The sequence below is a fragment of the Acomys minous genome (assembly GCF_964271855.1).
Source record: "Acomys minous genome assembly, chromosome: 7".
Classification (NCBI taxonomy): Eukaryota; Metazoa; Chordata; class Mammalia; order Rodentia; family Muridae; genus Acomys; species Acomys minous.
In genome coordinates, this window is record NC_140488.1 from 20,802,620 (window position 1) to 20,924,515 (window position 121,896).

At 41.9% G+C, this 121,896-nt stretch overlaps 1 protein-coding gene and 3 long non-coding RNA genes across 4 annotated transcripts in view; 1 reads left to right on the plus strand and 3 right to left on the minus strand.

Moving 5' to 3' along the window:
- LOC311601518 (cancer/testis antigen 55-like) overlaps positions 1 to 364 on the plus strand; it is a 14,604-nt gene extending 14,240 nt beyond the window's left edge. The window contains exon 5 of the mRNA XM_084789012.1: positions 269 to 364. Within this exon, the coding sequence (XP_084645138.1) occupies positions 269 to 334 (66 nt within the window). The 3' untranslated portion in view covers positions 335 to 364. The remainder of the gene's footprint in view (positions 1 to 268) is intronic.
- A 33,402-nt stretch (positions 365 to 33,766) lies between these two features.
- Positions 33,767 to 69,533, minus strand: LOC311602515. Its single transcript, XR_014780772.1, has 4 exons — positions 69,519 to 69,533; positions 59,159 to 59,203; positions 43,427 to 46,970; positions 33,767 to 41,097 (listed from the first exon to the last, which is right to left on the minus strand). It is a non-coding gene; the product is annotated as an uncharacterized lncRNA (long non-coding RNA).
- Positions 69,534 to 74,808: 5,275 nt separating this feature from the next.
- On the minus strand, positions 74,809 to 87,817 carry LOC311602517. The gene is made up of 3 exons (XR_014780774.1): positions 86,350 to 87,817; positions 80,867 to 81,039; positions 74,809 to 75,633 (listed from the first exon to the last, which is right to left on the minus strand). It is a non-coding gene; the product is annotated as an uncharacterized lncRNA (long non-coding RNA).
- Positions 87,818 to 90,660: 2,843 nt separating this feature from the next.
- On the minus strand, positions 90,661 to 98,004 carry LOC311602516. Its single transcript, XR_014780773.1, has 2 exons — positions 97,923 to 98,004; positions 90,661 to 92,685 (listed from the first exon to the last, which is right to left on the minus strand). It is a non-coding gene; the product is annotated as an uncharacterized lncRNA (long non-coding RNA).
- Positions 98,005 to 121,896: the final 23,892 nt, after the last annotated feature.

Below are 121,896 nucleotides of genomic sequence, written 5' to 3' on the forward strand. Positions count from 1 at the left end.
TCTGATAAAATGACCAAGGTGATTAAAAGTCCATTTACTTCTGTCAAAAAATCAGAATTATATGCAATCCTTATGGTACTGTTAGATTTTTCTGAATCTCTTAATATAATCACTGACTCTCAGTATGCAGAAAGAGTTGTTCTTCCTATAGAAATTACTGAATTTACTCCTGATAACTCTGAATTGACTATATTATTTACAGAACTGCAACAGGTCATCCGAAGTAGAAACTATCTCTTGCATATTACTCATATTCGATCCCATACAGGTTTACCAGGTCCATTGGCACAAGGAAATGAGGAAATCACCAATTATTAACAGAGAATGTACTTGAAGCCTCAAAATTTCATGAGAAACATGATGTTACTGGTAATGTTTTGAAGAAAAGTTTCCCTATCACTTGGCAACAAGCCAGAGAAATAATTAATAGATGTCCTATGTCTTTGTTGTATAATCAAAACCCTTTACCTTCTGGAGTTAACCATAGGGGTAGAAAAAGGAATGAAATCTGGCAGATGGATGTGTTTCATTTTTCAGAATTTGGAAAACTAAAATATGTACATCATACTATCAATACTTACTTGGGATTTAGATGGGTAACTGCCCTAAGTTCTGAAAACGCTGATTGTGTAATTACTCATTTATTGGAAATAATGGCAATTATGGGGATACTTGCACAAATAAAACTGATGATGCTCCTGCATATGTGTCCCTTAAGATGAAGAAATTCTTTACATGTTATAATATTAAACATATTACTGGTATACCACACAATCCAGCAGGGCAGGCAGTTGTTGAAAGAGCTAATCATACATTAAAAGAGATGCTTATTAAGCAGAAGGGAAGGGTAAAGAACTCCAGGGACAGACTAAATAATGCTTTGTTGACTTTAAATTTTCTCTTTTATTTTTTATTAATTAATTTATTCAGATCACTTGTATCCTCCCATCCCTCCCTCCCCTCCCTCCATCCTTTCCTCCCTCCCCTCCCTCCCTCCTTTCCTCCCTCCCCCTCTCTCCCTCCTTTCCTTCCTCCTCCTCCCTCCCTCCGTCCCCTTCCCTCCCTCCCCTTCCCTCCCTCCCCCTCTCTCCCTCCTTTCCTTCCTCCTCCTCCCTCCCTCCGTCTCCTTCCTTCCCTCCCCTTCCCTCCCCTTCCCTCCCTCCCCTCCCTCTCCTTCCCTCCCTCCCTTCCTCCCCCTCCCTCTCCCTCCCTCTCTCTCCCTCCCTCCCTCCCTGCCATCCCCACTCTATTTCCCTCCCCTAGGTCCATGATTGAGGGGGCTCTCATTCCCCACTTTATGGTCACAGGCTATCAAGTCTCATCTTGGTAGCCTGCCTATTCTTTCTTTGAGTGACACCAGGGCTCCCCACCAAGGGAGGTTATCAAATATGGGGGACCAGGGTTCATGCCAGAGTTGGTCCCTGCTCTCCCCATAACGGCAGAAAATGTCCTGTCCGTTGGCTAGATCAGAGCAGGTGTTTACTACTTGTATTGTCCTTGGTTAGTGCAATAGTTTGAGCAGATCCACCCTGATCCACCCTTTACGTTGTTCTTGTAGGTTTCTAAGATCCTCTGGATCCTTCTATCCTTCTGTTTCCCCCATCTCCTATATTTCTCTTACCTAGAGTCCCAGTAGGATGTTCTCACATCTATCCCAATCTCCAAGTAAGTGAAGACTTTCATGGGACATGTGTTTGGGCTAGTGACCAATTATAAGTGAGTATATACCATGTAAGTCTTTCTGCTTCTGGGTTAATTCACTCAGTATGATCATTTTAATTCCATCCATTTGTCCATAAATTTCGGGATTTCCTCATTTTTTATAGCTGAGTAGTATTTCATAGTGTAAATGTACCACAATTTCTTTATCCAGTCTTCAACTGAGGAACATTTAGGCTGTTTCCAGGTTCTGGGTATTGTGAATAAGGCTGTTATGAACATGGTCTATCATATGTCCCTGTTGTGTAGTGGAGCATTTTCTGGGTATAGTACAAGGAGTGGAATATCTGGGTCTTGAGGAATCCCTATTCCCAGTTTTCTGAGAAAGCGCCAGATAGATTTCCAAAGTGGTTGTACAAGTTTGCATTCCCACCAGCAGTGAAGGGTGCTCTCTCTCCACATCCTCACCAGCATGTGGTGTCACTTGAATTTTTAATCTTAGCTGTTCTGACAGGTGTAAGATGGAATCTCAGAGTCATTTTGATTTGCATTTTTCTGATGACTAAAGATGTTGAGCATATCTTTAAGTGTTTCTCAGCCATTCGATATTCCTCTGTTGAGAATTCTCTGTTTAGTTCCAAGCCCCATTTCTCAATTGGGTTATTTTGTTTGGCGGTGTTTAAATCCTTGAGTTATTTATATATTTTGGATCTTTGTCTAATGGAGGGTTGGTAAAGATCTTTTCCCAGTCTGTAGGCTGTCGCTTTGTTCTTTTGACAGTGTCTCATGCCTTACAGAAGCTTCTCAGTCTCATGAGGTCCCATTGGTTAATTGCTGACCTTAAGGCCTGGGTGGTTGGTATTCTGTTCAGGAAGTTGTCTCCTGTGCCAATGTATTCCAGGCTCTTCCTCACTTCTTCTTCTAACCAATTTAGTGTTTCTGAGTTTATGTTGAAGTCTTTAATCCACTTGGACTTGAGTTTTGTGCATGGTGACAAATATGAGTCCAGTTGCATTTTTCTACATGTAGACATCCATTTAGACAAGCACCATTTTTTGAAGATGCTATCCTTTTTCTGTTGAATAGATTTGGCTTCTTTGTCAAATATCAAGTGACCATATTGTGTGGATTCATTTCTGGGTCTTTGATTTGATTCCATTGATCAACCAGCCTATTGCTGTGCCAGTATGATGCTGTTTTAATTACTGTTGCTCTATAGTACAGCTTGAGACCAGGTATGGAGATTCCTCCTGAGGATCTTTTATTGTAGAGATTGTTTTAGCTATTCTGGGTTTTTTGTTTTTCCATATAAAGTTGATAATTGACCTGTCAATATCTTTAGAAAATTGTGTAGGTATTTTATAGGGATTGCATTGAATCTGTAAATTGCTTTTGGTAAGATGGCCATTTTTACTATGTTAATTCTCTTGATCCACAAACAAGGGAGATCCTTCCATCTTCTAATGTCATCTTCAGTCTATTTCTTCAGGGATTTAAAGTTTTTTTTTTCAAACAAGTCCTTCACTTGCTTGGTTAGAGTAACTCCTAGATATTTTATATTGCTTGTGGCTAATGTGAAGGGTGTAGTTTTCCTAATTTCTTCCTCTGCATGATTGTCATTTGTATACAGGAAAGCTACTGACTTTTTTGAGTTAATTTTGTATCCAGCCGATTTGCTGAAGGTGTTCATCAGCTGTAGGAGTTTTCTGACGGAAATTTGGGGGTCACTTATATACACTATCATATCATCTGCAAATAGGCATAATTTGACTTCTTCCTTTCCCATTTGGATCCTCTTGATCTCCTTTTGTTGTCTTATTGCTCTCATTAGAACTTCAAGAATTATATTGCAGTGATATGGAGATAGCGGGCAGCCTTGTCTGGTCCCCGATTTTAGAGAAATTTCCTTGAGTATCTCTCCATTTAATTTGATGTTGGCTATTGGCTTGCTGTATATAGCCTTTATTATGTTTAGGTATGTGCCTTGTATACCCGATCTCTCCAAAGCTTTAAACATGAAAGGGTGTTGGATTTTGTCAAATGCTTTTTCTGTATCTAAGGAGATGATCATGTAGTTCTTTCTTTAAGTATGTTTATATGGTGAATTTCATTGATGGATTTCCATATATTAAACTATCCCTGTATGCCTGGAATGAAGCCTACCTAGTCATGGTGAATGATATCTTTGATATGTTCTTGTATTCATTTTGTGAGTATTTTATTAAGTATTTTTGCATCTATGTTCATAAGAGAAATTGGTCTGAAATTCTCTTTTTTTGTTGGGTCTTTGTGGGGTTTAGGTATCAAGGTGACAGTGGCCTCGTAGAAAGTATTTGGTAATGTTCCATCCATTTCTATCTTTTGGATTAGCTTGAAGAGTATTGGTATTAGCTCCTCTTTGAAGATTTGGTAGAATTCTGCGCTGAAACCATCTGGCCCTGGGCTTTTTTTTTTTCTGGAAACTCTCAATAATTACTTTTATTTCTATTTGATTCAGTTTTGGCAAGTGGAATCGATCAAGAAAATTGTCCATTTCCCTTAGAATTTCAAATTTTGTGGCATATATACCTTTAAAGTAGGATCTTATGAGTCTTAGTATTTCTTCAATGTCTGTTGTTACGTCTTCCTTTTCATTTCTGATTTTGTTGATTTGGTTAGTGTCTCTCTGTCTTTTAGTTAGTTTGGCTAATGGTTTGTCTATCTTGTCGATTTTCTCAAAGAACCAGCTCCTGGTTTTGTTGATTCTTTGAATTGTTCTCTTTGTTTCTAATTTATTAATTTCAGCCCTGAGTTTGATTATTTCCAGATGTCTATTCCTCTTGGATGTTCCTGCTTCTTTTTTTTCTAGGTTGGTCTTCCAGTTGTGTCATTAAGTTGTTTATGGGGGATATTTCCAGTTTTTTCTAAAGGCACTTATTGCTATGAATTTTCCTCTTAGCACTGCTTTCAATGTGTCCCACAAGTTTGAGTATATTGTTCCTTCATTTTCATTGAATTTCAGGAAGTCCTTCATTTCTTCCTTTATTTCTTCCCTGACCCAGATGTCATTAAATAGAGAGTTGTTTAGATTCCATGTATGAGTAGGCTTTTTGTTATTTCTTTTGTTGAAGTCCAGCCTTAGACCATGGTGATCTGATAGGATACAAGGTATAATTTCAATCTTCTTGTATCTGTTGAGGCTTGCTTTGTGACCTATTATGTGATCAATTTTGGAGAAGGTTTCATGGGATGCTGAGAAGAAGGTGTAATCCTTTGTGTTTCGGTGAAAAGTCCTGTAAATATCTGTTAGATCCAGTTGATTCATGACGTTAGTTAATGATGTTATTTCTCAGCTTAGTTTCTGTTTCAGTGACCTATCCTTCAGTGAGAGTGGGGTGCTGAAGTCTCCCACTATTGATGTGTGGGGATTGATGAGTGGTTTAAGCTTTGTTAATAGTTCTTTTACGAATGTGGGTGCCCTTATATTTGGAGCATTGATGTTCAGAATTGTGATGTCATCTTGGTTGATTTTACCCTTGATGAGTATGAAGTGTCCTTCCTCATCCCTTCTGATTAATTTTGGTTGAAAGTCTGTTTTATTTGATATTAGAATGGCTACACCTGCTTGCTTCTTGTGACCATTTGCTTGCCTTTTACCCTGAAGTAATGTCTGTCCTTGAGGGTGATATGTCTTTATTGGATGCAGAAGAATGTTGTGTCTTGTTTATGCATCCACTTGGTTAGTCTGTGTCTTTTTATTGGAGAAGTGAGACCATTGATATTGAGAGATATTAATGACCAGTGACTGTTAAGTCTCTTCATTTTTTATATTTGTTACAGTCAAGAGTTTGTGAGGTTGTATTTTTGCTATGGTGTAGTTATCTATTTCCTGTGTAGTTTTGGTTGTAACGCATTCCTTTGGGGTGGAGTTTTCCTTCTAGTAACTTCTGTAAAGCTGGATTTGTGGATATGTACTGTTTGAATTTGTTTCTCTCATGGAATATTTTGTTTTCTCCATCAATGGTTATTGATAATTTTGCTGGGTATAGTAGTCTAGCCTGACATCTGTGGTCTCTTAAGGTTTGCAGGACCTCTGTCCAGGCCCTTCTGGTTTTCATGGTCTCTGCTGAGAAGTTGGGTGTAATTCTGATAGGTTTGCCATCATATGTTACTCTGCCTTTTTCCCTTGCCACTTTTAATACTTTTTCTTTGTTCTGTATATTTTGTGTTTTTATTATTATGTGGCGGGAAGATTTTCTATTCTGGTCTATTATATTTGGTGTTCTGTAGGCATCTTGTATGTTCACATGCATCTTCTTCAGATTGGGGAAATTTTCTATTATTTTGTTGAAGATATTTTCTGGGCTGTAGAGTTGGGCATTTTCTCTTTTTTTATGCTTATTATTCTCAGATTACTTCTTTTCATGGTGTCCTTGATTTCTTGGATGTTCTATGTCAGGAACTTTTCAGATTTAGCATTTTCTTTTATGGTTGTTTCAAGTTCAACAATTGTATCTTCAAGTCCCGAGATTCATTCCACCATTTCTTGGATTCTGTTAGAGAAGGTCAACTGTGTATTGCTTGCTTTCTTCTCTAATGCCTCTCAACTATGTTTTTCTTCTGTGTGTTCCTTTATCATAGATTCCATTTTCATCTTCAGATCTTGAACTGATTTATTGTTTTCCATCATCTGCTTGTTTGTGTTTTCCTGAAATTCTTCCAGTGCCTCTCTATGTCTCTTATGTCTTCAACCTGTTTGGTTTCATTCTCTTGCAGTTGTTTACAGATTTCATTCATTTCTTCCATTATCATCTTCCTTACTAAGGACTTGAGGTTGTTTTCTTGTATTTCAATTGTGTTTGGGTTCTCCGGGTTGCTTTTTTTGGGGGGGGATAGCTGGTATCTGGAGATGCCGAACTGTTTTGGTTTTTGTTGTTTACATTCTTATGCTGTTCTTTTGTCATTTTGCTGTTTCTGCTGATGTGATGTAGTTCTGGTGTCCTTCACTGGTCGTTGAGAGTGGCTAGTTGGTGAATTATTATAGGTCACTTTCTTATAGCAGGCTTCTGTTTTCTATGAGCATTTTTCACTCCCTGTGATCTATCTTCTTCTCCACTCTTCTCCAGGACTCCCTCATCACCCTGCCAGGCCCGTGCTCCTACCATCCCCCTCATCCTCTTGTCTGCACCCTTCACTCTCCTTCCTTCCCATGTTGTCTCCTGCTCACCTGCAAAAGGTGCCTGTCCCTTCAAGCCACCTTACCATTTATAGGAAGGTCTTCCCCTCCTACAGGGAGCATATCAGGCTTCCTGCCCACCCCAGGTTTTGCCTGTTGCTCTCTCCTCTTTAGTTCTCCATCCTCTTCTGTCTTTATTTCTCCCTCTCCTTCCTGACTCTCTTCTTTTCACCCCCACCTTACACTTTACTCCTCTTCACTCCCTTCTCTCCTTTCTTCCTTTCCCCCTCTTATTTGCTCCTCCCTCTTTGTTTCTCCATTTCCTTCCTATTTCTCCTTCCATCCTCTCCTCCCATCACTACTCTCTGATCTTTCTTTTCTCTTCCCCACATGCTCCTCTTTCATCCTTTTCCCTTTGTCCTCATTTCTTCTCATCCCTTCTCTTCTTTCTTCCCTCCCCTCTCCCTTTCCCTTTTAGCTCCACTATTCTACTCCCCCTTTCTTTTACTTCTTCTTTCTTCCCCCTCTTCTTCCTTTCTTTCTAGTCCCTCTTACCATATTTTTTATTTTTCTTCTTTCCTGATTTTTTCTTCTCCTTCCTATTTCTTCTGTCTTTCCTCCTGTTTCCTTTCCCTCCTCTTCTTTCATTTCTCCTCCAACCACTGTGCTCTTCCCCTCTCCTCCCCTTTCTCATCTCTCTTCATTCTTCCTTTCCCTCCTCTTCCCTCCACTGCCCCTTTCTTTAGTTCCTCAACTTCCATCCACTGCCCTTTTCCTCCTCCTGGCTCTTCTTACTTTTGTCTTCTTCTTGATTTCTAATGGCTTTTCTCTCCTCTTCCTACTTTTCTCCTCCTTCCACTTCCATCCTGTTCTCTTCTCCCTCCTCTTCCTTACACAGGTCTATTTCCTCCCTCCTCTTGTTTCCTTCCTCTTCCAATAATATCTTCCCTCTTATTCCCATCTCCTTCTTCTTCTTTCCTTATTCCTCCTCCCTTCTCTTATCTAGTACCTTCTCCACCCTCCTTTTTTCTACTTCCTTTTCTTCTTTCCCACCTCCTCTTTGCTCTTCCCTCTTCTTGTCCCCTCTTCCCTGGTGTTCCCTTCTCAACATTCCCCCCCCATTTCCTCCTGTCACTATTCCCTCTTCCCTCCACTTCCCTCTCCCTCCTCTTGATTCCTTACTCTTCCCTCCTCTTCCCACCTATTTCCTTTCAATTTTTTTCCTTTTCCTTTCCCACTTTCTCCACTTCCCTCTTTTCTAGTCTTCCAACCTCCCTCCTATTCCATTTCCCTCATCTTTCCTCACCTCCTATTCTTTTCTCTTTAATTCATTCCTCCTTCCCTCTTCTCTCCATTTTTTTCTTCCAACTAACCCATTTTCTCTCTTTAGTCCCTCTTCCTTCTCTTCCCTAGTCCCTCCACTTTCCTCCTCAGTCCACTTCCCTCTTCTACCTCTTTTATTTGTCCCCTCCCTTGTAATTCTTCCTTCTTTATTTTCCTCTTTCACCCTCCATTTCATTATCTTTCACTCTTCTTTTCTTATCTCTCCCCTTCCTACTTCCTCACCCTCTTCTTCCTTCTACTTTTCTCTATTCCCTCCTCTTCCCTCCCATTCCCTCATCCCTCTTCTTTCCTTTTCATCCCATTCCCCCTTTCTTTCCTACTCCCTTCTCTTCCTTCATCTTCATATCCCCTCCTCCCTCCCATTTCCACTTCCTTTCACTTTTGACTTCCTTTCTGTTCCTTCTTCCCTCCTCCTTCCTTTTGCTTCTATTCTTCTGTATTCAAAACTCCCTTCTTTCCTCTTCCTCTCCCTCTTTTAACCTCCTCCACTCTCTTCCTTCTTTTCTTCTCTATCCCCTCCTCTACTATACTTTATCATTTTCCATTCTCCAAATTCTTTTCTGCTCTTCTCTCTTTCATCTTCCTTCTCTTTGATTCTTCCCTCTCTTCCCTCCTCTCTGATCTTTCTTCCTCCACTTCTCTTTCCTTTTTGTTCCTACCTCCCCTTCCCAGTTTGTATTCCCTTTTTCATTCTCTTCCCCCTTCCTACATCTTCCCACTTCCCACCTCTTCTCTCCTCCCTTATCCCTTTCCCTCCTCCCTCTTTGCCCCTGACTCTTCTCTCTTATTCTCTCTTCTAACTTCCTCTTCTCTCTTCCCTCCTCTATCTTTCTTTCCTCTTCCTCTTCCCTATTTCTTTCTCTTCCTTACCCCTTCCTTTCCTTCCTGTTCAGTTAACTTCCTTCTCCAGTCTTTTGTCCCTCTTCTTCACTCCTTCCTATTACTTCCTCTCTCCCCTTTTCTCCCTTCCCCTCCCCTTGGCATCCTTCTCTTCTCTGCTTCCTTCTTCATCCAATTTCCTCTACCTTCCTGCTTCCTCCATCCTCTTCCTATTTTGTGCTTCTTTCTTCCTCCCTACTGCTTCCTAGCATACCTATTCCTTCCTCCCTCCTTCCCACCAATCTCCCACACATCCCTCCTTTTCCTCTTCTCCCTGTTTTCTCCTCCATGATCTTCCTTCTTACTTCTTTCTTCCTTTCCTCCAACCTCTTTTCTTACCTTCTTCCACTTTTCTGTTTCCTTCTTCCCTCATTCTTCTCCTTTATACTCCCCTCCCTTCTTTCTCCTTCCTGTTACTCCCTTCTCTCCCCTCCTATCTCCCTCCTCCCTTTATTCACTCTTCCCTTCTTTATTGTCCTTCTTTCTCCCTTCCCCTTTTTGCTAGTCTTCCTTCCTCCCTTCTAGTAAGTCCTCTATCCTCCCCTCTCTTACTTCTTCCCTTATTTTCCATCCTCAGTCTTCTTCCACCCTGGTACCTTTCCTTTTGTCCTTTCTTCCTCCTCTTACCTCCTTCCTCCTCTGCCCATGTACTTCCTCTCTCTTCATCCTTGCATACTACTTCGTCTTCTAACATTTCTCCTTCTTCCTTCTGAATCTTTCCTCTTTCCTTATCTTTCTTATTACTTTCTAACTTACTCTTCCCTACTTCTTCCCTTCCACTTCCTTCTCCCCTCTTTTCCTGCTTATTCCCTCCTCTTTCCTCCTCTGCCTTATTACTTCACCTTGCTCACTTTTTCCTCCACTATCCTCTTCTACCATCTACCTTCCCTCCCTATTCCTCCTCTTCCTTCCTTTTTCCTTCCTACTCCATCTTCTTTCATTCATTTTCCTTCCTTCATGTACATCTTTTAAAATATTTTTAGAAAGATTTTTTTTACTTATTACACATGTATGTAATGTTCTGCCTGCACACCAGAAGAGGGCACCAGACCTCATTACAGATGGTTGTGAGCCACCCCTTCCTCCTTCTCTCTCCTCCCATGCCTTCTTTCTTCACTTTTCTTCCATCCTCCCTCCTTTTCCACATCCCTTCACTTCCCTCTTTCTTCCACTTCCTTGTTATTGTTTTCCTCCATTTTCCACTTCAGTCCATTTCACACTTCCCTATTCTATTCTCTTCCATCTTCCCATTTCTTTCTTCTTTTCTTCTCTTTCCAGTACCCTCTTTTTTCTTTTCCACCCTACTCCTTCCCTTCTTTGCTTATCCACCCTCTTCCCTGCTCTTTAATTCTAATTCATTTTCCATCCTTCCTCCTCTTCCTTCTTCCTTTTAATAATGTCCTCCTCCTTTCCTCTTTCAATCACTGTCCTCTTTGTTCTTTTCCTTTCTCTTCTTTTCCTGTTCCTCTCACCACATTTTCCCTCTTTCCTCTTTTCTTCTTATCTTTCAACTTCTTTCCTTCCTCCCTTTCCAGCCTCCCCTTTCTTCCTTCCTCACTCCCTTTCCACCTCCATCCACTTTCATATCCCTTCCATACACACTACCCTAACTTCTTTTCTCTTTCCATTACTTTATTTCTCTTCTTCCATCCCTACTCTTCCATCCTGCATATTCTCTCTTTTCACCTCTTCCTCATTTTTCTTCTAACTTCTTCTTTCCTCTTCGTTCCCCATTATCCTCTATCCATTTCTCTGCTCCTGATTCTTTCTTCACCAGATTCTTGCTTCCTCCTCCCTCTGTCATCCTTTTCAATCCTCCCCTTTATTTTCCTTTCACTCCACTTTCTCCTCCTTTCTCTTTCTTTCATCCTATTCCTAGCTCTTCTCTGAACCTTTTCACTCCCTCTACTTCCAGTCTCTCTCTTATTTCCTTATCTTCTCTTATTTTCACTCTTCCTCCTGCTTGTACCCTCATTCCTTTTCTTCCCTCCTCTTTCCCCTTCTCATTCCCATCCTTTTCTCTACTCTGTCTTTTTCTTTTCTCTTCTTCCTACTAGTCTCGATCCCATCCTCTTTCCTCCTTGCCTGTGCTTCCTCAACTTTATTTCTTTATTTTATTCCATAATTCCTCCTCTCCCCAATTCCCTCCTCCATCTTTCTTCTTTGCTCTTCCCTCTTCTTTCCCTCCTTCTTTCTATTGTTTCTTCTTCTGCACTTTTATCCCTTCCCTCCCCTCTCATTTCCCCCTTTCTCCTCTTCCCTACCCAGTTCTTTCTCTTCTAGCCACCTTCCTCCTATTCAATACTTCTTCAAATCCCACAACTTCACTCTTTCCTGCTACCTCATACCTTTTTTTCCTATTCTATCATCCTTCCCCTTTCTACCTGGCTCACCTTCTCCATTCCCCCTCTTCTATCTTCTTGCCTCTTCCCTCTTCTTCCCCCTTTTGTCATCTTCCTCCTCCCTTTTCTCTCCTTTCCTTTGTCTCTTTCCTCCTAGCTCTTTTTCTGGACACTTCCCACTTCCCTTATACCCTCCTTTTCCTTCTCCCATTCTATCCCCTCCCTTTCCCCTTTCTTAGTCTTTCCTCTTCCATACTGTTGTCTCTTCCCTCCTTTTCCACACTCCTGTTTGTTTCCAAATGCCTCTGCCTTCTTTCCTTTACTACTCTTTTCCCTATTCATCTAGCCCCCTTGATTGTCCTTATCAGTTAGTCTCTCTTCCCTCTTTACCCTCTTCCTTCCACTTCTTTTCCCTTGTCTTCATTCTTCCTCCAAACTATCTTCTCTATATCTTTTCTCCTTCATCCATTTCTCATTACTTCCTCTTCTCTTATTGCACTTCTTCCATCTTCTTCCCACTTCTACTTCCTTGCCTCTCTTCCTTCTTTAGTTTTCTTTATTCTGTCCTCCCTCCTTCTCCCTTTTCCCATTTTACTTCTTTCCCTTATTCTCTCCTTGTTCTTCCTCCCTCCCTCTTTCCTTCCTTTCCTCCTTCTGATGTTCTCTCCCCCTTTCTCCTTCTGGCACTTCCTACTTCCAGCCACATCTCTCTTCTTGCTTTTCTTCTTCCACTTCTTTCCTGTTCTCTCATTTAACTTCTTCCTTCTGCTATATGTTACCATCTTTCTTTTCTTTACTCTTCCTCCACCTTGTTCTTCCCAGGATTTCCTATTTCCTTCTTCCTTCCTCATTCCCCTTTCCCTCTTCATACTTCACTGTTCATCCCTCTTTCCTCCTTTCCTTTGATACCTTTTCTTCACTAGTCCGTCTTTCTCCCTTCATCTTCTTCCTTCCCCTCTCCCCTTCTCCTCTTACTTCTTTCCCTCCTAACTTTCCCCTCTCCTTCATTCTTTTACTTTCCTCTCTTTTTTCATACTTTCTCTTCCATTGTCTTTCATATTCCTTCCTCTTTTCTATTGGGCCCACTTACATCTTCTCCTCCTTTCCCTCTTGCCTCATATTCTTTGTTTCTCACTCCTCCCTCCTTTTCCCCATTCCCTCCTCATCCCTCCTTGTTGCTCTTACCTGATTTTTTCTTTTAATAATTCCTCCTCCTTCTTTCTTCTTCTTCTCTCTTCATTCTCCTTCCATTTGCTTCTCTTTTCATTCTTCTTCACTTATGCTTCTTCTTCCATCATCTTCTCTCTTCCTTTCTCTTCACTTCTCCCACTTCCACACTCTTTGTTCATCTTACATCTTTATTCTTCTTTATCTCCTTCCTATTCTCTCTTCATCCCTCCATTTCATCATTCCTTTTTCCTCCTCTTTCCTATTCACCCTTTCCCACTTCCACTTCCTAATTTCCTCCTCTATCCTCTTTACTCTTCCCAAGTGCTTGTCCTTTTTACCTCCACCTTGAGCTTTCCTTCTCTTGCTTCCTTCCTCACATTCCCGTTTATCCTTTTTTCTCCTCACTTCTCTTTCAATTTACCCCCTTTACACTCCCTCCTCCTTTTTCTGCCCCCCTTTTGATACTATCTTCTATCCACTGCCCTCTTCTACCTCTTTTCCTCCTTCCTCCTCTTTCCTCTTCTATCTTCATCACTCTTTCTCCTCTTTCCTATTCTTTCTTCTTCCCTCTTTCCTCAATCTCATTTACCCTTTTATTTCCTTTTCTTAAATTTTCTTGGCACTCCTCTTCCATCATCTTCCTTCCTCTTCCCTCCTTCCTCATCTTGTTTCTTCCCTCCTCTTCCCTATTCCCTAAAATTCCATCCGTCATTTTCTCCCTCTTCATTTCTCTTCTTCCTCTTTTCCCCCTCACTATTCCCCCCTCTTCTCTTTACCCCAATTCCCTCATGCCTGGTTCCCGTTTTTCCTTCCTTTCTTCTATTTCATGCCTCCTGTCCTATGTTCCCTGCTCTCCCCTCTTTTCTAGTCTTACTTCCTTTCTCATCTTTGATTTAGGACTTTCCTCTTCCCTTTTTTCTTCATCTTCTTGTCCATCATCCCTCTTATACTTTTCCCTTCTCCCCTTCCTTCTTTCTTTTCTTCTTCATCTTCCTTCCTACCTCATACACTCTCCATCTTCTTTTCTCTTCCTTCCTTTCTTCCTAATGCCTCATTACTCCTCCTTCCTTTTAATTCTTCTATAGTGATCTCTCCTCTCTTCATTTTCTTCTATCCATCCTCTTATTCCTCTTCCTTGTTTCCTTCCCTCCACTACTGCATCACATTCCCTTAACTTTCTTTTTGCCTCCTCCTCTATCTTCTTTTTCCTCTCTATCCCTTTTTTCTACTCTTTCACTTTCAACCCTTTGCCCTTTCCCTTCTATTCCCCTTCTTTCTTTCTGGTCCCTCTTATCCCTCTTCTCTCTCTACTTCCTCCTCCTCATCTTCCCTTATCTTTGATTTTCCTTTTAATTAAGCTTCCTTTTTGCCTTCCTCTCTTTTCCCTATTTCTCCACTTTCCACTTGTCTCATCTCCCTTCCACTCTTATCTCTCCTCATTCCATGACCCTCTTCATCCCTCTCCTCCCTTCCTGCAGCCTCTCCTCTCTTTTCAATTCCTCCTTTTTCTATCATCCTCTTCCCTCTTCCTTCCTCCCTGTTCTTCTTTCCACTTCTCTGTTCCCTCTTCCTTCATCATGACTCTTTTTGTTTTCCTCACCCTTCCTCGATTCTCCTCTCCTCTCCTCCCACTTCTTTCCTTTTCTTTCTACTCCTGTTCTCTTCCTCTTACTTCCACCTTATTTCTAGCTCTTTTCTCACCATTCTCACTCTGCTTATTTACTCCTATTCTCATTGCTCATCTTTTCCTTTTTCTCTTTACTCAGCCTCTACTTTCCTGTTCCTTAATCCTCATTCATCTCCACTGTTCCTTCACCTTCCCTCCTGCCTTCTCTTCCCTCATTCTTCCTCCTTCTCTTCTCTCTTTCCCCCACTTACACTTCCCTCCACTTCTCACTTATCTCAGTCTCTCTTCCATCTTCCTTCTTTTTGCCTCTTCCTTTATTTTTAGTCTACTTTATCATTTTTATCTCTTCCCTTCCCTACTGCTTCCTTTTTCATACTTGTACTCTTCTTTCTCCCTGTTCTTCCATCATTTTATCTGGTCCTTCTTCTTTCTTCCTTCATTCTCTTCCAAAGTTCCCCTCTTCCTAATTCCCTGCTCCATCTGTCCTCTTTAGCTCCCCTCTCCCTCCTTTCTGTTGCTTCTTTTCTTGCTCAAGTCTCTTTCCTCCTTCCTCATTGTCCCACCTCCTTCTTATTCCTATCAAGTCCTGTTTTCTTTTCTACCCTCCTCCTTCATTTTCAATCCTTCTTCAAATCCCTCATCTTCACTTGTTTCCCCTCTCCTTACCGTTTGATTCTATTTTCCACCCCTCCCCTTTACACTTCCCTTCCCTTCTCCATTCCTTCCTTTTATATTTTCCTCTCTTTCCTCCTCTTTCATGTCCAATCGCTATCCTCTTCTCTTCTGTCTTTTTCCTCTTCCTCCTCCTTTTCCTCTTCCAGACCCTTCCCTTCTTTCTCCACTTCCCGCTTCCCTCCTCCCCTGCTTCTCTTCGTATTTCATTCTTTTCCTGCTCTTTCTTCTCTACTGTTGTCTCTCCCCCTTTCCTTCCACACTCCTGTTCCCTGTCAAAATCCTCTACCCCTTCCCTCTACTAATTTTTCCTTCTATTCTCTTGTCTTTTCTGTTTCTCATTCCCCTTTAGTCCTGCTTCATCTACTTTTTCTTCCCAGCATTTTCCACTTCCTTCTCTCTTCTCTCCCTTCTCTTCATGCTTCACTGATCATTCATCCCTCTTCCCTTTTCTCCTGTTATTTTCTCTTTCACAGTATCTCTCCTTCTCTTCTTCATCTTCTTCCTTCCTTTCTCCTCTCCTCTTACATCTTTCCCTCTGAACTTCCTCCCCTTTCTTCCTCTTCCCTTCTCTACTCTCTTGTTTTCTTTCTCCTCTTCCATTGTCTTTCCTAATGCTTACTCTTTCCTCTTCCTACCACTTACCTCTTCTCTCTTTCCTCATATTTCCTCTCTCCTCTACTCTTTTCTCTCCTATCCTTTTCCTACTGCTTTCTTCTACCCTCTTCCCATCTCCCTTCTCCACCCTCTTCCTTCTCCCTCCTCTTCCCTTCCCCTCCTTCCACTTCTCTCTTAAATACCACTTATTTTCTTTTCCATTACCTTCTTCTACCCTTCTCCCTTCTCTTACCTCCTTCCTCACCTTGACTCTTCCCTACTGCCTACACATCCATACTTCCTCTTTCTCCCTTCTTTCTTCCTCTCTTTTCTCTTCTTTGGCTTTCCCTATTCTCTCCTTTTCTATTTCCCCCTTTCCTCTTCCCGACCTTTCCTTCTTCAGTTCTCTTATCTATTTTCTCACCTCCCCTTTTAGTTCTTTCCTCCTGTCCTTTCATCTCTTCTCTCCCCCCTTTTTAGTCTTTGTTTCTACCTCCCCATTCCAATTCCGTCTTCTGTTGTTTCTCTTTCATGTCCTGTTCTTGTTGCCTACCTCCTCTTCTTCCCTGTTTTCTCCTCTTCTTCCCTGTTTTCTCCTCTTTCCTCATCTCCTCTTTCTCTCCCTTTTTTACTTTCCTTTTCACTTCTCCTTCTCCTCCTTTCATTCTGCTTCCCCCTTTTCCATCCTACCACCTCTAATATTCTCCATTGTCTTTTCTCTTCCTTCCTCTTCCTTCCTCCTGCCTCTGTGCCCCTCCTTCCTCTTAACTCTTCCTCAGTACTCTCTCCTCTTTTCATTTTCTTCCATTCATACTCTTTAATCTTCTTCTTGTTTCCTCCCCCTCACCACACCCTTATCTTTCCTTCGCCTTCCTCTTGACCCTCCATATTCTTCCCTCCCCTCCTCCTTATTATTCCCTTCTTCTTCCTCATCCCACTTTCAACCTCTCTACTGTCCTCCATTCTCCTCTTCCCTTCTTGTAATTCTTCAATTTTCCCTCTCATTCCTTATCTTCCCTCTTCCTTTATCACTTTTTTCCAGATTTCCCTTTCTTCCCTCTCCCCCCTTTTCCATCTACCTCCACTGTCCATTTTTTTCTTCCCCCACCCACCTTTCCTTTTACTTTTTTCACTTCCTCATTCTCCCATCCACCTTCTTCACTCTTTTCAGTTCTTCCCCATTCCTCCTCCACCCTGTCCTCTACTCCTATTTCCTTCATCACAACTTTTCTTACTCTTTTCTTCCTCCTCTGTTTTCTTTTATCCTCACAATTCTTTCTTTTTCCCTCCACTTCCTCCTCCCCTCATTTCTTTCCTCCCTTCCCATTTCTAGCTCTTCTCTCCCAATTCTCACTCTCTCTTCTTCCCTTTTTCCACTATTCCAAACTCCCTTCTCTTCTAGACTCCCTTCTCTTCTCTCATCTTCCCTCTCCTTTTCCCTTTCTCCCTCACTTGCATCTCCTTTTCCCTACTCCTTTTCTTTCCTACTTTTCTCCCTTTTGCCTTCTCTACAGCCTTTATTTCTTATCTCTCCTCCTCTTTCCTGATATATATTCACTCTTCTCTTTCCTCGTCCCTCTTCTTTCCCTTCTCATGCTGCTTTTTCCCTTTCTTACTCTATCGTCTTCACTCTTACAACATCACTCCTCTTCTCTCTTCCAACCTCTTTCCTCCTACCTCATTGTGCTGGTTTGAATCATAATGGCCCCCATAGTGTAACAGTGAGTCACATTACCAGGAGGTGTGGCTTTGTTAGAATAGGTATGACCTTGTTTGAAGAAAGTGTCACTGGGCATGGGTTTTAGGCTTCAGATGATTAAGCAAAGCCCAGTATCATTCTTCTTGTTGCCTGTTAGTCAAGACGAAGAACTCAGCAACTTCTCCACCATCATATATGCCTGAAAGCCAACAAGCTTCTTGCCGTGACAGTAATGGACTAAACCATCTGAACCTGTAAAACACAATTCCAATTACATTTTTCTTCCACTTTCTTGATTTGCTTCTTCAAGCCTCCCTTTACTTCTTTCTTAACACTTGCTGCCTCTTCTTTCTCCTCTTCTTCCCTCTCTTCTTCCCTCCTCCCTCTCTCTTCTCTTTATACTCACTTCCTCTCTTTTCTCTCTTCTTTTCCTTGTTTTCTCATGTCACTTTTCTATACTCTTCTGTCTTCTTCCTTCCGATCTACATTTACTCACTTTGCTTTATTCACCTCCCTCCCATTCCCTCTTCCCTTCTCCCCCATAGTCCTTTCCCCTCCTCTTACCTTTTACTTCCCCTTCAGTCTTCACTCAATTTCATCTTCTCTCATCTTCCATGCTTGCTCTGATGCTCTGCTCTCTTCAGTCTTCAGCCCTCCTTCTTCTTTCCTCTTTCCATGCTCTTCCCATCTCCCTACTTTTGCCACTTTCCTACTATTCCCTCATCCATTCTCTTTTCTCTTCTTCCCTCCTTGTCCCTCTTCCATCTCTTTCTCATTCCATCCTCATCCTTCCTCTTCCCTTGTCCCTCATTTTCTCTCTTCTCCTCTTTTTACACTTACCTCTCCATTTTCTTCCCTGCACTTCCCATTTCACTCCTCTTCTTTCCTCCCACTTCCCTCTGTATCCTCTTTCTACTGCCCTCTTGTACTTTCTTTCCTCTTCCCTCCTCACTCTTATTTACTCTTCCCTTATCTCCCACCATCTTCCTTTCTCTTTTTTCTTTTCTTCTCTTCCATCCTCCCTTATCTTCTTCCCCACTCTTTCTATTCTTTGCATTTCTTTCTCCTCCTATCTATTGACATTTTCTTCCTTTTTCATCCTCCCAATTTTCTGTTCCATTCCTTCATTTCTTCCATCTTGTTTCTTTTTTCCTTTTTGCTCTTCTTCACTCCTTCATCACTTTCCCACTTCTCCATTCTTACCTCCTCCTTTCATCTTCCTCCCAATTTCTACTTCTCTTTTTACCTCTTTCCCCACCTACCTACTCTTTTTGCTCCTCTCCTCTATTTACTGCCCTTCTCTTCTCTGTTCTCTACTTGAATCTTTTTCTTCCTACTCCTCTTCTTTCTCTTCCTTTCTTGTTTTTTCTTTTCACCCCTCTTCCAGCATATTCCCTCCATTATTCTCTATCCTCCTCCCTCATCTTTCTCCATCCATACTTTTATTTCCACTTTCATCCACTACCACTTTTCTCTTGTCTTCTCTCCTCCCTCACCTTCCTCTCCCTCCACCCTTTTCCAACTTTCTTTACTCTGCCATCTACCTTCCTTTTCTCACTGCCTCTTTCCCCTTCCCTCCTATTTTCTCTTTCTGCACCTTCTTTCCTCCTCTCCTTCCTTGTTCCTTCTTATCCCTCTGCCTTCTGCTGCCTCTTTCCTCCTTGTGCCTTGTCCCTCCATTTCTCTTGTAATACCTCTTTCCTCATTTTCCACTTCCCTCTTTTTGTTTGGTCTGGCCTTGTCTCTTCTCTTCTTTCTTCCCCTTTCTTCTCTTCCTTTCTCTCATCTACACCCCTTTCCTCTCTTCCACTTCTTTCCTATCTATACATCTTTCTCCTCTTCTTACTCCCCACTTTCCTTCTCTTCTCTCTTCCTCCCTCCCTCCCTCTTCATTTCTCTTTACTTCTCTTTCCACTAAGCTCTTTTCTACCTATGCAACTTATCCCTCTCTATTTTCTTTTTTCATTTTTTCTCAGCCTTCATATTCCTTTTTCTTCTTTTTTCCTCTTCTTCTCTATTCTCCTCCATATTTAATATACCCCCCAATTCCCCCTCCCTCCATTTCCCATTAGCTTCTCTCTCTAGCTTCTATCCTCTTTCCACTTTCCTCCAATTCCCCCTCACCTTCTCTTCTCCCTTCTCTTCTACTTCTTGTCTATTTCCTCATTATTACTCTACCCTCCCCCAAATCTTCTTTCTTTCCTTCTATTTGTTACTGCATCATCTTCCATTTTTGTTCTTTTAATTTCTCCCTGTTATTACCTCCTCATCTTCCTTCCTTTCTCTTCTTCCATCCCTCCTGTTTTCTTTTCTCAATGGCCTCCTCCCTTTGACTTCTTTAGTGTACTATCCCTCCTCCTTCAATAGCCTCTTCTGCTCTCTCCTGTCTTCCTTCCTTCTTTTTACCCTCTCCTTCCTTTCCCCTATTCCATCCTCTTTTCTATTCTTCCCTCCTCCCCATTTCCTTCTAGCTTCCATTCCCTCAACTTCTCTATTTCCTACACCCTACCCTTCACTTTTTGCTCCTATTCTTTCATTCTTCTCTCTTCCACTTCCTTTCCCTTATCTCTTCCCTTGTCCTTCCTCTTTATTTACAGTCTCTTCCCTCTTCCCTCATTTTTCTGTCTCTTTTTATTCCTTCTTCTTTCCTCCATCCTCCTACTTTCTCTTTCCTACCTTTCCCTCCAATTCCTTCTACCCTCTTCTTCCCTTTACCTTTGTCTTTCCTCTCATTCCTTCCTCTTCCCCTATCATCTTCCTTTCACGTCCCTTTTGTGATCTCAGTTTATTTCCTTCCACACACCTGTTCCTTTCTAAAATCCTCTGCCCTACTCCTACCTTTTTAGTCCCTCTTCCTTCTTTTACCCTTTTCTCTGCCTTGCCTTTCCCTCTCCTCTTCATTATTCCTTCCAACTTCTTTTTTCATACATACTCTACTTACTCCATTTCAATTTTTTCTCCTTTTTCCTCATTGGAACCCTTTCGACCTTCTCTTCATACCTCCTCTTGTCATGTCCTCTTTCCCTTTCCAACTGTTGTCCTCTCTCCATCTTCCTCTTCACTTCTCTTTTCTCTTTCCTTCTTGTTCTCCTTCCTCTGTGCCTCAAACTTCCTCATCTTTCTTCTTCCCTTCTCTTCCACTCCACTTCTTTTCCCTTCTCCTAACAATTCCCACTTCAAGCCTCTTCTCTTTTTCCCACTTCCCTCCTCATTCCTTTTCTTTCCTGATCTTTCGTCATCTCTCTTTCTTGATAATGCAACCTCTTTCCTCCTTCCTCCATTTTCTTCTTGCCAGTGTTTCCCCAATTCCCTTCTCCTTCCCTCCTTTTTCTTCATACCTCTCTGTTCATCCATCCTCCCTCCTCTTTCCACATATTTTTTCTTCCCTGTCCCTCTTCCCTTTCTCACTGTTAGTCCTTCCTTGTCTTTGCTCCTTCAACTTCCTTCCTTCTCTTCTATAGTCCCTTCTTTTACCAATTCTACCCCATATGTCCTCTTTGCCCCTCCCTCTTCTTTCATTCCTTCTTTCTATTGCTTCTTCTCCTCTTTTCTCTCTTCCCTCATTTCCCCTCCTCTTTCCTCTTTCCTGCAAGTCCTATTGCTGTTCTACCCTCCTCCCTCCTTTTCAGTTCTTCTTCAAATCCCTTATCTTCAAGCTTTCCTCCTCCCTCCTCTTACTGCTTTGCTCTCATTCTTTCACCTTTCCCCTTCCCACTTCCTTCTCTTTCTCAATTCCCTTCTCTTCTTATGTCTTCTTCCCTTGTTCCTTCTCTTCTCCATCTTACACTTATCCTCTTTGCTCCTTTTTCTTCTTCTCTTCAATCTTCCTTCTTTTTCTTCCCTCCTCCATCCACTTCCTTCTACCCTCTTCCCTTCTCTTCCCTCCCATTCCCTCCTTTTACTGATTTTCTGCTCTTTTCTCTTGCCTAGTGTTCTGCCTCCCTTCTTTTCCTTCCACATCCCTACTTCCTGCCCAAATCCTATGCTTTCATCCCTCTATTATTTCCCTCTTATTCTCCTATCTTCCCTGTTCCTCCCTCCCTTTTATTCCCTCTTAACATATTATCCTCTTCCCTTCTCTTCTTTTTTCCCTCATCTTTTCTTCCCTCCACTTCCCATTTCTGTATCTTCCTTTTTCCTCCATTTCAATTTACCTCCTCTTCCCTGTTTATACTCCTTCCTCCCTCCCTCTTTTTCCTTCCTCTATTTCCTCTCCTCTTCATTCTTCATTCTTTCCTAGTCCCTCCTCTTTCCTTTCCCCTCTCCTTCAGTCTTCACTTCTCTTCCATTCCTCTCTTGCTCCTCTTTCCTTCTTTTTTATTCTATTTTTTGCATCCCCTGCTTCTTACCTTATTCTGAAATTTTTTTACTTCTAGCTTTTTCTCTTCTCATGCCCTTCTCTCCTCATTCCCTTTTCCTGTTCTCTCATCCATCATCTTCTTCTTATTGTACCCTGCCCTGCCCTTTTTCCTTCTTCCTCCACTTTCTCCTTCCCAGCATTTTCCATTTCCTTCCTCTTTTCCCTTCCTTCTCTCCATATTGCACTGTTCATTCCTCTTCTGTCAATTCCCCTGATATTTTCTCTTCCCTAGTTCTTCTTCTCTTCTTCATCATCTTCCTTCCAATTTCCTCTTTTCTTCTTTTACCTCTTTCTCTACTCTTCTTTCCTCCCTCCTTTTTCATTGTCTTACCTATTGCTTCCTCTGTTCTCTTTGACCCATTTACCTCAACTCTCTTTTTATTGCTCCATATTCCCTCTTCCTCTCTTTTCTCTACTTCTTCCTCTTCCTTATTCCCTCCTCCTCACCTGCTCTTTTTCCTTTATCTTCATAAATCCTTTTTCCTCTTCCTTCCTCTTATCTCATCATTCTTCCTCCCTCTTCTTATCTTCATCCTTTTTTCTGTTTTTTCCTTTCCTCTTTCTTTCCTTTCTTCATTCTTTTACTTTTTATTTCATTTTCTTTTTTTGAGACAGGGTTTCTCTGTGTAGCCTTGGCTGTTCTGGACTCACTTTGTAGACCAGGTTGGCATTGAACTCACGATGATACTCCTGCTTCTGCCTCCCCAGATCTCTTGAGTCTTTTTCACTCTTTCTTCCTTTCCCTCTTCTTCCCTCTTCCTTCTCTTCCCCCACTTCCACACTCTTTCCTCCTCCTGCCTCTTTCATCTTTCTTTCTCTTCATTATTCCTTTCTTTTCTCATCCATTTCCTTCATCACCTCTTCTGCCTACCTGGCTATACTATCCCTTTCTCTTGTTTCTCTCAACTCTTCTTCACTTGTCCCTCTTAACTTGCCTTTCCTTTCTCCTCTTACCTGTTCTTTCATGATCATCTTGTCTCTTTCCTCCTCCATCCTCTTCTGTCCACACTTGTATTTTATCCTTCCATCCTTTTTGCCCATTAATACACTTCCTTCTTTCATTTTATCCCATCTTTCTCTCCATTTTCCCTTTTTCTTTTCCTATTTGTCATCTCTTCAATCCTTTTTCTTCTTCCTTCCCCTTCACTCATATCTCCTGTTCCCTCATCCCATCTCTTTCCTCCTTCCTTGTAATCTGCCCTCCTTTCTCTCTGACCTTCTCTCATCTTCTTTTTTACTCCCTTAACTTCCTTGCTCTTGCCACTTCAACCCTCCCCCCACTTCTTTCTTATCTCTTTCTGCCTTTTCTTTCTCCTTTCCTCTCCTCTTCACCCTACCTTTTCTTTCTCCTTCCCTCAACATTCTTCTTCCTTTCTTCTTCATCTCTCCTCTTCTTTTCCCCATTCCTTCTTCATCACTCTTCCATCTTCTTTCTCAACTCCTCTTATTCACTTTTCTCTCACTGAGAGTCTACTCCCCTTCTATTCCTTTCTTCCATTCTCCATCACTTTCTTTTTCTGTCCCCCCCTTACTTATTCTCTCCTCTTCAGTCTTTTCTTCCTTCCTAGTCCTTGTAGTATTGGGGCTTTTTCATATCTACTTTATTTGGGGTTCTTTAATGTTTATACCTTTCTTCCACCCCACCTACCCTAGATCGGAGAGAAAAGATGTTAATGGGAACAAGAGAAGCATACCTTTTTAGACACAGTTCCTTGGAGCAATTCCACTGGCATAGTCAGCAAGATTTCAGCAGATCCATTAAACAACAAACCAGCAATTCAACAAAAGTGACTGCAACTGCTGCTGCTGGAACCTGGAGCAGCAGCCAAAATCCAGAGCAGCAGCCAAAACCTAGAACCTTGAAGCATTCGCTGGAGCAAATCTGTCTAGGAGCATCTTGAAATGAAGTGATGAACAGCCAAGATAAAAAAAGCCCCATCTCTTGTTTTGTGTGTGTGTATATATATATATCCTCTCACAGTCCATACTAGGATGCTTATAAGTTGGCAAAGACCATGTCCCCTCAAGAGGCGGTTTCCTCTTCTAGTGGACTTACATCACCTGTTTGCTCACAAGTCTGTTTTCAGCTGAAAAACACTGCACACACTTACAGAAGTCTGTTTCACATCCCACCATTGGGATCAAAACAAACACATGTGTACATCCACTAGAACTCCCTCATCTTCCATTCTTATACCCATTTCCTTTTCTCTCCACCTTCTCCTTCCCTCTTCCCTATTCTTTCCTCTTCCTCCTCTTTCCATGTTTCTCCTCTTCTCTCATTCATCCTCTTTTCCCTTCTTCCATTCTTGTCCCTCTTACTTCCTCTTGCCTGTCCCTCCACTTCCTTTCTCTCCTCTCCTCTCTCACCATCCTTCTTACCCTGTCTTCTTCCTCCTTCCCATTTTAATTTCCCTCTACATCCCATATCCCTCCTCTTATCTCTTTCCTTCTCCCTCCTCTTCTTCCCTATCCTCTTTCCACTGCCCTCTTCTACCCTCTTCCCTTCTCCCTCCTCTTCTATCTTCTCTACCCTTCCCCACTCTTCCCCTTTCTCATCTTGCTTTTTTCCACTCCCCTCTTAAATTGTCTTGTCACCTAAATCCTATTTCATCACCTTCCTTCCTCTTCCATCCACCCTTTTCTTACCTCCTCCCTCATCTTGCCTCTTCCCTCACTTTTTCTTTTTCTCTCCTTTCCTCTTTTCCCTTTCTGGCTCTATTTAACTCCCTCTTTCTCTTCCTTCCTTTTCCCTATTTTCTCACCTTTTCTTTTTTCTATTTCATTCCTCCAGGCTCCTTGGCTCTTCTTTCCTCTTTTCTAGTATTCCTTCCTCCCTCACCATTGCAGTTCCCTCTCTTCCCTTATTTCTCTTTTTCTTCTCATGTCTTGTCCCTGTTTCCCATTCCCTTTTCTTTAATTCTTTGCTTCTCTCATCACTACCTTTTCTTCATCTTCTCAGTTCTGTCTTGCCTCCATTTCCTCCTTCCCTCTCCTCCTTTTTTCTGTTTCCCCTTCTTACCTTCTCCCACCTCTTACATCCTCTATCCTCTTCTCTCTTCCTTCCTCTTTCTTTCTGCTGCCTCTTTGCCCCTCCCTTATCTTTGTCCCATCCTCTTAACTCTTCTTCAGTTCTTTCTACTATCTTCACCTTCTTCCATCCATTCTCTTTGATTGTCCACCTTGTTTCCTCCCTTTCCCTACTCCCACATTTCCCCTTTACCTTCCTCTGGACTCCTCCATCTTCTCTGATCCCCTCCTCCTTCCTCCTTCTTATTACCCCCTCCCTCCTCATTTCTCCTCTTCCAGAATTTTCCTCTTCCTTTCCCCTCCACTTTCCTCCTTTCCCCATCCTCTCTGATTTTTATCCTTCCCTACTTCCTATATACCTCCTTACCCTTCCCTTCTCCTTCATCTTCTCTTTACCTTCCTCTTTGCTCTTCCATCTTCTTATGTTCCCCTACCCTTCTTTTTTATTACTTTATTCAGATTACATCTCAACTGTTATTCCCTTACTTGTATCCTCCCATTTCACCCTCCCTCCTGCCCTCTTTCATGCTATTCCCCTCCCCTAGGTCTGTGACAGAAGGGAACTTCCTATCCCACCATATGGCCACAGCCTATCAAGTCTCATCTTGGTAGCCTGCCTATTCTTTCTTTGAGTGCCACCAGGATTCCCCACCAAAGGGAAGTGGTCAAATATGGGGGACCAGAGTTCATATTAAAGTCAGTCCCCACTCTCCTTCTTCCTCACTCTTCCTTCATCTTCCTTATTCTTTTTTTCACTCTTCCTGTATTGTTTTTCTTATTGCTTCCTCTTTAGTCTTTGTCCCACTCACCTCTTACTTTCTCTTAACACTTGATTGACATTCCTGCCCCTTTCTTTTGATAACTTGTCTTTTTACCTACTCCCTCCTACTGGCTTCTATTGATTTTTTCATTTCCCATCAATATTTTACTTCCATCGCCATTCTTTCTTTTCTAACTTCTTCAAGTTTCTTTTTTCTTCTATTTCATCCTTCACTCATTCCGTATTCCTCATGCCCCACCTTTTTTTCCTCCTCCCCTTTCATCTTCTTCTTCTACTTCCTCTTATTCTTCCTCTTTTCTCTTCCTCCTCCTCCAATTTTCTTCTTCTCCTTCTTCTCCTTTCTCCTCACTCTTCCTCCTCCTCCTTGACCTCGTCCTGCTCCTCCTCCTCTTCTTCTTTTTCTGCTTCCTCTTCTTCTTTTTCCGCTTCCTCTTCTCTTTTTTAAATCTTCCATCTGTGTTACCCTTGATTCTTCTCTTTTCCTTCCATGTCTTCCCTTTCACATACCTGGCTATAGTGCCCTTTCCTCTCTACTCTTTACTGCTTATTGTCTTCTTTTTTCCTGTTCACTCTCACCTGTCCCCTGTTTTCCCTAATCATTTCTCCCCCTGCTTTTCTCACCTTTTTTTCCACAGTCATCTTTCCTCCATTCATTGCTGTCCTTTATCAATCCATTTCAGAACTTCGTGTTTGCTTAGTCTCCTGTTACCTTCATCTTCTTCCTTTCACGTTTCTCTTCTCTGCTTTCCCCTCTTGCCTCATTTCTCTTCTTACTTTTCATTCACTTATATCTCTTCTTTTTCTTGTGTTACTTTCACTCATATCATTTGTTCCCTCACCCAATCTTTTCGTTGCTCCTTTTTCTTCTGCCTGCCATCTTCTACATTTCCCATTTGCTCTTCTCCTTTCTCATATTCTGCACTAACCCATGTCCTTCCTTGATTTTACCCCTGCAAACTGCCATGCACCTCTTTCTTCCCTCTTCTTGCTTTTTTCCTCCTCCCTTATTCCCTCCTCTCTTTGCATTCTGTTTCACTGGTTCCTTTTTCTCTTCTTTCTTCTTTTCACTTTTCTCTTCTTGACACTTCTATATTCTTCCATTCTATTCACCCTTCTCTTCTTCTCTTCTCCCCCTTTCCCTGTCATCCTCCCTTCTTCTAGTTCTTAAATCCTGTCCCACTTCCCACCTTTTCTCACTTTCCCCTTAAACTCTGTTCCTCACTTTTCCAGCTCCATCACTTCCTCTTCCTTCTCTGTTTATCCTCAGTAGTCCTATATCTGTTCCCTGTGCCTTCATCATTCTTCTTGCCTACTCTTACCTCATCTTCCATTTTCCTCCTCCGTTTCATTCCCACTTCTCTGTCTCTCTTCTTCCACCCCGCCTTCTTCTTCCTTTCTGCTTCTTCCTTTGACCTCCTCCAACGTCTTACACCTTCCCCCTCTCTTTGCTATACTCTTCACTTTGTCCCTCTTGCCCTGCCCGTCTCTTTCCACTTGCTTCAATTTCTCTCTTTTTGGCATGCACTCATGCTCCTAAACTCCTCCTCCCTCCTCTCTTTTCTTTCCTCTTTTCTCCTAATCCTTCTTCAGTTTCATTTACCCCTCATCTTCCTCAATCTAGCTTCTTGATACGTTTCTTTCTTTACTCCCCTTTCCTTCATATCCCTTCACCTTCATCTTGTATCCTCCATCTCCCCCCTATCTTTTGCTTCCTATTATGTGCTTCTTCTTCTTTCCTATTTGTTCCCTTTCTTTTGTCCTCTTCACTCCTATTCTTTCTCTGTCCTTCTCACCACACTTTATCTTTCCACTCCTTCCTCTTCTTCTCTTATATTTTCTCTCCATTCCAGCTTCCCCTTTCTTCCTTCTTCCATCCCCTTTACACATCTCTCCACCTCTCCAATTTTTGCCTCATCCTTCTGCCCTACACTCACTGTGAATCTTCTTTCAATTTAGCACTACACTATTCAGTCTCCCCTCCCATTCCTGATCTTTTATACTGCATCCTCTTCTCTCTTTTCACCTCATACCTATATATCCATTTCCCTCATTTTCACTCTTCCTTCCTACATCTTTATCTGTCCACCTCTCTTCTGCTGCTGCTACTTCTTTCCTGAGTACTTTTCTTCGTCTTCCTCTAGTCCCCTCTACTTCACACCTCTTTGCCTTTAGCCCTCTCCTGTTTCATTTCTTCCCTTTACTCCATCCTATTTCTAGCTCCTCTTTCATTTTCCCCATTCCCTCTGCCTCCGTTCTCCCTCTTTTGAACTCCTTTTTCATTTTCTACCCTCCGTCCTCTTCCAACGACCCTTCTCTTTTCTTGCCTTCACTCTTTCCTCCTCACGCTTTTACCGCGCTACTTTTTTTACACTCCTTTTTTCCCTTCCCATTCCTACCTCTTTCCTCAGCTGTGTCCCCATCTCTCTTTTATGAACCCTTCTAGTCTCTCCCTCCACTTCTTTTCTCTTTTCTCAACATATTTTCTTTCTGCCTTTTTTATTTCCTCCTGTTCTCTTCACCTCCATCTTCCCTTCTCTTCCCTCTTTTGTCTTCTTTCCTGTCTCCTCTCTTTCATCATCACTCCCACTCCTCTATTTCCTTCTCTTTCCTCCCATCTGCATCTATTGGTTTCAAGAAGCTCATTTTTACCCCCTATAGAGCATTAGGGAAGGTCAATAATCAAAGGCATATTTTTGTTAGAGTAGGTATTGTCTTCTTAGAAGACATGTGTCACAGGCTTGGGCTTTGTCCTTTCAGGTGCCCAACCCAGACCCAGTGTTACACTTCATGCTGCCTGCCAACCCAGATAACTGACTCTCAACAAATTCTCCAGCATCATGTCTGCCTGTAGGCCAACAAGCTTCCTGCCATGACAAGAATTGACTGAACATCTGAAGCTGGGTAATCCAGTCCCAACTAGAATTTTCTTTGTGAGAGTTGCTGTGCTCAACAATTTTATCATATCAGTAAAACCTCTGAGAGCCCTTTATGCCTAACTGCCTCCTCTACCATCTTCTTCCATCATCGCTCTGCTCTTTTTTCCTGTTTATCCCTTTCTTTTATTATCATTCCATTCCCTTCTCACCCTTTCCCTATTATAGACCTATTGTTTTCTTCACTATTCTTTTTTTTAATCTTACTCTTTCTTTCGTAAACCATTGCCTTCCAGTCCTTCCTCTTCCTCCTTTTCTCATTTCTTCTCACTTCCCTCCTCCTTCTTTTGAATACTTCAGTCTATCTTTCCTTTCCCTCTTCTGTTGCCTTCATTTATTTTCCTCATCTCTCTATGTCATCCTTCTCCACACTTCTCTCTTCCCTCTCCCAGGTTTCCCTCTTTTCTCCTCTTTCCACTAACCTGTGTTTACTCTTCAACTCTCCTCCTTTCATTGTCTCTTTCCTTTAGCCCTCTCTATTGCTTTTCCTTTCCCTTTCTCTCTTCATTTATGTTCCTCTTTTCCACTTTTAATTCTTCTTTGCTCTCCTTACTGTCTGCCGTCCCCCTCCTAGTATTCCTCCTCCCTTCTACTTCTCTCTTGCCAATCTTCACATTTTCCTCCTCTTCCTTCTTCCTTACTCTTCCCTCATCTCCCTTCTTCTTTTTTGACTCTTCCTGTATTGGTTTTATTATTGCTTCCTCGTTAGTCTTTGTTCCACTCACCTCTTACTTTCTCTTCACACTTGATTGGCATTCCTGCTCCTTACATTTTATAATTCCTCCTCTTACCTACTCCCTCCTTTTTCTTCTAGCTTTTTTTCATTTATCTTCAGAATTTCAATTCTGTCTCCATTTCTCTTTTCTAACCTCTTCATGTGTCTTTTTTCTTCCCTTTCCTTTGCTCCTTCACTCCTCTTCCTCTTTTTCTTCTTCCTCTTTTATATCATCATATTGTAATAATTTTTCTTCTTCTTTGTCTTCTTCATCTGTTTCTTTCTCCTCCTCCTCCTCTTCCTCCTCCTCCTCTTCCCCCCCTCCTCCTCCTCCTCCTCCTCTTCTTCTTCTTCTTCTTCTTCTTTTTCTGCCACTGCTGGTGCTGCTGGTGGTGCTGGTGCTGCTGGTGCTGCTGGTGGTGCTGGTGGTGCTGGTGCTGCTTCATCTTCTTGTTTTGCTTCCTTCTTCTCTTTTTTAATTCCTCCATACATCTTACTCTTGCTTTCCCTCTTTTCTTTCCAACTCTTCCATTCTGCATGCCTGACTTTTCTCTCTACTTCTTACAGCTTATTTTACTATTGTCCCCTTTCCTCTCCTCTGACACCTGTTCTTCTCTAATCATCTTGCCCACTGCTTTTCTCCTTTTTTCCAAACTCATCTTTCCTCTATTCATCACTCTCCCTTCAATTCATATCCATTGTCCCTGTTTGTTTCTTCTTTGTTTTCATTCTTCCTCTTCCTTCCACTTTTCTCTTCTCCCTTTCCCCCTCTGGCCTCATTTATCTTCTTTCCTTTCCTTCACTAATATCACTACTTCCTTTTCTGTTCCCTTCACTCATATCTTTGTTCCCTCCTTCAATCTCTTTTTCTTCTGCCCACCATCATCTTCTGTTCCCCTTACCTGTCCCTCTGCTCTCCTCCTTTCTCATATTCTGAACTAACCCACTTCCTTGATTTTTCCTCTTCAAACTTCCATGCACCTATTTCCTTCCTCTTTCTGCCTTTTTTCTCTTCCCCTCTTACCCCCTCTCTTTACATTTGGCTTGACTGTTCCTTTTTGCTCTTCTTTCTTCTTTTCACTACCCTCCTCTTCACAGTTCTATATTATTCCATGCTATTTACCCTTCCATTCTACCTTTTCTCTGTCATCTTCCCCTCTTATAGTTCTTAAGTCCTCTCTCCACCTAGTCTCTCTTTCCCATCTTACTCTGTGCCTCACCTTTCCAGCTCCATCTGTTCCTTCCTTTCCCACTACCCATATATCTGTTCCCTCTTCCCTCGTTGTTTCTGTTGCCTACTCTTAAATCATCTTCCATTTTCTACCTCCATTCAAATCCCACTTCCTTTCTCTCTTCTTCTAATCTGCCTCATTCTTCCTTTCTGCTTCTTTCTCTTCCCTCCCCATCATCTTTCATCTTGCTACCTCATTGCTGTCCTCTTCACTTCATCCCTCTTGACTCTCCTGTGTCTTTCTTTCCCCATGCTTTAGTTTTTCTCTGCTTCTCATGCACTCATGCCCCTTAGCTCCTCCTGTCTCCTCTCTTTTCTTTCATCTTTCCTCTCAATACTTCCTAAGTTTTCCTTTATCCTTCATCTTCCTCAATCTAACGTCTTTATCATTTTCCATGTTTAATCCTCTTTCCTTCATATCCCTTCACCTTTGTCTTCCTCCTTCACGTCCTTTTCTCCTTCTTTCCTTCCTAATATGTCTTTCTTCTTCTTCTTCCTTCTTGGGTCCCTTTCTTCTGTCCTCTTTACTCCTATTCTTTCCTTGTTCTTCTCACCACATATTCTCTCTCAACTCACTGTTCTTCTTCTCTTATATATTTCTTCCTTCCAGCTTCCCCTTTCTTGCTTCTTCAATCCCTTTTCAAATCCCTACACCCTCATTTTTGGTTATCTGTGTTACCTACATCCTTTGTGACTCTTCTTTCCATTTAGCACTCCTCTAATAATGCTTCTCTCCTCCCATTCTGCCATTTCATGGTGCATCCTCTTCCTTCTTTTCACCTTGTACCCATATATCCGTTTCCCTCATCTTCACGCTTTTTTCCTCCATCTTCTCCCATGTACTTCTCTGCTGCTGCTGCTGCTTCCCTCGGTACTCTTATTCTTCTTCCTCTGTTCTCCACTTCTGCCTGCCTCTTCCATTTCATTCCTCTCCTCTTTCATTTCTTCCCATTCCTCCATTCTATTTCTAGCTCTTCTTGTCCCTTTCTCACACCCTCCATCTCCATTCTCCTTCATCGGCCCTCCTTTTCATTTTCCACCCTCTGTCCCCTTCCATCCATCCTTCTCTTTTCTCACCTTCACTATTTCTTCCTAACGCTTTTACCCTGGTACCTTTTCCACACTCCCCTTTCCCTTCCCATTCCCAACCCTTTCCTCAACCGAGTCTTCATCTCTCTTCTCTCAACCCTTCTAGTCTCTCTCTCTCCACTTCTTCTCTCTTTTCTCAACAAACTTTCTTTCTGCCTTTTTATTTCCCCTGTTCTCTTCAGCTCCCTCATCCCTTCTCTTATCTCTTTTGTCTTCTTTCCTGTCTCATCTTCTTCATCCTCGCTCCCCCTTCCCTCTTTCCTTCTCTTTCCTAACATCTGATTCTACTGGTTTCAACAATTTCATTTTTGCCTACTATAGAGCACTAGGGAAGGTTAGTGTTCAAAGGTGTATTTTTATTAGAATAGGTATGGTCTTCTTAGAAGACATGTGTCACAAGCGAGGGCTTTGTCCTTTCAGGTGCCAAACCAAGGCCCAGTGTACACTTCATGCTGCCTGCCAACCCAGATGACTGACTCTCATCAAATTCTCCAGCATCATGTCTGCCTGCAGGCCAACAAGCTTCCTGCCATGACAAGAATGGACTGAATGTCTGAAGCTGGGAAATCCAGTCCCAACTAAGATTTTCTTTGTAAGAGTTGCTGTACTCAACAATTTCTTATAGCAGTAGAAACTCTGAGAGACCCTTATGCCTAACTGCCTCCTCAACCATCCTCTTCCATCATTGCTCTGCTTTCTCCTCTTTCTCCCTTCCTTTTATTATCATTCTATTCCCTTCTCACCTTTTCCCTATTATTGGATTATGGATTTCTTCACTATTCTCTTCTTAGCCATCTAATGTTTCTTTCCAAAACCATTTCCTTCCTATTGTTCCTCTTCCTCCTTTCCTCGTTTTTTCTCCCTTCCCTTTCCTTCCCTCCTCCTTCTTTTTAATACTTCCCTTCTCTTCAGTCTATCCTTACTCTCCCTGTTCTCTCTTCTTCCTTTACTTTACTCATCTCTCCATGTCATCCTTTTCCACACTTCTCACTTCACCCCCATTTTCCCCTTTTCTCCTCTTTCCACTTATGTGTGTTTACTCCTTGATGCTCCTCCTTTCATTGTCTCTTTCCTTCATTTTCCGCATCCTTCTACTTCTCTGCTATTCCTTCTCCATTCTTATTCTCCTTCCCTCATTTTAAACATCTTCCCTTCTCCCTTACTTCCTTCATCCATATTCTCTTCCCTCTTTCCTCCTCCTTTATCGTGACTCTTCTTCACATGTCTCACTACTTTCTACACACCTCTTAGTCTCTTCCACCTTCCCTCTTCATCCCTCATCCCTCATCTTTATTCTAACTTCTCCGCCATTTCCTCTTTTTTCTTCTTCTCTACTGCCTCGTAGTCAACCGTTGGTCTCTTTCTTTCTCCTTGTTTATCCCTCCTTGTCTCTGCTCCTTCATCTTTCTTCCTTCATTCTCTTCCATAGCCCCTCCTCTTCCCAAATTTTACTTACACCTGTCCTTCACTTTTCTCCTCCATCCTCTTTCCCATCCATCCTCTTCTATCTTCTTTCCTCTTCCATTTCTCCTCTTACCACACCAAACTCTCTCTTCCTCCCTTCTTTTTTGTATTTTCTCTCTCTTCTTCCCCGTTTCCTCTTCTTCCTTTTCTCACCCTTCTCCTTGTTAGCTTCTCTCTCCACTTCCCATTTTGTCCATCTTCCTTGCTTCAACTTCATTTCCTTTTATTAATTGACTTTTATTCCACTACATTTCTCTTTCTTCCTTCTGGCACTCCCTAGATCTACCCTCTTCTGTCTTCTTTCTTTTTCTGTCCTCACCCCATTTATATCTTGTTCTGTTATCCTTAGGCTTCCTTCACCAATATTTTCCCATCCCTTGGCTCTTCCCTTCCTATTCCATCTCCTTATTCTGAGCATTTTTTATTTCCTTTCTCTCTCCCTGACAGTCTCTTCATACTTCACTGCTCATCTCTTGTCTCATTTGTCCCTGATCTCTTCTCTTCCTTAGTCCCTCCTCTTCTGTTCTCCATCCTCCACTTTCATTCATCTTTTCCTCTGTCTTCCCTCTTTACCTTCTAAGGTCCACCTTTCCTTCTTTCCTCTTCTCTAGTCCCTTCCTTCCTATCTTCATTCCTACTTAACCTTGCTTCGTCTTCTCTATAGTTCCTCTCTCTTCTTGTCCCCTTCTACCTCTTATACCCCTTCTCTCCTTCCCCTTGTCTCTTAGTTCCTTCTTTCTACTCTCTTCTCCATTTCTTGTTGCTCCTGCTGGTAACCCTTCACTCTTCAAAACTCTCCTTCCCTTTTTATTTCTCTTCCTTCTTCATTTTTCTTCCCTGTTTACCTCTATTGCCTTTTCTTTCCCCTTCTCTCTTCATTTATATTCTCTTTTCCACTTTTAATTCTTCGCTCTCCTTACTGTTTGCCCTCCCCTCCAAGAATTCCTCCTCCCTTCTCCTTCTCTCCTGCCAATCTTCACATTCCCCTCCTCCTCCTTCTTCCTCACTCTTCTCTCATCTCCCTTCTTCTTTTTTCACTTTCTTGTATTTTTTCTTATTGCTTCCTCTTTAGTCTTTGTCCCACTCACCTCTTACTTCCTCTTCTCACTTGATTGTCATTCCTGCTCCTTTCTTTCAATAACTCCTCTTCCTACCTATTCCCTCCTACTTCCTTCTACTGATTTTTTCATTTCTCATCAATATTTTACTTCCATCTCCATTCTTTATTTTCTAACCTCTTCATGTTTCTATTTTCTTCTATTTCATTCTGCTCTCATTCACTACTCCTACTGCTCCTTCTCATCCTCCACTTCTTTTTCTTTCTCCTCCTTTTCTTCCTCTTCATCTTCTTTTTCCTCTTTTCTCTTCCTCCTCCTTCTCTTCCTCCTCCTCCTTCTCCTCTTCCTGTTCTTCTTATTCTTCCTTCTCTTCACTCTTCCTTTTCCTTCTCCTCCTCTTCCAACTCCTCCTCTTCCTCCTCCTCCTCTTCCTCTTCCTCTTCTTCTTCTTGTTCTTTTTGTTCTTGTTCTTCTTCTTGTTCTTCCTCTTGTTCTTGTTCTTCTTTTCCTTCTCCTTCTTCTCCTCCTTCTCTCTCTCCTTCTTCTTCTTTTTCTTCCTTTTCTGCTACTGCTTCCTTCTTGTCTTTTTAAAATCGTCCTTCCATGTTACTCTTGCTTCTTCTCTTTTCCTTCCATGTATTCCCTTCTGCATACGTGGCTCTGGTGCTCCTTCCTCTCTACTCTTTACTGATTATTGTCCTCTTTTTTCCTCTTCCCTCTCAGCTGTCCCCTGTTTTTCCCTCATCATATCTCCCCCTACTTTTCTCCGCCTTTTTTCAACAGTCATCTTTCCTCCATTCATTACTGTCCTTCATCAATCTGAAGCTAGGAAATCCATTCCCAACTACAATTTTCTTTGTCAGAGTTGTGCTCAACAATTTTATCATAGAGGCAATAACTCTGAGAGACCCTTATTCCTAACTGCCTCCTCTACCATCCTCTTCCATCATCATTCTGCTCTTTTTTCTCTTAATCCCTTCCTTTTATTATCATTCTATTCCCTCCTCACCTTTTCCCTATTATTGGATTATCATTTTCTTCCCTATTCTTCTCTTCTTTGCCATCTCACTTTTTTTCATAAACCATTTTCTTCCAATTGTTCCTCTTCCTCTTTCCTAGTTTCTTCTCTCGTCCCTTTTCTTCCCCCCTCCTTTTTTAATACTTCCATTCTCTTCAGTCTATCTTTCCTTTCCTCTTCTCTCATCTTCATTTATTTTCCTCATCTCTATATGTTATCCTTCTCCATCCTTCTCTCTTCCCCCTCTCAGGTTTCCCTCTTTTCTCCTCTTTCCACTTGACTGTGTTTACTGTTCAATGCTCCTCCTTTCATTGTCTCTTTCCTTCATTTTCTGAATCCTTCTACTTCTCTGCTATGCCTTCTGCATTCTCATCCCTCATCTTTATTCTAACTTCTCCACCATTTCCTCTTTTCTCTTCTTCCCTTCTGCCTCCTAGTCAACCCTTGGTCTCTTTCTTTCTCCTTGTGTTTCCTTCCTTGTCTCTGCTCCTTCATCTTTCTTTGTTCATTCTCTTCCATGACCCCTCCTGTTCCCAAATTCTACTTACACCTGTCCTCTTTGCCCCACCCTCCTCTTTCACTCCTCCTCTCTATTGCTTCATCTTCTGCCTTCTTCTCTCTTACCTCCTCTCATTTTCCTCCAAGTTCTTCTTCCCTATCCTCTTTGCTCTTCAACTGTCATACCTCTTTCTCAGTCCATCATCAAATTGCTCGTCTTCACTCTTCCTTAACCTCTTTCCTCAGTCACCACATTCCTCCATTTTCTCATCCATCCTCTTCTCCCTTCCATCTTCTTCTATCTTTTTCCTCTTCCATTTCTCCTCTTACCACACCCAAAACTCTCCTCTTCCTTCCTTTTTTGTTTTTTCTCTCTCTTCCTCCTCGTTCAGTCTTTCACATTCCCTCTTCTTCTTTTTTCATCTTTCTCCTGCTTAGCTTCTTTTCCCACTTCCCAATTTGTCCATCTCCTTGCTTCAACCTCATTTCCTTTTTCTAATTCCCTTTTATTCCACTATACTTCTCTTTTTTCCTTCTGGCACTCCCTAGATCTACCCTCTTCTGTCTTCTTTCTTTTTCTGTCTTCACCCTGTTTATGTTTTCTTCTGTTATCTTTAGGCTTCCTTCACCAATACTTTCACATTGCTTGGCTCTTCCCTTTTTACTCCATCTCCTTATTCTCAGCATTTTTATTTCCTTCTTCTCTCCCTAACACTAACTTCATACTTCACTGTTCTTCTCTCTTTTCATTTGCCCCTGATCTCTTCTCTTCCTTATTCCCTCCTCTTCTGTTCTCCATCCTCTGCTTTCATTCATCCCTTCTCCCCCTCTTCCCTCTTTACCTCCTAAGGTCTATCTTTCCCTCTTTCCTCTTCCCTAATCCCTTCCTTTCTATCTTCATTCCTCCTTAACCTTGCTTTGTCTTCTCTACTGCTTCATCTCTCTTCTTTTCTCCTTCTACCTCTTATAACCCTTTTCTCTTTCCCCTTGCCCCTTAGTTCCTCTTTTCTACTCTCTTCTCCATTTCTTGTTGCTCCTACTTGTAATCCTTTACTCTTTAAAACTATCTTTCCCTCTTTATTTTTCCTTTCTTTGTTCTTCTTCCCTGCTTACCTCTATTCCCTTTTCTTTCCCCTTCTCTCTTCATTTACGTTCCTCTTGTCCACTTTTAATACATCTTCGCTCTCCTTACTGTCATCCCTCACCCTCCTCCTATTTCTGCTCCCTTCTACTTCTCTCTTGCCAATCTTCACAATGTCTTTCTGTTCCTCCTTCCTCACTCTTCCCTTCTCTCACTTCTGCTTTTTTCTCTCTTCCTATATTGTTTTTCTTTTTGTTTCCTGTTTAATCTTTTCCCACTCACCTTTTTCTTTCTCTTCACACTTGATTGACTTTCCTGCCCCTTTCTTTTGATAACTCCTTTTCTTACCTACTGCCTCCTACTTGCTTCTACCGATTTTTTCATTTCCCATGAATATGTTCCTTCCATCTCCATTCTTTCTCTTTTAACCTCTTCATGTTTCCTTTTCCCTCTATTTTATTCTTCTCTCATTCAGTACTCCTCCTGCTCCTCCTCTTCCTCCACTTCTTTTTCTTCTTCCTACTCTTCTTCCTCTTCCTCATCTCCTTCCTCTTCTTCTTCCTCTTTTCTTCTCCTCCTCCTCTACCTCAACCTCCTTCTCCTCTTCTTCATTCTTCTTCTTTTTTTCTCCTTTTTCTTTCTCTTCACTCTTCTGCCTCCTTTTCCTCCTGTTCCTCTTCAAATTCTTCTTCTTTCTCTTCTAATTTTTCTTCTTCTTTTCTTCTCTTTCTACTTCTGCTTCTGCCTCCTTCTTGTCTTTTTTTAGATCATCAATCCATGTTATTCTTGCTTCCTTTGTTTTCCTTCCATGTCTTCCCTTCTGCATACCTGGCTCTACTGCCCCTACCTCTCTACTCTTTACTGCTTATTGTCATCTTTTTTCTCTTTCCTCTCACCTGTCCCCTGTTTTCCCTAATCATTTCTTCCCCTGCTTTTCTCCCCCTTTTTCCGCAGAAATCTTTCCTCCATTCACTAATGTCCTTCATCAATCCATTTCCGATCTTCCTGTTTGCTTAATACCCTGTGTCATTCATCCTCTTCCTTCCACTTTTCTCTTCTCCCCTTTCCCATCTTGCCTCATTTCTCTTCCTACTTTCCATTCACTAATATCTCTTCTTCCTTTTCTGTTCCCTTCACTCATAACTTTTGTTCCCTCATCCAATCTCTTTCCTGCACCTTTTTCTTCTTACTGCTATCATCTGTAGTTCCCTGTACCTGTCCCTCTTCTCTACTCCTTTCTCATATTCTGCACCAATCCACTTCCTTGATTTTGACTCGGCAAACAGCCATGCACCGCTTTCTTCCCTCTTCTTGCTTTTTTCCTCCTCCCCTCTTCCCTCCTCTCTTTACATTCTGTTTCACTCGTTCCTTTTTCTCCTCTTTCTTCTTTTCACTTTTCTCTTCTTGACACTTCTATATTCTTCCATCCTATTCACCCTTCTCTTCTCTCCCTTTCCCTGCCATCTTCCCTTCTTCTAGTTCTTAACTCCTCTCCCACTTCCCACCTTTTCTCTCTTTCCTCTCTTACTCTGTTCCTCACCTTTCCAGCTCCATCACTTCCTTCTTCTCTGTTTATCCCCAAATCTCCTATATCTGTTGCCTGTTACGTCATCATTCTTCTTGCCTACTCTTACCTCATCTTCAATTTTCCTCTTCCATTCCATTTCTGCTTCCCTGTCTCCCTTCTTCCATCATACATTCTTCTTCCTTTCTGCTTCTTCCTTTGACCTCCTCCAACATCTTACATCTTCCCTCCTCTTTGCTATACTCTCCACTTTGTCCTTCTTGCCTCTCCTATGTATTTCCACTTGCTTCAATTTTTCTCTTCTTCATATGCACTCATGCTCCTTAGCTCCTCCCACCTCCTCTCTTTCTTTACTCTTCTCTCTTAGTTCTTCTTCAGTTTTCATTTACCCTTCATCTTCCTCAATCTGGCTTCTTGATGCTTTTCTTTGTTTATTTCCCTTTCCTTCATATCCCTTCACTTCCTCTTGTATCCTCCAACTTTCCCCCCAATCTTTTCCTTCCTATTATGTGCTCCTTCTTCTTTCTTCTTTGGTCCCTTTCTTTTGTCCTTTTCACTCCTATTCTTTCTATGTCCTTCTCACCACACTTTGTAACTCACTGCTTCCTCTTCTCTTATACATTCTCTTCCTTCTAGATTCCTCTTTCTTCCTTCTTGCATCCACTTTCTACATCCCTCCACCTCTCCCATTTTTGCCTCATCCTTCTGCCCTACACTCACTGTGAATTTTCTTTACAGTTAGCACTACACTATCCAGTCTTCCCTCCCATTCTCAATCTTTTAAGCTGCATCCTCTTCTCTCTTTTCACCTCTTACCTATATGTCCGTTTCCCTCATCTTCACTCTTCCTTCCTCCATCTTTCTCTGTTCACGTCCCTGCTGCTGCTTCTTTCCTCAGTACTCTTCTTCATCTTCCTCTATTCCCCTCTACTTCACGCCTTTTTGCCTTCATTCCTCTCCTGTTTCATTTCTTCCCTTTCATCAATCCTATTTCTAGCTCCTCTTTTCTTTTCCCCATTGCCTCTGCCTCCATTCTCCCTCATCTGCCCTCCTTTTTCAGTTTCCACCCTCCATCCTTTTCCATCACCCTTTTTCTTTTCTCTCTGTCACTATTTCCTCCTCATGCTTTTACCCTGGTACTTTTTCTACACTCCTTCTTTCCCTTCTCATTCCCACCTCGTTCCTCAGCTGTGTCCTCATCTCTCTTCTCTCAACCCTTCTAGTCTCTCTCTCCACCTCTTCTCTCTTTTCTAAACATATTTACTTTCTGCCTTTTTTATTGCCTCCTGTTCTTTTCCACCTCCCTCTTCCCTTATCTTCACTCTTTTGTCTTCCTTCCTGTCTTCTCTCTTTCATCATCACTCCCACTTCTATATTTCCTTCTCTTTCCTCCCATCTGATTCTACTAGTTCCAATTGTTTCATTTTTTGCCCCCTAAAGAGCACTAGAGAAGGTCAATGTTCAAAGGTGTGTTCTTGTTAGAGTAGGTATGGTCCTCCTCCACTTCTTGTTCTTGTTCTTGTTCTTGTTCCTCTTCTTGTTCTTGATCTTGTTCTTGTTTTTGTTCTTTTTCTTGTTCTTGTTCTCATTCTTGTTCTCCTTCTTGTTGTTTTTCTTGTTCTTCTTGTTCTTCTTTTTCTTCTTCTTGTTGTTGTTGTACTTCCTTCTTTCTTCTTCTTCTTCTTCTTCCTCCTCCTCCTCCTCGTCCTCGTCCTCCTTCTTCTTCTTCTTCTTGTACTTGTTCTTGTTCTTCTTCTTGTTCTCCTTCTTGTACTTTTTCTTCTCTTTTTTAAATCATCCATCCGTGTTACTCTTGCTTCCTTTCTTTTTCTTCCATGTCTTCCCTTCTGCATACCTGGCTCTAGTGCCCCTTCCTCTCTAATCTTTGCGGCTTATTGTCCTTTTTTTTCCTCTTCTCTCTCACCTGTCCTCTGTTTTCCCCTAATCATTTCTCCTCCTGCTTTTCTCCCCTCTTTTCCACAGTCTTCTTTCCTCCATTCACTACTGTCCTTCATCAATCCATTTCTGATCTTCCTCTTTGTTTAATCTAGTGTTTCATTCATCCTTTTCCTCTCACTTTTCTGTTCTCGCCTTTCCCCTCTTGCCTCATTTCTCTTCTTACTTTCCATTCACTAATAATTCTTCTTCCTATTCTATTCCCTTCACTCATATCTTTTGTTCCCTCATGCAATCTCTTTCCTGCTCCTTTTTATTCTGCCTGCCATCTTCTACAGTTCCCCTTACCTGTCCCTCTGCTCTCCTCCTCTCTCATATTCTGCACTAACCCACTTCCTTGATTTTGCCTCTGCAAACTTCTATGCACCTTTTTCTTCCTTCTTCTTGCCTTTTATTTCTCCTCCCCTCTTCCCTCCTCTCTTTACATTCTGTTTCACTGGTTCCTTTTTCTATTCTTTCTTCTTTTCACTTTTCTTTTCTTGACACTTCTATATTCTTCCATCCTATTCACCCTTCTCTTCTCTCCCTTTCCCTGTCATCCTCTCTTCTTCTAGTTCTTAACTCCTCTCCCACTTCCCCACTTTTCTCTCTTTCCCCTCTTACTCTGTTCCTCACCTTTCCAGCTCCATCACTTCCTTCTTCTCTTTTTATCCCCAGTAGTCCTGTATCTGTTCACTGTTCCTTCATCATTCTTCTTCTTGCCTACTCTTACCTTATCTTCAATTTTTCTCCTCTATTCCATTTCGGCTTCCTATCTCTCTTCTTCCATCCTGCTTAATTCTTCCTTTCTGATTCTTCCTCTGACCTCCTCCAACGACTTACACGTTACCCCTTCTTTGCTGTACTCTTCACTTTGTCCTCCTTGCCTCTCCCATGTATTTCCAGTTGCTTCAAATTCTCCCTTCTTCACATGCACTCATGCTCCTTAGGTCCTCATGCCTCCTCACTTTTGTTTCCTCTTTTCCCTTAATTCTTGTTCAGTTTTCATTTACCCTTCATCTTCCTCAATCTGGCTTCTTGATGCTTTTCTTTGTTTACTCCCCTTTCCTTCATATCCCTTAACCTTCATCTTGTATCCTCCATCTTCCCCCCATCTTTTCCTTCCAATTATGTGCTGCTTCTTCTTTGCTATTTTGTCCCTTTCTTTTGTCCTCTTTACTCCTATTCCTTTTCTGTCCTTCTCACCACACTTTGTCTCTCCACTCCTTCCTATTCTTCTCTTATATTTTCTCTTCCTTCCAGATTCCCCTTTCTTTCTTCTTCCATCCCCTTTCCACATCTCTCCATCTCTCCCATTTTTGCCTCATCCTTCTGCCCCACACTCTCCATGAATCTTCTTTCCAGTTCGCACTACACTATTCATTCTCCCCTCCCATTCCTGATCTTTTATGCTGCATCCTCTTCTCTCTTTCACCTCCTACCTATATGTCCGTTTCCCTCATCTTCACTCTTCCTTCCTCCATCTTTGTCCACTTCTCTGCTGCTGCTTCTTTCCTCAGTACTCTTCTTCATCTTCCTCTATTCCCCTCTCTTCACCCCTCTTTGCCCTCATTCCTCTCCTGTTTCATTTCTTCCCTTTACTCCAACCTATTTCTACTTCCTCTTTCCTTTTCCCTATTCCCTCTGCCTCCATTCTCCCTCATCTGCCCTCCTTTTTCAGTTTCCACCCTCCATTCTTCCATCCCCCCTTCTCTTTTCTCTCTGTCACTATTTCCTCCCCACGATTTTACCCAGTACTTTTTCTACACTCTTCCTTTCCCTTCCCATTCCCACCTCTTTCCTCAACTGTGTCCTCATCTCTCTTCTCTCAACCCTCCTAGTCCCTCTCTCCACCTCTTCTCTCTTTTCTCAACATATTTTCTTTCTGCCTTTTTTATTGCCTCCTGTTCTCCTCACCTCCCTCTTCCCTTCTCTTCCCTCTTTTATCTTCCTTCCTGTCTTCTCTCTTTCATCATCACTCCCATTTCCCTATTTCCTTCTATTTCCCCCCATCTGCTCCTACTGGTTTCAATAATTTCATTTTTGCCCCCTAAAGAGCACTAGAGAAGGTCAATGTTCAAACGTGTATTCTTGTTAATGTAGGTATGGTCCTCCTCCACTTCTTGTTCTTGTTCTTGTTCTTGTTCTTGTTCTTGTTCTTGTTTATCTTCTTGTTCTTGTTCCTGTTCTTGTTCCTGTTCCTGCTCCTGCTCCTGTTCCTGTTCCTGTTCCTGTTCTTGTTCTTGTTCTTCTTGTTCTTGCTCTTGTTCTTGTTCCTGTTCCTGTTCTTGTTCTTCTCCTTCTCCAACCTCCTCCTCCTCCTTCTTGTCTTTTTTTAAATGATCCATCGTGTTACTCTTGCTTCCATTCTTTTCCTTCCATGTCTTCTCTTATGCATATCTGGCTCTAGTGCCCCTTCCTCTTTACACTTTACTGCTTATTGTCCTCTTTTTTGCTCTTCTCTCTCACCTAATCATTTCTTCTCCTGCTTTCCTCCCCTCTTTTCCACAGTCTTCTTTCCTCCATTTACTACTGTCCTTCATCAATGCATTTCTGACCTTCCTCTTTGTTTAATCTCATGTTTCATTCATCCTCTTCCTTCCACTTCTGTCTTCTTGCCTTTCCCCTCTTGCCTCATTTCTCTTCTTACTTTCCATTCACTAATAATTCTTCTTCCTATTCTCTTCCCTTCTCTCATATATTTTGTTCTGTCATCTAATCTCTTTCCTGCTCCTTTTTCTTCTGCCTGCCATCTCCTACAGTTCCCCTTACCTGTCCCTCTGCTCTCCTCCTTTCTCATATTCTGCACTAACCCACTTCCTTGATTTTGCCTCTACAAACTGCCATGCACTTCTTTCTTCCCTCTTCTTGCTGTTTTTCTCCTCCCCTCTTCCCTCCTCTCTTTACATTCTGTTTCACTCGTTCCTTTTTCTCTTCTTTTTTCTTTTCACTTTTCTGTTCTTGACACTTCTATATTCTTCCCTCCTATTCACCCTTCTCTTCTGTCCCTTTCCCTGTCATCTTCCCTTCTTCTAGTTCTTAACTCCTCTCCCACTTCCCACCTTTTCTCTCTTTCCTCTCTTACTCTGTTCTTCACCTTTCCAGCTCCATCACTTCTTTCTTCTCTGTTTATCCCCAGTAGTCCTGTATCTGTTCCCTGTTCCTTCATCATTCTTCTTCTTGCCTAATCTTGCCTCATCTTCACTTTTCCTCCTCTATTCCATTTCTGTTTCCTATCTCTCTTCTTCCATCCTGCTTAATTCTTCCTTTCTGATTCTTCCTTTGACCTCCTCCAATGTCTTACACCTTCCCCCCTCCTTGCTATACTCTTCACTTTGTACCTCTTGCCTCTCCCATGTATTTCCACTTGCTTCAATTTCTCTCTTCTTCATATGCACTCATGCTCCTTAGCTCCTCCTGCCTCTTTTTTTTGTTTGTTTTTTCTTTTACTTCTTCTTCAGTTTTCATTTACCCCTCATATTCCTCAATCTGGCTTCTTGATACTTTTCTTTGTTTACTCCCCTTTCCTTCATATCTTTTCACCTTCATCTTGTATCCTCCAACTTCCCCCTATCTTTTCCTTCCTATTATGTGCTGCTTCTTTCCTCTTTGGTTCCTTTCTTTTGTTCTCTTCACTCCTATTCTTTCTCTGTCCTTCTCACCACACTTTGTCTCCCAACTCCCTCCTCTTCTTCTCTTTTATTTTCCCTTCTTTCCAGCTTCCCTTTTTTCCATCTTCCATCCCCTTTCCACATCCCTCCACTTCTCCCAATTTTACCTCATCTTTGCACTACACCCACCGTGAATCTTCTTTCCAGTTAGCTCTACACTATTCAGGTGCCCCCCCAACTCAAACTTTTATGCTGCATTTTCTTTTCTCTTTTCACCTTGTACCTATATGTCTGTTTCCCTCATCTTCACTCTTCCTTCATCTATCTTTCCCTGTTCCCTTCTCTGCTGCTGCTTCGTTCCTCAGTATTCTTCTTCATCTTCCTCTATTCCCCTCTACTTCACACCTCTTTGCCTTCATTCCTCTCCTGTTTCCTTTCGTCACTTTCCTCCATCCTGTTTCTAGCTCCTCTTTCCTTTTCCCCATTCCCTCTGCCTCCATTCTCCCTCATTTCCCCTCCTTTTCAGTTTACCACCCCCATCTTCTTCCATCCCCCCTTCTCTTTTCTCTCTGTCACTATTTCCTCCCCACGATTTTACCCGGCACTTTTTCTACACTCTTCCTTTCCCTTCCCATTCCCACCTCTTTCCTCAACTGTGTCCTCATCTCTCTTCTCTCAACCTTTCTAGTCCCTCTCTCCACCTCTTCTCTCTTTTCTCAACATATTTTATTTCTGCCTTTTTTATTGCCTCCTGTTCTCTTCACCTCCCTCTTCCCTTTCTTTCCCTCTTTTGTCTTCTTTCCTGTCTCATCTACTTCTTCATCACTCCCACTTCTCTATTTCCTTTGCTTTCCTCCCATTTGCTTCTACTGATTTCAATAATTTAATTTTTGCCCCCTATAGAGCATTATGAAACGTGTTCAAAGGTGTATCTTTGTTAGAGTAGGTATGGGTTCTTAGAAGACGTTTGTCACGGGTGGGGGCTTTGTCCCTTCAGGTGCCCAACTGAGGCCCAGTGTCACTTCATGCTGCCTGCCAACCCAGATGACTGACTCTCACCAAATTCTCCAGCATCATGTCTGCCTGTAGGCCAACAAGCTTTCTGCCATGACGAGAATTGACTGAACCTCTGAAGCTGGGACATCTAGTCCCAACTACAATTTTATTGTAAGATTTGCTGTGCTCAACAATTTTACCGTAGCAGTAGAAACCCTGAGAGACTCTTATGCTTAACTGCCTCCTTCACCATCTTCTTCTGTCATTGCTCTGTTCTTTTTTCCTCTTTATCCCTACTTTTTTTTATCATTCCATTCCCTTCTCACCTTTTCCCTATTAGTGTCTTATCTTTTTCTTCACTATTCTTCTCTTCTTAGCCATCTTATGTTTTCTTTTGTAAACCATTTCTTTCCAATCCTTCCTTTTCCTCCTTCTGTCATTTCTTCTCTGTTCCCTTTTCTTCCCTCCTCCTTCTTTTTAATACTTCCCTTCTCTTCAGTCTATCCTTACTTTCCCTCTTCTCCTTTCTTCTTTCTTTATTCTCGTCATCCCTCCATGTCATCCTTCTCCACACTTCCCTCTTACCCCTCCCAATTTTCCCTCTTTTCTCCTCTTTGCACTAACCTGTGTTTACCCTTCAACTCTCCTCCTTTCATTGTCTATATCCTTGATTTTCCGTATTCTTCTACTTCTCTGCTATTCCTTCTCCATTCTCATTCTCCTTCCCTCATTTTAAACATCTTCCCTTCTCCCTTCCTTCCTTCATCCATATTGTCTTTCCTCTTTCCTCCTCTTTTATCTTCATTCTTCTATACACATCTAACTACTTTGTGCACACCACTTAATGTGTCTTCCACCTTCCCTCTTCATCCCTCATCCCTCATCTTTATTCTAACTTCTCCACCATTTGCTCTTTTCTCTTCTTCCCTACCACCTCCTAGTCAACCCTTGGTCTCTTTCTTTCTCCTTGTTTTTCCCTCCTTGTCTCTACTCCATCTTTCTTCCTTCATTCTCTTCCATAGCCCCTCCTTTTCCCAAATTCTACTTATCCCTGTCCTCTTTGCCCCAACCTTCTCCTTCATTCCTCCTCTCTATTGCTTTATTTTCTGCCTTCTTCTCTCTTTACCTCCTCTTATTTTCCTCCAAGTTCTTATTCCCTATCCCGTCCTCTTTGCTCTTCAACTGTCATACCTCTTTCTCAGTCCTTCATCAAATCTCTCATCTTCACTATTCCCTAACCTCTTTCTCCAATCACCACATTCCTCCATTTTTCTCTTCCATCCTTTTCCCCTTCCATCCTCTTCTATCTTCTTTCCTCTTCTGTTTCTCCTCTTACCACACCGAACTCTCTCCTCCGTCCTCCTTTTTTGTTTTCTCTCTCTTCTTCCTCTTTCAGTCTTTCCCATTCCCTCTTCTTCCTTTTTTCATCCTTCTCCTGCTTAGTTCTTTTCCCAGTTCCCATTTTGTCCATCTTCCTTGCTTCAACCTCATTTCCCTTTTAAAATTAACTTTTATTGCACCACACTTCTCTTTCATCCTTCTGGCACTCCCTAGATCTACCCTCTTCTGTCTTCTTTCTTTTTCTGTCCTCACCCCGTTTATGTCTTGTTCTGTTATCCTTAAGCTTCCTTCACCAATACTTTCGATCTGCTTAGCTCTTCTCTTTTTACTCCATCTCCTTCTTAGCATTTTCTATTTCCTTCTTCTCTCCCTGACAGTATATTCATACTTCACTGCTCATCTTTTTCCCATTTGCCTCTGATCTCTTCTCTTCCTTAGTCCCTCCTCCTCTGTACTCCATTGTCCTCTTTCATTCACCCCTTCCCCCTTTTTCCTCTTTTCCTCCTAAGGTCTATCCTTCCTTCTTTCTTCTTTGCTAGTCCCTTTCTTTCTATCTTCATTCCTTCTTAACTTTGTTTTGTCCTCTCTATTGATTTCTCCCTCTTCTTTTCCTTTTCTACTTCTTACACACCTTCTCTCCTTCCCCTTGCCTCTTAGTTCCTCTTTTCTACTATCTTCTCCACATCTTGTTGCTCCTGCTTTTAATCCTTTACTATTCAAAACTCTCCTTCCCTCTTTATTTCTCTTCCTCCTTTATTCTTCTTCTGTTTACATCTATTGCCCTTTCTTTCCCCTTCTCTCTTCATTTATGTTCCTCTTATCCACTTTTAATTCTTCTTTGCTCTCCTTACTGTCTTCCCTCCCCCTCCTAGTATTCCTCCTCACTTCTACTTCTCTCTAGGCAATCTTCACATTTTCTTCCTTCTTCCTCACTCTTCCCTCATCTCCCTTCTTTTTTCACTCTTCCTGTATTGTTTTTTTTATTGCTTCCTCTTTAGTCTTTGTCCCACTCACCTCTTACATTCTCTTCACACTTGATTGACATTCCTGCTCCTTTCTTTTGGTAACTCGTCTTCTTATCTACTCCCTCCTACTTGCTTCTAATGGTTTTTCATTTCCCATCAATATTTTACTTCCATCTCCATTCTTTCATTTCTAACCTCTTCATGTTTCTTTTTTCTTCTATTTCATTCTTTGCTTATTCACTAATCCTCTTGCTCCTCCTCCTCTTCCTCCACCTCTTTTTCTTCCTCCTCCTATTCTTCCTCTTCTTCTTCCTCTTTTCTCTTCCTCTTCCTCCTCTTCCTCCTCCTCCTTCTCCTCCTCTCCTTCTTCTTCTTCTTCTTCTTCTTCTTCTTCTTCTTCTTCTTCTTCTTCTTCTTCTTCTTCAAGACCAATGGTCAAGAAAGTAGATTGAGGAAAATGAAGGATAAAGTAAAACTTAGGAAGTATTGAGAGAAGAGAGGAAAGAAAAGAGAGGAGGCATGAGAAGCGGAGAAATAGTAAAGCGTGAGGAAAGACACAGGAAAGTCAAAAGGGATGAAGTGAAGATCACAGCAATGAAGTAGCATGATGCAAGGTGATGGTGGATGGAAGAGGAAGAAGCAGAAAAGAAGAGTGAAACGAAATGGGATTGGAATGGAGGTAGAAAATGGAAGATGATTTAAGAGTAGGCAAGATGAACAATGAGAGAAGTGGGAACAGATAGACAGGTAATGGGAACAGAAGGAAGAGATGGATCTGGAAAGGTAAGGAATAGAGGAAGACAAGAAAGAGAGACTATGTGGAGAGAGGACTTAAGAACTAGAAGAAGGGAAGATGACAGGGAAAAGGGGAGAAGGGATGGTGAATAGCATGGAGTAATATAGAACTGTGAAGAGGAGGGTAGTGAAAAGAATAAAGAAGTGAAACACAGAACAATTCGATCAAAATGTAAAGGGGGGAAGAGGGAAAGAGGAAAAAGGCAAGAAGAAGGAGGAAATGGGTGCATGGAAGTTTGAAGAAGAAAAATCAAGGAAGTGGGTCAGTGCAGAAAATATGAAAGGAGATGAGCAGAGGGACAGGTAAGGGGAACAGAAGATGATGGTGGGCAGAAGAAAAAGGAGCAGGAAAGAGATTGAATGATGGAACAAAGATATGAGTGAAGGGAACAGGATAGGAAGTAGTAATATTAGTGAATGGAAGGAAAGAAGAGAAATGAGGCAAGACGGGAAAAGAAGAAGAGAAAGTGGAAGGAAGAGGAAGAATGAAAAAGAGATGAAACAAAGGGACAATGGAAATGGGTTGAAGGGAAAGTGATGAACAGAGGAATGATGAATGTGGAAAAAAGAGGAGAAATGCAGGGGACAAGATGATTAGGGAAGAACAGGTGTCAGAGGAGAGGGAAGGGGAAAAACAGTAAAATAAGTTGTCAAACGTGGAGAGAAATGTCAGGTATGCAGAATGGAACCATTGGAAAGAAAGAGGGGATGCAAGAATAAGATAGATGGAGGATTTAAAAAGAGAAGAAGGTAGCAGCAGAAAAGATGAAGCAGCAGAAGAAGATGAACAAGTAGAGGAGGTGGTGGAAGTAGAAGAAGACAAAGAAGAAGGAAAATAACTACATTATGAAGATATAAAAGAGGAGGAAGAAAAAGAGGAAGAGAAGTGAAGGAGTGAAGAAGGAAAAGGAAGAAAAAAGACACATAAAGAGGTTAGAAAAGAGAAATGGAAATAGAATAGAAATTCTGAAGGAAATTGCAAAAATCGGTAGAAGCAATTAGGAGGGAGAAGGTAAGAAGATGAATTATCAAAAGAAAGGAGCAGGAATGTCAATCAAGTGAGAAGAGAAAGTAAGAGGTGAGTGGGACAAAGACTAAAGAAGAAGCAATAAGAAAAACAATACAAGAAGAGTGAAAAAAGAAGAAGGGAGATGAGGGAAGAGTGAGGAAGAAGGAGGAGGAAGAAAATGTGAAGCTTGGCAAGAGAGAAGTAGAAGGAGACAAGAAGAGAGAGGAAACAATAGAGAAGACAAAGCAAGGTTAAGTAGGATTGAAGATAGGAAGGAACGGTCTAGGGAAGAGGAAAGAAAAGAAGAAAAGATTAACTTTAGGGGGTAAAGAGGTAAGAGGAGGGAAGGGAGAAATCAGTGTAGATGATGGGGAACAGAAGAGGGGCTACTAAGGAGGAGAAGAGATCAGAGTCAAATGGGAAGAGAGATGAGCAGTGAAGCATGAAGATACTGTCAGGGAGAGAGGAAGGAAATGAAAAATGCCAAGACTAAGGAGATGCAGTAAAAAGGGAAGAGCCATTCTTCATGTTTCTTTCTTCTTTTTCATCCTTCATTCCTTCACCTTCTCCTCTTACTCTTCATGTTCTTCTTCTTGTTCTTGTTCTTCTTTTTGTTCTTGTTGTTCTTCTTCTTGTTGTCATTGTCATTGTTGTTGTTCTTCTTCTTGTTGTTGTTCTTCTTCTTGTTCTCCTCCTCTTCCTTTTTCCTCTTCTTCCTCTTCTTCTTCATCCTATTTCTTCTTCTCTTTCTTATCTTCCATCGACTGTACTCTCCTCCCTCTGTTTTCCTTCCATCTCTTCCTTTCTGCATACTTCACATTAATGCCCCTTCCCCTCTACTTCTTATTACTTATTGTCACTTTATGTCCCCTTCTTTCTGCCCTGCTAACTGTTCTTCCTTACTCATCTCTCCCCTTTCTCTTCTCTTTTTTCCACACTCATCTTTCCTCCTTTCATCACTGTTCCTCCTCAATCCATTTTCCCTCTTTCTTTCATTCCCCTTTTCATTCATCCTCTTCCTTCCTCTTTTCTCTTCTCCTCTTTCCCCTCTTGTCTCATTTCTCTTCTTATCTTCTGTTCACCAATATCTCATCTTCCTATTCTGTTATATTCACTCATATTTTGTTCTCTCATCCAATCTCATTCCTATGCCTTTTTCCTCTGCCGCCATCATCTTCAGTTCCCTTTAGCTGTCCCTCTGCTCTCCTCCTTTCTCATATTCTGTTCTAACCCACTTTGTTGATTTTGCTCCTGCAAACTTCCATGCTCATCTTTCTTTCCCCTTCTTGCCTTTTTTCACCTCTGTCCCTCCCTCCTCTCTTTTCTTTCTGCTTTACTGGTTCCTTTTTTTCTCTTTATTGTTTTCATTACCCCCCCTTTTCACACTTCTAGATTTTTCCATACTTTTCATCCTTTCCTTCTGTCCTTTTCCCTGTCATCTTCCCTTCTACTTTTTATGTCGTCTCTCCACTTTCCACCTATTTTTTTCTCTCTCATCTTACTATGTTCCTCACCTTTCCAGCTCCATCTTTTGCTTAATTTCTTTTTATTCCCTCTAATCATATACCTGTTTCCTGTTCCCTCCTCATTCCTCTTGCCTACTCTCACCTCAACTTCCATTTTCCTGATCCATTCCATCTCACTTCTTTTTCTTTCTTTTTCCACCCTGCCTTCTTCTTCCTTTCTGCTTCTTCCTTTTACCTCATCCAACATCTTACATCTTGCCCCCTCTTTGCTATACTCCTCACTTTGTCCCTCTTGCCTCTCCTGTGTCTTTTGCCTTGCTTCATGTTCCCTTTTCTTCTCTTGCCCTCATGCTCCTTAGATCTTCTTCCCTCCTCTGTTTTATTTCTTGTTTTCTCTTAATTCTTCTTTAGTTTTCCTTTACCATTCATCTTCCTCAATCTAGCTTCTTGATCCTTTATCTTGTTTACTTCTCTTTCCTTCATATCCCTTCACCCTCATCTTGCCTCCTCTACCATCTTCCCCCTTCCCCTTCCTATTATGTCTCCCCTCCTTCCTCTTTTTCCCTTTCTTCTGCCATTGTCACGCCTATTCTTTCCCTGCCCTGTTCAATACCTATTCTCACTCTTTTCCTTCAATCCCCTTTCCATATTCCTCCAAGTCTCTCATTTTGCCTCATTCTCCCTACATCCTTACATCCCTACACCCCTACATCCTCCATGACTCTTCCTTCCAGTTAGCACTACTCTGTTCATTCTTCTCCCCTCCCATCCCCGATCTTTTATCCTGCATCCTTTTCTCTCTTTTCACCTTATACCTATACATCCATCTCCCTCTTCTTCACACTTCCTTCCTCCATCTTCTTCCATCCATTTCTCAGCTGCTGCTGCTGCTGCTGCTTTCCTCAGGACTCTTCTTCTTCTCTATTCTCCTCTTATACCCTCTTCTTTCCCTTCATTCCTCTCCTCTTTCATTTCTTCCCTTTCCTCCATCCTATTTCTGGCTCTTCTTTCCCCATTCCCACTTCCTCTACCTCCATTCTCCCATATCTGCCCTTTGTCTTCATTTTCCAACCTTGTCCTATACCATCCACCCTTGTCTGTTCTTGTCATCAGCCATTTTAGTAGGGTATATATCTTTGGGTTCAGGAGTGTGTGAAACGTCAGTAGGCAGAAGCTAGGTGAGTGACAAACAGACCAACCCAGGGGAAGTTTGAGTTTGAATGTATTTTGGAGACAAGTAAGTCAGGTTTATATACACATTTTTAAATGGGGGTGTTTTGTGGTTACATTGTTTTTTATATAATTTAAAAATACAGGATGTAATGTAATTATATTGTCATTAATTTTGAACAATCATTTATAAGTTATTAGACTAGTATCAGTGTATGTGCTTTTTATTGAAGGTTAATTTTTTACTATGTTAAATATCTGTGATGTAAGACAGTTTGTTTTTTAGGTTTTTTTTTTTTTTGCCACTATCTGAAGTTTTACTCAAACATATTATTTGGAAGTTATAATATGAACTATTTATTGGTGACTAATTTTAATCATGTTTTTTAACAAGTGAAATGGAACTTAGTGGTAAACTTGACTGAATGACCCTTGGCTGTAGTTTTAAGTCAAGTGCCACCTAGCAACACAGTTAGATTGAAAAGTTATTTGATAAGAAAAATAAAACCATAGGCAGAAAGAGAAAACAGTCAGAATGTTTTTAAACAATGAGTGATAAGAGAAAAGGAGGGGGGGTTAATTAAATACTCTTGGCAAGAACATTAGACCTGTTTTTAGGATGCTTTTTCTATGAGTAGGGGTTGTAGTTTTGGGTTTTGTGGTCATGTTTGTCACACACTCCACTGGAGGGGTTGTGACAGTTTTTTAAATTGTAGTTTGTAAATTTTTTGTTTGACTATGGAGATAGACGTAAAGATTAGTTTAAAGACATAGGGGAAACAGAACAATAAAAGAAACACAACACTAGTTAGGACCCTGACTGAAGTTAACCAATGTAATTAATTGTTAGGATTTAAGTTGGCAAGTTTTGTTTGTAATAATTCAGTTAGGATTTTTTTATTTTAAGAGAATCCACATGAGCTTGGCTGATAACAGTGATTTGTGTTTGGAGAGTTTGTATATCTTGACTAAGACCATTATTTTTTTAATTTTTAATAAATGATTTTAGTAAATTTTTAATTTATAATTGTATTATAAGGAAGAAGTGTAACAAACATATTTAAAGTTTGTATGGCATTGGGTAGATAACTGAACTTTGATATTTTTTACTTTTTATTTAGTGTCATAACTATATTTTTAGAGCATTAATCTTTGTTTTTAAATTTTTATTTATAATTTGTTGTTTATAGTGAGGGCCTGGGACACAATTTTGTTTAAGTTATTAACAAAATGAGCAGTTTGTACTTTTGAAGCTAATGTTACATTTGACATTGTAAATCTTGTAAGGATAGTTAAGAACAGTAACAAATCTCTTAGGTTTAATGAGTTTATTGGCCTTTTTTAAAGTTTGTAGAGTTGCACTAACAAACTATGGATATTTTTTTAGAGATCTACTGGCAGTATGATATATTTTGTTCTTTTCAAAAGTATCATGACAGAACAAGATATGCTTAATGAAGGATTTATACAATTAGTGAGACTACACTAAGAACAATATTTATGGAAGGATTTTATTTTTTATTTGTAGTATTGATGTCTGAAGGTTTTTTGGTTTTTTGTTTGGTTTTCTGTTTTTGTTTGTTTCTTTGTTTTTGTTTTTGTTTTTGTTTTTTTGTTTTTTGATGAAGGCCATTTGATTGAAAGGTTGGACAAGCCAGTTTGGGATTTAGATGCATGATTTTCTATTTTGTGGAAACACATAAGTATATTTTTTTGAGGTGATTAAAACACCTGGCCCTATTTAGGTGACAGTTAAAAGATATACTATTGAAGTTTTATTTGAGGATCTATCAGTAAAAAATAGAAGGGCTCTTTTTATAGGATCCTTTGTTACTTTAAAGGAAATATAATGTCTGTCTTTTTTATAAATTTTAATATAGAATGTTAAGGTATATGAAATTTTATTTGACCCATATAATATGATAAAGTAATTTTTTAATTGTTACATGTTTGTAAAAGGGTATCTAAATGTTTTTTATTATAAGGAATAATCATTTTTGTATTTTTTAATAACTAGAGATTTTAATCTTTTTATAATTATTTGTATATATATATATATATATATATATATATATATATATATATATAATGAGAGACCAAGACTTAGTATAATTAATTTGTTGTACTTTGGCATTTTGAATTTTGTTTTATTAATTTTAGCTTTTGTAAGGCTATTTGTGTTAACTTTTTGGGAGACCTTGGATCTGGATCTCTTTTTAAAGTTTTAAACAAATGATGTAATTGTTTAGTAGTAATTTTTAAATAGGGTTTGACTGAATTAATATGTTTTAGTAATTGTTTAAAATTATTAATCATTTTTAAAATTATTAATCATTTTTAATTTATTAACTTTAAGTTTTAACTTTTGTGACATAATAAAATTGTCATACATAATTTTTTAAAGTAACTGATTGGCCTATTATGTTGTATTTTATTAGGGGCAATAACCAATCTATATTGAGTTAAAGACCCAGTCATATCTTTTAGGGTAGATTTAGTTAATTTTTTTGTTTTTGTTGTTGTTGTTGTTATAAGGATGTCATCTATACAATGCAAAATAAAAGTCTTTTTATATTTACTTTTAACAGATTTTAATGTTTGGTCCACAAATTCTTTACAAAGAGTGGGACTATTTTTTATTCTTTGGGGAAAAACTTTTTACTGGTATTTTTGATAAGGTCCCTGAAAGTTAATTGAAGGTATGTTAAATGTAAATTTATGAGAATCTTTAGGATGTAATTTAATAGTGAAAAAAATCTTTTAGATCTATAACAATAATATAACAGCCTTTGGGAATAATTATAGGAGAAGGGAGGTTAGGTTGAAGGGTTCTTATATCAAGTATAGTCTTACTTATAGTTTTTAAATCTTGTAAAAACCTTTCTTTTTTCCTATTTTTTTAATAGCAAACATGGGAGTACTTTATGGACTATTTGAGTTTTATGTTTTGCATTTAATTGTTTTTTAACAAGTTATTTTAATTTCTGTATCTTTTTCTGTTTTAGGGGCCACTGATCAATCTAAACAGGGCTCTGTTTATCTATGAAATTTTATCTGTATATAATTTAATATTATTGTATATTTTTATCTTTAGAGTTATTAGAGGTCTTTGATTATTTGTACAGTTTTAAAGGTATAATCATATTTTTAACTTTATTTTTAAAAGAGAAAGTTGATAACCTTTCTTTATTGTAAGATTTAACCTTGTGTTTCTTAGTCTTTCTTGTTTTTGGAAGATCTAAGATATTAAATTTAGGGGCAAGAGGAGTTAAGTTACTTTGGCTTTTTATGTCTTTTTTTTAACTTTTGGGCTGAGAGCTTGCCCCTCATCCTGTTTTTTGTCTTTTTATCTGTAAGGGGGATTTCATTTTTATGAAACTTTGATTTATAATTAGGTTTTTAATGTTTTTTTTTCTACCAAGGACTCAACCCGGGAGGCTTATCTTATTGGAGGTTTGTTTTTTCTTGGTGTAGTTATAATTAATGTGATCCTGTTGAGCACTAGAGAACCATGAAATTTTTTATGTTACATTTTTTTAAGTTTTAAAAGTGTGAAAATGTTTTTTTGTTGTTGTTATTGTTTATAAAGCTACAGCATAAGCTATACCCTAGACCTAACGTTGCCCGGGGCGTTTTGTACAGTCTTTGTTTTTCTTAGTCTGATTAGTTTTTGGCAGAGAGTATTGGCATTTTTCTATGTAAGTTCTTTTAATAACATGTTTGATCTCTCAGAGGGAGGAAGTATCTTATTTACTGTCTCTTTTAGTAACAAAGAATCATAAAATTTTGTCAAACTTTTTTTGATGTTTTACTGTCTCTTTTTTTTAAACATATGACTCAATACTGTCAAGAACATATGTCTGTTCTCGGACTGTGAATGTCTGATGATTTTTACCTACTTGCTTCTTAGTTCAGCCTTTCCTTCTGTTGAGGAGTCTGCAGCACTCTTTGGCAAGGTCCTTTGCTTTGTCTGGAAAAATATTTGAAAAGAGGAGAGAAAGCTTACCTTACCTCGAGCCCCACCTTGGCCACCACTTGTCGTAGACCATCTTAGTCTGATATAGGTCTTTGGGGTCGGGAGTTTTAAAGCCTCCTTGGGCAGAAGGTAGGTGAGTGACAAACAGACCAAATCAGAGGAAGTTTGAGTTTAAGTGTATTTTGGAGACAGGCAAGTCAGGTTTATATACACGTTTTAAAATGGTGGTGTCTCTTGTGGTTACATTATTTTTTTCATACAATTTAAAACTACAGGATGGAGTATAATTATCTTGTCATCAATTTTGAACAATCATTAATAAGTTCTTAGATAGGTATCAGTGTACATGCTCCTTTTTATTAAACATTAATGTTCTTATTATGTTAAATATCTCTGTGTTAAGATAATTCGTTGTCTTAGTTTTTTGTCACTATCTGAAGTTTTACTCAAAAACATTATTTGTAAGTTATAATATCAACTATTTATTGGTGACTAATTTTTAGCCATGTTTTTATTAACAAGTGGAATGGAACTTATCGATAAACCTGAATGAATGACCCTTGGCTATAGTTTTAAGTCAAGGATCACCTAGCAACACAGTTACGTTTGAAAAGTTTTTTGTATAAGAAAAATAAAAACACAGGCAGAAAGAGAGAACAGTCAGAAAGGATACAAACAATGAGGGATAAGAGAAAATGAGGGGCTTGGAATTGGAATTGGTTACTCTTGGTGAGAACATCGGACCCAGTTTTAGGAGGCTCTCTCTATGAGTAGGGGTCTCATCCTCAGGGTTTTTTTAAAAGATTTATTTATTTATTATGTATACTGTGTGCTGCCTGCATGTATGCCTAGCTGCCAGAAGAGGGCACCAGATCTCATTATAGAGGGCTAGGAGCCATCATGTGATTGCTGGGGTGTGGTTGCTGGGTATTGAACTCAGGACCTTTAGAAGAAGAGCCAGTGCTCTTAACCTCTGCGCCACCTCTCCAGCCCCTCATCCTCAGGTTTTGTGGTAAGGTTAGTCACACAGACTCCATGGAGGGGTTGTGACATGTTCTCTATTTCCTCCTCATTCTTCCACTTCCCTACATCTTCTACCCTCCTCCTTTACCTTCCTATTCCCAACTCTTTCCTTAACTATCACTTCATTTCTCTTGTTCCACCACTATTAGTCTCTCGCCCCATGTGTTCTCTCTTTTCTCAACATATTTTCTTCCTGGCTTTTTTCATTCCTTGTTCTCTTCCCCTTTCTCTTCCCTTCTCTTCCCACTTTTTCTTCTTTCCTGTCTTCTCTCCTTCATCACCCCTCCCACTTCTCTCCTTCCTTCTCTTTCCTCCCATCTGCTTCTACTGGTTTCAATAATTTCACTTTTGCCCCCTATAGAGCATTATGGAAGGTGTTCAAATTTGTATCTTTGTTAGAGTATGGTTTTGTTAGAAGACGTGAGTCACGGGCTTGGGCTTTGGCATTTCAGGTGCTAAACCCAGGCCCAATGTCACACTCCATGTTGCCTGCCAACCCAGATGACTGACTCTCATCACATTCTTCACCATCATGTCTGCCTGTAGGCCAACAAGCTTCCTGCCATGACAAGAATGGACTGAACCTCTGAAGCTGGGAAATTGAGTCCCAACTACAATTTTCCTTTGTAAGAGTTGCTGTGCTCAACAAATCTCATGGCAACAGTAAAAACTGTTAGAGATCCTGATGCCTAACTCCTTATTCTTCCTTCATCTCTCTTCTCTTTTTCTACTTTATCCCTTCCTTTTGTTATCATTTCTTTCTCTTCTTACCTTTTCCCTATTCTTCTATTATCGTTCTCTTCACTATTCTTCTCTTCTTGGCCATCTTACTTTTTCTTTCCTAAACCATTTCCTTCCATTTGTTGCTCTTCATCTTGTCTTTTTTTCTTCTCTCTTCCCTTTTCTTCACTCCTCCTTCTTTTTAATACTTTCATTCTCTTCAGTCTATCTTTCCTTTCCCTTTTCTTTTCTCTTTCTCTTTTCTTTTTCTCATCTCTCCATTTCATCTTTAACCACTTTCCTCTCCTCCCAAACTGACTTTTCCCTCTTGTCTCCTCTTTCCACTAACCTTTCTTTACTCAACTGTCCCCCTTTTTTTCTCTTTCCTACCTTTTCCTCATCCTGCTACTTCTCTGCTATGCCTTCTCCATTCTCATTCCCCTTCCCTCTTTTTAAACATCTTCCCTTCTTCCCCTTCCTTCCTTCATCTCTATTCTCTATGCTCTTTCCTCCTCTTCTATCGTGACTCTTCTTTACACTTTGCTCCACTTTCTACACACCTCTTAGTCTCTCTTCCAATTTCCCTCCTTATCCCTCACCTTTATTCTAACTTCTCCACCATTTCCTCTTTTCCCTTCTTCCCTACTGCCTCCTAGTCAATCCTTGGTCTCTTTCTTTCTCCTTGTTTTTCCCTCCTTGTCTCTGCTCCTTCATCTTTCTTCCTTCATTCTCTTCCATAGCCCCTCCTCTTTCCAAATTCTAGTTACACCTCTCCTCTTTGCCCCACCCTCCTCTTTCACTCTTACTCTCTATTGCTTCATCTTCTGCCTTCTTCTCTCTTACCTCCTCTCATTTTCCTCCAAGTTCTTCTTCCCTATCCCGTCCTCTTTGCTCTTCAACTGTCATACCTCTTTCTCACTCCTTCATCAAATCAGTCATCTTCATTTTTCCCTCTTTCTCCAATCACCACATTCCTCCATTTTCCCTCCATCCTCTTCTCCATTCCATCTTCTTCTGTCTTCTTTCCTCTTCTATTTCTCCTCTTATCACACACACAACTGTCTCCTCTTCCCTCCTTTTTTGTTTTCTCCCTCTCTTCTTCCCCATTCAGTCTTTCATATTCCCTCTTCTTTCTTTTACCATCCTTCTCCTGCTTAGTTGTTTTTGCCACTTCCCAATTTGTCCATCTTCCTTGCTTCAACCTCATTTCCTTTTTCTAATTCGCTTTTATTCCACTACACTTCTCTTTCTTCCTTCTGGCACGCCCTAGATCTACCCTCCTCTGTCTTCTTTCTGTTTCTGTCCTCACCCCATTTATGTCTTGTTCTGTTATCCTTCGGCTTCCTTCACCAATACTTTCGCATCCCGTAGCTCTTCCCTTTTTACTTCATCTCATTATTCTCAGCATTTTTATTTCCTTCCTCTCTCCCTGACATTATCATCATACTTCACATCTCATCTCTCTTCCCATTTGTCCCCAACATCTTCTCTTCCTTAGTCCCTCCTCTTTTGTTCTCCATCCTCCACTTTCATTCATGTCTTCCCCCTCTTCCCTCTTTACCTCCTAAGGTCCATCTTTCCTTTTTTCCTCTTCGCTACCCTCTTCCTTCCTATCTTCATTCCTCCTTAACCTTGCTTTGTCTTCTCTATTGTTTCCTCTCTCTTCTTGTCCCCTTCTACCTCTTATACCCCTTGTCTCCCTCCCCTTGCCTCTTAGTTCATCTTTTCCACTCTATTCTCCATTTCTTGTTGCTCCTGCTTGCAATCCTTTACTCTTCAAAATTCTCCTTCCCTCTTTATTTCTCTTTCTTCTACATTCTTTTCCCCTGTTTACCTCTACTGCCTTTCTTTCCCCTTCTCTCTTCATTTATGTTCCTCTTTTCCACTTTTAATTCTTCATCACTCTCCTTACTGTCTGCCCTCCACCTCCTAATATTCCTCTTCCCTTCTACTTTTCTCTTGCCAATATTTACCTTTTTGTCCTCTTCCTTCTTCCTCATTCTTCCCTCATCTCCCTTCTTTTTTCACTCTTCCTGCATTGTTTATCTTAATGCTTCCTCTTTAGTCTTTTTCCACTCACTTCTTACTTTCTCTACACACTTGATTGACATTCCTGCCCTTGTCTTTTGATAAATTGTCTTCTTACCTACTCCCTCCTACTTGCTTCTACCGATTTTTTCATTTCCCATCGATATTTTACTTCTATTTCCATTCTTTTTCTAACCTTTTCATGTTTCTTTTTTCTTCTATTTCATTCTTCATTCATTCCCTACTCCTCTTTCTCCTCCTTTTCCTCCACCACTTTTTCTTCCTTCTCCTCTTATTCCTCTTCTTCTTCTTTTCTCTTCCTCCTCTTCCTGTTCATCTTCCTCCTCCTCCTCCTTCTCTTCTTCTTTCTCTTCATTCTTCCTTTTTCTTCTCCTTCTCCTCTAATTCTTCCTCTTCCTCTTGTTCTTCTACTTCTTCCTCTTTTTCTTCTACTTCTGATTTTGCTTCCTTCTTGTCTTTTTTAAATCATCCATACATGTTACTTTTTCTTCCTCTCTTTTCCTTCCATGTCTTCCCTTCTGCATACATGCTTCTAGTGCCCCATCCTCTCTACTCTTTACTGCTGATTGTCCTCTTTTTCCTCTTTCCTCTCACCTGTCCCATTTTTCCCTTATCATTTCTCCTCTTGTTTTACTCCCCCCTTTTCCACAGTCATCTTTCCTCCATTCATTGCTGTCCTTCAGCAATCCATTTCTGGTCTTCCTGTTTGCTTAATCTCCTGTTTCATTCATCCTCTTCCTTCCACTTTTCTCTTCTCCTCTTTCCCCTCTTGCCTCATTTCTCTTATACTTTCCTTTCACTAATATCTCTTCTTCTTCTTCTGTTCCCTTCACTCATACCTTTTGTTTACTCATCCGATCTCTCTCCTGCTCCTTTTTATTTTGCCTGCCATCTTCTACAGTTCCCCTTACCTGTCCCTCTGCTCTCCTACTTTCTCATATTTTGCAAATTCCTTGATTTTTCCTTGGCAAACTGCCATGCACTTCTTTCTTCCCTTTTCTTGCTTTTTTTCTCCTCCCCTCTTCCCTCCTCTCTTTACATTCTGTTTCACTGGTTCCTTTTTCTCCTCTTTTTTCTTTTCACTTTTCTCTTCTTGACACTTCTATATTCTTCCCTCCTATTCAGCCTTCTCTTCTCTCCCTTTCCCTGTCATCCTCCCTTCTTCTAGTTCTTAACTCCTCTCCCACTTCCCACCTTTTCTCTCTTTCCCCTCTTACTCTGTTTCTCACCTTTCCAGCTCCATCACTTCCTTCTTCTCTTTTTATCCTCAGTAGTCCTATATCTGTTCCCTGTTCCTTCGTCATTCTTCTTGCCTACTCTTACCTCATCTTCCATTTTCCTCCTCCATTCCATTCCTGCTTCCCTGTCTCTCTTCTTCCATCCTGCCTTCTTCTTTCTTTCTGCTTCTTCCTTTGACCTCCTCCAACGGCTTACATCTCCCCCCCTTGCTATATTCTTCACTTTGTCCCTATTGCCTGGCCCATCTCTTTCCACTTGCTTCAACTTCTCTCTTTTTGGCATGCATTCATGCTCCTTAGCTCCTCCTGCCTCCTCTCTTTTCTTTCCTCTTTTCTCTTAATTCTTCTTGAGTTTTCACTTATCCTTCATCGCCCTCAGTCTAGCTGTTGATGCTTTTCTGTGTTTACTCCCCTTTCCTTCATATCCCTTCACCTTCATCTTGTATCCTCCATCTTTTCCCCCAGTGTTTTCCTTCCTATTGTGTGCTTCTTCTTCTTTCCTCTCTTGTCTCTTTCTTTGGCCTCTTCACTCTTATTCTTTCTCTGTCCTTCTCACCACACTTTGTCTCTCCACTCCTTCCTCTTCTTCTCTTATATTTTCTCTTCCTTCCAGCTTCTGCTTTCTTCCTTCTTCCATCCCCTTTCCACATCCCTCCACCTCCCCCATTTTTGCCTCATCTCTCTGCCCTACACTCTCCATGAATCTTCTTTCCAGTTAGCACTACACTATTCAGTCTCTCCTCCCGTTCCCGATCTTTTATGCTGCATCCTCTTCTCTCTTTTCACCTCATACCTATATCTCCGATTTCCTCATCTTCACTCTTCCTTCCTCCATATTTCTCTATCCACTACTCTGCTGCTTCTGCTGCTTCTTCCCTCAGTACTCTGATTCTTCTTCCTCTATTCTCCACTTTGCCTGCCTACCCACTTCATTCCTCCCCTCTTTCATTTCTCCCCATTCCTCCATTCTATATCTCTCTCTCTGCTTCTCCCTTTCTCACACCCTCCACCTCCATTCTCCTTCATCTGCACTCCTTTTTCATCTTCCACCCTCTGCCCACTTCAATCCCCCCTTCTCTTTTCTCCCCATCACTATTTCCTCCTCATGATTTTATCTCGGTACTTTTTCTACACTCCTCCTTTCCCATCCCCAACCCACCTCTTTCCTCAATTGTGTCCCCACCTCTCTTCTCTCAACCCTTCTAGTCTCTCCCTCCACCTCTTCTCTCTTTTCTCAACATATTTTATTTCTGCCTTATTTACTTCCTCCTGTTCTCTTCACTTCCCTCTTTGCTTCTCTTCTCTCTTTTGTCTTCTTTCCTTTCTCCTCTCTTTCATCATCACTCCCCCTTCTCTATTTCATTCTCTTGCCTCTCATCTGCTTCTGTTGGTTTCACTTATTTCATTTTTGCCCTCTATAGCGCATTAGGGAAGTCCCATGTTCGAAGGTGTATTTTTATTGGAAGATGTGTGTCACAGGTGTGGGCTTTGTCCTTTCAGGTGCCCAACCAAGGCCTAGAGTCACACTTCATGCTGCCTGCCAACCCAGATGACTGACTCTCATCAAATTCTCAAGCATCATGTCTCCCTGTAGGCCAACAAGCTTTCTGCCATGACAAGAATGGACTGAACCTCTGAAGCTGGGAAATCCAGTCCCAACTACAAGTTTCTTTGTAAGAGTTGCTGTACTCAACAATTTAACATAGCAGTAGAAACTCTGAGAGATCCTTATGCCTAACTGTGTCCTCTACCATCTTCTTCCATCATCACTCTGCTCTTTTTCTTCTTTATCCCTTCCTTTTTAATCATTCCATTCCCTTCTCACTTGTTCCCTATTATTGTCTTATCATTTTCTTCACCCTTCTTCTCTTCTTAGCCACCTTATGGTTTCTTTCATAAACCATTAACTTCCAATCCTTCCTCTTCCTCCAATTCTCTTTTCTTTTTGATTACCTTTTCTTCCCTCCTCCTTCTTTATAATGCTTCCCTTCTCTTCAGTCTATCCTAACTTTCCCTCTTCTCTCGTCTTCATTTATTTTCCTCATCTCTCCATGTCATCCTTCTCCACACTTCTCTCTTCCGCTCCCAGTTTTTCCTCTTTTCGTCTCTTTCCACTAACCTGTGTTAATCTTCAACGCTCCTCCTTTCATTGTCTCTTTCCTTCATTTTCCACATCCTTCTACTTCTCTGCTATTCCTTCTCCATTCTCATTCTCCTTCCCTCATTTTAAACATCTTCCCTTCTCCCTTACTTCCTTCATCCATATTCTCTTCCCTCTTCCCTTCTCTTTATCTTGACTCTTCTTCACACGTCTCACTACTTTCTACACACCTCTTAGCCTCTCTTCCACCCTCCCCCTTCATCCCTCATCCCTCATCTTTATTCTAACTTCTCCACCATTTCCTCTTTTCCCCTCTTCTCTGCTGCCTCCTAGTCAACCCTTGGTCTCTTTCTTTCTCCTTGTTTTTCCCTCCTTGTCTCTACTCCATCTTTCTTCCTTCATTCTCTTCCATAGCCCATCCTCTTCCCAAATTCTACTTACACCTGTCCTCTTTGCGCCACCCTCCTCTTTCACTCCTCCTCTCTATCACTTCATCTTCTGCCTACTTCTCTCTTACCTTCTCTCTTTTTCCAGCAAATTCTTCCCTATCCTGTCCTCTTTGCCCTTCAACTGTCATACCTCTTTCAGAGTCCTTCACCAAATCGCTCATCTTCACTCTTCCCTAACCTCTTTCTCTAATCACTACATTCCTTCATTTTTCTCCTCCATCTTCTCCCTTCCATATTCTTCTATCTTCTTTCCTCTTCCGTTATTCCTCTTAACACACTCAACTCTCTCCTCTTTCCTCCTTTTGTGTTCTCTCTCTCTCTCTCTCTCTCTCTCTCTCTCTCTCTCTCTCTCTCCTCCCCCGTACAGTCTTTAACATTCCCTCTTCTTCATTTTTTCATCCTTCTCCTGTTTAGCATTTTCCTACTTACCATTTTGTCCATCTTCCTTGCTTCAACCTCATTTCCTTTTTCTAATTCACTTTTATTCCAGAACACTTCTCTTTCTTCCTTCTAGCACTCCCTAGATCTACCCTGTTCTGTCTTGTTTCTTTTTCTGTCCTCACCCCATTTATGTCTTGTTCTGTTATCCTTAGGCTTCCTTCACAAATACTTTCGCATCCCTTGGCTCTTCCCTTTTCATTCCATCTCCTTATTCTCACCATTTTTTATTTCCTTCCTCTCTCCCTGACAGTATCTTCATGCTTCACTTCTCGTCTCTCTTCCAATTTGCCCCTGATCTCCTCTCTTCCTTAGTCCCTCCTCTTCTGTTCTCCATCCTCCACTTTCATTCATCCCTGCTGCTCTCTTCCCTCTTTACACCCTAAGGTCCATCTTTCCTTCTTTCCTCTTCCCTAGTCTCTTCCTTTCTATTTTCATTCCTCCTTAACCTTGCTTTGTCTTCTCTATGGTTTCCTCTCTCTTTTTTCCCATTCTATCTCTTATACCCCCTCTCTCTTTCCCCTCGTGTCTTTTCCTCTTTCCTACTCTCTTCTCCATTTCTTGTTGCTCCTGCTTGTAATCCTTTACTCTTCAAAACTCTCCTAACCTATATATTTCACTTCCTTCTTCATTATTCTCCCCTGTTTACCTCTATTGCCTTTTCTTCCCCTTCTCTCTTCATTTATATTCCTCCTTTCCATTTTTAAATCTTCTTCTCTCTCCTTACTGTCTGCCCTCCTCCTCCTAGTAGTCCTCCTCCCTTCTACTTCTTTCTTGTCAGTCTTCCCATTTTTCTCCTCCTCCTTCTTCCTCACTCTTCCCTCATCTCCCTTGTGCTTTTTTTCTTTCTTCCTGTATTGTTTTTCTTATTGCTTCCCCTTTAGTCTTTGTCCCACTCACCTCTGACCTTCTTTTCACACTGGATTCATCCTCCTGTCTTTTTCTTTGGATAACTCCTCTTCTTGCTACTCCCTCCTACTTCCTTCTACTGATTTTTTCATTTGCCATCAGTATGTTCCTTCCATCTCCATTCTTTCTTTTCTAACCTCTTCATGTTTTTTTCTTCTATTTCATCGTCACTCATTCACTGCTCCTCCTTTTCCTCTTCTTCCTTCACTGCTTTTTATTCCTCCTCCTCTTCCTCCTCTTCCGCTCCTTTTTCCTTTTCATCTTCCTCTGTTCTCCTCCTCCTCTTTCTCCTCCATCTCTTCCTCCTCTTCTTCTTCTTTCTTTTCACTCTTCCTTTGCCTCCTCTTCCTCCACACATTTTTCTTACTCCTCCTCTTCTTCCTGTTCCAGTTCTTCTTCCTCTTCCTCTTTTCTCCTCTTTTTCATGCTCCACCTCTTGCTCCTTCTTCTTTCTCTTCATTCTTCCTCCTCCTCTTCTTCCTTCTCCTCCTCCTCTGCCTCCTCCTCCTCCTCCTCTTCTTCTTCTTCTTGTTGTCTTTCTTCCTTTTCATCTTTATTAAATCATCCATCCATGTTGCTTTTGCTTCCTCTCTTTTCCTTCCATATCTTCTCTTCTGCATACGTGGCTCTAGTGCCCTTCTCCTCTACTCTTTACTGCTTATTGTCCTCTTTTTTCCTCTTTCCTCTCACCTGTCTCCTGTTTTTCCATAATCCTTTCTCCCCCTGCTTTTCTCCCCTTTTTTTCACAGTCAACATTCCTCCACTCATTACTGTCCATCATCAATCCATTTCAGATCTTCCTGTTTGCTTAATCTCCTGTTTCATTCATCCTCTTCCTTCCATTTTTCTCTTCTCCCCTGTCCCCTCTTCTGTCATTTCTCTTTTTAGGTTCCATTCACTAATATCTCTTCGTCCTATTCTCTTCCCTTTACTCATATCATTTGTTCCCTCATCCAATCTCTTTCCTGCTCCTTTTTATTCTGCCTGCCATCAACTACAGTTCCCCTTGCCTTCCCTCAGCTCTCCTCCTTTCTCATATTCTGCACTAACCCACTTCCTTGATTTTGCCTCCGCAAACTGCCATGCATCTCTTTCTTCCCTCTTCTTGCTTTCTTTCTCCTCCCCTCTTCCCTCCTCTCTTTACATTCTGTTTCACTCGTTCCTTTCTGCTTCTTTCTTCCTTTCACATTTCTCATCTTGACACTACTGTATTCTTCCATCCTATTCCCCCTTCTCTTTTTTCCTGTTTTCCTGTTACCTTCCCTTCCTCTAGTGCTTAACTCCTCTCCCACTTCCCACCTTTTCTCTCGTTCCCGTCTTACTCTGTTTCTTACAATATTGGCTCCATCATTTCCTTCTTCTCATTTTATCCTCAATAGCCCTATATCTGTTGCCTGTTTCACCCCCATTCTTCTTGCCTAATCTTACCTCGTCTTTCATTTTCCTTGTCCTTTCCATTCCCCCTTCCCTGTCTCCCTTCTTTCATCCTGGCTTCTTCTTCCTTTCTGCTTCTTCCTTTGACCTCCTCCAACATCTGACATCTTCCCCCCTCTTTGCTATATGCTTAACTTAGTCCCTGTTGCCTCTCCCTTACATTTGCTTCAATTTCTCTCTTCTTCGTTTGCACTCCTGGTCCTTAGCTCCTTCTGCCTCCTCTCTTTTCTTTCTTCTTTTCTCTTAATTCTTCTTCAGTTTTCAATTACCCCTCATCCTCCTCAATCTAGCTTCTAGATGCTTTTCTGTGTTTACTCCCCTTTCCTATATATCCCTTCACCTTCATCTTGTATCCTCCATCTTCCTCCCTCTTTTCCTTCCAGTTATGTGCTGCTTCTTCTTTCCTATTTTGTCCCTTTCTTTTGTCCTCTTCACTCCTATTCCTTTTCTGTCCTTCTCACCACACTTTGTCTCTCCATTCCTTCCTCTTCTTCTCTTATATTTTCTTTACATTCCAGGTTCCTATTCCTTCCTTCTTCCATCCCCTTTCCACATCCCACCACCTCTACAATTTTTGCCTCATCTCTCTGCCCTACACTCGCCATGAATCTTCTTTCCAGTTACCACTACACTATTCAGTTTTCCTCTTCCATTCCCGATCTTTTATGCTACATCGTCTTCTCTCTTTTCATCTTGTGCCTATATGTCCGTTTCCCTCATCTTCACTCTTCCTTCCTCCATCTTTCTCTGTCCACTGCTGTGCTCCTGCTTCTTTCCTCAGTACTCTTCTTCACCTTCCTCTATTCCCCTCTACTTCACGCCTCTTTACCTTCATTCCTGTCCTGTGTCCTTTCTTCCCTTTCCTCCATCCTATTTCTAGATCCTCTTTCTCTTTCCCATGACCTCTGCCTCCATTCTCCCTCATCTGCCCTCCTTTTTCATTTTCCACCCTCTGGACTCTTGCATGATCCACCTTCTCTTTTCTCACCTTCGTTCTTTCCTCCTCACGCTTTCACCCCGGTACTTTTTCTACACTCCTCCTTTCCCTTCCTATTCCCACCTCATTCCTCAACTGTGTCCCCATCACTCTTTTATCAACTCTTCTAGCCTTCTTTCCACCTCTTCTCTCTCTTGTCAATATATTTTCTTTCTGCCTTTTTTATTTCCTCCTGTTCTCTTCACCTTCCTCTTTCCTTCTGTTCCCTCCCTGGTCTTCTTTCCTGTCTACTCTCTGTCATCATCACTTCTACTTCTCTGTTTCCTTCTCTTTCCTCCCATCTGCTTCTACTGGTTTCAACAATTTCACTTTTGCCCCCTATAGAGCATTAAGGAAGGTCAATGTTCAAAGATGTATTCTTGTTAGACTAGATATAGTCTTCCTAGAAGACGTGTGTCACAGGCGGGGGTTTGTCCTTTCAGGTGCCCAACCGAGGCCCAGTGTCACACTTCATGCTGCCTGCCAACCCAGATGACTGACTCTCATCAAATTCTCCAGCATCATGTCTGCCTGCAGGCCAACAAGCTTCCTGCCATGACAAGAATGGACTGAACCTCTGAAGCTGGGAAATCCAGTCCCAACTAAAATTTTCCTTGTCAGAGTTGCTGTGCTCAACAATTTAATTGTAGCAGTAGAAACTCTGAGAGACCCTTATGCCTAACTGCCTCCTCTACCATCCTCTTCCATCATCATTCTGCTCTTTTTTCCTCTTTATCCCTTCCTTTTATTATCATTCCACTACCTTCTCACCTTTCCCTATTATTGTCTTATCGTTTTCTTCACTATTCTTCTCTTCTTTGCCACCTCATTTTTCTTTCATAAACCATTTTCTTACTATTCTTTCCTCTTCCTCCTTTTCCCGTTTCTTCTCTCTTCCCTTTTCTCTTCTCCTCCTTCTTTTTAATACTTCCATTCTCTTCAGTCTATCTTCCCTTTCCTCTTATCTCACTTCATTTACTTTCCTCATCTCTCCATTTCATTCTTCTCCACACTTCTCTCTTCCCCTTCTCAGGTTTCCCTCTTTTCTCTGCTTTCCACTAACTTGTGTTTACTCTTCAACTCTCCTCCTTTCATTGTCTCTTTCCTTCATTTGCCGCATCCTTCTACTTCTATGCTATGCTTTCTCCATTCTCAATCTCCTTCCCTCATTTTAAACATCTTCCCTTCTCCCTTCCTTCCTTCCTTCATCCATATTCTCTTTCCTCCTCCTTTATCTTGACTCTGCTTTCCACATCTCACCACTTTTTATACACCTCTTAGGCTCTCTTCCACCTTCCTTCTTCATCCCTCATCCCTCATCTTTATTCTAACTTCTCCACCATTTCCTCTTTTCTCTTCCTCCCTTCTGCCTCCTAGTCACCCCCTTGGTCTCTTTCTTTCTCCCTGTTTTCCCTCCTTGTCTCTGCTCCTTCATCTTTCTTCCTTCATTCTCGCCCATAGCCCCTCCTCTTCCCAAATTCTACTTACACTTTTCCTCTGCCCCACCTGCCTCTTTCAAGCCTCGTTTCTATTACTTCATCTTCTGCCTTCTTTTCTTTTACCTCCTCTCATTTTCCTCCAAGTTCTTCTTCCCTATCCCGTCCTCTTTGCTCTTCAACTGTCATACCTCTTTCTCAGTCCTTCATCAAATCAGTCGTCTTCACTCTTCCCTAACCTCTTTCTCCAATCACCACATTCCTCCACTTTTCTCCTCCATCCTCTTCTCCCTTCCATCTTCTTCCTCTCTTCTTCTCTTCAATTTCTCCTCTTAGCACACCCAACTCTCTCCTCTTCCCCCTTTTTGTTTTTTCTCTCTCTTCTTCCCTATTCAGTCTTTCCCATTCTCTCTTCTTCATTTTTTCCTCCTTTTCCTTCCTAGCTTGTTTTCCCACTTCCTATTTGGCCATCTTAATTGCTTCAACCTCCTTTCCTTTTTCTAATTTGCTTTTTTTCCACCACCCTTCTTTTTCTTCCTTCTGGCACTCCCTAGGTCTACCCTCTTCTTTCTTCTTTCCCTTTCTGTCCTCAGTCCATTTATATGTTGTTCTGTTATCCTTAGTCTTCCTTCACCAGTACTTTCGCATCCGTTGGCTCTTCCCTCTTTACTCCATCTCCTTATTCTCAGCATTTTTTATTTCCTTCTTCTCTCCCTGACAGTATCTTCACACTTCCCTGCTCATCTCTCTTGGAATGTGCCCCTGATCTCTTCTCTTCCTGTCTCCTCTTCTGTTCTCCATCCTCCCCTTTTGCTAATCCCTTCCTTCCTCTTTCCTCTTTACCTCCTAAGGTCCTTCTTTCCTTCTTTCCTCTTCCCTAATCCCTTCCTTCTATCTTCATTCCTACATAACCTGCTTTGTCTTCTCTACAGTTCCTCTCTCTTCTTTTCCCCTTCTACCTCTTCTACCTCTTCTCTCCTTCCCCTTGCCTCTTAGTTCCTCTTTTCTACTCTCTTCTCCATTTCTTGTTGCTCCTGCTTGTAATCCTTTACTCTTCAAAACTCTCCTTCCCTCTTCATTTCTCTTCCTCCTTCATTCTTTTCCCCTGTTTACCTCTACTGCCTTTCTTTCCCCTTCTGTCTTCATTTATGTTCCTCTTTTCCACTTTTAGTTCTTCTTTGCTCTCCTTACTGTCTGCCCTCTCCCTCCTCATATTCCTCCTCCCTTCTACTTCTCTCTGACAATTTTCACATTTTATTCCTCTTCTTTCTTCCTCACTCTTCCCTCATCCCCTTCTTCTTTTTTCACTTTTCCTGTATTGTTTTTCTTATTGCTTTCTATTGAGTCTTTGTCCCACTCACCTCTTACATTCTCTTCACACTTGATTAACATTCCTGCCCTTTTCTTTTGATAATTCATCTTCCTACCTACTCCCTCCCACTTGGTCCTACTGATTTTTTCAATTCGCATCAGTATGTTCCTTCCATCTCCATGCATTCTTTTCTAACCTCTTCAAGTTTCTTTTTTCTTCCAGTTCATTCTTGGCTCATTCACTGCTCCTCCTTTTTCTCTTCTTCCTTCACTGCTTTTTCCTTTTTCTCTTCTTCCGTCACTGCTTTTTCTTCTTCCTCTCCCTACTCTTCTGGTCCTTTTTCCTTTTCATCTTCCTCTTTTCTCTTCCCCCTCCTCCTGCTCCTCCATCTCTTCCTCCTCCTCCTCTTCTTCTTTCTCTTCACTCTTCCTTCACCTCCTCTTCCTCCACACATTTTTCTTACTCCTCCTCTTCTTCCTGTTCCACTTCTTCCTCTTCCTGTTTTCTCCTCTTTTTCATCCTCTGCCTTTTGCTCCTCTTTCTCTTCTTCTTCTTTCTCTTCATTCTTCCTCCTCCACCTCCTCCTCCTGCTCCCCCTCCTCTTCTTCTTCTTTTTCTTCTACCTTTTCATCTTTATTAAATCATCCATGTTGCTTTTGCTTCCTCTCTTTTTCTTCCATGTCTTCCTTTCTGCATAGCCAGCTCTAGTGCCCTTCTCCTCTACTCTTTACTGCTTAATGTCCTCTTTTTTCCTCTTTCCTCTCACCTGTCTCCTGTTTTTCCATAATCCTTTCTCCCCCTGCTTTTCTCCCCTTTTTTTTCACAGTCAACATTCCTCCACTCATTACTTTCCTTCATCAATCCATTTCAGATCTTCCTGTTTGCTTAATCTCCTGTTTCATTCATCCTCTTCCTTCCACTTTTCTCTTCTCCCCTGTCCCCTCTTCTGTCATTTTTCCTTTTAGGTTCCATTCACTAATATCTCTTCGTCCTATTCTCTTCCCTTTACTCATATCATTTGTTCCCTCATCCAATCTCTTTCCTGCTCCTTTTTATTCTGCTTGCCATCAACTACAGTTCTCCTTACCTGTCCCTCTGCTCTCCTCCTTTCTCATATTCTGCACTAACCCACTTCCTTGATTTTGCCTCCACAAACTGCCATGAACCTCTTTCTTCCCTCTTCTTGCTTTCTTTCTCCTCCCCTCTTCCCTCCTCTCATTACATTCTGTTTCACTCGTTCCTTTCTGCTTCTTTCTTCCTTTCACATTTCTCATCTTGACACTACTGTATTCTTCCATCCTGTTCCCCCTTCTCTTTTTTCCTGTTTTTCTGTTACCTTCCCTTCTTCTAGTTCTTAACTCCTCTCCCACTTCCCACCTTTTCTCTCGTTCCCGTCTTACTCTGTTTCTTACAATATTGGCTCCATCATTTCCTTCTTCTCATTTTATCCTCAATAGCCCTATATCTGTTGCCTGTTTCACCATCATTCTTCTTGCCTAATCTTACCTCGTCTTTCATTTTCCTTGTCCTTTCCATTCCCCCTTCCCTGTCTCCCTTCTTTCATCCTGGCTTCTTCTTCCTTTCTGCTTCTTCTTCTGACCTCCTCCAATGTCTTACATCTTCCTCCCTCTTTGCTATACTCTTCACTTTGTCCCTCTTGCCTCTCCCATGTCTTTACATTTGCTTCAATTTCTCTCTTCTTCATTTGCACTCCTGCTCCTTAGCTCCTCCTACCTACTCTCTTTTCTTTCCTCTTTTCTCTTAATTCTTCTTCAGTTTTCATTTACACTTCAACTTCCTCAGTCTAGCCCCTGATGCTTTTCTTTCTTTCCTTTCCTTTCCTTCATATCCCTTCACCTTCATCTTGTATCCTCCATCTTCCCGCCCTTCTCTTTTCCTTCCTATTATGTGTTGCTTCTTCTTCCCTACTTAGTCCTCTTCACTCCTATTCTTTTTCTGTCCTTCTCACCACACTTTGTCTCTCCACTCCTTCCTCTTCTTCTCTTATATTTTCTTTTCATTCCAGTTTCCCATTCCTTCCTTCTTCCATCCTCTTTCCACATCCCACCACCTCTACAATTTTTGCCTCATCTCTCTGCCCTACACTTACTGTGAATCTTCTTTCCAGTTAGCACTACACTATTCAGTCTCCCCTCCCATTCCCGATCTTTTATGCTGCATCCTCTTCTCTCTTTTTACCTTGTGCCTATATGTCTGTTTCCCTCACCTTCACTCTTCCTTCCTCCATCTTTCTCTGTCCACTTTTCTGCTGCTGCTTCTTTCCTCAGTACTCTTCTTCGTCTTACTCTATTCCTCTCTACTTCACCCCTCTTTGCCTTCATTCCTCTCCTGTTTCATTTTTTCATTTTTCTCCATCCTCTTTCTAGCTTCTCTTTTCCTTTTCCCATTCTCTCTGCCTCCATTCTCCCTCATCTGCCCTCCTTTTTTTATTTTTCACCCTCTGTCCACTTGCATGATCCAACCTTCTCTTTTCTCACCTTCACTATTTCCTCCTCATGCTTTCACCCCGGTACTTTTTCTACACTCCTCCTTTCCATTCCCATTCCCACCTCTTTCCTCAACTGTGTCCTCACATCTCTTCTCTCAACCCTTCTAGTCTCTCTACCTCTTCTCTCTCTTCTCAACATATTTTCTTTCTGCCTTTTATATTGCCTCCTATTCTCTTCACCTCCCTCTTCCCTTCTCTTCCCTAACCTCTTCTCCAATCACCACATTCCTCCATTTTTCTCCTGCATCCTCTTTTCCCTTCCATCCTCTTCTATCTTCTTTACTCTTTCTTTTCTACTCTTACCACACCCAACTCACTCCTTTTCCCTCCTTTTCTGTTTTCTCTCTCTCTTCTTCTCCATTTAGGCTTTTACATTCTCTCCCTTTTTTCATCCTTCTCCTGCTTAGCTTCATTCCCCAATTCCCATTTTGTCCATCTTCTTTGCTTCAACCTCATTTCCTTTTTCTAATTTGCTTTTATTCCACTACACTTCTCTCTTTCCTTCTGGCACTCCCTAGATCTACCCTCTTCTGTCTTCTTTCCTTTTCTCTCCTCACCCCATTTATGTCTTGTTCTGTTATCCTTAGGCTTCTTTCACCAATACTTTTGCATCGCTTGGCTCTTCCCTTTATACTCCATCTCCTTATTCTCGGCATTTTTCATTTCCTTCTCCTCTCCCTGACAGTATCTTCATACTTCACTGCTCATCTCTCTTCCAATTTGCCCCTGATCTCTTCTCTTCCTTAGTCCCTCCTCTTCTGTTCTCCTTCCTCCACTTTTATTCATCTCTTCCCCCCTCTTCTGTCTTTACACCCTAAGGTCCATCTTTCCTTCTTTCCTCTTCCCTAGTCCCTTCCATCCTATTTTCATTCTTCCTTAACCTTGCTTTGTCTTCTCTGCCATTCCTCTCCCTTCTTTTCCCCTTCTATATCTTACATCCCTTCTCTCCCTCCCCTTGCCTCTTAGTTCCTCTTTTCTACTTTCTTCTCCATTTCTTGTTGCTACTGCTTGTAATCCTTTACTCTTCAAAGCTATCCTTCCCTCTTTATTTCTCTTCCTTCTTCATTCTTCTTCCCTGTTTACCTCTATTGCGTTTTCTTTCCCCTTCTCCCTTCATTTATGTTATCCTCTTATCCACTTTTAATTCTTCTTTGCTCTCCTTACTGTCTGCCCTCTGCCTACTCGTATTCCTCCTCCCTTCTACTTCTCTCTTGCCAATCTTCACATTCTCTTCCTCTTCCTTCTTCCTCAGTCTTCACTCATCTCCCTTCTTCTTTTTCACTCTTCCTATATTGTTTTTCTTATAGCTTCCTCTTTAGTTTTTGTCCCTCTCACCTCTTTCATCCTCTTCATACTTGATTGATATTCCTGCCCCTTTCTTTGGATAACGCGTATTCTTACCTACTCCCTCCTACTTGCTTCTACTGATTTTTCATTTCCCATCAATATTTTACTTCCATCTCCATTCTTTCTTTTCTAACCTCTTCATGTTTCTTTTTTCTTCTATTCTGTGCTTTGCTCATTCCCTATTCCTCGTGCTTCTCCTCTTCCTCCACTTCTTTTCCTTCCTTCTGTGCTTCTTCTTCTTCCTCCTCTTCTACTTTCTCTTTTCTCTTCCTCCTCCTCCTCTTCTTCCTCCTCCTCTTCCTCCTCCAATTCTCTTCTACTTCTTGCTCCTGCTCCTCCTCCACCTCTTCATCCCTTTCTTCTTCCTCCTCTTTTTCTTCTTCTTCTTCATCCTCTTCTTCTTCTTCTTCTTCCTCGTCTTCTTCTTCTTCTCCTTCTTCTTCCCCCTCCTCCTCCACCTTTTCCTCCTCCTTCACCTTCTCCTACTCCTCTACTTCTTCTTCTTCCTCTTCACTCTTCCTTTACCTCCTCTTCCTCCACACAGTTTTCTTTCCCCTTGTCTTCTTCCTGTTCCTCCTCTTCTTCCTCTTCCTCTTTTCTCCTCCTTTTCCTCCTCCACCTCTTGCTCCTCCTTCTCCTCTTCCTCTTTCTCTTCAATCTTCCTCCTCCTCTCCCTCCTCCTCTTCTTCCTCTTCTTCCTCTTCTTCTTCTTCCTCTCTTCCTCCTCCTCCTCCTCCTCCTCCTCCTCCTCCTCCTCCTCCTCCTCCTCCTCTTCTTCTTCTTCTTCTTCTTCTTCTTCTTCTTCTTCTTCTTCTTCTTCTTCTTCTTCCTTTTCATCTTTATTAAATCATCCATTCATGGTACTCTTGCTTCCTCTCTTTTCCTTTCATGTCTTCCCTTCTGCATACCTGCCTCTATTGCCCCTTCCTCTCTAATCTTTACTGCTTATTGTCCTCTTTTTCCTCTTCCCTCTCACCTGTCTCCTGTTTTTCCCTAATCATTTCTCCCCCTGCTTTTCTCCCCTTCTTTCCACACTCATCTTTCCTCCATTCATTAATGTCCTTCTTCAATCCATTTCCAATCTTTCTGTTTGCTTAATCTCCTGTTTTGTTCATCCTCTTCCTTCTATGTTTCTCTTCTCCCTTTCCCCTCTTGCTGCATTCCTCTTCTTACTTTCCATTCACTAATATCTCTTCTTCCTATTCTCTTCCCTTCACTCATATCTTTTGTTCCCTCATGCAATCTCTTTCCTGCTCCTTTTTATTCTGCCTGCCATCAACTACAGTTCCCCTTACCTGTCCCTCTGCTCTCCTCCTTTCTCATATTCTGCACCAACCCACTTCCTTGATTTTGCCTCTGCAAACTTCTATGCACCTTTTTCTTCCTTCTTCTTGCCTTTTTTTTCTCCTCCCCTCTTCCCTCCTCTCTTTACATTCTGTTTCACTGGTTCCTTTTTCTCCTCTTTTTTCTTTTCACTTTTCTCTTCTTGACACTTCTATATTCTTCCATCCTATTCAGCCTTCTCTTCTCTCCCTTTTCCTGTCATCTTCCCTTCTAGTTCTTAACTCCTCTCCCATTTCCCACCTTTTCTCTCTTTCCCCTCTTACTCTGTTCCTCACCTTTCCAGCTCCATCACTTCCTTCTTCTCTGTTTATCCTCAGTAGTCCTATATCTGCTCCCTGTTCCTTTGTCATTCTTCCTGCCTACTCCTACCTCATCTTCCATTTTCCTCCTCCATTCCATTCCCACTTTCCTGTCTCTCTTCTTCCATCCTGCCTTCTTCTTCCATTCTGCTTCTTCCTTTGACCTCCTCCAATTTCTTCCATCTTCCCCCACTTTGCTATACTCCTCACTTTGTCCCTCTTGCCTCTCCCGTGTCTTTCCACTTGCTTCAATTTCTCTCTTCTTTGCATGCACTCATGCCCCTTAGCTCCTCCTGTCTCCTCTGTTTTCTTTCCTCTTTTCTCTTAATTCTTCTTGAGTTTTCACTTATCCTTCATCACCCTCAATCTAGCTGTTGATGCTTTTCTGTGTTTACTCCCCTTTCCTTCATATCCCTTCACCTTCATCTTGTATCCTCCAACTTTCCCCCTATCTTTCCCTTCCTATTATGTGCTTCTTCTTCTTTCCTCTTTGGTCCCTTTCTTTTGTCCTCATCACTCCTATTCCTTCTCTGTCCTTCTCACCACACTTTGTCTCTCCACACCTTTCTCTTCTTCTCCTATATTTTCTCTTCCTTCCAGCTTCTGCTTTCTTCCTTCTTCCATCCCCTTTCCACATCCCACCACCTCTCCCATTTTTGCCTCATCTCTCTGCCCTACACTCGCCATGAATCTTCTTTCCAGTTATCACTACACTATTCAGTTTCTCCTCCCGTTCCCGATCTTTTATGCTGCATCCTCTTCTCTCTTTTCACCTCCTACCTATATGTCCATTTCCCTCATCTTCACTCTTCCTTCCTCCATCTTTCTCTGTCCACTACTCTGCTGCTTCTGCTGCTTCTTCCCTCAGTACTCTGATTCTTCTTCCTGTATTCTCCACTTTGCCTGCCTCTCCCACTTCATTCCTCCGCTCTTTCATTTCTTCCCATTCCTCCATTCTATCTCTCTCTCTGCTTCTCCCTTTCTCACACCCTTCACCTCCATTCTCCTTCATCTGCCCTCCTTTTTCATCTTGCACCCTCTGCCCTCGTCAATCCCCCCTTCTTTTTTTCTCCCCATCACTATTTCCTCCTCATGCTTTTATCTCGGTACTTTTTCTACACTCCTCCTTTCCCATCCCCTTCCCACCTCTTTCCTCAATTGTGTCCTCACCTCTCTTCTCTCAACCCTTCTAGTCTCTCCCTCCACCTCTTCTCTCTTTTCTCAACATATTTTATTTCTGCCTTATTTACTTCCTCCTGTTCTCTTCACTTCCCTCTTTGCTTCTCTTCTCTCTTTTGTCTTCTTTCCTTTCTCCTCTCTTTCATCATCACTCCCCCTTCTCTATTTCATTCTCTTGCCTCTCATCTGCTTCTGTTGGTTTCACTTATTTCATTTTTGCCCTCTATAGCGCATTAGGGAAGTTCCATGTTCGAAGGTGTATTTTTCTTAGAAGATGTGTGTCACAGGTGTGGGCTTTGTCCTTTCAGGTGCCCAACCAAGGCCTAGAGTCACACTTCATGCTGCCTGCCAACCCAGATGACTGACTCTCATCAAATTCTCCAGCATCATGTCTCCCTGTAGGCCAACAAGCTTTCTGCCATGACAAGAATGGACTGAACCTCTGAAGCTGGGAAATCCAGTCCCAACTACAAGTTTCTTTGTAAGAGTTGCTGTACTCAACAATTTAACATACCAGTAGAAACTCTGAGAGACCCTTAGGCCTAACTGCCTCCACTACCATCCTCTTCCATCATCGCTCTGCTCCTTTTTCCTCTTTATACCTTTTTAATTGTCATTCCATTCCCTTCTCTCTTTTTGCCTATTATTGTCTTATCATTTCCTTCAATATTCTTCTCTTCTTAGACATCTTACTTTTTCTTTCATAAACCATTTCCTTCCAATCCTTCCTCTTCCTCCTTTTCGCATTTCTTCTTTCTTCCCTCCTCCTTCTTTTGAATGCTTCCCTTCTCTTCAATCTATCCTAACTTTCCCTCTTCTCTCATCTTCATTTATTTTCCACATCTCTCCATGTCATCCTTCTCCACACTTCTCTCTTCCCCCTCCCAGTTTCCCCTCTTTACTGTGCTTTCCACTAACCTGTGTTTACTCTTCAACTTTCCTCCTTTCGTTGTCTTTTTCCTTCATTTTCCACATCCTTCTAATTCTCTGCTATGCCTTCCCCATTCCCATTACCCTTCTCTCACTTTAAACATCGTCCCTTCTCCCTTCATTCCTTCATCCATATTCCCTTCTCTCTTTCCTCCTCCTTTATCTTGACTCTTCTTCACACGTCTCACTAGTTTCTACACACCTCTTAGTCTCTTCCACCTTCCCTCCTCATCCCTCATCGCTCATCTTTATTCTAACTTCTCCACCATTTCCTCTTTTCTCTTCTTCTCTGCTGCCTCCTAGTCAACCCTTGGTCTCTTTCTTTCTCCTTGTTTTTCCCTCCTTGTCTCTGCTCCTTCTTCTTTCTTCCTTCATTCTCTTCCATAGCCCATCCTCTTCCCAAATTCTACTTACACCTGTCCCCTTGGCGCCACCCTCCTCTTTCACTCCTCCTCTCTATCACTTCATCTTCTGCCTACTTCTCTCTTACCTTCTCTCTTTTTCCAGCAAATTCTTCCCTATCCTGTCCTCTTTGCCCTTCTACTGTCATACCTCTTTCAGAGTCCTTCACCAAATCGCTCATCTTCACTCTTCCCTAACCTCTTTCTCTACTCACTCCATTCCTTCAATTTTCTCCTCCATCTTCTCCCTTCCATATTCTTCTATCTTCTTTCCTCTTCTGTTATTCCTCTTAACACACTCAACTCTCTCCTCTTTCCTCCTTTTGTGTTTTCTCTCTCTCTCTCTCTCTCTCTCTCTCTCTCTCTCTCTCTCTCTCTCTCTCTCCTCCCCCGTACAGTCTTTAACATTCCCTCTTCTTCATTTTTTCATCCTTCTCCTGTTTAGCATTTTCCTACTTTCCATTTTGTCCATCTTCCTTGCTTCAACCTCATTTCCTTTTTCTAATACAATTTTATTCCACCACACTTCTCTTTTTTCCTTCTAGCACTCCCTAGACCTACCCTGTTCTGTCTTGTTTCTTTTTCTGTCCTCACCCCATTTATGTCTTCTTCTATTATCCTTAGGCTGCCTTCACAAATACTTTCGCATCCCTTGGCTCTTCCCTTTTCATTCCATCTCCTTATTCTCACCATTTTTTATTTCCTTCCTCTCTCTCCCTGACAGTATCTTCATACTTCACTGCTCATCTCTCTTCCAATTTGCCCCTGATCTCTTCTCTTCCTTAGTCCCTCCTCTTCTGTTCTCCATCCTCCACTTTCATTCATCCCTGCTGCTCTCTTCCCTCTTTACACCCTAAGGTCCATCTTTCCTTCTTTCCTCTTCCCTAGTCTCTTCCTCTCTATTTTCATTCCTCCTTAACCTTGCTTTGTCTTCTCTATGGTTTCCTCTCTCTTTTTTCCCATTCTATCTCATATACCCCTCTCTCTTTCCCCTCGTGTCTTTTCCTCTTTCCTACTCTCTTCTCCATTTCTCGTTGCTCCTGCTTGTAATTCTTTACTCTTCAAAACTCTCCTAACCTATATATTTCTCTTCCTTCTTCATTATTCTCCTGTTTACCTCTATTGCCTTTTCTTCCCCTTCTCTCTTCATTTATATTCCTCCTTTCCATTTTTATATCTTCTTCTCTCTCCTTACTGTCTGCCCTCCTCCTCCTAGTATTCCTCCTCCCTTCTACTTCTTTCTTGTCAGTCTTCACATTTTTCTCCTCCTCCTTCTTCCTCACTCTTCCCTCCTCTCCCTTGTTCTTTTTTCTCTCTTCCTGTATTGTTTTTCTTATTGCTTCCCCTTTAGTCTTTGTCCCACTCACCTCTGAACTTCTTTTCACACTGGATTCATCCTCCAGCCTTTTTCTTTGGATAACTCCTCTTCTTGCTACTCCCTCCTACTTCCTTCTACTGATTATTTCATTTGCCATCAGTATGTTCCTTCCATCTCCATTCTTTCTTTTCTAACCTCTTCATGTTTCTTTTTTCTTCTATTTCATTCGTCACTCATTCACTGCTCCTCCTTTTCCTCTTCTTCCTCCACCGCTTTTTCTTCCTCCTCCTCTTCCTCCTCTTCCGCTCCTTTTTCCTTTTCATCTTCCTCTGTTCTCGTCCTCCTCCTGCTCCTCCATCTCTTCCTCCTCCTCTTCTTCTTTCTTTTCACTCTTCCTTTGCCTCCTCTTCCTCCACACATTTTTCTTACTCCTCCTCTTCTTCCTGTTCCAGTTCTTCTTCCTCTTCCTCTTTTCTCCTCTTTTTCATGCTCCACCTCTTGCTCCTTCTTCTTTCTCTTCATTCTTCCTCCTCCTCTTCTTCCTTCTCCTCCTTTTCCACCTCCTCCTCCTCCTCTTCTTCTTCTTGTTGTTGTTGTCTTTCTTCCTTTTCATCTTTATTAAATCATCCATCCATGTTGCTTTTGCCTCCTCTCTTTTCCTTCCATATCTTCTCTTCTGCATACGTGGCTCTAGTGCCCTTCCCCTCTACTCTTTGCTGCTTATTGTCCTCTTTTTTCCTCTTTCCTCTCACCTGTCTCCTGTTTTTCCATAATCCTTTCTCCCCCTGCTTTTCTCCCCTTTTTTTTCACAGTCAACATTCCTCCACTCATTCTCATCAATCCATTTCAGATCTTCCTGTTTGCTTAATCTCCTGTTTCAGTCATCCTCTTCCTTCCACTTTTCTCATCTCCCCTGTCCCCTCTTCTGTCATTTCTCTTTTTAGGTTCCATTCACTGATATCTCTTCGTCCTATTCTCTTCCTTTTACTCATATCATTTGTTCCCTCATCCAATCTCTTTCCTGCTCCTTTTTATTCTGCCTGCCATCAACTACAATTCCCCTTACCTGTCCCTCTGCTCTCCTCCTTTCTCATATTCTGCACTTCATTGATTTTTGCCCCCTCAAACTGCCATGCACCTCTTTCTTCCCTCTTCTTGCTTTCTTTCTCCTCCCCTCTTCCCTCCTCTCTTTACATTCTGTTTCACTCGTTCCTTTCTGCTTCTTTCTTCCTTTCACATTTCTCATCTTGACACTACTGTATTCTTCCATCCTGTTCCCCCTTCTCTTTTTTCCTGTTTTCCTGTTACCTTCCCTTCTTCTAATTCTTAACTCCTCTCCCACTTCCCACCTTTTCTCTCATTCCCGTCTTACTCTGTTTCTTACAATATTGGCTCCATCCTTTCCTTCTTCTCATTTTATCCTCAATAGTCCTATATTTGTTGCCTGTTTCGCCATCATTCTTCTTGCCTAATCTTACCTCGTCTTTCATTTTCCTTGTCCTTTCCATTCCCCCTTCCCTATCTCCCTTCTTTCATACTGGCTTCTTCTTCCTTTCTGTTTCTTCCTTTGACCTCCTCCAACGTCTGATATCTTCCCCCCTCTTTCCTATATGCTTGACTTAGTCCCTGTTGCCTCTCCCTTACATTTGCTTCAATTTCTCTCTTCTTCTTTTGCACTGCTGCTCCTTAGCTCCTTCTGCCTCCTCTCTTTTCTTTCCTCTTGTCTCTTAAATCTTCTTCAGTTTTCAATTACCCCTCATCCTCCTCAATCTAGCTTCTAGATGCTTTTCTGTGTTTACTCCCCTTTCCTATATATCCCTTCACCTTCATCTTGTATCCTCCATCTTCCCCCCTCTTTTCCTTCCAATTATGTGCTGCTTCTTCTTTCCTATTGTGTCCCTTTCTTTTGTCCTCTTTACTCCTATTTTTTTTCTGTCCTTCTCACCACACTTTGTCTCTCCACTCCTTCCTCTTCTTCTCTTATATTTTCTTTACATTCCTGGTTCCTATTCCTTCCTTCTTCCATCCCCTTTCCACATCCCAACACCTCTACAATTTTTGCCTCATCTCTCTGCCCTACACTCGCCGTGAATCTTCTTTCCAGTTAGCACTACACTATTCAGTCTCCTCTCCCATTCCCGATCTTTTATGCTGCCTCCTCTTCTCTCTTTTCATCTTGTGCCTATATGTCCGTTTCCCTCATCTTCACTCTTCCTTCCTCCTTCTTTCTCTGTCCACTTCTCAGCTGCTAATGCTTCTTTACTCAGTACTCTTCTTCACCTTCCTCTATTCCCCTCTACTTCACGCCTCTTTGCCTTCATTCCTGTCCTGTGTCCTTTCTTCCCTTTCCTCCACCCTATTTCTATATCCTCTTTCTCTTTCCCATGACCTCTGCCTCCATTCTCCCTCATCTGCCCTCCTTTTTCATTTTCCACCCTCTGGACTCTTGCATGATCCACCTTCTCTTTTCTCACCTTCATTCTTTCCTCCTCACGCTTTCAGCGTCGTACTTTTTCTACACTCCTCCTTTCCCTTCCCATTCCCACCTCGTTCCTCAACTGTGTCCCCATCACTCTTTTATCAACTCTTCTAGTCTCTCTCTCCACCTCTTCTCTCTCTTCTCAATATATTTTCTTTCTGCCTTTTTTATTGCCTCCTGTTCTCTTCACCTTCCTCTTCCCTTCTCTTCCCTCCCTGGTCTTCTTTCCTGTCTACTCTCTGTCATCATCACTCCCACTTCTCTATTTCCTTCTCTTTCCTCCCATCTGCTTCTACTGGTTTCAACAATTTCACTTTTGCCCCCTATAGAGCACTAGGGAAGTCAATGTTCAAAAGTGTATTTTTGTTAGAGTAGGTATGGTCTTCTTAGAAGTCTTGTGTCACAGGCATGGGCTTTGTCCTTTCAGGTGCCCAACCCAGGTGCAGTGTCACACTTCATGCTGCCTGCCCACCCTGATGACTAACTCTCATCAAATTCTCCAGCATCATGTCTGCCTGCAGACCAACAAGCTTCCTGCCATGACAAGAATGGACTGAACCTCTGAACTTGGGAAATCCAGTCCCAACTAAAAGTTTCTTTGTAAGAGTTGCTGTACTCAACAATTTTATCCTAGCAGTAGAAACTCTGAGAGACCCTTATGCCTAACTGTCTCCTCTACCATCCTCTTCCATCATCGCTCTGCTCCTTTTTCCTCTTTATACCTTTTTAATTGTCATTCCATTCCCTTCTCTCCTATTGCCTATTATTGTCTTATCATTTTCTTCAATATACTTCTCTTCTTAGACATCTTACTTTTTCTTTCATAAACCATTTCCTTCCAATCCTTCCTCTTCCTCCTTTTCGCATTTCTTCTTTCTTCCCTCCTCCTTCTTTTGAATGCTTCCCTTCTCTTCAGTCTATCCTAACTTTCCCTCTTCTCTCATCTTCATTTATTTTCCTCATCTCTCCATGTCCTCCTTCTCCACACTTCTCTCTTCCCCCTCCCAGTTTCCCCTCTTTACTGTGCTTTCCACTAACCTGTGTTTACTCTTAAACTCTCCTCCTTTCATTGTCTTTTTCCTTCATTTTCCTCATCCTTCTACTTCTCTGCTATTCCTTCTCCATTCTCATTACCCTTCCCTCGCTTTATACATCATCCCTTCTCCCTTCCTTCCTTCATCCATATTCTCTTCCCTCTTCCCTCCTCCTTTATCTTCACTCTTCTTCACACGTCTCACTACTTTCTACACACCTCTTAGTCTCTCTTCCTCCTTCCCTCTTCATCCCTCATCCCTCACCTTTATTCTAACTTCCCCAACATTTCCTCTTTTCTCTTCTTCTCTGCTGCCTCATAGTCAACCCTTGGTCTCTTTCTTTCTTATTGTTTTTCCCTCTTTGTCTCTGCTCCTTCACCGTTCTCCCTTCATTCTCTTCCATAGCCCCTCCTCTTCCCAAATTCTACTTACACCTCTCCTCTTTGCCCCACCCTCCTCTTTCACTCCTCCTCTCTATTTCTTCATCTTTTGCCTTCTTCTCTCTTAACTCCTCTCATTTTCCTCCAAGTTCTTCTCTATCCCATCGTCTTTACTCTTCAACTGTCCTACTTCTTTCTCAGTCCTTCATTAAAACTCTCATCTTCACTCCTCCCTAACCTCTTTTTCTAATCACTACATTCCTCTATTTTCTCCTCCATCCTCTTCTCCTTTCCATCTTCCTCTGTCTTCTTTCCTCTTCTGTTTCTCCTCTTACCACACCCAACTCTCTCCTATTTCCTCCTTTTATTTTTCTCCCTCTTTTCTTCCCTATTCAGTCTTTAACATTCCCTTTTCTTTCTTTTTTCATCCTTCTCCTGCTTAGCCTCTTTTCCCACTTCCCATTTTGTTCATCTTCCTTGCTTCAACCTCATTTCCTTTTTCTAATTGACTTTTATTTCTTTCTTCCTTCCATCACTCCCTAGATCTAACCTCTTCTGTCTTTTTTTATTTTCATTCCTCACCGCATTTATGTCTTGTTCTATTATCCTTAGGCTTCCTTCACCAATACTTTCGCATCGCTTGGCTCTTCCCTTTTCACTCCATCTCCTTTTTCTCAGCATTTTTATTTCCTTCCTCTCTTCCTACAGTATCTTCATACTTCACTGCTCTTCCCTCTTCCCATTTGCCCCTGATCTCTTCTCTTCCTTAGTCCCTCCTCTTCTGTTCTCCATCCTCTACTTTCATTTATCCCTTCCCCCCCTTTCCCTCTTTACCTCCTAAGGTCCATCTTTCCTTCTTTCCTCTTCCCTAATCCCTTCCTTTCCATCTTCACTCCTCCTTAACCTTGCTTTGTCTTCTCTACAGTTCCTCTCTCTTCTTTTCTTTTTCTACCTCTTATACCTCTTCTCTCCTTCCCCTTGCCTCTTAGTTCCTCTTTTCAACTGTCTTCTCCATTTCTTGTTTTTCCTGCTTGTAATCCTTTATTCTTCAAAACTACCATTCCCTCTTTATTTTTCTTCTTTTTTCGTTCTTCTTCCCTGTTTACCTCTATTCCCTTTTCTTTCCCCTTTTCTCTTCATTTATGTTCCTCTTTTCCACTTTTCATTCTTCTTTGCTCTCCTTACTGTCTGAACTCACCCTCCTAGTATTCCTCCTCCCTTCTACTTCTCTCTTGCCAAACTTAATATACTCTTCCTCTTCCTACTTCCTCACTCTTCTGTCCTCTCCCTTCTGCTTTTTTCACTCTTCCTATATTGTTTTTCTTTTTGGTCCCTGTTTAATCTTTTCCCACTAACCTCTTTCTTTCTCTACACACTTGATTACATTCCTGTCCCTTTCTTTTGATAACTCATCTTCCTACCTACTCCCTCATACTTGCTTCTACTGATTTTTTTTCATTTTCCATCAGTATTTTACTTCCACCTCCATTCTTTCTTTTCTAACCTCCTCTTGATTTCTTTTTCTTCATTTTATTCTTCTCTCATTCAGTGTTCCTCCTCATCTTCCACCTCTTTTTCTTCCACCTCCTCTTCTTCCTCTTCCCTGTCTTCTTCCTCTTTTCTTCTCCTCCTCCTCTACCTCCTCCATCTCCTCTTCTTCTTCATTCTTCTTCATCACCATCTTCTTCTCCTTCTCCTCCTCCTTCTTCTTTCTCTTCACTCTTCTGCCTCCTTCTCTTCCTCTTCCTCTTCAACTTCTTCTTCCTCTTCTAATTTTTTTTCTATTCCTTCTCCTTCTATTTCTGCTTCTGCCTTCTTCTTATTTTTTTATATCATCCATCCATGTTACTGTTGCTTCCTTTCTTTTCTTCCCATGTCTTCCCTTCTGCATACCTGGCTCTAGTGCCCCTTCCTCTCTTCTCTTTGCTGCTCATTGTCCTCTTTTTTCCTCTTTCCTCTCACCTTTCCCCTTATTTCCCTAATCATTTCTCGCCCTACTTTTCTCTCTTTTTTTCCACAGAAATCTTTCCTCCATTCATTACTGTCCTTCATCAATCCATTTCTGATCTTCCTGTTTGCTTAATCTCCTGTGTCATTCATTTTCTTCCACTTTTCTCTTCTCCCCTTTCCCCTCTTGCCTAATTTCCCTTCCTACTTTCCATTCACTAATATCTCTTCTTCCTTTTCTGTTCCCTACACTCATAACTTTTGTTCCCTCATCCAATCTCTTTCCTGCTCCTTTTTCTTCTTACTGCTATCATCTGTAGTTTGCCCATACCTGTCCCCCTTCTCTACTCCTTTCTCATATTCTGCATTAACCCACCTCCTTGATTTTGCCTCCGCACACTGCCATGCACCTCTTTCTTTACCTCCTCTTGCCTTTTTTTCTCCTCCCGTCTTCCCTTCGCTCTTTACATTCTGTTCCACTGGTTCCTTTTTCTCTTCTTTATTCTTTTCACTTTTCTGTTCTTGACACTTCAACATTCTTCCCTGCTATTCCCCCTTCTCTTCTCCCCCTTTCCCTGTCATCCTCCCTTCTTCTAGTTCTTAACTCCTTTCCCACTTCCCACCTTTTCTCTCTTTCCCCTCTTACTCTGTTCCTCACCTTTCCAGCTCCATCGCTTCCTTCTTCTCTTTTTATCCCCAGTAGTCCTATATCTGCTGCCTGCTCCTTTGTCATTCTTCTTGCCTACTCTAAACTCAGTCACCATTTTCCTCTTCCATTCCATTCCTGCTTCCCTGTCTCTCTTCTTCCTTCCTGCCTTCTTCTTCCTTTGACCTCGTCCAAGGTCTTACATCTTCCCCCTCTTTGCTATACTCTTCACTTTGTCCCTCTTACCTCTCCAGTCTTTTTCCTCTTGCTTCTATTTCTCTCTTCTTCTTATACACTCATACTCCTTAGCGCCTCCTGCCCCCTGTTTTTCTTTTCTCTTTTCTCTTGATTCTTCTTCAGTTTTCATTTACCCATCATCTTCCTCAATCTAGCTTCTTAATGTTTTTCTTTGTTTATTTCCTTTTCCTTCATATCCCTTCACCTTCATCTTGTATCCTCCAGCTTTCCCCCCAACATTTTCTTTCTTATTATGTGCTCCTTCTTCTTTCCTCTTTCGTCCCTTCTTTTGTCCTCTTTACTCCTATTCTTTCTTTGCTCTTCTCACCACACTTTGTCTCTCCACTCCTTCCTCTTCTTCTATTATATTTTCCCTTCCTTCCAGCTTCCCCTTTCTTCCTACTTCCATCCTCTTTCCACATCCCTCCACTGCTCCCATTTTTGCCTCACCTCTCTGCCCTATACTCACCGTGAATCTTCTTTCCAGTTAACACTACACTATCCAGCCTCCCCTCCCATTCCCAATCTGTTTTTTAATTAATTAAATTTGATACAGTGCTTTGACTGCATGAACACCCACAGGCCAGAAGAAGGCACTAGATCTCATTTTAGATGGTTGTGAGCCACCATGTGGTTGCTGGGAATGGAACTCATGACCTCTGGGAAAGTAGACAGTTCTCTTAACCTCAGAGCCATCTCTCCAGCCTCCCCCCATTCCCAATCTTTTAAGCTGCATCCTCTTCTCTCTTTTCACCTTGTACCTATATCTCTGTTTCCCTCATCTTTCCTCTTCCTTCCTCCAACTTTCTCTGTCCACTTCTCTGCTGCTGCTGCTGCTGCTCCATCTTTCCTCAGTACTCTTCTTCGTCTTCCTCTATTCCCCTCTACTTCACCCCTCTTTGCCTTCATTCCTCTCCTGTTTCATTTCTTCCCTTTCCTCCATTCTATTTTTACATCCTATTTCTTTTTACCCATTCTCTCTGCCTGCATTCTGCCTCAGCTGCCTCTGTTTCATTTTCCAACCTCCATCCTCTTCCATCCACCCTTCTCTTTTCTCACTGTCACTATTTCCTCCTCACGCTTTTACCCTGGTACTTTTTCTACACTCCTCCTTTCCCTTCCCATTCCCACCTCTTTCCTCAACTGTGTCCTCACATCTCTTCTCTTCACTCTTCTGGTCCCTCTCTCCACCTCTTCTCTCTTTTCTCAGCATATTTTCTTTCTGCTTTTTTATTTCATCCTGTTCTCTTCACCTCCCTCTTCCCTTCTCTTCCCTCTTTTGTCTTCTTTCCTGTCTCCTCTCTTTCATCATTACTCCCACTCCTCTATTTCCTGCTCTTTCCTCCCATCTGCCTCAACTGGTTTCAATAATTTCATTTTGCCCCCTATAGAGCACTAGGGAAGTCAATGTTCAAAGATGTATTCTTGTTAGACTAGATATAGTCTTCTTAGAAGACGTGTGTCACAGGCGGGGGTTTGTCCTTTCAGGTGCCCAACCGAGGCCCAGTGTCACACTTCATGCTGCCTGCCAACCCAGATGACTGACTCTCATCAAATTCTACAGCATCATGTCTGCCTGCAGGCCAACAAGCTTTCTGCCATGACAAGAATGGACTGATCCTCTGAAGCTGGGAAATCCAGTCCCAACTACAAGTTTCTTTGTCAGAGTTCCTGTGCTCAACAATTTGATTGTAGCAGTAGAAACTCTAAGAGACCCTTATGCCTAACTGCCTCCTCTACCATCCTCTTCCATCATCACTCTGCTCTTTTTTCCTCTTCATCCCTTCCTTTTATTATCATTCCACTCCCTTCTCACCTTTCCCTATTATTGTCTTATCGTTTTCTTCACTATTCTTCTCTTCTTTGCCACCTCATTTTTCTTTCATAAACCATTTTCTTCCTATTCTTTCCTCTTCCTCCTTTTCCCGTTTCTTCTCTCTTCCCTTTTTTCTTCTCCTCCTTCTTTTTAATACTTCCATTCTCTTCAGTCTATCTTGCCTTTCCTCTTATCTCATCTTCATTTACTTTCCTCATCTCTCCATTTCATTCTTCTCCACACTTCTCTCTTCCCCCTCCCAGTTTCCCCTCTTTACTGTGCTTTCCACTAACCTGTGTTTACTCTTCAACTCTCCTCCTTTCATTGTCTCTTTCCTTCATTTGCCGCATCCTTCTACTTCTCTGCTATGTTTTCTCCATTCTCAATCTCTTTCCCTCTATTTAAACATCTTCCATTCTCCCTTCCTTCATCCATACTCTCTTTCCTCCTCCTTTATCTTGACTCTGCTTTCCACATCTCACCACTTTTTATACACCTCTTAGGCTCTCTCCCACCTTCCTTCTTCATCTTTCATCCCTCATCTTTATTCTAACTTCTCCACCATTTCCTCTTTTCTCTTCCTCCCTACTGCCTCCTAGTCACCCCCTTGCTCTCTTTCTTTCTCCCTGTTTTCCCCTCCTTGTCTCTGCTCCTTCATCTTTTCTTCCTTCATTCTCGCCCATAGCCCCTCCTCTACACTTTTCCTCTGCCCCACCTGCCTCTTTCAAGCCTCATTTCTATTGCTTCATTTCTGCCTTCTTTTCTTTTACCTCCTCTCATTTTCCTCCAAGTTCTTCTTCCCTATCCCGTCCTCTTTGCTCTTCAACTCTCATACCTCTTTCTCAGTCTTCATCAAATCAGTCGTCTTCCCTCTTCCCTAACCTCTTTCTCCAATCACCACATTCCTCCACTTTTCTCCTCCATCCTCTTCTCCCTTCCATCTTCTTCCTCTCTTCTTATCTTCAATTTCTCCTCTTAGCACACCCAACTCTCTCCTCTTCCCCCTTTTGTTTTTTCTCTCTCTTCTTCCCTATTCAGTCTTTCCCATTCTCTCTTCTTCATTTTTTCCTCATTTTCCTGCCTAGCTTCTTTTCCCACTTCCTATTTGGCCATCTTAATTGCTTCAACCTCCTTTCCTTTTTCTAATTTGCTTTTTTCCACCACCCTTCTTTTTCTTCCTTCTGGCACTCCCTAGGTCTACCCTCTTCTTTCTTCTTTCCCTTTCTGTCCTCAGTCCATTTATATGTTGTTCTGTTATCCTTAGTCTTCCTTCACCAGTACTTTCGCATCCGTTGGCTCTTCCCTCTTTACTCCATCTCCTTATTCTCAGCATTTTTTATTTCCTTCTTCTCTCCCTGACAGTATCTTCACACTTCCCTGCTCATCTCTCTTGGAATGTGCCCCTGATCTCTTCTCTTCCTGAGTGTCTCCTCTTCTGTTCTCCATCCTCCCCTTTCGCTAATCCCTTCCTTCCTCTTTCCTCTTTACCTCCTAAGGTCCTTCTTTCCTTCTTTCCTCTTCCCTAATCCCTTCCTTCTATCTTCATTCCTACATAACCTGCTTTGTCTTCTCTATAGTTCCTCTCTCTTCTTTTCCCCTTCTACCTCTTCTACCTCTTCTCTCCTTCCCCTTGCCTCTTAGTTCCTCTTTTCTACTCTCTTCTCCATTTCTTGTTGCTCCTGCTTGTAATCCTTTACTCTTCAAAACTCTCCTTCCCTCTTCATTTCTCTTCCTCCTTCATTCTTTTCCCCTGTTTACCTCTATTGCCTTTCTTTCCCCTTCTCTCTTCATTTATGTTCCTCTTTTCCACTTTTAGTTCTTCTTTGCTCTCCTTACTGTCTGCCCTCTCCCTCCTCATATTCCTCTTCCCTTCTACTTCTCTCTGACAATTTTCACATTTTATTCCTCTTCTTTCTTCCTCACTCTTCCCTGATCCCCTTCTTCTTTTTTCACTTTTCCCGTATTGTTTTTCTTATTGCTTCCTATTTAGTCTTTGTCCCACTCACCTCTTACATTCTCTTCACACTTGATTAACATTCCTGCCCTTTTGTTTTGATAACTTGTCTTCCTACCTACTCCCTCCGACTTGGTCCTACTGATTTTTTCAATTCGAATCAGTATGTTCCTTCCATCTCCAGGCATTCTTTTCTAACCTCTTCAAGTTTCTTTTTTCTTCCAGTTCATTCTTGGCTCATTCACTACTCCTCCTTCTCCTCGTCTTCATCCACAGCTTTTTCTTCCTCCTCCTCTTCCTCCTCTTCTTCCTCTTCTTTTCTCTTCCTCCTCCTCTTCGTCCTCATTTATCTCCTCATTCTTCCTCATCCTTCACCTTCTCCACTTCTTGTCCTTGTTCTTCTTGTTCTTGTTCTTCATGTTCTTGGTCTTCTTGTTCTTGTTCTTCTTCTTCTTGTTTTTTAAATCATCCATCCATGTTACTCTTGCTTCTTCTCTTTCCTGTCCATGTCTTCTTTTCTGCATATCTTCCTCTAGTGCCCCTTCCTCTCTAATCTTTACTGCTTATTGTCCTCTTTTTTCCTCTTCTCTCTCACCTGTCCTCTATTTTCCCCTAATCATTTCTCCCCCTTTTTTCTCCCATATTTTTCACAGTCATCTTTCCTCCATTCATTACTGTCCTTCATCAATCTATTTCCAATATTCCTGTTGCTTAATCTCGTGTTTCATTCATCCTCTTCCTCCCAAATTTCACTTTTCCCCTTTCCCCTCTTGCCTTATTTCTCTTCTTAGTTTCTCTTCACTTATATTTCTTCTTCCTATTTGGTTCCCTTCACTCATATCTTTGTTCAGTCATCCAGTGTCTTTCTTGCTCCTTTGTCTTCTACCGGCCATCTTCTACCGTTCCCCTTAGCTGTCCCTCTGCTCTCCTCCTTTCTCATATTCTGCACTAACCCACTTCCTTGATTTTGCCTCTGCAAACTGCCATGCACCTGTTTCTTTACCTCCTCTTGCCTTTTTTTCTCCTCCCCTCTTCCCTCCTCTCTTTACATTCTGTTTCACTGGTTCCTTTTTCTCCTCTTTTTTCTTTTCACTTTTCTCTTCTTGACACTTCTATATTCTTCCATCCTATTCACCCTTCTCTTCTCTCCCTTACCCTGTCATCCTCCCTTCTTCTAGTTCTTAACTCCTCTCCCACTTCCCCACTTTTCTCTCTTTCCCCTCTTACTCTGTTCCTCACCTTTCCAGCTTCATCACTTCCTTCTTCTCTTTTTAACCTCAGTAGTCCTATATCTGTTCCCTGTTCCTTCATCATTCTTCTTGCCTACTCTTACCTCATCTTCCATTTTCCTCCTGCATTCCATTCCTGCTTCCCTGTCTCTCGTCTTCCATCCTGCCTTCTTCTTCCTTTCTGCTTCTTCCATTGACCTCCTCCAATGCCTTACATCTTCCCCCGTCTTTGCTATATTCTTCACTTTGTCCCTCTTGCCTCTCCTGTCTCTTTCCACTTGCTTCAACTTCTCTCTTTTTGGCATGCCCTCATGCTCCTTATCTCCTCCTGCCTCCTCTCTTTTCTTTCCTCTTTTCTCTTAATTCTTCTTCAGTTTTCACTTATTCTTCATCGCCCTCAATCTAGCTCTTGATGCTTTTCTGTGTTTACTCCCATTTGCTTCATATCCCCTCACCTTCATCTTGTATCCTCCAACTTTTCCCCCAGTGTTTTCTATCCTATTATGTGCTTCTTCTTCTTCTTCTTTCCTCTTTGGTCCCTTTCTTTGGCCTCTTTACTCCTATTGATTATCTCTCCTTCTCATCACACTTTGTCTCTCCGCTCCTTCCTCTTCTCTTATATTTTCCCTTCCTTCCAGCTTCCACTTTCTTCCTTCTTCCCTCCCCTTTCCATATGCCTCCACCTCTCCAATTTTTGCCTCACCTCTCTGCCCTACACTCACCATGAATCTTCCTTCCAGATAGCCTACACTATTCAGTCTCCCCTCCTCCCAATCCTGATCTTTTATGCTGCATCCTCTTCTCTCTTTTCACCTCCTACCTATATTTCCAATTCCCTCACCTTCACTCTTCCTTCCTCCATCTTTCTCTGTCCACTTCTCAGCTGCTGCTGCTTCTCTCCTCAGTACTCTTCTTCGTCTTCCTCTATTCCCCTCTACTTCACCCCGCTTTGCCTTCATTCCTCTCCTGTTTCATTTCTTCCCTTTCCTCCATCCTCTTTCTAGCTCGTCCTTCCCTTTTCCCATTCCCTCTGCCTCCATTCTCCATCATCTGCCCCCCATTTTCATTTCCCACCCTCTGTCCTCTTCCATCCACCCTTCTCTTTCCTCATCTTCACTATTTCCTCCTCACGCTTTCACCCAGCTACTTTTTCTACACTCCCCCTTTCCCTACCCATTCCCACCTCTGTCCTCAGCTGTGTCCTCATCTCTCTTCTCTCAACCCTTCTGGTCTCTCTCTCCACCTCTTCTCTTTTCTAAACATATTTACTTTCTGCTTTTTTTATTTCCTCCTGTTCTCTTCACCTCCTCCTTCTCTTCGCTATTCTTCTATTCTTAGCAATCATACGTTTTCTTTCATAAACCATTTCCTTAGAATCTTTCCTCCTCCTTCTTTTCTCATTTCTTCTCTCTTCCCTTTTCTTCCCTCCTCCTTCTTTTAAATACTTCCCCTCTCTTCAGTTTATCTTTCCTTTCCCTCTGTTCTCATCATCATTTATTTTCCTCATCTCTCCATGTCATCCTGCTCAACACTTCTCTATTCCTCCTCCCAGTTTTCTCTCTTTTCTCCTCTTTCCACTAACCTGTGTATACTCTTCAACTCTCCTCCTGTCATTGTCTCTTATCTTCATTTTCTGCATCCTTCTACTTCTCTGCTATTCCTTCTCCATTCCCATTCTCCTTCCCTCATTTTAAACACCTTCCCTTCTCCCTTCCTTCCTTCATCCATATTCTCTTCCCTCTTTCCTCCTCTTTCATCTTGACTCTTCTTCACACGTCTCACTACTTTCTACACACCTCCTAGTCTCTCATCCACCGTCCCTCTTCACCCTCATTCCTCATCTTTATTCTAACTTCTCCACCATTTCCTCTTTTCTCTTCTTCCCTACCGCCTCCTAGTCAACCCTCGGTCTGTTTCTTTCTCCTTGTTTTTCCCTCTTTGTCTCTGCTCCTTCATCTTTCTTCCTTCATTCTCTTCCATAGCCCCCCTTCTTCCCAAATTCTACTTACACCTGTCCTCTTTGTGCCACCCTCCTCTTTCACTCCTCCTCTCTATCACTTCATCTTCTGACTACTTCTCTCTTACCTTCTCTCTTTTTCCAGCAAACTCTTCCCTATCCTGTCCTCTTTGCCCTTCAACTGTCATACCTCTTTCTGAGTCCTTCACCAAATCGCTTGTCTTCACTTTTCCCCTAACCCTCTTTCTGTAATCACTACATTCCTTCATTTTTCTCCTCCATCTTCTCCCTTCCATCCTCTTCTATCTTCTTTCCTCTTCTGTTTCTCCTCTTACCACAATCAACTCTCTCCTCTTTCCTCCTTTTGTGTTCTCTCTCTCTCTCTCTCTCTCTCTCTCTCTCTCTCTCTCTCTCTCTCTCTCTCTCCTCCCTCGTACAGTCTTTAACATTCCCTCTTCTTCCTTTTGTCATCCTTCTCCTGTTTAGCATTTTCCTACTTTCCATATTGTCCATCTTCCTTGCTTCAACCTCAATTCCTTTTTCTAATTCACTTTTATGCCACCACACTTCTCTTTTTTCCTTTTGGCACTCCCTAGACCTACCCTCTTCTGTGTTCTTTCTTTTTCTGTCCTCACCCCATTTATGTCTTGTTCTGTTATCCTTAGGTTTCCTTCACAAATACTTTCGCATCCCTCTGCTCTTCCCTTTTTACACCATCTCCTTATTCTCACCATTTTTTATTTCCTTCAATGCTCCCTGACAGTATCTTCATACTTCACTGCTCATCTCTCTTCCAATTTGCCCCTGATCTCTTCTCTTCCTTAGTCCCTCCTCTTCTGTTCTCCATCCTCCACTTTCATTCATCCCTGCTGCTCTCTTCCCTCTTTACACCCTAAGGTCCATCTTTCCTTCTTTCCTCTTCCCTAGTCTCTTCCTCTCTATTTTCATTCCTCCTTAACCTTGCTTTGTCTTCTCTATGGTTTCCTCTCTCTTTTTTCCCTTTTATCTCTTCTACGCCCTCTCTCTTTCCCCTCATGTCTTTTCCTCTTTCCTACTCTCTTCTCCATTTCTTGTTGCTCCTGCTTGTAATCCTTTACTCTTCAAAACTCTCCTAACCTATATATTTCACTTCCTTCTTCAGTATTCTCCCCTGTTTACCTCTATTGCCTTTTCTTCCCCTTCTCTCTTCATTTATATTCCTCCTTTCCATTTTTAAATCTTCTTCTCTCTCCTTACTGTCTGCCCTCCCCTCCTAGTATTCCTCCTCCCTTCTACTTCTTTCCTGTCAGTCTTCACATTTTTCTCCTCGTCCTTCTACCTCACTCTTCCCTCATCTTCCTTGTTCGTTTTTTCTCTCTTCCTGTATTGTTTTTCTTATTGCTTCCCCTTTAGTCTTTGTCCCACTCACCTCTGACCTTCTTTTCACACTTGATTCATCCTCCTGCCTTTTTCTTTGGATAGCTCCTCTTCTTGCTACTCCCTCCTACCTCTTTCTACTGATTATTTCATTTGCCATCAGTATGTTCCTTCCATCTCCATTCTTTCTTTTCTAACCTCTTCATGTTTCTTTTTTCTTCTATTTCATTCATCACTCATTCACTGCTCCTCCTTTTCCTCTTCTTCCTCCTCCGCTTTTTCTTCCTCCTCCTCTTCCTATTCTTCTGCTCCTTTTTCCTTTTCATCTTCCTCTGTTCTCGTCCTCCTCCTGCTCCTCCATCTCTTCCTCCTCCTCCTCTTCTTCTTTCTTTTCACTCTTCCTTCGCCTCCTCTTCCTCCACACATTTTTCTTACTCCTCCTCTTCTTCCTGTTCCAGTTCTTCTTCCTCTTCCTCTTTTCTCCTCTTTTTCATGCTCCACCTCTTGCTCCTTCTTCTTTCTCTTCATTCTTCCTCCTCCTCTTCTTCTTCTGGTTGTCTTTCTTTTTTTCATCTTTATTAAATCATCCATCCATGTTGCTTTTCCTTCCTCTCTTTTCCTTCCATATCTTCTCTTCTGCATACGTGGCGCTAGTGCCCTTCTCCTCTACTCTTTGCTACTTATTGTCGTCTTTTTTCCTCTTTCCTCTCACCTGTCTCCTGTTTTTCCATAATCCTTTCTCCCCCTGCTTTTCTCCCCTGTTTTTTCACAGTCAACATTCCTCCACTCATTACTGTCCTTCATCAATCCATTTCAGATCTTCCTGTTTGCTTAATCTCCTGTTTCAGTCATCCTCTTCCTTCCACTATTCTCATCTCCCCCGTCCCCTCTTCTGTCATTTCTCTTTTTAGGTTCCATTCACTAATATCTCTTCGTCCTATTCTCTTCCCTTTACTCATATCATTTGTTCCCTCATGCAGTCTCTTCCCTGCTCCTTTTTATTCTGCCTGCCATCAACTACAGTTCCCCTTGCCTTCCCTCAGCTCTCCTCCTTTCTCATATTCTGCACTAACCCACTTCCTTGATTTTGCCTTCTCAAACTGCCATGCACCTCTTTCTTCCCTCTTCTTGCTTTCTTTCTCCTCCCCTCTTCCCTCCTCTCTTTACATTCTGTTTCACTCGTTCCTCTTTGGCTTCTTTCTTCCTTTCACATTTCTCATCTTGACACTACTGTATTCTTCCATCCTGTTCCCCCTTCTCTTTTTTCCCTTTTCATGTTACCTTCCCTTCCTCTAGTTCTTAACTCCTCTCCCACTTCCCACCTTTTCTCTCGTTCCTGTCTTACTCTGTTTCTTACAATATTGGCTCCATCATTTCCTTCTTCTCATTTTATCCTCAATAGTCATATATCTGTTGCCTGTTTCGCCATCATTCTTCTTGCCTAATCTTACTTCGTCTTTCATTTTCCTTGTCCTTTCCATTCCCCCTTCCCTGTCTCCCTTCTTTCATCCTGGCTTCTTCTTCCTTTCTGCTTCTTCCTTTGACCTCCTCCAACGTCTGACATCTTCCCCCCTCTTTGGTATATTCTTCACTTAGTCCCTGTTAGCTCTCCCTTACATTTGCTTCAATTTCTCTCTTTGTTTGCACTCCTAGTCCTTGGCTCCTTCTGCCTCCTCTCTTTTCTTTCCTCTTTTCTCTTAATTCTTCTTCAGTTTTCAATTACCCCTCATCCTCCTCAATCTAGCTTCTAGATGCTTTTCTGTGTTTACTCCCCTTTCCTATATATCCCTTCACCTTCATCTTGTATCCTCCATCTTCCCCCCTCTTTTCCTTCCAATTATGTGCTGCTTCTTCTTTCCTATTGTGTCCCTTTCTTTTGTCCTCTTCACTCCTATTCCTTTTCGGTCCTTCTCACCACACTTTGTCTCTCCACTCCTTCCTCTTCTTCTCTTATATTTTCTTTATATTCCAGGTTCCTATTCCTTCCTTCTTCCATCCCCTTTCCACATCCCACCACCTCTACAATTTTTGCCTCATCTCTCTGCCCTACACTCGCCGTGAATCTTCTTTCCAGTTAGCACTACACTATTCAGTCGACCCTCCCCTTCCCGATCTTTTATGCTGCATCCTCTTCTCTCTTTTTACCTTGTGCCTATATGTCCGTTTCCCTCATCTTCACTCTTCCTTCCTCCATCTTTCTCTGTCCACTTCTCTGCTGCTGCTTCTTTTCTCAGTACTCTTCTGCACATTCCTCTATTCCCCTCTACTTCATGCCTCTTTGCCTTCATTCCTGTCCTGTGTCCTTTCTTCCCTTTCCTCCATCCTATTTCTATATCCACTTTTTCTTTCCCATTCCCTCTGCCTCCATTCTCCCTCATCTGCCCTCCTTTTTCATTTTCCACCCTCTGGACTCTTGCATGATCCACCTTCTCTTTTCTCACCTTCATTCTTTCCTCCTCACGCTTTCACCCCGGTACTTTTTCTACACTCCTCCTTTCCCTTCCCATTCCCACCTCGTTCCTCAACTGTGTCCCCATCACTCTTTTATCAACTCTTCTAGTCTCTCTCTCCACCTCTTCTCTCTCTTCTCAATATATTTTCTTTCTGCCTTTTTTATTGCCTCCTGTTCTCTTCACCTTCCTCTTTCCTTCTGTTCCCTCCCTGGTCTTCTTTCCTGTCTACTCTCTTTCATCATCACTTCTACTTCTCTATTTCCTTCTCTTTCCTCCCATCTGCTTCTACTGGTTTCAACAATTTCACTTTTGCCCCCCATAGAGCACTAGGGAAGTCAATGTTCAAAGGTGTATTTTAGAGTTAGAGTAGGTATGGTCTTGTTAGAAGTCTTGTGTCACAGGCATGGGCTTTGTCCTTTCAGGTGCCCAACCCAGGTGCAGTGTCACACTTCATGCTGCCTGCCCACCCAGATGACTGACTCTCATCAAATTCTCCAGCATCATGTCTGCCTGCAGACCAACAAGCTTTCTGCCATGGCAAGAATGGACTGAACTTCTGACGCTGGGAAATCCAGTCCCAACTACAAGTTTCTTTGTAAGAGCTGCTGTACTCAACAATTTTATCCTAGCAGTAGAAACTCTGAGAGACCCTTATGCCTAACTGTCTCCTCTACCATCCTCTTCCATCATCGCTCTGCTCCTTTTTCCTCTTTATACCTTTTTAATTGTCATTCCATTCCCTTCTCTCTTTTTGCCTATTATTGTCTTATCATTTCCTTCAATATTCTTCTCTTCTTAGACATCTTACTTTTTCTTTCATAAACCATTTCCTTCCAATCCTTCCTCTTCCTCCTTTTCGCATTTCTTCTTTCTTCCCTCCTCCTTCTTTTGAATGCTTCCCTTCTCTTCAGTCTATCCTACCTTTCCCTCTTCTCTCATTTTCATTTATTTTCCTCATCTCTCCATGTCATCCTTCTCCACACTTCTCTCTTCCCCCTCCCAGTTTCCCCTCTTTACTGTGCTTTCCACTAACCTGTGTTTACTCTTAAACTCTCCTCCTTTCATTGTCTTTTTCCTTCATTTTCCACATCCTTCTACTTCTCTGCTATGCCTTCCCCATTCCCATTACCCTTCTCTCACTTTCTACATCTTCCCTTCTCCCTTCCTTCCTTCATTTATATTCCCTTCTCTCTTTCCTTCTCCTTTATCTTGACTCTTCTTCACACGTCTCACTACTTTCTACACACTTCTTAGTCTCTTCCTCTTTCCCTCCTCATCCCTCATCCCTCATCTTTATTCTAACTTCTCTACCATTTCCTCTTTTCTCTTCTTCTCTGCTGCCTCCTAGTCAACCCTTGGTCTCTTTCTTTCTCCTTGTTTTTCCCTCCTTGTCTCTGCTCCTTCATCTTTCTTCCTTCATTCTCTTCCATAGCCCCTCCTCTTCCCAAATTCTACTTACACCTCTCCTCTTTGCACCCCCTCCTCTTTCACTCCTCCTCTCTATCACTTCATCTTCTGCCTACTTCTCTCTTACCTTCTCTCTTTTTCCAGCAAATTCTTCCCTATCCTGTCCTCTTTGCCCTTCAACTATCATACCTCTTTCAGAGTCCTTCACCAAATCGCTCATCTTCACTCTTCCCTAACCTCTTTCTCTAATCACTACATTCCTTCATTTTTCTCCTCCATCTTCTCCCTTCCATATTCTTCTATCTTCTTTCCTCTTCTGTTATTCCTCTTAACACACTCAACTCTCTCCTCTTTCCTCCTTTTGTGTTCTCTCTCTCTCTCTCTCTCTCTCTCTCTCTCTCTCTCTCTCTCTCCTCCCCCGTACAGTCTTTAACACTCCCTCTTCTTCATTTTTTCATCCTTCTCCTGTTTAGCATTTTCCTACTTTCCATTTTGTCCATCTTCCTTGCTTCAACCTCATTTTTTTTTTCTAATTCACTTTTATTCCACCACACTTCTCTTTCTTCCTTCTGGCACTCCCTAGACCTACCCTGTTCTGTCTTGTTTCTTTTTCTGTCCTCACCCCATTTATGTCTTCTTCTATTATCCTTAGGCTGCCTTCACAAATACTTTCGCATCCCTTGGCTCTTCCCTTTTCATTCCATCTCCTTATTCTCACCATTTTTTATTTCCTTCCTCTCTCTCCCTGACAGTATCTTCATACTTCACTGCTCATCTCTCTTCCAATTTGCCCCTGATCTCTTCTCTTCCTTAGTCCCTCCTCTTCTGTTCTCCATCCTCCACTTTCATTCATCCCTGCTGCTCTCTTCCCTCTTTACACCCTAAGGTCCATCTTTCCTTCTTTCCTCTTCCCTAGTCTCTTCCTTTCTATTTTCATTCCTCCTTAACCTTGCTTTGTCTTCTCTATGGTTTCCTCTCTCTTTTTTCCCATTCTATCTCTTATACCCCCTCTCTCTTTCCCCTTGTGTCTTTTCCTCTTTTCTACTCTCTTCTCCATTTCTTGTTGCTCCTGCTTGTAATCTTTTACTCTTCAAAACTCTCCTAACCTATATATTTCACTTCCTTCTTCATTATTCTCCCCTGTTTACCTCTATTGCCTTTTCTTCCCCTTCTCTCTTCATTTATATTCCTCCTTTCGATTCTCTATCCTTACTGTCTGCCCTCCTCCTCCTAGTATTCCTCCTCCCTTCTACTTCTTTCTTGTCAGTCTTCACATTTTTCTCCTCCTCCTTCTTCCTCACTCTTCCCTCCTCTCCCTTGTTCTTTTTTCTCTCTTCCTGTATTGTTTTTCTTATTGCTTCCCCTTTAGTCTTTGTCCCACTCACCTCTGACCTTCTTTTCACACCGGATTCATCCTCCAGCCTTTTTCTTTGGATAGCTCCTCTTCTTGCTACTCCCTCCTACTTCCTTCTACTGATTATTTCATTTGCCATCAGTATGTTCCTTCCATCTCCATTCTTTCTTTTCTAACCTCTTCATGTTTCTTTTTTCTTCTATTTCATTCGTCACTCATTCACTGCTCCTCCTTTTCCTCTTCTTCCTCCACCGCTTTTTATTCCTCCTCCTCTTCCTCCTCTTCTGCTCCTTTTTCCTTTTCATCTTCCTCTGTTCTCGTCCTCCTCCTGCTCCTCCATCTCTTCCTCCTCCTCCTCTTCTTCTTTCTTTTCACTCTTCCTTCGCCTCCTCTTCCTCCACACATTTTTCTTACTCCTCCTCTTCTTCCTGTTCCAGTTCTTCTTCCTCTTCCTCTTTTCTCCTCTTTTTCATGCCCCACCTCTTGCTCCTTCTTCTTTCTCTTCATTCTTCCTCCTCCTCTTCTTCCTTCTCCTCCTCCTCTGCCTCCTCCTCCTCCTCCTCTTCTTCTTGTTGTTGTTGTCTTTCTTCCTTTTCATCTTTATTAAATCATCCATCCATGTTGCTTTTCCTTCCTCTCTTTTCCTTCCATATCTTCTCTTCTGCATACGTGGCGCTAGTGCCCTTCTCCTCTACTCTTTGCTACTTATTGTCGTCTTTTTTCCTCTTTCCTCTCACCTGTCTCCTGTTTTTCCATAATCCTTTCTCCCCCTGCTTTTCTCCCCTGTTTTTTCACAGTCAACATTCCTCCACTCATTACTGTCCTTCATCAATCCATTTCAGATCTTCCTGTTTGCTTAATCTCCTGTTTCAGTCATCCTCTTCCTTCCACTATTCTCATCTCCCCCGTCCCCTCTTCTGTCATTTCTCTTTTTAGGTTCCATTCACTAATATCTCTTCGTCCTATTCTCTTCCCTTTACTCATATCATTTGTTCCCTCATGCAGTCTCTTCCCTGCTCCTTTTTATTCTGCCTGCCATCAACTACAGTTCCCCTTGCCTTCCCTCAGCTCTCCTCCTTTCTCATATTCTGCACTAACCCACTTCCTTGATTTTGCCTTCTCAAACTGCCATGCACCTCTTTCTTCCCTCTTCTTGCTTTCTTTCTCCTCCCCTCTTCCCTCCTCTCTTTACATTCTGTTTCACTCGTTCCTTTCTGCTTCTTTCTTCCTTTCACATTACTCATCTTGACATTACTGTATTCTTCCATCCTGTTCCCCCTTCTCTTTTTTCCTGTTTTCCTGTTACCTTCCCTTCTTCTAATTCTTAACTCCTCTCCCACTTCCCACCTTTTCTCTCGTTCCCATCTTACTCTGTTTCTTACAATATTGGCTCCATCACTTCCTTCTTCTCATTTTATCCTCAATAGTCCTATATCTGTTGCCTGTTTCGCCATCATTCTTCTTGCCTAATCTTACCTCGTCTTTCATTTTCCTTGTCCTTTCCATTCCCCCTTCCCTGTCTCCCTTCTTTCATCCTGGCTTCTTCTTCCTTTCTGCTTCTTCCTTTGACCTCCTGCAACGTCTGACATCTTCCCCCCTCTTTGCTATATGCTTGAGTTAGTCCCTGTTGCCTCTCCCTTACATTTGCTTCAATTTCTCTCTTTGTTTGCACTCCTGGTCCTTAGCTCCTTCTGCCTCCTCTCTTTTCTTTCCTCTTTTCTCTTAATTCTTCTTCAGTTTTCAATTACCCCTCATCCTCCTCAATCTAGCTTCTAGATGCTTTTCTGTGTTTACTCCCCTTTCCTATATATCCCTTCACCTTCATCTTGTATCCTCCATCTTCCCCCCTCTTTTCCTTCCTATTATGTGCTGCTTCTTCTTTCCTATTTTGTCCCTTTCTTTTGTCCTCTTCACTCCATGTTCCTATTCCTTCCTTCTTCCATCTCCTTTCCACATCCCCTTTTTTCCTATCCTTTCCTCTTCCTCCTTTTCCCATTTCTTCTCTCTTCCCTTTTCTTTTCTCCTCCTTCTTTTTAATACTTCCATTCTCTTCAGTCTATCTTCCCTTTCCTCTTATCTCAACTTCATTTACTTTCCTCATCTCTCCATGTCATCCTTCTCCACACTTCTCCCTTCCCTCTCTCAGGTTTCCCATTCTATCTCTTATACCCCCTCTCTCTTTCCCCTTGTGTCTATTCCTCTTTCCTACTCTCTTCTCCATTTCTTGTTGCTCCTGCTTGTAATCCTTTACTCTTCAAAACTCTCCTAACCTATATATTTCACTTCCTTCTTCATTATTTTACCTCCTCTTATTTTACTCCAAGTTCTTCTTCCCTATCCCGTCCTCTTTGCTCTTCAACTCTCATACCACTTTCTCGGTCCTTCATCAAATCAGTCGTCTTCACTCTTCCCTAACCTCTTTCTCCAATCACCACATTCCTCCACTTTTGATAACTCGTCTTCCTACCTACTCCCTCCCACTTATTCCTACTGATTTTTTCAATTCCCACCAGTATGTTCCTTCCATCTCCATGCATTCTTTTCTAACCTCTTCAAGTTTCTTTTTTCTTCCAGTTCATTCTTGGCTCATTCACTACTCCTGCTTCTCCTCCTCTTCATCCACAGCTTTTTCTTCCTCCTGCTCTTCCTCTTCTTCTTCCTCTTCTTTTCTCTTCCTCCTCCTCTTCTTCTTTTATCTCTTCATTCTTCCTCATCCTTCACCTTCTCCACTTCTTGTCCTTGTTCTTCTTGTTCTTGTTCTTCATGTTCTTGGTCTTCTTGTTCTTGTTCTTGTTCTTCTTCTTGTCTTTTTAAATCATCCATCCATGTTACTCTTGCTTCTTCTCTTTCCTTTCCATGTCTTCTTTTCTGCATATCTTCCTCTAGTGCCCCTTCCTCTCTAATCTTTACTGCTTATTGTCCTCTTTTTTCCTCTTCTCTCTCACCTGTCCTCTATTTTCCCCTAATCATTTCTCCCCCTTTTTTCTCCCATATTTTTCACAGTCATCTTTCCTCCATTCATTACTGTCCTTCATCAATCTATTTCCAATATTCCTGTTGCTTAATCTCGTGTTTCATTCATCCTCTCCTCCCAATTTTCGCTTTTCACCTTTCCCCTCTTGCCTTATTTCTCTTCTTAGTTTCTCTTCACTTATATTTCTTCTTCCTATTTGGTTCCCTTCACTCATATCTTTGTTCAGTCATCCAGTGTCTCTCTTGCTCCTTTGTGTTCTACTGGCCATCTTCTACAGTTCCCCTTACCTGTCCCTCTGCTCTCCTCCTTTCTCATATTCTGCACTACCCCACTTCCTTGATTTTGCCTCTACAAACTGCCATGCACCTGTTTCTTTACCTCCTCTTGCCTTTTTTTTCTCCTCCCCTCTTCCCTCCTCTCTTTACATTCTGTTTCACTGGTTCCTTTTTCTCCTCTTTTTTCTTTTCACTTTTCTCTTCTTGACACTTCTATATTCTTCCATCATATTCACCCTACTCTTCTCTCCCTTACCCTGTCATCCTCCCTTCTTCTAGTTCTTAACTCCTCTCCCACTTCCCACCTTTTCTCTCTTTCCCCTCTTACTCTGTTCCTCACCTTTCCAGCTCCATCACTTCCTTCTTCTCTGTTTATCCTCAGTAGTCCTATATCTGTTCCCTGTTCCTTCATCATTCTTCTTGCCTACTCTTACCTCGTCTTCCATTTTCCTCCTCCATTCCATTCCCACTTCCCTGTCTCTCGTCTTCCATCCTGACTTCTTTTTCGTTTCTGCTTCTTTCATTGACCTCCTCCAATGCCTTACATCTTCCCCCGTCTTTGCTATATTCCTCACTTTGTCCCTCTGGCCTCTCCTGTCTCTTTCCACTTGCTTCAACTTCTCTCTTTTTGGCATGCCCTCATGCTCCTTAGCTCCTCCTGCCTCCTCTCTTTTCTTTCCTCTTTTCTCTTAATTCTTCTTAAGTTTTCAATTACCCCTCATCCTCCTCAATCTAGCTTCTAGATGCTTTTCTGTGTTTACTCCCCTTTCCTATATATCCCTTCACCTTCATCTTGTATCCTCCATCTTCTCCCCTCTTTTCCTTCCAATTATGTGCTGCTTCTTCTTTCCTATTGTGTCCCTTTCTTTTGTCCTCTTCACTCCTATTTCTTTTCTGTCCTTCTCACCACACTTTGTCTCTCCACTCCTTCCTATTCTTCTCTTATATTTTCTTTTCATTCCAGGTTCCCATTCCTTCCTTCTTCCATCCCCTTTCCACATCCCACCACCTCTCCCATTTTTGCCTCATCTCTCTGCCCTACACTCGCCGTGAATCTTCTTTCCAGTTAGCACTACACTATTCAGTCTCCTCTCCCATTCCCGATCTTTTATGCTGCATCCTCTTCTCTCTTTTCAACTTGTGCCTAAATGTCCGTTTCCCTCATCTTCACTTTTCCTTCCTCCATCTTTCTCTGTCCACTGCTCTGCTCCCGCTTCTTTCCTCAGTACTCTTCTTCACCTTCCTCTATTCCCCTCTACTTCACGCCTCTTTGCCTTCATTCCTGTCCTGTGTCCTTTCTTCCCTTTCCTCCATCCTATTTCTATATCCACTTTTTCTTTCCCATTCCCTCTGCCTCCATTCTCCCTCATCTGCCCTCCTTTTTCATTTTCCACCCTTTGGACTCTTGCATGATCCACCTTCTCTTTTCTCACCTTCATTCTTTCCTCCTCATGCTTTCACCCCGGTACTTTTTCTACACTCCTCCTTTCCCTTCCCATTCCCACCTCGTTCCTCAACTGTGTCCCCATCACTCTTTTATCAACTCTTCTAGTCTCTCTCTCCACCTCTTCTCTCTCTTCTCAATATATTTTCTTTCTGCCTTTTTTATTGCCTCCTGTTCTCTTCACCTTCCTCTTCCCTTCTCTTCCCTCCCTGGTCTTCTTTCCTGTCTTCTCTCTTTCATCATCACTTCTACTTCTCTATTTCCTTCTCTTTCCTCCCATCTGCTTCTACTGGTTTCAACAATTTCACTTTTGCCCCCCATAGAGCACTAGGGAAGGTCAATGTTCAAAGGTGTATTTTAGAGTTAGAGTAGGTATGGTCTTCTTAGAAGTCTTGTGTCACAGGCATGGGCTTTGTCCTTTCAGGTGCCCAACCGAGGCCCAGTGTCACACTTCATGCTGCCTGCCAACCCAGATGACTGACTCTCATCAAATTCTCCAGCATCATGTCTGCCTGCAGACCAACAAGCTTTCTGCCATGACAAGAATGGACTGAACTTCTGACGCTGGGAAATCCAGTCCCAACTACAAGTTTCTTTGTAAGAGTTGCTGTACTCAACAATTTAACATAGCAGTAGAAACTCTGAGAGACCCTTATGCCTAACTGCCTCCTCTACCATCCTCTTCCATCATCGCTCTGCTCCTTTTTCCTCTTTATACCTTTTTAATTGTCATTCCATTCCCTTCTCTCTTTTTGCCTATTATTGCCTTATCATTCTCTTCAATATTCTTCTCTTCTTAGACATCTTACTTTTTCTTTCATGAACCATTTCCTTCCAATCCTTCCTCTTCCTCCTTTTCGCATTTCTTCTTTCTTCCCTCCTCCTTCTTTTGAATGCTTTCCTTCTCTTCAGTCTATCCTAACTTTCCCCCTTCTCTCATCTTCATTTATTTTCCTCATCTCTCCATGTCATCCTTCTCCACACTTCTCTCTTCCCCCTCCCAGTTTCCCCTCTTTACTGTGCTTTCCACTAACCTGTGGTTACTCTTCAACTCTCCTCCTTTTACTGTCTTTTTCCTTCATTTTCTGCATCCTTCTACTTCTCTGCTATGCCTTCTCCATTCTCATTACCCTTCCCTCATTTTAAACATCTTCCCTTCTCCCTTCCTTCCTTCATCCATATTCTCTTCCCTCTTTCCTCCTCCTTTATCTTCACTCTTCTTCACACGTCTCACTGCTTTGTGCACACCTCTTAGTCTCTCATCCACCGTCCCTCTTCATCCCTAATCCCTCATCTTTATTCTAACTTCTCTACCATTTCCTCTTTTCTCTTCTTCTCTGCTGCCTCCTAGTCAACCCTTGGTCTCTTTCTTTCTCCTTGTTTTTCTGTCCTTGTCTCTGCTCCTTCATCTTTCTTCCTTCATTCTCTTCCATAGCCCCTCCTCTTCCCAAATTCTACTTACACCTATCCTCTTTGCTCCACCCTCCTCTTTCACTCCTCCTCTCTATCACTTCATCTTCTGACTACTTCTCTCTTACCTTCTCTCTTTTTCCAGCAAATTCTTCCCTATCCTGTCCTCTTTGCCCTTCTACTGTCATACCTCTTTCTGAGTCCCTCACCAAATCGCTCATCTTCACTCTTCCCTAACCTCTTTCTCTAATCACTACATTCCTTCATTTTTCTCCTCCATCTTCTCCCTTCCATATACTTCTATCTTCTTTCCTCTTCTGTTCTTCCTCTTAACACACTCAACTCTCTCCTCTTTCCTCCTTTTGTGTTCTCTCTCTCTCTCTCTCTCTCTCTCTCTCTCTCTCTCTCTCTCTCTCTCTCTCTCTCCTCCCTCGTACAGTCTTTAACATTCCCTCTTCTTCATTTTTTCATCCTTCTCTTGTTTAGCATTTTCCTACTTTCCATTTTGTCCATCTTCCTTGCTTCAACCTCATTTCCTTTTTCTAATTCACTTTTATTCCACCACACTTCTCTTTTTTCCTTCTGTCACTCCCTAGACCTACCCTGTTCTGTCTTGTTTCTTTTTCTGTCCTCACCCCATTTATGTCTTCTTCTATTATCCTTAGGCTGCCTTCACAAATACTTTCGCATCCCTTGGCTCTTCCCTTTTCATTCCATCTCCTTATTCTCACCATTTTTTATTTCCTTCCTCTCTCTCCCTGACAGTATCTTCATACTTCACTGCTCATCTCTCCTCCAATTTGCCCCTGATCTCTTCTCTTCCTTAGTCCCTCCTCTTCTGTTCTCCATCCTCCACTTTCATTCATCCCTGCTGCTCTCTTCCCTCTTTACACCCTAAGGTCCATCTTTCCTTCTTTCCTCTTCCCTAGTCTCTTCCTCTCTATTTTCATTCCTCCTTAACCTTGCTTTGTCTTCTCTATGGTTTCCTCTCTCTTTTTTCCCATTCTATCTCTTATACCCCCTCTCTCTTTCCCCTTGTGTCTTTTCCTCTTTCCTACTCTCTTCTCCATTTCTTGTTGCTCCTGCTTGTAATCCTTTACTCTTCAAAACTCTCCTAACCAAATATTTCACTTCCTTCTTCATTATTCTCCCCTGTTTACCTCTATTGCCTTTTCTTCCCCCTTCTCTCTTCATTTATATTCCTCCTTTCCATTTTTATATCTTCTTCTCTCTCCTTACTGTCTACCCTCCCCTCCTAGTATTCCTCCTCCCTTCTACTTCTTTCTTGTCAGTCTTCACATTTTTCTCCTCCTCCTTCTTCCTCCCTCTTCCCTCATCTCCCTTGTTCGTTTTTTCTCTCTTCCTGTATTGTTTTTCTTATTGCTTCCCCTTTAGTCTTTGTCCCACTCACCTCTGCCCTTCTTTTCACACTTGATTCACCCTCCTGCCTTTTTCTTTGGATAACTCCTCTTCTTGCTACTCTCTCCTACTTCCTTCTACTGATTTTTTCATTTCCCATCAGTATGTTCCTTCCATCTCCATTCTTTCTTTTCTAACCTCTTCATGTTTCTTTTTTCTTCTATTTCATTCGTCACTCATTCACTGCTCCTCCTTTTCCTCTTCTTCCTCCACCGCTTTTTATTCCTCCTCCTCTTCCTCCTCTTCTGCTCCTTTTTCCTTTTCATCTTCCTCTGTTCTCGTCCTCCTGCTGCTCCTCCATCTCTTCCTCCTCCTCCTCTTCTTCTTTCTCTTCAATCTTCCTTCGCCTCCTATTCCTCCACACATTTTTCTTACTCCTCCTCTTCTTCCTGTTCCAGTTCTTCTTCCTCGTCCTCTTTTCTCTTCTTTTTCATGCTCCACCTCTTGCTTCTTCTTCTTCTTTCTCTTCATTCTTCTTCCTCCTCCTCTTCCTCCTTCTCCTCCTCCTCTGCCTCCTCATCCTCCTCCTCTTCTTCTTCTTGTTGTCTTTCTTCCTTTTCATCTTTATTAAATCATTCATCCATGTTGCTTTTGCTTCCTCTCTTTTCCTTCCATATCTTCCCTTCTGCATACGTGGCTCTAGTGCCCTTCTCCTCTACTCTTTACTGCTTATTGTCCTCTGTTTTCCTCTTTCCTCTCACCTGTCTCCTGTTTTTCCATAATCCTTTCTCCCCCTGCTTTTCTCCCCTTTTTTTTCCACAGTCAACATTCCTCCACTCATTACTGTCCTTCATCAATCCATTTCAGATCTTCCTGTTTGCTTAATCTCTTGTTTTTCATCCCCTTCCTTCCACTTTTCTCATCTCCCCTGTCCCCTCTTCTGTCATTTCTCTTTTTAGGTTCCATTCACTAATATCTCTTCGTCCTATTCTCTTCCCTTTACTCATATCATTTGTTCCCTCATCCAATCTCTTTCCTGCTCCTTTTTATTCTGCCTGCCATCAACTACAGTTCCCCTTGCCTTCCCTCTGCTCTCCTCCTTTCTCATATTCTGCACTAACCCACTTCCTTGATTTTGCCTTCTCAAACTGCCATGCACCTCTTTCTTCCCTCTTCTTGCTTTCTTTCCCCTCCCCTCTTCCCTCCTCTCTTTACATTCTGTTTCACTCGTTCCTTTTTGCTTCTTTCTTCCTTTCACATTTCTCATCTTGACACTACTGTATTCTTCCATCCTGTTCCCCCTTCTCTTTTTACCTGTTTTCCTGTTACCTTCCCTTCTTCTAGTTCTTAACTCCTCTCCCACTTCCCACCTTTTCTTTCATTCCCGTCTTACTCTGTTTCTTACAATATTGGCTCCATCATTTCCTTCTTCTCATTTTATCCTCAATAGTCCTATATCTGTTGCCTGTTTCCCCATCATTCTTCTTACCTAGGTTTATCTCGTCTTTCATTTTCCTTGTCCTTTCCATTCCCCCTTCCCTGTCTCCCTTCTTTCATTCTGGCTTCTTCTTCCTTTGACCTCGTCCAAGGTCTTACATCTTCCCCCTCTTTGCTATACTCTTCACTTTGTTCCTCTTACCTCTCCAGTCTTTTTCCTCTTGCTTCAATTTCTCTCTTCTTCATATACACTCATATTCCTTAGCGCCTCCTGCCCCCTGTTTTCTTTTCTCTTTATTCTTCTTCAGTTTTCATTTACACTTCATCTTCCTCAATCTGGCTTCTTGATGTTTTTCTTTGTTTATTTCCCTTTCCTTCATATCCCTTCACCTTCATCTTGTATCCTCCAACTTTCCCCCCAACATTTTCTTTCTTATTATGTGCTCCTTCTTCTTTCCTCTTTCGTCCCTTCTGTTGTCCTCTTCACTCCTATCCTTTCTTTGCTCTTCTCACCACACTTTGTCTCTCCACTCCTTCCTCTCCTTCTATTATATTTTCCCTTCCTTCCAGCTTCCCTTTTCTTCCTACTTCCATCCTCTTTCCACATCCCTCCACTGCTCCCATTTTTGGCTCACCTCTCTGGCTCTACACTCACCGTGAATCTTCTTTCCAGTTAACACTACACTATCCAGTCTTCCCTCCCATTCCCAATCTTTTTTTTTAATTAATTAATTTTGATACAGTGCTTTGCCTGCATGAACACCCACAGGCCAGAAGAAGGCACTAGATCTCATTTTAGATGGTTGTGAGCCACCATGTGGTTGCTGGGAATGGAACTCATGACCTCTTGGAAAGCAGACAGTTCTCTTAACCTCAGAGCCATCTCTCCAGACCCCCCCCTTCCCAATCTTTTATGCTGCCTCCTCTTCTCTCTTCACCTCATACCTATATCTGTATTTCCCTCATCTTCCCTCTTCCTTCGTCAAACTTTCTCTGTCCACTTCTCTGCTGCTGCTGCTGCTCCATCTTTCCTCAGTACTCTTCTTCGTCTTCCTCTATTCCCCTCTACTTCACCCCTCTTTGCCTTCATTCCTCTCTTGTTTCATTTCTTCCCTTTCCTCCAACCTATTTCTACCTCCTGTTCTCCTTTTCCCATTCTATCTGCCTGCATCTCCTTCAGCTGCCCTCTGTTTCATTTTCCAACCTCCATCCTCTTCCATCCACCCTTCTCTTTTCTCACTGTCACTATTTCCTCCTCACGCTTTTACCCTGGTACTTTTTCTACACTCCTCCTTTCCCTTCCCATTCCCAACTCTTTCCTCAACTGTGTCCTCACATCTCTTCTCTTCACTCTTCTGGTCCCTCTCTCCTTTTTTATTTCATCCTGTTCTCTTCACCTCCCTCTTCCCTTCTCTTCCCTCTTTTGTCTTCTTTCCTGTCTTCTCTCTTTCATCATCACTCCCACTCCTCTATTTCCATCTCTTTCCTCCCATCTGCTTCTACTGGTTTCAATAATTTCATTTTGCCCCCTATAGAGCACTAGGGAAGTCAATGTTCAAAGATGTATTCTTGTTAGACTAGATATAGTCTTCTTAGAAGACGTGTGTCACAAGCGTGGGCTTTGTCCTTTCAGGTGCCCAACCGAGGCCCAGTGTCACACTTCATGCTGCCTGCCAACCCAGATGACTGACTCTCATCAAATTCTACAGCATCATGTCTGCCTGTAGACCAACAAGCTTTCTGCCATGACAAGAATGGACTGATCCTCTGAAGCTGGGAAATCCAGTCCCAACTAAAAGTTTCCTTGTCAGAGTTCCTGTGCTCAACAATTTTATCGTAGCAGTAGAAACTCTGAGAGACCCTTATTCCTAACTGCCTCCTCTACCATCCTCTTCCATCATCATTCTGCTCTTTTTTCCTCTTTATCCTTTCCCTTTATTATCATTCCACTCCCTTCTCACCTTTCCCTATTATTGTCTTATCGTTTTCTTCACTATTCTTCTCTTCTTTGTCACCTCATTTTTCTTTCGTAAACCATTTTCTTTCAATCCTTTCTTCTTCTTCCTTTTCTCGTTTCTTCTCTCTTCCCTTTTCTTTTCTCCTCCTTCTTTTTAACACTTCCATTCTCTTCAGTCTATCTTCCCTTTCCTCTTATCTCATCTTCATTTAGTTTCCTCATCTCTCCATTTCATCCTTCTCCACACTCCTCCCTTCCCCCTCTCATGTTTCCCTCTTTTCTCCGCTTTCCACTAACCTGTGTTTACTCTTCAATGCTCCTCCTTTCATTGTCTCTTTCCTACATTTGCCACATCCTTCTACTTCTCTGCTATGCTTTCTCCATTCTCAATCTCCTTCCCTCATTTTAAACATCTTCCCTTCTCCCTTCCTTCCTTCCTTCATCCATATTCTCTTTCCTCCTCCTTCATCTTGACTCTGCTTTCCACATCTCACCACTTTTTATACACCTCTTAGGCTCTCTTCCACCTTCCTTCTTCATCCCACATCCCTCATCTTTATTCTAACTTCTCCACTATTTCCTTTTTTCTCTTCCTCCCTACTGCCTCCTCGTCACCACCTTGGTCTCTTTCTTTCTCTCTGTTTTCCCCTCTTTGTCTCTGCTCCTTCATCTTTCTTCCTTCATTCTTGCCCATAGCCCCTCCTCTACACTTTTCCTCTGCCCCACCTGCCTCTTTCAAGCCTCATTTCTATTGCTTCATTTCTGCCTTCTTTTCTTTTACCTCCTCTCATTTTCCTCCAAGTTCTTCTTCCCTATCCCGTCCTCTTTGCTCTTCAACTCTGATACTTTCTCAGTCCTTCATCAAATCAGTCATCTTCACTCTTCCCTAACCTCTTTCTCAAATCATCACATTCCTCCACTTTTCTCCTCCATCCTCTTCTCCCTTCCATCTTCTTCCTCTCTTCTTATCTTCAATTTCTCCTCTTAGCACACCCAACTCTCTCCTCTTCCCCCTTTTGTTTTTTCTCTCTCTTCTTCCCTATTCAGTCTTTCCCATTCTCTCTTCTTCATTTTTTCCTCATTTTCCTGCCTAGCTTCTTTTCCCACTTCCTATTTTGCCCACCTTAATTGCTTCAACCACATTTCCTTTTTCTAATTTACTTTTTTTTCCACCACCATTCTTTTTCTTCCTTCTGGCACTCCCTAGGTCTACCCTCTTCTTTCTTCTTTCCCTTTCTGTCCTCAGTCCATTTATATGTTGTTCTGTTATCCTTAGTCTTCCTTCACCAGTACTTTTGCGTCCGTTGGCTCTTCCCTCTTTACTTCATCTCCTTATTCTCAGCATTTTTTATTTCCTTCTTCTCTCCCTGACAGTATCTTCACACTTCCCTGCTCATCTCTCTTGGAATGTGCCCCTGATCTCTTCTCTTCCTGAGTGTCTCCTCTTCTGTTCTCCATCGTCCCCTTTCATTCATCCCTTCCTTCCTCTTTCCTCTTTGCCTCCTAAGGTCTCTCTTTACTTCTTTCCCCCTCCCTAATTCCTTGCTTTCTATCTTCATTCCTACATAACCTGCTTTGTCTTCTCTACAGTTCCTCTCTCTTCTTTTCCCCTTCTACCTCCTCTACCTCTTCTCTCCTTCCCCTTGCCTCTTAGTTCCTCTTTTCTACTCTCTTCTCCATTTCCTGTTGCTCCTGCTTGTAATCCTTTACTCTTCAAAACTCTCCTTCCCTCTTTATTTCTCTTCCTTTTTCTTCTTCTTTGTTTACCTCTACTGCCTTCCCCTTCTCTCTTCATTTATGTTCCTCTTTTCCACTTTTAATTCTTCTTTGCTCTCCTTACTGTCTGCTCTCTTCCTCCTCATATTCCTCCTCCCTTCTACTTCCCTCTGACAATCTTCACATTTTAATCCTCTTCTTTCTTCCTCACTCTTCCCTCATCCCCTTCTTCTTTTTTCACTTTTCCTGTATTGTTTTTCTTATTGCTTCCTATTCAGTCTTTGTCCCACTCACCTCTTATATTCTCTTCAAACTTGATTGACATTCCTGCCCTTTTCTTTTGATAACTCATCTTCCTACCTACTCCCTCCTACTTGGTTCTACTGATTTTTTAAATTCCCATCAGTATGTTCCTTCCATCTCCATGCATTCTTTTCTGACCTCTTCAAGTTCTTTTTCTTCCAGTTCATTCTTGGCTCATTCACTACTCCTGCTTATCCTCCTCTTCTTCCATAGCTTTTTCTTCCTCCTCCTCTTCTTCCTCTTCTTCTTCCTCTTCTTTTCTCTTCCTCCTCCTCTTCGTCCTCATTTATCTCCTCATTCTTCCTCATCCTTCACCTTCTCCACTTCTTGTCCTTGTTTTTCTTGTTCTTGTTCTTCATGTTCTTGTTCTTCTTGTTTTTGTTCTTTTTCTACTTGTTCTTCTTCTTGTTGTCTTTTTAAATCAACCATCCATGTTACTCTTGCTTCTTCTCTTTCCTTTCCATGTCTTCTTTTCTGCATATCTTGCTCTAGTGCCCCTTCCTCCCTAATCTTTACTGCTTATTGTCCTCTTTTTTCTCTTCTCTCTCACCTGTCCTCTGTTTTCCCCTAATCATTTCTCCCCCTTTTTTCTCCCATCTTTTTCACAGTCATCTTACCTCCATTCATTACTGTCCTTCATCAATCTATTTCCAATATTCTTGTTGCTTAATCTTGTGTTTCATTCATCTTCTTCTTCCCAAATTTCGCTTTTCCCCTTTCCCCTCTTGCCTCATTTCTCTTCTTAGTTTCCCTTAACTTATATTTCTTCCTCCTATTTGATTCCCTTCACTCATATCTTTGTTCTGTCATCCAGTGTCCTTCCTGCTCCTTTGTCTTCTGCCTGCTATCTTCTACCGTTCCCCTTACCTGTCCCTCTGCTCTCCTCCTTTCTCATATTCTGCACTAACCCACTTCCTTGATTTTGCCTCTGCAAACTGCCATGCACCTCTTTCTTTACCTCTTCTTGCCTTTTTTTTTCTCCTCCCCTCTTCCCTCCTCTCTTTACATTCTGTTTCACTGGTTCCTTTTTCTCCTCTTTCTTTTTTTCACTTTTCTCTTCTTGACACTTCTATATTCTTCCATCCTATTCAGCCTTCTCTTCTCTCCCTTACCCTGTCATCCTCCCTTCTTCTAGTTCTTAACTCCTCTCCCACTTCCCAACTTTTCTCTCTTTCCTCTCTTACTCTGTTCTTCACCTTTCCAGCTCCATCACTTCCTTCTTCTCTTTTTATCCTCAGTAGTCCTATATCTGTTCCCTGTTCCTTCATCATTCTTCTTGCCTACTCTTACCTCATCTTCCATTTTCCTCCTGCATTCCATTCCCGCTTCCCTGTCTCTCGTCTTCCATCCTGACTTCTTCTTCCTTTCTGCTTCTTCCATTGACCTCCTCCAATGTCTTACATCTTCCCCCCTCTTTGCTATATTCTTCTTTACTTTGTCCCTCTTGCCTCTCCTGTCTCTTTCCACTTGCTTCAATTATTCTCTTCTTTATATTCACTCATGCTCCTTATCTCCTCCTGCCTCCTCTCTTTTCTTTCCTCTTTCCTCTTAATTCTTCTTCAGTTTTCACTTATTCTTCATCGCCCTCAATCTAGCTCTTGATGCTTTTCTATGTTTACTCCCCTTCCCTTCATATCCCTTCACCTTCATCTTGTATCCTCCAACTTTTCCCCCAGTGTTTTCTATCCTATTATGTGCTTCTTCTTCTTCTTCTTCTTTCCTCTTTGGTCCCTTTCTTTGGCCTCTTTACTCCTATTGATTATCTCTCCTTCTCATCACACTTTGTCTCTCCGCTCCTTCCTCCTCTCTTATATTTTCCCTTGCTTCCAGCTTCCACTTTCTTCCTTCTTCCCTCCCCTTTCCATATGCCTCCATCTCTCCAATTTTTGCCTCACCTCTCTGCCCTACACTCACCGTGAATCTTCCTTCCAGATAGCCTACACTATTCAGTCTCCCCTCCCATTCCCGGTCTTTTATGCTGCATCCTCTTCTCTCTTTTCACCTCGTACCTATATTTCCAATTCCTCACCTTCACTCTTCCTTCCTCCATCTTTCTTTGTCCACTTCTCAGCTGCTACTGCATCTTTCCTCAGTATCCTTCTTCATCTTACTCTATTCCCCTCTACTTCACCCCTCTTTGCCTTCATTCCTCTCCTGTTTCATTTCTTCCCTTTCCTCCATCCTCTTTCTAGCTCGTCCTTCCCATTTCCCACTCCCTCTGCCTCCATTCTCCATCATCTGCCCCCCATTTTCATTTCCCACCCTCTGTCCTCTTCCATCCACCCTTATCTTTCCTCACCTTCACTATTTCCTCCTCACGCTTTCACCCAGGTACTTTTTCTACTCTCCCCCTTTCCCTACTCATTCCCACCTCTGTCCTCAGCTGTGTCCTCATCTCTCTTCTCTCAACCCTTCTACTCTCTCTCTCCACCTCTTCTCTCTTTACTCAACATATTTACTTTCTGTCTTTTTTATTTCTTCCTGTTCTCTTCACCTCCTTCTTCCCTTCACTATTCTTCTCTTCTTAGCTATCTTACTTTTTCTTTCATAAACGATTTCCTTCCAATCTTTCCTCTTCCTTCTTTTCTCATTTCTTCTCTCTTCCTTTTTCCTCACTCCTCCTTCTTTTGAATACTCTCCTTCTCTTCAGCCTATCATTCCTTTTCCTCTGCTCTCATCATCATTTATTTTCCTCATCTCTCCCTGTCATCCTGCTCAACACTTCTCTCTTCCCCTGCCAGTTTTCTCTCTTTTCTCCTCTTTCCAGTAATCTGTGTTTACTCCTCGATGCTCCTCCTTTCATTGTCTCTTTCCTTCATTTTCCGCATCCTTCTACTTCTCTGCTATTCCTTCTCCATTCTCATTCTCCTTCCCTTATTTTAAACATCTTCCCTTCTCCCTTTCTTCCTTCATCCCTATTCTCTTCCCTCTTTCCTCCTCCTTTATCTTGACTCTTCTTCACACTTCTCACTACGTTCTTCACCTCTTAGTCTCTCTTCCTCCTTCCCTCTTCATCCCTCATCCCTCATCTTTATTCTAACTTCTCCACCATTTCCTCTTTTCTCTTCTTCTCTGCTGCCTTGGTCTCTTTCTTTCTCCTTGTCTTTCCCTCTTTGTCTCTGCTTTTTCATCTTTCTTCCTTCATTCTCTTCCATGACCCCTTTTCTTCCCAAATTCTACTTACACCTGGCCTCTTTGCCCCACCCTCCTCTTTCACTCCTCCTCTCTGTCACTTCATCTTCTGCCTACTTCTCTCTTACCTTCTCTCTTTTTCCAGCAAATACTTCCCTATCCTGTCCTCTTTGCCCTTCAACTGTCATACCTCTTTCAGTGTCCTTCACCAAACGCTAATCTTCACTCTTCCCCTAACCTCTTTCTCTAATCACTACATTCCTTCATTTTTCTTCTCCACATTCTCCCTTCCATATTCTTCTATTTTCTTTCCTTTTCTGTTTCTCCTCTTACCACTCTAACTTTCTCCTCTTTCCTCGTTTTGTGTTTTCTCTCTCTTCTCTCTCTCTCTCTCTCTGTCTCTCTCTCTCTCTCTCTCTCTCTCTCTCTCTCTCTCTCTCTCTCTGTCTCTCTCTGTCTCTCTCTGTCTCTGTCTCTCTCTCTCTCTCTCTCTCTCTCTCTCTCTCTCTCTCTCTCTCTCTCCTCCCCTGTACAGTCTTTAACATTCCCTCTTCTTCCTTTTTTCATCCTTCTCCTGTTTAGCATTTTCCTACTTTCCACTTTGTCCATCTTCCTCACTTCAACCTCAATATCTTTTGCTAATTCTCTTTTATTCCACCACACTTCTCTTTCTTCCTTTTGGCACTCCCTAGATCTACCCTCTTCTGTGTTCTTTATTTTTCTGTCCTCACCCCATTTATGTCTTCTTCTATTATCCTTAGGCTGCCTTCACAAATACTTTCGCATCCCTTGGCTCTTCCCTTTTCATTCCATCTCCTTATTCTCACGATTTTTTATTTCCTTCCTCTCTCTCCCTGACAGTATCTTCATACTTCACTGCTCGTCTCTCCTCCCATTTGCCCCTGATCTCTTCTCTTCCTTAGTCCCTCCTCTTCTGTTCTCCATCCTCCACTTTCATTCATCCCTGCTGCTCTCTTCCCTCTTTACACCCTAAGGTCCATCTTTCCTTCTTTCCTCTTCCCTAATCCCTTCCTTTCTATCTTCATTCCTCCTTAACCTTGCTTCATCTCCTCTATAGTTCCTCTCTCTTCTTGTCCCCTTCTACCTCTTACACCCCCTCTCTCTTTCCCCTTGCCTCTTAGTTCTTCTTTTCTACTCTTTTCTCCATTTCTTGTTGCTCCTGCTTATAATCCCTTACTCTTCAAAACTCTCCTTCCCTCTTTATTTCTCTTCCTTCTTCATTATTCTCCCCTGTTTACCTCTATTGCCTTTTCTTCCCCTTCTCTCTTCATTTATATTCCTCCTTTCCACTTTTAATTCTTCTTCTAACTCCTTACTGTCTACCCTTCCCCTCCTAGTATTCCCATTCTCTTCTACTTCTCTCTTGCCGGTCTTCACATTTTTCTCCTCCTCCTTCTTCTTCACTCTTCCCTCATCTCCCTTGTTCTTTTGTCACTCTTCCTGTATTATTTTTCTTATTGCTTCCTCTTTAGTCTATGTCCCATTCATCTCTGACTTTCTTTTCACACTTGATTCATTCTCCTGCCTTTTCCTTTGATAACTCCTCTTCTTGGTACTCCCTCCTACTTCCTTCTACTGATTATTTCATTTGCCCTCAGTATGTTCCTTCCATCTCCATTCTTTCTTTTCTAACCTCTTCATGTTTCTTTTTTCTTCTATTTCATTCATCGCTCATTCACTGCTCCTTCTTTTCCTCTTCTTCCTCCACCGCTTTTTCTTCCTCCTCCTCCTCCTCTTCAGCTCCTTTTTCCTTTTCATCTTCCTCTTTTCTTTTCCTCCTCCTGCTCCTCCATCTCTTCCTTTGTTTCTTCGTCCTTATCTTCACTATTCCTTCACCTCCTCTTCTTCCACACAATTTTCTTACTCCTCCTCTTCTTCCTGTTCCACCTCTTCTTCCTCTTCCTCTTTTCTCCTCATTTTCATCCTCTGTCTCTTGCTCCTCCTTCTCTTCTTCTTTCTCTTCATTCTTACCCCCCTCCTCCTCCTCCTCTTCTTCTTCTTCCTTTTCATCTTTATTAAATCATCCATCCATGTTGCTTTTGCGTCCTCTCTTTTCCTTCCATATCTTCCCTTCTGGATAGACAGCTCTAGTGCCCTTCTCCTCTACTCTTTACTGCTTATTGTCCTCTTTTTTCCTCTTCCTTCTCACCTGTCTCCTGTTTTTCCATAATCCTTTCTCCCCCTTGCTTTTCTCCCCTTTTTTTCACAGTCATCATTCCTCCATTCATTACTGTCCTTCCTTGATCAATCCATTTCAGATCTTCCTGTTAGCTTAATCTCCTGTTTCATTCATCCTCTTCCTTCCACTTTTCTCTTCTCCCCTGTCCCCTCTTCTATCATTTCTCTTTTTAGGGCCATTCACTACTATCTCTTCATCCTATTCTCTTCCCTTTACTCATATCATTTGTTCCCTCATCCAATCTATTTCCGGCTCCTTTTTATTCTGCCTGCCATCAACTACAGTTCCCCTTACCTGTCCCTCTGCTCTCCTCCTTTCTCATATTCTGCACTAACCCACTTCCTTGATTTTGCCTCTGCAAACTATCATGCACCTCTTTCTTCCCTCTTCTTGCTTTCTTTTTCCTCCCCTCTCCCCTCCTCTCTTTACATTCAGTTTCACTCATTCCTTTTTTGCTTCTTTCTTCCCTTCACGTTTCTCATCTTGACACTACTGTATTCTTCCATCCTATTCCCCCTTCTCTTTTTTCCCTTTTTCTGTTATCTTCCCTTCCTCTAGTTCTTAACTCCTCTCCCACTTCCCACCTTTTCTCTCTTTTCCCTCTTACTCTGTTTCTCATAATATTGGCCCCCTCACTTTCTTCTTCTCATTTTATCCTCAATAGTCCTATATCTGTTGCCTATTTTGCCATTATTCTTCTTGGCTACTCTTACCTCATCTTTCATCTTCCTCGTCCTTTCCATTCTCAATTCCCTGTCTCCCTTCTTCCATCCTGCCTTCTTCTTCCTTTCTGCTTCTTTCTTTGACCTCCTCCAATGTCTTACATCTTCCCCCCTCTTTGCTATATGTTTCACTTTGTCCCTCTTGCCTCTCTCTAACATTTGCTTCAATTTCTCTCTTCTTCCTTTGCACTCCTGCTCCTTAGCTCCTCCTGCCTCCTCTCTTTTCTTTTCTCTTTTCTCTTAATTCTTATTCAGTTTTCATTTACCCTTCATCTTCCTCAATCTTGCTTCCTGATGCTTTTCTTTGTTTACTCCCATTTTCTTCACATCCCTTAACCATCTTGTATCCTCCATCTTCCCCCCTCTTTTCCTTCCTATTATGTGCTGCTTCTTCTTTCCTATTTTGTCCCTTTCTTTTGTCCTCTTCACTCCTATTCCTTTTCTGTCCTTCTCACCACACTTTGTCTCTCCACTCCTTCCTCTTCTTCTCTTATATTTTCTTTACATTCCTGGTTCCTATTCCTTCCTTCTTCCATCCCCTTTCCACATCCCACCACCTATCCCATTTTTGCCTCATCTCTCTGCCCTACACTCGCCGTGAATCTTCTTTCCAGTTAGCACTACACTATTCAGTCTCCCCTCCCATTCCCGATCTTTTTTGCTGCATCCTCTTCTCTCTTTTCATCTTGTGCCTATATGTCCGTGTCCCTCATCTTCACTCTTCCTTCCTCCATCTTTCTCTGTCCACTACTCTGCTGCTGCTTCTTTTCTCAGTACTCTTCTTCACCTTCCTCTATTCCCCTCTACTTCACGCCTCTTTGCCTTCATTCCTCTCCTGTTTCATTTCTTCATTTTCCTCCATCCTCTTTCTAGCTCCTCTTTCTCTTTCCCCATTCCCTCTGCCTCCATTCTCCCTCATCTGCCGTCCTTTTTCATTTTTCACACTCTGTCCTTTTGCATGATCCACCCTTCTCTTTTCTCACTGTCACTATTTCCTCCTCACGCTTTCACCCTGGCACTTTTTCTACTCTCCTCCTTTCCCTTCCCATTCCCACCTCGTTCCTCAACTGTGTCCTCACATCTCTTCTCTCAACCCTTCTAGTCTCTCTCTCCACCTCTTCTCTCTCTTCTCAACATATTTTCTTTCTGCCTTTTCTATTTCATCCTGTTCTCTTCACCTTCCTCTTCCCTTCTGTTCCCTCCCTGGTCTTCTTTCCTGTCTACTCTCTGTCATCATCACTTCTACTTCTCTATTTCCATCTCTTTCCCCGCATCTGCTTCTACTGGTTTCAACAATTTCACTTTTGCCCCCTAGAGAGCACTAGGGAAGGTCAATGTTCAAAAGTGTATTTTTGTGAGAGTAGTTATGGTCTTGTTAGAAGTCTTGTGTCACAGGCATGGGCTTTGTCCTTTCAGGTGTCCACCCCAGGGGCAGTGTCACACTTCATGCTGCCTGCCCACCCAGATGACTGACTCTCATCAAATTCTCCAGCATCATGTCTGCCTGCAGACCAACAAGCTTCCTGCCATGACAAGAATGAACTGAACGTCTGAAGCTGGGACATCTAGTCCCAACAACAAGTTTCTTTGTAAGAGTTGCTGAGCTCAACAATTTTATCCTAGCAGTAGAAACTCTGAGAGACCCTTAGGCCTAACTGCCTCCTCTACCATCCTCTTCCATCATCGCTCTGCTCCTTTTTCCTCCTTATACCTTTTTAATTGTCATTCCAATCCCTTCTCTCCTTTTGCCTATTATTGTCTTATCATTTTCTTCAATATTCTTCTCTTCTTAGACATCTTACTTTTTCTTTCATAAACCATTTCCTTCCAATCCTTCCTTTCCTCTTTTTCTCATTTCTTCTTTCTTCCCTCCTCCTTCTTTTGAATGCTTCCCCTTGCCTCTTAGTTCTTCTTTTCTACTCTCTTCTCCATTTCTTGTTGCTTCTTCTTGTAATCCTTTACTCTTCAAAACTCTCCTTCCCTCTTTATTTCTCTTCCTTCTTCATTCTTCTTCCCTGTTTACATCTATTGCCTTTCCTTTCCCCTTCTCTCTTCATTTATATTCCTCTTTTCTGCTTTTAAATCTTCTTCGCTCTCCTTACTGTCTGCCGTTACCCTCCTCGTAGACCTCCTCCCTTATATTTCTCTCTTGCCAATCTTCGCCTTTTCTTCCTCTTTCTTCTTCCTCACTCTTCCCACATCTCCTTTCTTTTTTCACTCTTCGTGTATTGTTTTTCGTATTGCTTCTTTTTCAGTCTTTGTTCCACTCACCTCTTACTTTCTCTTCACACTTGATTGACATTCCTGCTCCTTTCATTTTATATTTTCTTCCTGCCTTTTTTATTTACTCCTCTTCTCTTTGCCTTCCTCATCCCTTCTCTTCCCCTTTTTGTCTTCTTCCCTGTCTTCTATCCTTCATGACCCCTCTCACTTCTATATTTCCCTTTTTCCTCCCATCTGCTTCTACTGGTTTCAACAATTTCGCTTTCGCCCCCTATAGAGCACTAAGGAAGTTTAATGTTCAAAGGTGTATTCTTCTTAAACTAGGTATGGTCTTCTTAGAAGACGTGTGTCACAGTTGTGGACTTTGTCATTTCAGGTGCTCAACCAAGGTCCAGTGTCACCCTTCATGCTGCCTGACAACCCAGATGACTGACTCTCATCAAATTCTACAGCATCATGTCTGCCTGCACGCCAACAAGCTTCCTGCCATGACAAGAATGGACTGAACGTCTGAAGCTGGGAAATCCATTCCCAACTACAATTTTCCTTTGTAAGAGTTGCTGTGCTCAACAATTTTATCGTAGCAGTAGAAACTCTGAGAGACCCTTAGGCCTAACTGCCTCCTCTACCATCCTCTTCCATCATCGCTCTGCTATTTTTTCCTCTTTATCCCTTCCCTTTATTATCATTCCTTTCCCTTCTCACCTTTCCCTATTGTTGTCTTATCATTTCCTTCACTATTCTCTTCTTTATCGTCCTACTTTTTCTTTCTTAAACCATTTGCTTCCTATCCTTCTTCCTCCTTTTCTCATTTCTTCCCTCCTCCTTCTTTTTAATACCTTCCTTCTCTTCAGTCTATCTTTCCTTTCCCTTATCTCTCATCTTCATTTATTTTCCTCATCTCTCCATGTCATCCTTCTCCACACTTCTCTCTTTCCCCGCCCAGTTTTCCCTCTTTTCTCCTCTTTCCAGTAACCTGTGTTTACTCTTCAACTCTCCTCCTGTCATTGTCTCTTATCCTCATTTTCCGCATCCTTCTACTTCTCTGCTATTCCTTCTCCATTCCCATTCTCCTTCCCTCATTTTAAACATCTTCCCTTCTCCCTTACTTCCTTCATTCATATTCTCTTCCCTCCTCTTTTATCTTCACTCTTCTTTACACATCTCACTACTTTCTACACACCTTAGTCTCTCTTCAACCTTCCCTCTTCATCCCTCATCCCTCATCTTTATTCTAACTTCTCCCCCATTTCCTCTTTTCTCCTCTTCCGTACTGCCTCTTAGTCAACCCTCGGTCTCTTTCTTTCTCCTTGTTTTTCTCTCCTTTTCTCTGCTCCTTCATTTTTCTTCCTTCATTCTCTTCCATAGCCCCTCCTCTTCCCAAATTCTACTTACACCTCTCCTCTTTGCCCCATCCTCCTCTTTCACTCCTCCTTTCTATTTCTCCATGTTCTGCTTTCTTCTCTCTTACCTCCTCTCATTTTCCTCCAAGTTCGTTTTCCCTATCCTGTTCTCTTCGCTCTTCAACTGTCTTACCTCTTTTTCAGTCCTTCATCAAGTCGCTCATCTTCACTCTTCCCTAAGCTCTTTCTCCAATCACCATTTTCCTCCATTTTTTCTCCTGCATCCTCTTCTCCCTTCCATCCTTTTCTATCTTCTTCCCTCTTCCATTTCTGCTCTTACCACACTCAACTCTCTCCTCTTCCCTCCTTTTTTGTTTTCTCTCTCTCTTCTTCCCCGTTCAGTCTTTCACATCCCCTCTTCTTCTTTTTTCATCTTTCTCCTGCTTACCTTCTTTTCCCACTTTCTATTTTGTCCATCTTTCTTGCTTCAACCTCATTTCCTTTTTCTAATTCACTTTTATTTCATTACACTTTTCTTTCTTCCTTTTG